The sequence below is a fragment of the Pseudorasbora parva genome, chromosome 5, assembly GCF_024679245.1.
Source record: "Pseudorasbora parva isolate DD20220531a chromosome 5, ASM2467924v1, whole genome shotgun sequence".
Taxonomy (NCBI): domain Eukaryota; kingdom Metazoa; phylum Chordata; class Actinopteri; order Cypriniformes; family Gobionidae; genus Pseudorasbora; species Pseudorasbora parva.
The window spans coordinates 45,869,055-46,013,233 of record NC_090176.1 but is presented as its reverse complement, the minus strand read 5'-3'; the positions used below and the strand labels follow the sequence as shown (position 1 = coordinate 46,013,233).

The 144,179-nt window shown below is 38.6% G+C and overlaps 3 long non-coding RNA genes across 3 annotated transcripts in view; 1 reads left to right on the top strand and 2 right to left on the bottom strand.

Annotated features, from left to right (window-relative positions):
• Positions 1 to 8,076, bottom strand: part of LOC137075654 (uncharacterized) — a 45,653-nt gene extending 37,577 nt beyond the window's left edge. The window contains exon 1 of the long non-coding RNA XR_010905076.1: positions 7,955 to 8,076. This is a non-coding gene — a long non-coding RNA (uncharacterized lncRNA). The remainder of the gene's footprint in view (positions 1 to 7,954) is intronic.
• Positions 8,077 to 31,507: 23,431 nt separating this feature from the next.
• On the top strand, positions 31,508 to 34,732 carry LOC137075653 (uncharacterized). The gene is made up of 4 exons (XR_010905075.1): positions 31,508 to 31,791; positions 31,887 to 32,008; positions 32,250 to 32,376; positions 33,883 to 34,732. It is a non-coding gene; the product is annotated as an uncharacterized lncRNA (long non-coding RNA).
• A 21,659-nt stretch (positions 34,733 to 56,391) lies between these two features.
• Positions 56,392 to 125,189, bottom strand: LOC137075655 (uncharacterized). The gene is made up of 3 exons (XR_010905077.1): positions 124,979 to 125,189; positions 63,387 to 63,455; positions 56,392 to 56,454 (listed from the first exon to the last, which is right to left on the bottom strand). It is a non-coding gene; the product is annotated as an uncharacterized lncRNA (long non-coding RNA).
• Between the last annotated feature and the right edge of the window lie 18,990 nt (positions 125,190 to 144,179).

Genomic DNA, 144,179 nt, shown 5'->3' with positions numbered 1-144,179 from the left:
TTGACATGCTGCTGATTCTCACCACAGTTTGTTGCCAAAATGCGCGCGCATACGTTGCTACATTGTATACAACCAGTAAAAGGGTCTATTAGGGATGTCAAAGGCACCGGTACTTCGTTACAAAGTCGGTACAAAATTTTAAAAATGTAATACTTGCATTTCTGTAGTGCCGAGGACATACAGTACCTACTGGCAGCTGCTTTAGTTGCTTCCGTGTTTATCTAAGTTCAGGGCTCTAGACTAACTAACCACTAGGGCTGCACGATTTGGAGAAAATATATAATTGCGATTATTCTGGTTAAAATTGTGATTGCAATTTAAAATGCAATTATTATTTTTATTAATTTACACAAATTAAGTGTGTGTATACATACATATTAACATTGTGTTTATATAGGCCTATTAATATGACTAATAATAATTATTGTGATTATTACTGCTAAAAATATTTTTTAAAAAATAAGAAATTACCATTACAATAACATTTTTATAATTGAATATATATATATGTGTGTATATATATATATATATATATATATATATATATATATATATATATATATATAAAATTAAATATGTGGTTTATCTGCGATAATTTCAATGTCTATGTCTTTAATATGCAATATTAACCTCTTGCGCATCGACTGTGAGGGAAAAAACTCCTGTACATCGATTGAAAACATGCATTGTCCTTTAAATTTATTATTTTTTAAGTTTGTTAAGTTTTTTAATTTCTTATGTATTATTTTTCTTATTTATAATTTATTACCCAAACGTTTAATTCATACTGAAAGCCAGAGGGCGCCCTCGAACGGAAAAGACACATTTGCCTCAGAGAAGTGATATGACGACGTTCATTTTCAGGAAACCCCTTATGTGAAGCTAACGCTGTAAACAGAAGATAGAAACGCTTTTCTGAAACATGACGACAATAAACACGACTGCAGCAAAATATGGTTTATTTGAGTTCTTCAAGCCATCTAGAGAATTTTCATAATAATAAAGTATAATGCAGTGCTGATTGACGTAGAATACTATAAAATAATGCATTGTCTGCCTAACTCTGTGATGAGAAGCCACATTAACTCACAAACACTCGACTGATGATATGAAGTGAGGTAAAACATGTTATTAAACGTTGTCTTTTGTTGAACAGGTTTATGAATGCTTCACTAGTTTGTGAAGATGTTTGACTCATGTTGCTTTTTCAAACCCACGTTATAAGCGACTCAAACTCGCAGTCTTTCAGACGGAGCAAAGTGTACTCCTGATCTCAGAGCCGCTCTTCGCTAACACTATTTATTTATGTAATTAAAATCGCAGCCTTTAAGCTTTCATAATTGCACATCATCCAAATCGCGATTGCGGTTCGATTTCGATTAATTGTGCAGCCCTACTAACCACAAAAAAACCCTGCAGAACGAGTGTGAGTGAATGGCTCAAACACGCAATTTCATTTACCACAAACACAGGAGAACACACACCGGACGAGAAGCACCATGCCACGCCACATCTTAAAATTTGCGCTTAAAATTGAACGCATTGTTTTTTATGAGTGCATGCACACCGGCACCGCAATTCGCAGTCTGTGCGTGGCGCCAAGCTACGACTCAGCTTGAGCTGCGTTTTCAGCCTCTGCCATCTCATTGACATGAATGCATGATCGTCATCTCTAGAGCTGCTGCGAGTCCCATCTTGAGCATTTTATGGTTTCATATGAAAAAAAAAAAGTGTCATTTAATACATCATTAGGGTTGGTTACCGAAATCCCTAACCCAATTTTAATTGCCTGATGAAAAAGAGCAAGACCAATAACAAAAAAACAACAAACAAATCACCAAAATGCAATAATGATTCGGCATTAAAGGGGTACTTCAGCACTGGAAAGACGAATCTGTATTTAAACTGGGTCATTAATGTAGTAGAAATGTGAAATTATTTTTTAATTTGGTGCTTTCTAGACTGAGAAAAGACAGAAAATGTATTTTTTTCTCATGGGGATGAAAGACAACAATTCCCAGAATGCTTCGCTGCCCTACTAGATTACTGAATCACTCTCCCACCGCGTTCATTTTCATAAAATCAGTTCAGTTAGAGAATAGACACTACAATTAAAAACTGAACGTGTCTGTTCAATATAATGTGATTTAGCCGCTGAGGGAGTGTCACAGCACAATAGGGATGGCTCGATACCACAATTTTGGCTTTGTTACGGTACTACAATCTAATACCGAAGTACCGATATTAAATCGATACCACACGGTCTGATGATAGTATGGGTATATTGCATGCGAATGAGTACAATTATGCCCCCAGGTACAATTATGTTTTGAGTTTATAAAGTGGGAAATTACCACAAATGTTTATTAGTAAATTAATCAGCAAAGCTTATCACATCAAATCAGTCATTTGAAAACTTTCTTGTGAGAAATAATTTCTAGGGCTGTTTCGAATGCCGTTTTTTGAGCTTCGAAGCTTAGGTGGCAATCAATATCGAATATTCGAAGCTTCGGTGGGTGGGGCTAAATATATAATAATAGTGTCGGTTTGCATTTGTATCATCTTTCACGACTTCACGTTTCACTCTTCGGCATCGTAAATGTGTTGCGGTAGACCCAGTGGAGTGCAGTGTTGCATTTGGTGCAATATGATCAGGTGGCACACATTCTTTAAATATTAATAAACATTTAATAATCTTTTAAATAGAACAGTTTCCGGTACGCATTACACGGGCAGGTTTATGCTCCGAAAACGGACAGTGATACAAAACACAAAGTCTGTTGAGGGCAAGAACTTTAATAAGGTATTAATAACAAACCTTTCTTTAAAACAAATTAATCCCAAAACAGAAATTAAATTAGTAACGCACAGTGATTTATAAATGTAAGAACACGGTAGCATGGTTATAAACAGTTGAATAAGAATAAATGAATTGTTTTTAAAATGACACAAAATGTAATATCTATTACAATTAGTTTTATTCTATATAAGGGATTTATTTTGTCTTATTCTGACTTTTTGTTAATTTAAATCTTTAAAATGTGCAATGCTTTTATTGAAAGCATGTTGCGGTGTTTTTTTAAATGTATTATTATTATTTCAAGCATGAGTGAGAATGAGTCCGCGACGGAAGTCACGAGTTGAAAAAAAAAAAAAAGAATATTCGAATCTCAAAACTGAAAATCGAATGCCACCTCACCGAACGAATATTCGAATATTCGATTATTCTAGTACAGCCCTAATAATTTCAGCAAAAATCTCTCAAAATTAGCAAATTGCTTCTGGTTTCAAAAGACATCACACCTACACTAAAGCAATCTGCATAATCCGATTCAACATTTCACATTCGTCTCAGGATGGATAACGGAAATCATTTGAACATGCAAGCGATTTTATAGCATTTCGTAATAAGTTACAGGAGATATGAGCTCGTAACAACGACACACACAAGCCTGTAACTTAGAGCTCGCACATTACAAATTAAGTTTCCTTAAACAGTCAAAAACACAGAATTATGTAAAAATGTCAGCCTTTAGTGAGTTCACATAAACACAGTCGGTTGTTTCTAACGCAAAAGTAAATAGTGCAATAGTACACTATTATGAGCTCTAAATGTCATTGTTTGAAACGAAAGCTGAAGATTTTGTGATATTTGATCTTATGTTATTTATGTGCATTGATCAGTGTAAAAAGAAAATAAATGTCTAAATGAGATGGTTTGATGGTCTTATGTTATAGTGCAATAGTACACTATTATGAGCTCTAAATGTCATTGTTTGAAACGAAAGCTGAAGATTTTGTGATATTTGATCTTATGTTATTTATGTGCATTGATCAGTGTAAAAAGAAAATAAATGTCTAAATGAGATGGTTTGATGGTTCTTCATCAGTTTTATAAGCAAAGTAATTACAAAAACTTCGGAAAAAATAGCATATACCATGCGCAAAATCATGATATCGTACCATTTTAAATAAAATATATAACGGTATTTTTCCAGTACCGATATACCGCACATCCCTACAGCACAAACGCTGCAGGAGTCAGATTACACTGACAGTCATGGATGAGCTCGTGATGAGAGCTGAGGTAAACGTGACCGCCCTCGCGGCATAGATTCACAGCGCATGTTCATGTTTTCAGTTCATGCCTTTGGAAGCTTGACTTTCATAGGAATTAATTTGAGAAGTTGAATCCAAGCCTGCAGTACTCCTCTCAGAAACTGAAGCCTCTGCGACTCAATCGCCGCCAGGTGGCAAGTCCCAGGATAGCCGCCCCTCCGTGTTGTCTAATGGACATGAGGCAAACTAAACAATCAAATTACCCTTCAAATATTTTGGGCAAAATCTTCTGGCAGTGATGTGTTTTTCATGTATTTTATTAGGCCATTTATTTCACAGCGCTGGATGTTATGTGGTGATTGTGAAACACACGGAACACTGCACTACATGATTTAATGTTGAAATCGGTTATCTTTCATGTTAATAAAGGACAAGTTTATCAAGAACTATGCACCGTGGCTTTAATTCAGCGCAAGCATCGCAGCAAAAATAGACAACAGACTCGCTGACAGAAGGGCATGCTTATAGAACAGCAGAAATATGTTGTTTTCTCTTCTTTAAATACTCTTACATTTAGATTGATTTAAACACTTTCAAAGGGTCAATGTTTGTTTTCACATACATTTTCCAGTTCTTGAATAGGCCTACTGGGAATTGAAATTCAAGAACCATGAAGCCTGTTGTGATGGTTTTTGTGTAGAATAGATCCAATATTATAATTTCTAAACTAACACAAACGTCTCACCTGAGAAAGGTTTCTTCGTGAAGTTAAATCGCGCCAGGCTCTACAGAGTTTCACAGAGGCTGCGCAGGCGCAGTATTCTTTTTTTCCTAATGATGATTGACAGCATCTGAAGTGTTGACGTGTGTTGACCGTTCTAAAATGGCAGCTCGTCAACGTGCCTGAAGCGTTCGAATGAGGTATAGACCCTTTTACTGTTTGTATACAATGATGACGTAGCAACGTATGCGCATTTTGGCAACAAACTGTGGTGAGAATCAGCAGCATGTCAAGCTACGAGAGCGGATTAAGCAACACAAGCCGAGAAAGTTATTTTAAAAAGTTGACTTTATCAAATGGTATTCGGCTACCAGATCCATGTACTAGTGGAGTGGATAGAAGACGTTTGCAGATGGCCAGATATAACTTAGTGGTCGGATATATACGTATTTATCTGAGAAACCGAGCGTATACACCCGAGACAACATATAAATCACTGGATGCTTATGAATACGTTGTCTGTGGGCATGTACAGAATGTCCAATACAATTTTCTACATTTATTCTTATTCTTCACACAGACATACATTTATCCTTTTCCTTACATTTTATGTTGTTATTGATTCGTATGTGTCGACACACTTCTGTTTAAAGTTTAATTTTGTAATGCTATAGTACTTTAATAGCAACTATGTTGCTTGCATACATTTCTCAGATGGTTATTTTGCAATTAAACTATTAATAAAATCATTACAAATGAAATTGATAAGTACTGTGATTATTGATATGATAGACTGGGGGAGGGGGTACATTATACACACCAGTGGCAGCCAATGGGAGGTTTATTATAAAGCATTAAGTTTCAAGTGCAGTAAATGTTTTACAAATGAATTTTTTTTTATGCAAGCATTTTTATGTCCTCGTTCTAATCAATGCATTTAATCGCCTGCAGCCACAGGTACCGCCGGTTCTTCTGAAACGGCCTTGATCCTGTCGGAATCCTATAAAACTTAAGCCCATTGGTGGAATAGCGATTACTGCAACCGAAAACGCAACAGCCAGACATTTTGATGCTGGGAAACCGTTTTGATAAACTTTCGGAGTTGCTAACACGTTAGAACCACTAAGGGAACAACACCACTTCCGTTGCCAAAATGCGCGCGCAACTCTTTGATCACTTGGGCTGTAAAAGGGTCTATACTGGTCTCATATCATACATATCTATGATCTCACCAACAACAAATAATGCTGAAACTAGAAATGCATCTTTTTTATTTCTGTCATAACAATTGAATATTCCTGTCTAAATGTGCCATCAATACTATCTTTCCCATATTGTGTATAATTAAATATATCTCCATATCCTTCTATATTCTCATTCTTAATAAACTTTTCTTTTGTACTCTTAATTTTAAAGGCCCTATATGTTTCAGTCCCATATAATGTGGCTCCATGATCAAATTATTGAATATTTCCTTTCTACACCAAGGTAGCTACATTAAAGCAGCACTTGGCTACTTTTGCTCTAGGGGTCCCCCTACAGTTTGGAAAAAATTATGTCCTCAACTACTGTCGTAAGATCTGTCATCCTACAGCAGGGGATGCCATCGCGCGTGCATTTGTTGACATGACAACCCTGATAGCCCTGAACTAGTGTTGCGTGGGTCGTCTCATAAACCGGGGACCCCGTATGTCTATTTAATGGTCGTGGGTGCGGGGCGGGTTGTAAAAATATATACAGTGGTGCGGTGCGGGCCAAATAACTTCATAAAAGGGGTGCCGCGGGTTGGTGCAGCACTAACAGTTCCCCTGAACACTGCAAGAGGAGTTCAGAGTTCTTCTGGTGGCGCGTGTGAAATGTCTTCATCCCAGGTAACGTTACAGTCAGTGGCATGTTTCAGCATGTCATATGAATATAATTTCATGGGTTTTATTTTTTTCAAACGCCAAATAATCACGATGCTCACGTTTACAAGCCAGCGTTATTATAGTAGTCTATTGGTTACCGTTTTACAGAATCTATATGATACTTCAGTTCAATGTTTGAGTGGTTGGTAATCACCGTAACAAGCAGGACAGCATCGGTCGGGCACGCCTCCTTCAGCTCACGCCGACGAGCAAACGCTGGTCACATGTTGATCCTCGTCCTGCCTTTAATCCCATCACTTTTTCGTTTCCTCTTATTGCTTTCCTCCAACAAAACCTTTTCTTTCTTATTTGTCTCTGCTGCTTCGGACATGACTATATTATCCGACGAACAAAGTTGGGCTCGCACGTCCGAATGTAAGGAAGTGTGGGTGTTGGTGAAAGTGACGTGTATGCCGTAAAGCAGTCGAATTTTGTAGTTCTTTTTGTTCTCGGGTTACTACCCGAAACCCGAAGTTTAAAAGTACGATTAAAAACGATACAGACCCCATCAAGCTATGGCAGATGTGTCATTCAACCTATTGTAAGTCGATTTATCATCACAAGAGTCTTAAAAAAATATATTATGAAGGTTGAAAAGTTACCTAGTGCTGATTTAAATATCATCTATTCAAAATGATAAACTTGAAAGTTATTTTTTCTTCTTCTAGGAAGATACATAGTAGCATATGCAATTTTAAAGCATATAACTGAACGTCTTTGAAATTTCAGCCAGTATTTTTTTTTTTAACAATAGCACTTCTATTTTTTAATTAAATTTTGTTACAACCATGTATGAAGAAATGAAAATATCTATTTTTCAATTAAACGTTTTAATACACTACAATATTAGCGTATTAATATAAAATGTTTGTTTCTCTAGGTTATTTTTATACTGCATTAACTTACAATAGTGAAAGACGACTTCTCTTTTGTAATCACGTCTTCCCTCAGGGAAACCGAGTAACGTTACATGCTTTTTTGCATGGGTGAATGTTGGACTCATCAACAATAATCAAGTTGTTTGCATCCGCCCAAAATCATTTATCGAAATCAAAATGCAAGTACTAAAAGTGATTTGCCGCGCGAGCCACGCGCTGTGAACTATGAAGCGGGAATGATTCTGATACTGAATGTTTGGCAACCTAAGTGAGCGCGTGTCAACCATAGACTGTAAAACATGATCCTCTCTTCATCTTTACTAAGTTACAGAACGAAATAAACATGAATGAACATCAGAAAATAAGTCGAAAAAAACAGTCCAACTTACCGAAATCCATAGCATGGCTCATGTAGTCGTTTAATCGCTGTTTCAACGGCAGAAAGGCAATAAAACAGCTTCGTCACTCAGGAAAGCCATTTTGTTCGTTGACCATTAACTTGATAGTCGGCAAGAGCACACACGCCACCAAGTGGACAGGATGAGAATTACAGTTACAAGGTACACCCTCAAGTGTTAGTAGGTCTATCAATTTTCCTTCACTGTTAAAAAAGTTTCATCAACTACGGAAAATATTAGGTTAACACGACATCTGATAGGCCTATATATGTACAAGTTTGTTTGTTTAATTTTTACAATAATTTAATATATATAATGTAATGTATAATTTATTTATTACAATATATATTTATATATTACAATATATTAATTAGATTTATTTATAATTTATCAATTAGCATAAAAAAACCTTTAAGGGTTAGTTCACCCAAAAATGAAATTGAGAGTGATGTTTATCTGGTTACCCCCAGGGCATCTAACATGTAGATGTCTTTGTTTCTTCAGTAGGGTTTTGTGCACGTTGCCTAAGCATGTTTTTTTGTTTGTATGTTTTGCTCTTATAGAGCCTTACCCATTCACATGATTATATGACTGGCACACAGCAACGGTTGGAGTTAAAAATCTTCATTTGTGTTCTACTGAAGAAACAAACACACCTACATTTTAGATGCACTGGGGGTAAGCAGATATCACATTTTCATTTTTGGGTGAACTAACTCTTTAAACTCTGCGGACCCTGTACAGGTGTTAAATCATAAAGTATATATCCCTACTTCAATTGTACAAGTCGGTGGAGGAGTACTTTCTGGAGATATACACCACTTTGTCATTTGTTTTACAGAAAGTAACTTTTTCACACCATTTCCTTCTGGATTTGGCCTACCCAAATCTAAAAGCATGGTCTAAAAACTAAATGTTGGTGTCATTTTACAGGAAGCCCTTTGAAGTTACATAAACCACTGCTAAAAGTGATTGACATGCAAGTATATGTCGTCTGAGCTGTAATTAGCCCCAAACACCCACTTTTTGATTTTTTTGGTTATAATTTCATTTTTGAAAGTGTATAACTCAGGCCCTTGTGTGCTCTAGCACCCTGCAGACAGTTTGGGCTGTTTCTGCTATATTCCAGAAACTACTGGAAACAAGATTGTTGTCTGGATCATGTATGCAATATTTATTCAAATGCATCTGAATGGAGGAATATTACCTTTTTTAATGTAATTCCCACCACCAAAATTGTGTATTTAGACCACTGTTTGTGGGCATGGGAAGCTTTTCAATTTGGGTAGGCCAAATCCAGGGTGGAAATCCACAAATATGGCCCCAGAGCAACAACTAATAAAATAAAAACAAACGCTAATGTATTTTTAATTAAAGCACAGTAAAGAACACTGTGCACTTTCTAAATGTCCATCCTCAACTTTACATGTACGTCAGCATTCAGTCCTGCCCTGTAACTATCCCTGGTGCCCTTATTAAGTTAGCACAGAGAGTTCTCTTCAGGCCTCTCATCTGGATAGAGCTTAACCTCCCCCGTCCTCCTTTTCTTTAGCTGTCAGGTCAAGTACGCACCCATATAAATAGCCTCCAAAGCAGGGGTCAGAGGTCAGGGCTGAGCCATGCCCGGAGAGGGGGGGGGTGTGGGAGCTGAATGTGGAACCCCAAGAGGGATCAGGTGTCTCCTCTTTACGGGCGAGGGGGTGGGATATCACCTGCATGATTGGTAAGGCGGGTGGGAACCATTAAGATGGAGAAAACACACCCGTCCCCCCAACCCCTCCTTAGAGAATTCACTAATACGGGCCACCATCCGGCTCCGTTTACCCAAACAGGTCAGGTGCTTTTTCCGTTTCGGTTTACAGGCTGCTCAGCTGGGGCTCTTAGTGGAGATTGCAGTCAGCCCCCGAGAGCCTCCGCACATTCACACGCCGAGCACTTACGCTAATCTTTCAGGTGGTATCACTCTCTCTGCATCTGTATTGTATGGGTGTGAGGCTCCCGTGCTTTGTCTTATCACAGGGGGCCCTTCTGCGCTAATGGTCCCTTGCTCATCGGCAGGGATCTGCGCCTGCTGCAACAGATGGCACTGGGGTCGTCGTGGGTCAGTGAGGGTCACGGCTGTTTGTGGTTGTTGTGACAGTGCTGGTGCTTTGTAACGTGCAGGTGGATCGCTGGTCAGTCTCACATGAAATGTTCCTTTTCCACAAGGATCTGCAGCCAGGCCTTCAGCTGTCACTCACATACTATAGGACTGTTTCGAAACCTAGTGAGCTGCCTACCTAGACAGTATTTTAAGACATAATTGGTGCACTTCCTGTACATGAAGGTAGGTCCTTTTGCTGCCTTCTAAAGTACTTGTTGTGGCCAAATTCTGCAGTTTTGCTCTGAAGGCAATCCCAGAATGCACTGCACTGATTGAACGTGTACATCCAAAGGTGTGGCCATTTGTAATTTGAATGCGTCTGGCTTCCAGTGTCACTCGATCCACTCGTTATTTTAGCTGAACAAAACAGCTCGTTATGCTGCATGATATTGCAAACGGGTATTCCATGTTATTGTAATGTATTGTCGTGACTATAAATACACTGGCCTGTAGTGCAAATTATTCTGCAGTTATTTTTGAATTCTTCTAGTTATTTCCAGTGGCTAATGAATCAAGTCTCATGCATTCACAGAAAACAGCTTACTTCTACATTGCAAAAAAGGCAAGAAGGATGTCAATTGTAAATATATTTCAGTAACATTTTGCAATGATGTTCAATTTGTTAACATTAGTTAATGCATTAGGCATCATATTTATATATAATCAAACCAGATATTATTCAGGCACCAGATATAATTCTATAATAGAAAATAAAATAAAGTTGACATTAACCTGTAAAAGTATTGTTCAGTGTCATTTCATGATGCCTAATAATTGACCTAATGTTAACATATAGCTTTATTAAATGTTAATGCCTGTGACAGACATATATTTATAATAATAGATAATTGACATTTTCTTGCCTTGACCTTCATCTTAGATTTTATTATTATAAAAGATTTTTAATTTATATAAGCTCTTTCAATTAAAAAAATGTATTAACGTTTTTTTCCCCAAAAAAAATTTTTTCCCCAAAAAACTTTCTAAAAAGTAAAAATGTATCATGGTTTTTACAAACTATTAACCTGCACAACTTTTTTCAACACTGATAATAATAAGAAATGTTTCTTAAACAGTAAATCATCATATCAGAATGATTTCTGAAGGATCATGTGATACTAAAGACTGGGGTAATGATGCTGAAAATTCAGCTTTTACCATCACAAAAATATTTTAAAATATATTAAAACATAAATTATTTTAAGTTGTCATGATATTTAACAGTATAACTGTTTTACTGTATTTTTGAGCATAAGATAATTCATAAAAAAAAACAATAAAAAAAACAGACCTCAAACATTGTAGTGCTATGTATTTTATGCTTAATAGAGTATTGCATTTGATTACCAAACATATCAATAATAATTGTGGTGCATGGATTTGCTGCTGTGTAAAATCATTCACTGAGCTCACTGGGTTTTGGAACAGAGCTACAGCCCAAAACACGTGCCTGTGTGGAAATTCCAACTCACACTCAATCTATTTTTTTTTCTTTTTTCTCAGTGATTGATAAAATACTCTCTCTATATATTTATAATTATTCATTTTTTGTATATTCTTTCCCAGAGACAACATTTTGAGAAAGGGCAAAACTGCCATACGAATCTTGGCCACTTTTTAATTTTGCATGTGGGCTTGGCTTCGTATTCTCCACCCCTCTGGAGCAACACATTAAACATCCAGGACAAGTACAGTAAACAGACCCATGTGCTTATGAAACAGCATGAGTCTCGTGTCAGTCACTGCCCCGGGCCGATCCGCAGGTGTTGGGTGTCCATTGACAGAAGGGGGAGGGTGGGCAGGGCCCCTCATCATTAATCATTCTATGATGGCTGGATAGGTCAGGTGTCCATCTCAAAGATATATGTTTAGAGCTGACCAGTAGAGACAGCTAAGACTGAGTAGACTGTCTCTGCATGCATTCCATTTCAAAGGCAGTTTGTCAGTATGTTTTGGCTCAAATGCATGTGGCGCATGTTTAGGACAGTTGCATTGCTTGTCCTCAGCGTGCTGCAGGAGTGCTGGACTTATCTATAGCGACCTATGATTTCCACAATGAGAAAAACGTGGACTGAATCACAGAATCCAGGCATAAAAATGGAATTTACTGAATAGCGTGTAATTTCAGAGAATTTAGGTAGACCTGCTTTTAAATGACTGAAAAAAGATATAAGATAGATAGACTTTAAAGATCTATCTATCTATCTATCTATCTATCTATCTATCTATCTATCTATCTATCTATCTATCTATCTATCTGTCTGTCTGTCTGTCTGTCTGTCTGTCTGTCTGTCTGTCTGTCTGTCTGTCTGTCTGTCTGTCTGTCTGTCTGTCTGTCTGTCTGTCTGTCTGTCTGTCTATCTATCTATCTATCTATCTATCTATCTATCTATCTATCTATCTATCTATCTATCTATCTATCTATCTATCTATCTATCTATCTATCTATCTATCTATCTATCTGCCTGTCTGTTTGCTACCTCAGTTCAAATTCAGAAACTGAACTGACATTTAAAAGGCATTCAATATGGCTCTAAATGGCACACACACTCTCTAACCAGGGCATATTAAAACGTTCTGTCCTATCAGCAACATTCCATTTCAAAGGAACGTTGCCAGTTGTATGTTATGGCTCAAATGCACAAGGTTCACGTACAGGACTGTTGCGTTATACATCATGTCTGCAGTTGATTTATGCATTGCTCTAAAGTTTCATAGGTGGCTAATATCAGAACTGCATGCCTTCAGCGATTCTTTCCATGCCCAGGTGTTATCGCCCTTTCCTAGATTGCTGTGTCTCCTGGGGAACCATTCCTAGCGCTCAGTGTAGGCGAAGAGGACAGGACAGCCCGTACTACCAGGGTACATTGAATGTCTAATGAACCCTTATATTTAAACCTTCCCTGACCCTCATTGCCCCACTGCAGACTTCTCCAGCCTGTCCCAGAATCTCCTCCAGAGTCCCTGAGAATACCATTCATCCTGCATGAACCTATCACAACTTTCATCGCGGCATTCTTTCCAGCGTCTGCAATGCCTGGAATGGGACGGGCCAGTGATTCTTTTACATGGGCTCAGGCTCTCGGCAGGGAACTCCCTGACACCAGAACCAGCCTGGGCCTCCTGAGAGTGAATGTGGAGGTAGAGTAGTTCTCTCCCAGAATACAACCTGACTGAACCGACACATATTGGCTATTGGGCCAAATATAACAGAAGAGCTGACAATAAATTAAGACTTGACTCTTCTTTACAGCATATAAGAGTACAAGAATGAGTTACTATATGATATGATTTGATGCAATATGATACTAAGCTACACTACACTACACTGTATAGTATTAGGAGTATAATGGTACTTCTACTATGTATTCATTCTGAACCGTCATGGTTCAAACGTCACGTTTTGGCACATACAGTCAGTCACAGGCAATCCACACTCCAGTCCAGAAGTGGGCACATGGGGTAATGCAACACTAGGTGTTTCTCAATGTCAAGGATGCTTCCTTGGAAGGACTGATCCTTCCAAGTCACTTCCTTCAGAGGCTAGGCGAGGCTCCTCTTTAGCATTCGGAGAACACGTAAATGGAACAGGCTAGCAAGTGCACGTCATTGCGTCATTACGTCAGTGAAAAGGTCTGTTGGCCATCAATAAAGTTATTGTTATTTGTATTTTTTTATATCAATACCGTAGTAATTTGTACCGGCATTTAAACATTAAACTTTACTTATATTTACTATGGTTATAACAATGTTTGGTAACGTAAATAAAAGCATTGTGGCAATCAGCGAGGTGAGGGGCCGTTAGAGCGGGCCGGTGGAGTGATAATGAGCGGCAGCTGATCGCCACACCGGTCTCGGCTCACAGCAGAGGAACTGGAGTATAAATGGAGGAGCGTGGAAGACGAGAGAGGACCAGGCCTGGACTTTATGTTATGGTTTGTTTATGGTTTATAATGTGTGTGCGGGCAGTCGCCCGGGCAGTCTTCCCGCGTTACTTTCGTTTTGATTATTATTTATTATAAAGTTGTTGAACGTTCGCCGGTTCCCGCCTCCTTCCTTCCCATCTCCAAACCCTGATACAAGGATATTTGCCCCGTTCACACTCCGACTCCGGGAATGTCTGAAGATAGCGAAGCTGCATGTGCGCATAGGATTGTAAATGATTTGAGAACGCGAAGAGCGCAAAGGCTACTCATATGCATCCTTTCTTGTATATGACATATTTTTCGAACGAAGGACTCAGTCCTTGGTTGAAATTCCGAGGATCCTCGACATTGGAACAGTCCTTCGTCGGATGTTGATGACGTAGCATCCTTGGAATTCTGGCTTCTGAGGATCCTTCCTTGACATTGAGAAACGCCTACTGTTAGCTAATCACCACAGCAGGAAAAAGAGCAGCAGAAGAAGAGACAATCTAAACATCAAGAGCTTGCTTAGCAAAGCCTATACGTTAAAGGGTTAGTTCACCCAATCATTTCTGTCAATAATTACTTAATAATTACCGTCAGACCTTCGTTCATCTTCGGAACAAAAATTAAGATATTTTTGTTGAAATCCGATTTTGTTGAAATCCTCAGACAGGCCTTCATTGACACCAATTGACAAATAGAAAAAAAAAGTGCTTTAGTTTTTGAGATACCCCTACCGGAGGTAGAACTAAACCAAACAATGTTTTTCGTCATCTCTAAGATTGTTAAATTATATTGTTATACATCCCAAAACCAAAAAAAGCCCTAAAATATAGCCTGTCAGAATGGGAGTTAAGGCATATAAACTAGTGCAGATCAATCATACAAGCTCTGAGAGCTTTGAAACTTGACATGTTTGTAGTCAGGAAGTTGATTTAACTACTAGAAATGACTGGATGTGAATATCTAGAGGTATGGAAGAAATAGAGACGTATAAACACATACCTTAAATAAGCGGAGATGCACAAATGTAATATTTATGCAGAATGTTTTCATTTACTTTGTGGCTGCTTTGCCAGGTATTGTCATAGAAACACATATGATGGCTTTTTTTAAATGTGGGGTTGTGCTAAATCCGGCAATACCAAATATGTACATATAGCATGACAAAATCAGAGTGTTTTGTCACTCATTGTACGAGGTGTCCAAAATGAATGAAAATGGAACACTGACATCATTTAGTCCAAAGCCCATTATCAGTGGTAAGAAGAATGTTGACAAATTAAAATACAAGATACATCTAATAATTAAATATCTCATATGGCACCTTATACTATATGGATAATAATTAATAACTAATACCCCTTTTCCACCAAGGCAGTGCTGGTGCTGGTTCAGAGCCAGAGCCTAGTTTCAAATCGGTTATTTTTGTTTCCACACCCAAAGCACCAGCTCCAAGCCAGGAAAAGGGGTTTAAAAAAAGATTTTAAAAAAGTGTAAAATTTGCTTGACAGATTTTGACAACTAGTTTTTGTATGTAATGACTCAAGCAATGAAATGAGGACTAATAGTTTTAATGACAATTCCGCATTCACAAGTAAAGTTAATTTTGACTGACACGACATAAGCAAATGATAATGTTATAAAACAGCAGAGAGTTGTATGAAAGCAATTGGTGCATGTCCGAAAGCATTTGCAATTTGTTGGAAGGAATGAGAAACTTCTACTATGATATGCACAAATGACTAAATGTTGTGGAGGTTGAACTAACTGTTGTACAAATGTAAACAGTGATGTGAGAAATGCACCAAAGCAACTGAGAAAAACTGTATGATGTAAAAGAATTCTATCTGGCCTGGTCTGCATCTGTGTATATTACCTTGTGTGAGAGAGTGTGTGTTCACTGATATCTCTGGGAAAAAGCTTTTTCCCTCACAGATGCGGCTGCCTCACAGGACTCTGGGATGGAGGGGCTTTGTGGTAATTGTGGCGATTCTTGTAAACATGCATATGGGTATAGAGCTGTTCTTCTCCTACAGTTGACTGCCTTCCCTTTGCACGATAGAATCGTAATCGCCTGGCCGGTTGACTTTCTTCAGACTTTTCTCACTGCAGTCATGGCACCACTGTTTGATATCTTGCTGCAGTCCGACCAAGGACTAGACTGTTTGATCAAGGACCGTGTAGTACTTTTTTTAGTTCAAAATAAATAACAGGTTATTATGTCACAATTGCCAAGCATTCATTTATCCAGACTTGAAGTGCTTTATCTAGGCTTGTGTATAATGCATTGCTCTAAGATTGAGCACCATGATACATAATAAAAGTTCATACAATGTGACTATTTACAGACGGACGGACGTACGTCTGTAAATAGTCACATTGTATGAACTTTTATTATGAACTTTTATCATGAACTTTTACATTGCATGAACTTTTAACCTTCCCGGACGGACGGACGGACGGATCGACAGACAGACAGATAGACAGACAGACAGACAGACAGACAGACAGACAGACAGACAGACAGACAGACAGACAGACAGACAGACAGACAGACAGACAGACAGACAGACAGACAGATAGATAGATAGATAGATAGATAGATAGATAGATAGATAGATAGATAGATAGATAGATAGATATATATATAGATAGATAGATAGATAGATAGATAGATAGATGTTTTTCCAAAGAAAAATTGTTTGTCTTTGTAATCTTTTATCAGAACGTAATAAAATGATCTGTATGTGAAATAACTTCCTTTTTCGGCTGACATCATGAATTCCTTTGACCTTTTCAACCCCACCCCTCCAAACTTGGCGCCATTCGGATACATAACACTCGTTTTTCACCACATTTGTTTTATAGTTCAATGTCCTTGATCAATCTAATGTATTTCACTTCGAATTACACGAGTCAGATTATTTCCAAACTGCATTTCATGTTGACTGTAAATTCAGGATTGCTGTTTAAAAATGAGTCTTTCGATGCTACAACGCATGCCCCTGTCAAACTGTTACTTGATTTCGTATAAGCATGATGATGAAGCATGGCTCTGCATGAACCGGGCCCGACTGGCTGCGCTGGCATGCAGCTCTGCAGAGCTGAGAAAAAAATGCGCTGATCATAGAGTGTTTCATTAATTTAACGAGCCCTCTTGCTACATCGAGGGAGCGCTTCCAAAACCCCAGATCTCCTGCATGGAGTATCGCATGACAGAAGCCGGCTCTGGGACGCCTATCTAAGGCAGCCGTGAGCTGTCAAGGTTTGGTTTGTGGGAAATCGCTTTCCCATGCAGTGCCATGTGAGTGCAGCGGCTTTACCCAAACAAACAGTCCGGCCCAGAGATAAACCTACAGGCATTGATACAGGCTCAGAGGACAGTGGGTCAGGGAGGATCATTTTTCCGTATAGGAAGCAAGTATATAATATTTGAGATAGCGAAGTGGGGAAACTCTGTCTTGGGTGACAGCATTAGAATGTGCAGCATGCGCTTCCGGGGCTGACAGGCAGTGGCAGGTGGAGCAATAGAATGGGGCAACACCTGCCCTCTTGCCTCATCAACACAAACTAATGTTAGTCCCCCTTCCCGGAATCCCCTGAAATCGTTTCTTCCCAGTCTGCAGATGCAGCCCTGATGGTTGTGCACATTGGCCTATGCAGCAGGTCAGAATTCACTCTCTGCTGCCCAGTCACGAACTACGGAGTCCCTAATGGGACATGGTTGGAAAAAAAGAAAGTCTTTCATCAAAAACATTTGTGTTCTCTCGCAAAACTATTGCGTTCCACTAAGAAACTGTGCATTCCCTCGCAAAAAAAGCACTGAAATAGGCTAAAGTTTTTCCTCCCACCTGATATTATGCCAACACAATATTTTTGCAAGTGAGTGCAAAGTATCGCAGGGAAAACTCAGCAACTTTGTGTTCTCCCACAAAACATTTGCCTTTTCTCGCAATAGAGAAAATTAGTGTTCCCTTGCAAAGCATTTTTGTACCACTAAGAAACTTTGCGTATTAACTGAAATATAGTTTTTCCATAATGTACAACTCAAATGTTTGCAAGTGAATGCAAAGATTCTACATTTACATATTCATACAAAAAAATCATCAGTTGTATACCTTTCTGTTAGTCTGACAAGCCAGACCCACATCAAGATGTTTGGTCTGGAAACTCACCATTGGCAGGGCTCAATCCAAGGGGCGGGATAAACTGTTGTCTTTCAAACTCCCTCTGCACACGATAGGATAGCGCTACAACCAACCAGAGCAACGAAGGTGAAGCGGAGCTTGTTGATTTATCTTTCGCCGTATCCGGTCGGCAAAACTATGAACACATCTTCCCTTCTTAAGAATGACTTCAGAGCCGTTCTTTGTTCTCTTCTCAAAGAAAAGTTTAACTTCAAGTCTTCCAGAGTCGCGGCCAAAGCCTTTTCGAAAGACCGCCGTTCGCCAGCTTCTTTGTTTACAAGTAGCACGCGGAACCGTCACAACTCTGCCATTATGTAAAGCCCGCCCACCGACTCTATACACGATGCGATTGGCCTGACCAGAGTTTGGTTTTTCCAGCTCACAATCCAATGTAGAGATGCTAGACTACCCTGGCTGCAAATTAGGTTTGCACAGGCTTAATTGTTGCCAAGAAATCTTTTATCTGCTTCTTTTTGGTATGTGTTCTTTCAGAAGATACGTAATAGCACCCCCTACCTTATAACAGTAAAAAAACATGGAAAGCCAGAAAAACATGTCAATGGCGGGAAGCGTGCCGCCATTTACCTGCACTTTTTAGGTGAAACGTCCACCGGAGGCGCTAAGTGGTAATATTTTTTTCTCCATTCCCAGACTGATCTCATGAAATGGCGTATATATGACACGCCAATTCGTATGTAATTTTGGCGTGCTATCAAGACGCATAATCGCTTTTAAGCGTGTTTATCAACACCGTTTAATTTTATCCCCCTACACTGCCCCTACCAATTCCAATGAGCCTGGGTTGGAAAGTCTTGTCAATGGTGTGGAAATAGTTAATACTGACATTACAAATCCACATTGGCGTGGACAGGCCTGCCGGTGCCAAGGGCCTGTCAATAAATCTCCACTGCCCTATTGATGCAGTGAGCCAGCATGTGGACTACTGGGGTGGAAGTGGATGACTGTGGTACAGTCAGCGGTCTAGATGCTGGATGTCAATGCAGGACTGTGTTTCCTCTGGCTGGGCAGCAGGTTACTGTGGGCTGAGAAAGAGAGCGGTCAAGGACAGAGGAACTCAGAGGCCCAGAGAGAGAGAGAGAGAGAGAGAGAGAGAGAGAGAGAGAGAGAGAGAGAGAGAGAGAGAGAGAGAGAGAGAGAGAGAGAGAGAGAGAGAGAGAGAGAGAGAGAGAGAGAGAGAGAGAGAGAGAGAGAGAGAGTGAGAGTGAGAGAGAGTGAGAGAGAGAGAGAGAGAGAGAGAGAGAGAGAGAGAGAGAGAGAGAGAGAGAGAGAGAGAGAGAGAGAGAGAGAGTGTCCCGAAGTGGTTTAGAAAGGCGGGGGTTTGAGGTCAGCGAAGGGTGATTAATGGTAGTAATGTGTTCTGTTGTCCTCTGCTTAAGCTCACCTGCCCCTTGCCCTTGACCTGAGCCATCCTACCCCCAGCTGGCTGAGCAAAGGCACTGTGACAATGACTCTCATAGAGTGCTGCCACTCACAGCTCTGGGCCTCTGGGGAGATGAACTTTGACCTTCTCTACTCTCTGACATAACATCAATGTATTTCATATCAATTATAAATGGTATAATGTATTATATATTTATGCATTTGGCAACTTCAGGTATCAATGTGTCCTTCCATCTTTTATTGTAATTTTTTATATTTAATAAATTATTTCATTATATTATATTATATTATATTATATTATATTATATTATATTATATGAATTAAATTATATTATCTATTTTATTTAAATTATATTGGATTTTTTTATATTTATATTTAAAGGGATAGTTCACCTAAAAATGTTTATGTGATGCCTATCTGCTTACCCTTAGGGCATCCAAGATGTAGGTGTGTTTGTTTCTTAGAACATAAATGAAGAATTTTAACTCCAACCGTTGCTCGTATAATGGATGTCAATGGGGATCCTTGTGATGATCTGTACCAAGTTTAGTTGGAATACCATAGTGTTGCGGAGATACAGCTTTAAAGGGATAGTTCACTCAAAAATTAAAATTTGATTGGACCATTGATTGGACCATTGACATGCATTATACAAACAACGGTTGGAGCTAAAAATCTTAATTTGTGTTCTACTGAAGAAACAAACACACCTACATTATCATTATTTTATCTGTTTTTATATAAATAAAACCCTCCATCCATCCCTAAAAATACCAGTTGAAGTGTGGTTGAATGACACAGGAACTATGTGTTGTAAGAAAATAAAAATGATCTAGGCGTACATTTCAAGTGCTATACAAGGTTCCTTTGCGTGTAAATATGTCGCATACATTTAATGCCCTTGGGGGACAAAAATCGTTATTGATTTTTTTCCTCCAGGAATTTAAATTGTGAACAGATTCTGCCTTTTGCGTAGCGAGAATGATCCAATATCTGGAATCAGCTCCAGGAAATAAACTACATACAATCAGAACACCCATAATTAAAAGTATTACTCACGTTGAAGCATGCAATGAAGTATCAACAGACCAGCTCTCTACAGCAAACCATTCTGGCTGCTGTGCAGGCCAAGTCGGAAGTCTTCCAGGGGTCTTGTTCGTGTGTGTGTTTGTGTGTTCCCACAGATGAGTGTGAATCCATTTCTTTGTGTGTGTGGATTTGTGGGTTTGATTATCAGTGCCAGAGAGTCTAAGAATGTGTATATATGTGTTATCAGGCAGGCATTTGTTTCAGCTGGCCGCGGGGCTGTACCATCTGCGAATGCCAACGGCTTTGCTGTGTTCCACCAACCTCGACTTGATTCTTGGCTGACCCCAGATAACTGGGGTTCACTTTTATGAATCTGACATGAGCAGGCATTTAAATGCAGGGGCGCAGGAACAAGAGCATGCACAAGAAGCTGTGAGGTAACACTCCTGACCTTCTCAAACATGTCCAGTCTTGCTTTCCTGGAGAGGGGTGACCTCAAATCTTGTCATGTGCTTCGCCAAAAAACCGCAAGCTTCCTCTACCATTTGCATTTTTTTTATGGCCTAGAGGCCTTTTTGAATTAAGTCCAATGGGTCTCTGTCTATCACTTGCTTTTCCACACTTCCATATTTACCTAAAAGTAAAACTTTGAGTCATCAAAGACTGTCTGGGAAAAGAACATATGATGATGTGAAACATCTAGATCATTTCTAAGTTGGGATGTAATTATTGACACTGATTCAGGAATTGGAAAGGATGAAAAAGGATGTATTGCAAAAATATCTCCTACAATTATCTTAGGCCTACTTTACGTACACTACCAATCAAAGGTTTGTGTATATGAAATTAATACTTGTATGCATTTTATTGATCAAAAGTATACTTCTACATTTCTATTTCAAATAATTCAAATAAACTGTAATGTTCTATTCATCAAAGAATCCTGAACAAAATGTTCAGTGTCATGGTTTCCATACAAATATAAAACATTGATAACAGTAAGAAATCTTTTTAGAATGATTTCTGAAGGATCACGTGACACTGAAGACTGGAGTCCTAATGATGCTGAAAATTCAGCTTTGATCACAAGAATAAATTACATTTCAAAATATATTCAAAAAGAAAACAATTAATATTTAAAATTGTAATAATATTTCACAATATTACTGTTTTTACTGTAATTTGAATCAAATAAATGCAACATGCCCCTTACGAAAGGAAAATACATATACTGATCCATATAAATATATTATAATATATTGTAAATACATGGAATAATATATTGATGGTATTATACCATATATTATATATTCATGTAATATACTGAAAAATATACAAATGATTGCCGCTTTCAATATATTGCAATATATTGGACAATATAAATATTAAATCACATATGTGGATAAATTGCCTGACATATTACATGATATTTTCCAATATACTGCAATATATGTTTCATAATGAGCATGAGAAACTTTTTCTGAAAAAAATAAAAAATATTACTGACTCGTATCTCCAGAAACAAAACCACAATTTGAAGTGATACAGTGCTGAATATGTTCCAAAGGATTAGTTTCCCCAATTTTTCCCATCAGGTGTGTATTAACAGTAATTAGGAACTATATTTATAGAAGAGCAAAGTTTCCACGGCTTTCCAATCTGTAGACATTTGCTTGCAATTATGATGAGAAAGACTGGCCTCATTATTTCTTCCAGAATACATAATTTCTCATTTGCAGGCGAGAGTTAAGATTTTTTCTTACTATCCAGTATGCCAAACACATATGAGTGAGCGGTGGAAATTATGATTCATTTTCCATATCGATTTGACAGTCTATATACACTAGATCTCCCATCTAGTATGCACATGGACCGATGTGGCGGAAAGAGCCTGCATGCTTTCTCCAGGAATTAAGAAAAAAATTGTCCATGGACACTTGATAGCTGATGGTGGTTGCAGATGAGAATCCTACACCATATGTGTTGTTGGGTGACGTGATGTGGCTTATGACACCGGGCATGTTGGCTGTAATCAGTTAATACTCAATGGCATTCCATTCTCCAGTGGTCACTGCAGAGAAGCCCACCAGCCCACCTCCTGCCTCAGCACTGTCAAGCAGATGTTCTTTACTTACGGCCCGTCTGCCCGCCGTGTGTGTGTTTTATGTTTTATGGCAGAGCTGGTGAGGTTCTCTCATGTGCTATTTGTGTTTTTGTAGACCAGTCTGAAATGGGGCAGAGACAGTGTTAAAGAGGTGCTAAATAGCGGAAGAGAACAGAAAGATGGATGTTCTGGAGAATCATGGCCATCGGACATAGGTTTGGGTGTAAAAGTTATTGGTTTGGTCTAAACTGATAAAAGATTTACTGCATACTGCATACATGCGAACCACAACTGTAGTCAGCTTTTTTTAGGGGAGAATTTTTGACAAAATGTCACTTTGTGGTACACAGTACAAAAATAATACAATTGATACACAGATCAGGCATAATATGGCCACTGACGGGTTCATGTGTAAGAAGCACAAAAACTGTAGCCTAGAAATCTAGATGCACTCTAGCGGCAGCAAATTTAATCTGCCCGCAAGTGTCGTCTAGCAACTCTCAATACCCTTCTGAGCTGTATTCCCCTAACTCTTGCCGGACCAATCACATCGTGTATAGAGTCGGTGGGCGGGGCCATAATGACAACGGCCGAGCTGTGTTTGTGGCTTTTAGTAAACACAGAAACTGACGAATGGCGGTCTTTCAAATCAGCTCTGACCGTGACTCTGGAAGACTTGGAGTTAAGCTTTTCTCTGAGAAAAGAACAAAGAACGGCACTGAAGTCATTCTTATAAAGGGAAGATGTTTTCACAACCGCTGGTGAAGATCCCACCGTCGGCCATCAGAGGTCGCGCTCACCAGAGTACTAACTCACTCACGGACTTCATTTCCCATAATCCCACATGCCGGGACTGATTACCATCCACCTGTTCCTCATCAGCTGGCCTATATATTCTCTGAGCACACACACACACACTGCAAAGTCTTGTTCTGCCCCGGCGACATTTCTGAGCGTTTACCCATTGTTTTTTCTGATCTGCCTGTTTACGAACCTGCCTGTTTATCGACTCTGATTCTTGCTGCCTGCCATTTTGACCTGTGTTTGCCTGGACTCTGGTTATTCGAATGTTTGCTGCCTGCCCTGACCCTTGCCTGGTATGATTAAGATTTACGCCTTGCCTGTGATACTACTGTTAATTCTTGGCTACCGACCTCTGCCTGTTATTACTGTGAGTTTGTGTGTTTCCAATAAACTGCACATGGATCCCAATCCACCTGAGTCCTCATTACAGATGTGTTCTGAGTTTTGCCGACCGGATACGGCGACTGTTTAATCTATCAAGGAGCTCTGCTTCACCTTCGTTGCTCTGGTTGGTGTAGCGCTATCCTATCACGTGCAGAGGGAGTTTGAAAGACAACCGTTTATCCCGCCCCTCGGATTGAGCCCTGTCTATGGTGAGTTTCCAGACCTAACATCTTGATGTGGGTCTGGCTTGTCAGGCTACAAAAACTGGGCAAGCGAAAGAATTTGAGCGAATTTGACAAGGGCCAAATTGTGATGGCTAGACGACTGGGTCAGAGCATCTCCAAAACTTCAGCTCTTGTGGGGCATTCCCGGTCTGCAGTGGTCAGTATCTATCTATCAATCAAAAATGGTCCAAAGATGGAACAGTGGTAAACCGGTGACCGGGTCCAAGGCTTATCGATGCACGTGGGTAATGAAGGCTGGCCCCTTTGGTCTGAGCTACTGCAATAGCTCAAATTTCTTAAGGAGTTAATGCTGATTCTGATAGAAAGGTGTCCGAATACAGTGCATCGCAGTTTGTTGTATATGGGGCTGCATAGCAGCAGACCAGTCAGGGGTCCCATGCTGACCCCTGTCCACCGCTCAAAGCGCCAACAGTGGGCACGAGAGCATCAGAACTGGATCACAGAACAATGGAAGAAGGCCTGGTCCATATATCTTTTTTTGAAAATCCCACAGGTAAGAGAGAACTACATAAAAACTCATCTATCAAAAAACCTACGCATGCCTATGAGGTCACTGCAGCCACAGAATTTAATACACATAAAACACTTCTGTGTCAGAGTTACTGTCATACTTCCAGTTCACATCTTAGAATGTGTTTCTTTCTTGCAGTTTGATGTAGAAACATGAAAAAGTTCCATTACTTATGATTTAGAAATGCAATTTGTAGGCAATGTCAATCCATGCTAAATCATTTCAGCACATGCAATGGGCGTATTGTGGTCTGGCTTTTGCACACTGATGTATTTTTAGCTCAACTTCGTGTGGTTGGCGGACCGAGACGGGCCTAGCCATCGTCCTGATAAAAAGACATGAAATATGAAGTATCTCTAATGCAAAACATGCAATAAGCAGCCCACATGCTCTATTTCTGCATGGTCTTCGATTTTAAGAATTGCTTGTATTGATGCCTTGATGATGTATTCATGAGTGGCCTGCATGAAATGATATGCAGGGTTCATTCAAAGGGCCTCAGAGTGTTTATTAACCCACATCTGGGCTTGTCATCAAGGCAGCATCAGAATAACAAGGTTAGCGAAAGGGAAACATACATCTATGATCAATTAAGTAAAAATATTTAGTTAATTTCATTTATTTGTATAGTGCTTTTCACAATACATATATACATACATACTTTGTATTTATTTATTCATTTGTGCAATGTTTATCTTTCCAAACACATTCCAGTGGACAAACATATTTTGAAAATATGGGCTATGAGCTTGTATATGTTTTTTAATTTGCATCAGATTAAATATGCCATTGATCTTGATACTGTAGGTCAATAGTGTAATGAAATCAGCAGATTTCAGGTTCTCCTCATAACCAGCATTACTTGATTCATTACCGTGACTGATCTCCAAATGTCTGGCTTGCCGTGCAGTAGCCCGTTCGGGCCTCTAGTCGTGCATCTGTTGTTTTTCTCCTTTATTCATTCGTGTTATGAACTGCCTGGAGTCACATGAAAGCAGAACAGAACCCGGGGTCCTCGAGATTTGGATTCCGTTCAAGACCAGTAAGTATTTTCAAAAGAGAAGTCAAGAGGAAATGACTTCGTTGTTGAGAGAATAAAGGAAACTGTCTACCCAGGGCATGTGTTGTTAATCCAGCCCGCTCAGGCCTCGAGTAGAAGTGACTTATTCATGTAAACCGCACCACTGAAGGGCTATTGATAGGAAAATCCCATAATTAAAGCTGCAGCATGGTGGTTGCTGTAAAGTGCTAAATGTATAATTACTGCTGGTTGACAGTCTTTACTACTTTTAGCAGTTCTAAATATTTTTTTTTTTAAATGCATGCAAAGGTTGATATTAATTTCAAGGCTGCATTTATTTGATCCAAAATGCAGTAAAACAGGAATATTGTGAAATATTGCAACTTAAAATAAGTGTCCTTTTTAAATATATTTTAAAATGGAATTTATATCTGTGATGCAAAGCTGAATTTTCAACATTATTCATCCAGTCTCAGTCTTCAGTGTCACATGATTCATTAAAAATCCTTCTGATGATTTAAAAAAAAAAAGTTTCTTAAACATTATAAATGTTAAAAAAATAGTTGAAGGGAGGGGATCTTATGCTTTCAAAGCTAGCTTGCTATTGCTAGCTACTCTGAAACGGCCTACACTACCTTTAAGTGTTATTTTGGGTGTTGGGTATTCTGGCCTTCATTCAGTGTAGGTCTATGGTATTTGATCATCTGCAAAAATAAACTTTTCTGGACAAGAAACAGCATAGAGCTCCACAACAGGCCGCATGATTTGAGGTTTCATTCATGTTCGTTGCATAAACAGTTTGGGAAGAGTTAGCAGTCAAAGTTCAGTCCTTAGAGTTAATGATCTTAACCAAAGGGGTCTAATTTGGAACACCATCCAAAAATTCTTGTTGGGAAATACAAGTATTACGTTTCAGTCATGTAGCCACTTAGTTAGAAAATAAAGCGAAATATAATAACATGCTGGAAAGTGTCCCTTTGATCAAGTAAATATGAATTGGGACTTTCATCCCCTATTGTATCAATAAAAGCACATAACTTGTGACCTAAGCATGCCATTGACGTTGTATAACCATAAATATGTCTATGCTGATCAAATTTATGCATGACTCACCATTCTGGATTCTCAGAACAGAGGTCCTATTAAGGTCCTTATGAATTCATCGGGGACCAAATCTCCGTTTTCTAGTAGGAGCAGTCGTGAAGTTTGGACGGGTAAAGGTCTTATTACCTCAGAGACCCTGGAGCAGGATGGATTTGAGCTTTGACAGATAACACTTCCCACAGGCTAGGTGTGGGCCTCAGACTGTTAAGAAGAACTCAGGAGCCTGGACAACAAAACCTATCACATTTGGATCCAGCAGTGGCGAACCCCTGCCAATTTTTATCCGTCTTCTCAGGCAGAAGAGGGGGAACGACCCCGGGCCTGCTCCGTCCATCTAGCATCATGACCTCAACACCATCTCCCCCAGAGGGACTGATCCCGGATGTCTGCGTTTAGAAAGGCCTTTTGGTGATGCACAGAAAGTGTAACGCCTCTCGCAATTCAAAACACTTGCGCTACATCTGACATTGCGCCAGTTACACTTTTTTTGCAAGTTGAATACGGAATGCAGTGCACCAGAAGATATTTTACTTCATAATGAAGAATGTGTTTTTTTTGTTTTTTTTACATGACTCCTAGTGTATTTGTCTGAAAGAAGTATGTCAGATCCAACTATGATGGCTTGAGACGGTCAGTGAATTATGGAATAATTTTCATTTTTGGATGAACTATTCCGTTAACCTTTGCTAATGTTCATGTTTGTTCACAGTGCATTAATAATATTAGACAACTTTTGAACACAAAAATGTATTATATATTGCATTCATTTTGGCAATTGTATTTCTTTGTTTAATTTTTTTATATATTGCATTTTAATGATATATTTCGTGTGGTATTTTTGCACCCACCCACATCCACACCCACACAAACACACACCCCTAAAGGATTATTTGGAACACCATACTAATACTGTGTTTGACCCCCTTTCACCTTCAGAACTGTCTTAATTCTACGTGGCATTGATTCAACAAGGTGCTGAAAGCATTCTTTAGAAATGTTGGCCCATATTGATAGGATAGCATCTTGCAGTTGATGGAGATTTGTGGGATGCACATACAGGGCACGAAGCTCCTGTTCCACCACATCCCAGAGATGCTCTATTGGGTTGAGATCTGGTGACTCTGGGGGCCATTTTAGTACAGTGAACTCATTGTCATGTTCAAGAAACTGATTTGAAATGACTCAATCTTTGTGACATGGTGCATTATCCTGCTGGAAGTAGTCATCAGAGGATGGGTACATGGTGGTCATAAAGGGATGGACATGGTCAGAAACAATGCTCAGGTAGGCCGTAGCATTTAAATGATGCCCAATTGGTACTAAGGGGCCTATTTGTCAATACAACATCCCCCACACCATTACACCACCACCACCAGCCTGCACAGTGGTAACATGGCATGATGGATCCATGTTCTCATTCTGTTTACGGCAAATTCTCACTCTACCATTTGAATGTCTCAACAGAAATCGAGACTCATCAGACCAGGCAACATTTTTCCAGTCTTCAACTGTCCAATTTTGGTGAGCTTCTGAAAATGTTTTAGCCTCTTTTTCCTATTTGTAGTGGAGATGAGTGGTACCCGTTGGGGTCTTCTGCTGTAGCCCATCCACCTTAAGGTTGTGTGTGTTGTGGCTTCACAAATGCTTTGCTGCATACCTCGGTTGTAACGAGTGGTTATTTCAGTCAAAGTTGCTCTTCTATCAGCTTAAAATCAGTCGGCCCATTCACTTCTGACCTCTAGCATCAACAAGGCATTTTCGCACAAAGGACTGCCGCATACTGGATGTTTTTCCCTTTTCACACCATTCTTTATAAACCCTAGAAATGGTTTTGTGTGAAATACTCAGACCGGCCTGTCTGGCACAAACAACCATGCCACGCTCAGATTTGCTTAAATCACCTTTCTTTTCTATTCTGACATTCAGTTTGGAGTTCAGGAGATTGTCTTGACCAGGACCAAACCCCTAAATGCATTGAAGCAACTGCCATGTGATTGGTTAATTATATAATTGCATTAATGAGAAATTGAACAGGTGTTTCTAATAATCCTTTAGGTGAGTGTATATATACAGTATACTGTATTTACAGCTCTGAAAAAAAGAGACCACTTAACATTGAGAAATATATAAAATTGAGAAATATATATTATTCTGTTAAAATATGAATTGTGCCACAAGTCAGGCATATGACTATAAAGAATAAAGCTTAAAATCTTATTGCAAAGTGTCATAAGCAGACAGTTTGTACTGTACATAGGCTTCTTCTTCATCACCATGCTGATTGTGGGTTGTTAGACCGCTGGCTTCCTGTGATCATAAGGCTCACAGCCATTATGGAAATTCCATGGAGCTCTTTTGAGTGGTATCTGAGGGCTCACAGTGGGACCTGATGTAACAGTTATCTCGGGAAACATGTTTCTATCTCACAATCACAATGCCTGGGTTTATTTCAACATGGAGGTCCACAATCTACAATGTGATCAGATTTCCTTGCAAGCACACTGGTGACTCTGTGGTCACTGTCTATTGTTTCACTTGGAATGGAAAACATCGTCATCAAAGTTGGCAGCTGCTGGTTGTACGCAATCGCTCTGATATATGAGGTGTAGAGTGTGTAGTCTTTCAGTTGCTTTTAAATCCGTATTTGGATAAATTCGAACATCATAGCGATCAGCGTCAGAGATTGAGGCCGGCACACCAGCACTGACTGGGAATTTGCTGTGGGGGTTCCAGAAACAAATATATTTTAGAAGCAAATTTGGCAAACTGTTAAAACTAAAAATAAACTTAATTTAAGATATATTCTCTGTCTTAATAGTCTTAATATAATATGTAATTATCTTTTCCCAAGACAATATAAATGTCCAAAATACGTGCAAATGTTTATAAATGTGTTGAGGTTATTTATAATAAACAAGACTAATTAAATATTAAACACCATCACATTTGTTTAATGAGGTTAACACATTTTCTTAATTTGACATTACAAATCACAACAGAACAGAATGAAACAATTATAAAGACTGATCGGTAATTATTGCAACAACAAACCAGTAAGTGATCGAAAACGTAATTTTATACCATAACATTAATAGCGTTTCGCTTACATTTCATACTTGTTTATCTTTGATGATTAAAATCAGCCATACAAAGAGTGCTAATGATTTGTATTAGTTCCATCTGGAGTTCATTCATCAATAAACGTGTCATTAAAAAAGTTCCCAGGTATGTTTCGGCATCATATACTGATTAATGAGAGGCCGGCTATGGGATTGTATGAAAACCCTTGAAAAGTTTAAAAGGGTTTGTATTTGAAATGGTGTGGGGATTCAAAAATACAAAAAAAGTACAAATACAAATGAGATCAACCTAAATGGGTCCTTTTATAATTTTCATATTATAACGTTTTTAACTTTCTTAAGTGTGTGATGTTGCTGTTTGTGCATGAAAAAGTTCTGAAAAAAGTTACAAATCACTTAACAGTTACAATGGGAATTATTTTCAATATCAGTAAGCACTGTTTCTGACCTCCCTGAAATGCCTTGATTGTAATTTTGAGTTTCCCTTCGAAATGGAACTTAGATGCTGTGTCATGACGTTGACGCAATAGGATGTCTGAAACACATGCCCATGTGATTGACCAAACATATGGACATGGTGATGAAGTGTAGCTTGTCATCGAGAACAAATATAAGTTACTCTGTTCAGGCCAACCTGAGTATGGTCTCAGATCTGGTGTCTCTCCTGGAAGGAGCTTCTGTGGAGCTTTGGAAGGACTTTCTGTATCAAGCAAAGAGGTAATTTTTTTTCACCCCAGGCCAGAGACTTGGGAAACTTTGGGTACTTTACGACTCAGTACAGTATAGTACGATTCAGGACAATAAACCCTGATCTGGCTTGCATTTCCACTGCCAATAGTACACTTACACACTAAAAAACGTTGGGTTATTTTTTGTACCCAACCGTTGGGTTACACATATTGGGTCAATATGTTGGGTTATTTTGCAAAATGTTGGGTTATTTTAACATCGTTAAAGTAATAACCCGGCCGTTGGGTTAAATACGGTTTCCCCAGTGACGGTTCAAATTTTAACCGTCCAGTTACTGCCAACAGAAGACGCTGCTGCAGCCTGGTTATGAAATGAAAGGTAAGACATGCCATTTTTTTATGAATACAACTCTTATAACATTATGTATTGTGTACTGAAACGTTGAATATAGTCGAAAACTGAATTTTATTAAAAAAAATCCCTTTAATGCTCTGGAAAAATGAGATAGATTGGAAATAAACCATAGCTATCCCAGTTAGCTCGCTAGCAGTAATAAAGTAAAAACATTATTCTAGTGTACCTATTTAGAAACTTAATACGGTGATACAGAAAGTAAGTAACTAATGCCTAGTCTGAAATCACTATCTAAAGCCGCGCGGAGCATTATCAGCTCGGCCCGTGCAGCGCGAGCTCAGACCCGGTCACACGACACCACAGCAGCGCTGTGAGATCCAGGGAGAAGCGTTTGAATTCGCCGAATATCCAACAGTATAACTTACTACTCTAAATATCTGTTGTGAGATGAATGAGTGCAGATATTCACAACCGCATTGACGCAGAAAACTGAAATATTGTGCTAACAATTTTAACGTTAGTTCACAACAGTTAGAATGTTTTCCAACCCACAAATTACCTAGTTTTACCGTAGTAAGTTAACACAAACGGCAACTATGATAATTTGGCAGAAATGTGGTAGGCCCATATTCATAATGAATGTTGTCATATGAATATATATTATGCATGTTACTATTAAACGTATTACAGGAGTAGCTAAATCATACAACCATAGTACGTTTTCTTATGAAGCTATGACAGTTTTTGCCTTTATTTTAAATATGTTGTACTAAATGTGTTATATACCTGTGTTTTAGACCAATGGATTCATTTGTGAAGCAAAGACTAGAACAGTTGAACCTCTGCCATTTAATTAAAGGTGAGTACGATATTGAAACAAGTTGTACACAATTATTTTTTAAAGACTAGTTTACTTTTCTGGTTATTTTTCCCCCCTGCTTCGTTCTAATGCAGAGGAAGGATTGGATCTCAGTGGTTCTCGACTCTAGTCCTGGAGTATCACCAATAGTACACAAGTTCGACGTCTTCCTTATCTGACGCACATTTCCGGGTTTGGAGTCTCTACTAACAAGCTGGTAAGTTGAATAACATTAGATAGGCCAATGTGCAGTGCAGGGTCTACTACAGAACCAGGTTATTTGGGAAACAACCAGTTTATTATTATTGTTTCAGCTGTCTTTTCTCATTTTCATACAGTATGTTTTAATTTCAATAAGTTGTTTTGGTTGTGTCTAAGTGCATATGAAATCAGGTCCACACATTTGGTATAGGTGAAAACTGTTTTTTTCTCTTTTTCTTTAAACTTGTCTTTCAAAGATGATCATGGAGAAATTGCCTTTAAAACCCATCCTGCCATCATCGCCATACCTCACAAATGGACAACATGGTGTGTCCAACATATGCTGAAATGAAGAGAAGCTTAATTACATTCACCAATCAGCCTGTAAGTAAAAGCAACACTATCAAATTAGCTTTGATAAAGTGCACTGCTCATATGCATCCATTTATTATTTGCTTTAGTGATTTTGCTTGTTAATAGATTATCCAATAGTTTACCCAAAAAATATCCCATTATGTACTCACCCTCAAGTCATCCTAGGTGTATATGACATTCTTCTTTCAGACGAACACAATCAGTTATTAATAAATGTCCTGACTAATCCAAGCATTATAATGGTCAAAATTTGAAGCCCAAAAAAAGTGCATCGATCCATTATGAAAGTAATCCATAAGGCTCCATGAGGTTAATAAGGGCCTTCTGAGGTGAATCGATGGGTTTTTGTAGAAAAATATCCATATTTAAAACTTTATAGACTAAAATAACAAATTTTCGACAGACAGCCTTCCTTATTCAACTTACAAAGAAACTGTAACGCCTCTCGCAAATCAAAACGGTTACACTACGTCCAACTTAATCGTCTCGACATTTACGTTTTTTTACGCTACGTCCGACGTTATTCTCACAGCAGTTACGCTTTTTTCAGAAGTTGAATACTTAATGCGGTCCATTGGAAGCTAGATATTTTACTTTATAACGTGTTAAATATGGATATTTTTCTTACACAATCCCATCAATTCACTTCAATGGGTTCTTATTAATCTCCGGAGCCGTGTGAAGCACTTTTATAATGGATGGATGCATTTTTGGGCTTCAAATTATGGGCTTCCATTATAAAGCTTTGAAGAGCCAGGATATTTATTAATATAACTCAGATTGTATTTGTCTGAAAGAAGAATGTCATACACACCTAGGCTGGCTTGAGGGTGAGTAAATCATGGAATCATTTTCATTTTTGGGTAAACTATCTCATGAATTACCCTCGTGTCGTTGTAAGACTTTCGTTGTTCTTTGAAACACAAATGTTAAAGAAATCTGCAAGGTTTCTGTCCCTCCATTGACGACCTACGCAACTACCACTTTAAGACCCAGGACAGACAGCTTTAAAGTAATCCATGGGATTCAAGTGGTCTAACCTCAGTTTTATGAAGCGACACGAGTGCTTTTTGCAACAACAACACAAAAAAAAAACATAACACAACAACATTTGCTCTCTTTTCAACACAACACGCATGCGTCTAGGGGCTCTCGTGAACGTGTTGAGATTAATGTTTTGTAAATTAAGTGGTAAATTATGGTTAAGGGATAGAATATACGCTTGTCACTTCATAAAACTGAGGTTGAATTACTGGAGTCACATGGATTACTTTAATGTCTTTACTGCCTTTCTAGGCCTTTCTGTGTTCCGAAGATGAACCAAAGTCTTACGGGTTTGAAACAGCATGAGGATTAGTATGTTGATTGGTGAAAAATGAACAGCAGATGTAATGACTAATTAGTGACAATTTCTTTAATTCAGTACAACACTGCTTCATTGCAACTTTGACGTAATTTAACACTGCTGATGTTGTCACAGTGCAAGCAAACTGAACTTTTTTTTATTCTTTTAAGGTTGGAACTAACATGGTGCATTAGCTGAACAGTGAGACAAGCCAGGATCCACATGACGATGCTTGGGGACAAAGAGACCTCGCTGATTTTTTTCATTTTCACTGTGGAGGCAGTTGAACAGAAGACCTTATTTCAAGCACTGGCTGTATGTTTCAGATTTTTTATTTATTTATGACATGAACTATCCAAAGACCTCTGCCCCATTTGGGAGATTTTGTAGCATGCAAACTTGAATATATATTTTGCTGCCTCATTAAAAACTTTGATTATCATAATTTGTATTTGTTTTGCTACATATGTTTACAACACATCAAGGCATACAGTGTACAATGTAGATTTTTTTAATAAAGTTGTTTATTTCTGGAAGACTTTAATATTATGAATTTGTGTATTCTGTCCATATTTGTATAGGTTTTTAATTTAATATTTGTTGTGTTCATTTTTAATTTTTGTTTTGTATATACACCTTTTATGTATGTTTACCTTATGTACATTTTTGTGTATTATGTGTGCTGTGTATTTTGAATTTACTATTTACACATTTATGTATATTTACAATAAATATTTACTCCCCAATATTTAGTTTGACATTTACAATATATATTTTAAAGCACATTTATTGTTTTATACAAATAAAAAATCTGTATTTGAAAACAATGGGTATTTTATTTATTAAAATAATGGCATGAATAAAAATAAAAATTTAACTCAACTGTTGGGTTACTTTTAACCCAACTGTTTTTTAACCCAATGCATTGGGTTAAAATAACCCAACGTTGGGTAGGTGCTATATCAACCCACAGTTGGGTTACGTGTTGGGTTATTTTTAACCCAACATTTTTAAGTGAGTATGATAGGAGTGGATTGACATTCTCACGCAAAAAAGAAAGTGACACGGTAAACAACAATGGAGGAGATACAGTAGATCTTGTTCTTGCCTCTCGGCATGTGGCTGTTATCACAAGCCCTTGCCAAGGATGCAAGTCAAAACAGCTGAAAAAGCATGCACAAGTGACGATTCTCTGTCAGCCAATCAGCTTTCTGCAGTGAGTCTAGCACCACCCTTTATTACCTGAATACTGTGCTATGTACTCCAATGGAAGGGTGCCAAAAAAGTGGTACGGTACGGTTCAGAGTTAGGGTACCATTCACAACTTCTGACTATGGAAACAGCAAAAATTGCATACCCTACTGAACTGTACCACTCGGTGGAAACGAGCCATTACATATAATTAAAAAGCATGCCACATATGCATCACCTTTACTATGTCCAAGGGGAGGACTCTGAGCTCAGAATTTAGCTCAAACCTTGAGCACCACCTCCAGACAGATTTGAGTTTCAGAGTTCCCCCAACAAGAAAATTGTATGCCATAGAATGGTAGCTCTTTGTGTGTCATGGTGTGAACACTGCTGCTTGAACCCAGTCCACTGCCAAACTGGTAAAAGCTTGAGCTCCTATGAGAGAGTCAGCCTCTGTGAAGCATCTGATTCTGCATTGGTTACAGATGCAATCACTGTCCTACGAGGTGAATGAAATAGCTTTGCCTCTAAGAGTCAGAGCCCACTCCACTATGAGTATGGCATCTTCCGTGGCTCTGTTAAAGGGGTACTCCAGCGCTGGGAAGATGAATCTGTATTTAAAAGGGGTCATCAATGTTGTAGAAATGTGAAATTATTTTTGAATTTGGTGCCTTCTAGACTGAGAAAAGACAGAAAATGTATTTTTGTCTCATGGGGATGAAAGACTACAATTCCCAGAACATGCTGCCCTGTGAGGCCATTCCCAAAGCTACCAACTGGATTACTGTGACTGAGTTGGAGAAGACACTACAATTGAAAACTGAACGTGTTTGTTCAATATAATAAGTGAGTCACCGCGTGAGTATCACAGCACTGAGCACTAACTGCAGGAGTGATGAGAGCTGAGGTAATCGAGACTACACTCGCGGCATCAGGAACGTGCACAGGGGGGTTGCTCAGGTTGCCCGGGCAACTGCCCATATGCCCTTCTCGACTCACGTTGCCCTTCCGAGGTGGAAAAAAATAAATAAAAAAATCGTACAATGGATGCAGAATTTCACGTAGGCCTAGATAAAAAAAAAAAAATCGCAAAGCCTCGGTCACTTCCATATTCGGGTACCCGTCCGAAAGTGAAAGTCAAGCAATTGCTTGGGGCACCGAGCTGGCCTGGGGCCTCAAGACAGCGACAGGTTAAGAATAAAATGCAACGACAAACTGCTTGAGCGCCCCTTTGATAGTCAATGCAGTAAAGTGCATTGACACTGTTATCGGAATCCCCCTCAAGGGGGCCCTCTCAGTCGTCGCTGACAACAGCCACCCAACCACGCAATCTCTGCTGCCGGCAAATACAAAACCTCTTCGGCGATCATGAAGCGGAATTATGCTTTAGAAAGCCAGTAAAGAAAAAAGACAAAAAACAAGATAGTGGTAAGTGATAAATTACACTATATAAAATAGCTTTATTTGTACAAAAATGGTGTAATTTTGCAGCAGGTAGGCTAGCAAAAATATGTTTATGTTAGCTAACTTAACGTTACTTGCCTGGCAAATGCTGCTTGTAACGAACAGTTAGTGCAACTTTTTTGGATGGAATATGGTTACTGTAATATGTTTTTTTTTAACAGGATAAGGAAGAAGCAGATCTGTTCCAGAATAACTGTTTATCGTATTTAATGACATAAAATTGCTATAGCTTTGTAATAGGTTTTGATGAAAGTGGCATAGCATGCTATACTAACTATTTTTATGCTATGCATAAATAACCTGTAATAGTTAATATAGCATTAACTATTATTATAAACATTATTTAACCAGAAAGAGACAGAGGAACATGATTTTTTTCATAGCTTATCTTAATGTGCTAGTGTCGGGATATTTGGTAGTAACAGTTTATGCAAATATGATATTATTTTTATAAGTTACCAATGGATCTTGAACAGTTACTTTATTCGGTGTGGCAATTTTTACACTGTTGCATTTTGAAGTACAGTATCAGGACAACCCACATGTTTTACTGTTACTGTTTATTAACTATTTAACAGGTATTATAGTCATCTGTTGCAACTTCATAATAACCATCCAGATAATGTTTATAGACAGTTTACAAACCAACTAGTAACCCTTAACAAAGTGTTAGGAATATTTGGTCTGTCTATCTATGTAATGTTTATAGATGTTTTAAAAATGATTTCTTAAAGTTTTACAAACATTTTTTAATCATTACCCGTTTATCTGTAGAAAGTTAGCCATGTCCATTTTGCTTGGGGCCCCCAAAATCCTTCTAACTGCCTTGGCTGAGCCTGCATGAGCGGCACTAGAAGGGAGATTGTCGCCGTTGTCGGGTGAGACTTAACGTTGTCGGAAAGGTATAACAAATGGACGATCATAAACTGTTGATGGCAGTTAAATTAATATTGTCTTTTTTTATTAGACGATTGATATTGACTGGTTTGAGTTCTTTATTGGTATGGGCAAGGGAAATGGCCTCAAACGCACCAAAATGCAGGAAATCACATCTACGAAATAAATTTCGGTTGGGGGGGGTTCCCTTTTTTAGGTCAGAGCAACTGCCCCTCAAAAATCCTGTGCACGTCCCTGCGCGGCATACATTCACAACACGAGTTCAGTCTGGCGCGTTTCAGTTCATGCCTTTGCAAGCTTAACTTTCATAGAAATTAATTTGAGAAGTTAAAAGACTTACATTGCTCACCATAGCTCCGTTTAAATGAGTGCCTGTAGCTGCGAGCTGAGCTCTGAATGTGATCTCCATCCCCCATGCGCGAGTTCAAAACATGCGGAAATGGCTCCCTCTGCTGGCTGTAGTCTTTAGCCTTTGGCCAAACATTCCTCCTATGATGCAAATATCGTCAATTTGCATCATAGGAGGAATTTTTCCAGAAATAAAATGCTTAAATCTCTTGTCTCAGGGGATATGAGGGGGGAAAGCACAATCATTTGAATATACTCCAGGGTTTCTACTGATACAAAGCCATATGCTAATCGCTGAAGTAACCCTTTAAGGACATATTCTTGCATGACATATTCTTGCATGACAACACCGATCCAGCTGACCGATCAGAACACATTGCCTAAATATCGATTCTAATAGACACCAAAAACAATATCAAGACTTTAAAAAATGGGCTTGATAGGACCTTTTAAGGCTTGGCCAAATCCTTTATAAAAAGACCTCCTCAGAACTGGAATTATGTATAATGCATATTGGGTGTGTGGGATTACTTAGCTAAATTGTCCCCAGAAGTTAGCTAAATCTGACAACAGCTGCCTTAAGGGACATCTGGAAAAGTCTTCAATTAGAAAAAAAAAGTTTTACTTTACTGTTTTAAATAACAGCCCTATATGGGGAAAAATATACTAAAAAATATTTATTTTGAGGTTACAATTAGTCTGCAGTATTTAAATATTTCATAAAACAATGTAGTCAAGGGAATGTGCTCATATACAGATAATCATGTTAGCATAAGAAAGACATCACTTAAGACTAAAACATTAACTCATCTGGTTTGTTCATTTACCGCTCAGTAGGTCACTAAAGGAAGGAGTATCTAAGACAAGAAATGAGAGCATAAATCCCAGCCTCCATAGCATTTATCAAGTGATCCATCGTGTTTTGCTGGATTAGATGTTAGGGCAGCATGTTTGTTTACTTTGGCCTGGTCGTCATGTTTGCTAGAGCAATCCGTGACCGCAGTGCAATTGAACACCATCCATCCAGAACCACCGCGAGTAAAAACATAATTACGGTTGCTTTAATTTCAACCGAATCTGATCTCATGACCTTTCTCAAATTTCGGGTGGAATCTCAGCGTGTGATGCAACGGGTGGCCGTAATTCTGAGACTTATCAGGCCATGAAGTGATGTCAAAGGACACATAATGGATCTCGAAGTAGATCATTTAATGTGATGCGCATGCGTCCTGCATCCTATTCAAAGGCCCTGCTGAGGTCAAGGAGCGCAAGAGGGCCCAAGAAAAGCAAAGTCTAACCTACATGTGACATTCAGTCTATTCATTAATTTCCCTCTGAACTATATTGAACAGAGAATTACACCATACTAGCATTTTAACTGTTACAGAAGTTAATGTGTGTAATATATGGGAGTCATTCTTGCTGGTACTCTTTACAATAGAATAAACCTTAAACTTTAGATGAAAACTTTAGGTTGAAATGAAAAGTTGAAGTATCAAAATTGCTAAATTTTGCTTAAATTGTAACATTTCTAAAGAAAAACTGAAAAAAAGCTAAATTGAAAAAAAAGTGATACAAAAGCAGAAAATTTGAAAACTAAAATTACTTATGAAAACTGATAATACACAAATAAAATGCATACTAATAGTACCAAAATAACAATGGTCTCAGTGACCAAATATTAAACTAAATATACAAATTTGGTTTAGTTGCCATGTGTTTATTGTGTGACTTCTATCAGGGAATAAGACCTTCAGTTTATTTTCTCTCCTTGAACTTCTCACTGGACTCTTGCTACCTACAAGACATATGAGAGCGGGCCTTATGCTGTAAGAGATAGTCTCGTGCCACTCACCGAACAACAAAGCCATTGTGTGCCGTGCCAACAGGAGAGCACCTTTTCAAAGCCCCGGCACTGTAAAGAACACGGCATGTGTGACGACAGCCGGCCGTTATGAGCCGTGACATTACAGCCAGTGAAGGGTATGTTTGTGTCTGATAGGGAGTAGACGCACTGTGGGCAGGGGTGACACTCTGTGAGCACCGCAGAACATAATACAGTCAAAAGTCAAACTCATGGGCTCTACGGTTACAGAAACTACCTGGCAAGAATGACAAATGGTACCTTACATGGCAATAAAGCCTCTGATTGTTTTGATACATTCCTGCTACATCATTTTCACAGTGCTGCCTCCACTCTGGAGGTGTCCATGCTGGCCGGGCAATTCCCTATAAGAAAGGTTTTGATGGGAACCACCACGGAAGAGGTTACAGTACAATGGAACAATTCAGTACAGGTGAATTAAGTTTATTGCTACGGCAAAGCACGTATGGACTTGCTTCTGCTTATAGATACATAGACAAAATGCTTTGAGCATGTAAGATATGCTGCTGCTGCTGCATCAATAGACATACATATAACCTGTAACAGATCTAGGCAGGTGGAGCTGGGCGAGGTGGAGGTAGCTTAGCTTACAGCAAACAATAAACCAGACTATTTAAATGCTGAGCAGAGCCGATCCTCCTTATACTAGGCAAGTTGCGTAGGGCCACTCATCACTATATAAAATAAACAGGAAGATAATATATTACCTTATAATATGCAAATATACATGTATGTGCAGTGTCAACTTAACATTTGTGGAGTTGTGGAAAAATCTGTAATGATTCATATTTATTCAATAACTGTTTCGGCCTCGGACATCATCCAGTGCGGCAGATAATAACATGCACCTTGACATGACTATTGCTGCATGACAAAACTATCCTTCTGGAACAGAGAAAAAAAGTGTACACATTTTTGTAACATTTCATTTCTTATTTAGTCTTGACAATGCAATGAATTCATCATCAAGGCGTAAATTAATAACTCCAGTTCAGGTCTCCACTGTGTTTTCGTTAGAAATGCCTCATGATGAAATGTAACTTTCGGTTTCTGTTGGTAAACGTCAATAATCAAAACATTCAAATGCGTCGTTTAATGTATAAATAAAAATTCTCGTTCAGTATTATGAGCTGCCGTCTGAATCAGGTACTTTAAAAACAGCTTATTTATACAATTATTGATGCATTTTCGTATGCGTACCGAAATCTTCACTTCACTTGTTTCAACCCAGAGTTGGGTCAAAATGGACAAATAAAAAATGCAACCAATTGTGACTATATTTGACCCATTTAAAACAATCATGCCTGTTTTTATTTCATCAGTAAATTGCACATTTAGAAATCCAATTTGGCAGTTGACAGCTAGATGGTGCCAGAGCATTTATGCAGTGGTCAATAAAAACATTAATTGTTCTTACTGCTTATTTAACATGTTTCAACTGGTTTCCCTTTACATATTTATATACGTTTTTCATAACTAAAGTAGGGTGAATTTAGGTTGACACTTTTTTAGCCTACAAATCTAGACGCACCCTATAGCGGCAGCAACTCTAATTTGCAGCCAGGGTAGTCTAACAACTCTCCGTTGGATTGTGAACTGGAAAAACCAAACTCTGGTCAGACCAATCACATTGTGTATAGAGTCGTGGGCGGACTTAACATAATGGCGGCAGAGTTGTGACGGTTTCGTGTGCTACTTGTAAACAAAGAAGCTGGCCAATGGCGCTTTTTCAAATCGGCTTTGGCCACGACGCTGTAAAACCTGGAGTTAAGCTTTTCTCTGAGAAAAAAACAAAGAACGGCACTGAAGTCATTCTTAAGAAGGGAAGATGTGTTCAGTTTTGCCGACCGGATACGGCGAAAGTTTAATCTATCAACTAGCTCCGCTTCACCTTCGTTGCTCTGGTTGGTTGAAACGCTATCCTATTACATGCAGACAGAGTTTGAAAGACATCTGTGTATAACCCCGGATTGAGCCCGGTCAAAGGTGAGTTTCCAGACCCAACATCTTGATGGGGGTCTGGCTTGTCAGGCTAACATTTTTTGCTATTAGATGACTGAAAAGTGTCCCGTTCAAACTGAATTCACCCCTATAGAAAACTGGCAGTGCACCTTGCATACTGTAAACCATTGTAATTATTACTTAAGTTTATTGATATTTTGTTGTTTTTAAGAATTAATTCTCAGGGGCCCCTACACAAAGTTTTGCTTATGGCCCCCAGAATTGTAGGATCAGCACTGATGCTGAGCAAGCGATCTCATTGGCTGCAGGATCAGCAAAGGCCAACCAGTTTGTGTCATGTGGTAATGATGTGATTGCTTGCAGATTGCATGTAAAGGACCAGCCTGCGCCCTGTAGAGTTTCATGACTGAGCTAGATATTTTTTGGATCAGAAATACAGTAAATTAGTACAGTAATTTAGCAAAATATTACAATTTAAATGAACTGTTTTCTATTTTAATGTATGCATATAGTTAAAAGGTACATAACACACATAGTATCTGCAAATCTTATGTTAATCTTAAGTAGGGATGCACCGAATCCAGATGTTTGAGGTTCGGCCGAATACCGAATCCACTGGTTAAGATTCTGCCAAAATCCGAAACCGAATCTAACTCCCATCCTCAGTCCATTATCACAGTTAACACATTAATGACATAAACAACGTCCACAGCAGTGTATTTTTTATTTAATTTTAATAAAAAAAAAGGCAAAATTATGCCAGGATGACTGTGCCGTATTGCTGTCTGTAGATTCCTTCATGCACAAAAAAAATAGATCACCGCTTCTTTTACGTCCTTACGTAATGACGTTATTTCTATCATACCGGCGGATGAAAATACATTCAAACACATTCATGTAAAGTATTTGTAATTAAAATTTAGTATAGTAATAATTATTATTGTAATCATCGTCATCTTGGATACGTTTTTTAATTCATGTTTTGCAAAAGCACTCAATACAGCCACTGTCGTGCAAACACTGATGTTTTACACAGATTAAATAAACTTACATTGACATAACATAAACTTACACAAATCCTTGGTTCACCCGTGCTCATATATTATCAGCATCCGTTTTCTGAGAGAAACAGCAGCCGTCCCACTCCGAGAGAAACAGTTCTGTTCAAGACGATGCTATCACGCATGCAGTATCTCAGCTCACCGGTTCTCACAGCAAAACATGTCTCAGCTCAGTGAACTGTTGGAGTTACAACATATACTTCAAGATATTAGTTTATTTCTAGTCTGAGGGACTGTCACTCATGTCAGAAAGTAACTTAAGTAACTTGTGAGATCAGCGCTGATCTGAGACACGAACCGTTTAGAACGATTCAGTCCGATTTGGTGAACTGGTTCGACCGGATCACTAAAAAGATCCGGTTAAAAAGAATGATTCGTTAGCGAACCGGACATCCAGCGGCTATTGTTTAGGGTTTCATGCCACCACGAGACAAATCGGCATTGCAAATTGAACATATAGCTCGACTTGATTTGTCTTCTTGTGAGTGAAAGTACTGCCAAACAACACTTTCTGTTCACAAGTTCCATTTTCACTCTCTCACAGCCTACTGCATTCGAACGGTCCACCTAGTAAACACGTTGCCATAATCAACCGCGGCATCATGTTCGACCAGTATCGCGTAGTACAAGCGGGTTCGGTTCGGTGGAAAAAAATTCTAAGGTTCGGCAGAAACCGAACCCAGTCAAAAAGCCCAATATTTGGCTGAATCCGAACCCGAATCCTGGATTCGGTGCATCCCTAATCTTAAGTACCTATAGACTTGTACTGCATCCTTAGTATCTCTTAAGTCTTTAGTCTTTATCATATTTATAAAAGACAGATACGCTGTACTGGATTCACTATACGTCTGTGTTTTTTTCCATTATATTATATGCACTTACACGCCGATTGCCAACTAAAGACAGGCAGTTGATGCAGTTTCAAAAGATCTGCAAATCCACTGTCGAACTGGGCCTTGTTTATAAAATAATCATCACAGAAATGCCGGGAACAAACAACACTTTTCCGGGAGAAGTGCCCATACAAGGAATTCTGCCCTTTATGATATCATACAGGGCCATACTAAAAAAAAAAAAAAACTTGCCGCAACTTAGTGTGAAAGATGGATAAATATTCACTTTGAAATATTCTGCTACAAAAAAAGTATGCCTATATTATAACAGAGGAGAAACATCTAGGATGCTGTTTAGATAGACCCTCAAACAATGGTTTAAATATTTATAATAATCTAAACTTTTCCTATATATTTCCCCTGCTTAATGAGGGTAAAAGCTTATAGGTGGAGACAAACATTCAGTGCTGTCCAACTCAAGTGCATCATTTGCGACAGTGCCTGAGTTTTGGCTTTGGTTGGTTCCAGTCTACCAGTACCAGGAACTTTGATTCTGTGGACGCATTAAATAAAAAACTAGAGCTTTAGTGTTCCAGTGATTACATGCAGAACTTGCCTCACATTCAAGAGCCCCTGAAGACTGTTGCGAACACTGGAGCCTTTCTCACACCCTCACTGCTGCTGACCTCTGTCAATATGTTCTCATTGTGAGTTTACTACAGAGCAGACACTTGTCTAAAACACTCACTTTATCTATAAAACAGAGTTATCCACAACATCTGCTTACTGTCGAAGCAAGAATTTGATTCATACGTTAACGGCCAATAACTCTTACACGCATCACGATTATTGTGTCTGTAACAGAAATTACGTTTTCCTCCGTCATGAGAGGCCACAGGGGTTCAGACTGTGTTTACTTGGCACATACGTGACCCCAGACCGGCACAGCACCATCTAATTTATCAATCACCCGCTGCAGATTTGCTTAAACTTGGTTTTCAGTGTTAACTTTCCTGTTCCTTCAGCAATATTTCAAATACTAATACATGGGTTTGCCCGATTCTAGGCCACTTGTTTATTTGATATATCCATGGCACTGTGTTTGCTAACTTTAAATGATAGGTTTCATTTTAACAGCATGAGGGTTTATGTAAAGCTCTTCACTTGTATGATGAATGAAGTTAGACAAGGATCGTAAATTTAAGCGTCTTACGGTCAGCTTGTGAGTCGTTCGTGAAAATGCGATGAGATCTTAGTGCATTCTCTAAAAATGTTCTCCCTAGATAATGCATTTCATAACTCCCTAGTTTTCCTGGTTAAAGATCAAGGATCCAACAGCATGACAAAACTTCAGCTGTCTGGCTACTGACCGCTATATTAATGCTTCTGCCTGTAATTTTCAAGTGGAGGATGATCTTTGTTCTGAAAGTGCTGTTTCCATTATATGAGGCAAAATAAAGGCCATTATATATATATATATATATATATATATATATATATATATATATATATATATATATATATATATATATATATATATATATATATATATATATATATGTGTGTGTGTGTGTGTGTGTGTGTGCGTGTGTATGTGTATGCACCGATCAAGCATTACATTATTACATTGAAAAATGCATACCACTAATATTAGGCAGCAAGTGAACATTTTGTCCTCAAAGTCGATGTGTTAGAAGCAGGAAAATTGGCAAGATTTAGGATTTGAGCAGGTCTGACAAGGGTCACATTGTGATGGCTAGACGATCTAAAACTGCAGCTCTTGTAGGCTGTTCACGCAGTGCTCACTAACCTGGTTTACAGTGGTCCAAGGAAGGAATAGTGTTGAACCGGCGACAGGGTCATGGGTGGCCAAGGCTCATTGATGCACATGGGGAGCGAAAGCTGGCGACGTGAGCATCAGAACTGGATCACGCAACAATGAAAGAAGAAGGCCAGGTCTGTTGAATCATGTTTTCTTTTACATCACGTGGATGGCCAGGGTGCGTGTGCGTCGTTTACCTGGGGAACACATGGCACCAGGATACACTATGGGAAGAAGGCAAGCCGGCGGAGGCAGTGTGATGCTTTGCGCAATGTTCTGCTGGGAAACTTTGGGTCCTGCCATCCATGTGGATGTTACGTTGACATGTACCAAAAGGCATTGTTGCAGACCATGTACACCCTTTCATGGAAACGGTATTCCCTGGTGGCTGTGGCCTCTTTCCGCAGGATAATGCGCCCTGCCACAAAACAAAAATGGTTTGTGAATGGTTTGGAGAACAACACTATTTGTACAACACTGTTTCAGATACCACAACACACCTTTAGGTGTGGAGTCCATGCCTCGACGGGTCAGGGCTGTTTTGGCAGCAAAAAGGGGACCCACACAATATTATAGGTCATAATGTCATGCCTGATCGGGATGGATGGATGGAAGGACGGACGGACGGACGGAAAGATAGACAGACAGACAGACAGACAGAAAGATAGACAGATAGATAGATAGATAGATAGATAGATAGATAGATAGATAGATAGATAGATAGATAGATAGATAGATAGATAGATAGATAGATAGATAGATAGATAGATAGATAGATATTTTTTGCCTATAACTTGACACTTTGATTTATGATCTCCAACAAGATTGTTGTTCCAGAAGTCTTGAGGTTTGCAACTTTGCAAACATAAACTGTGTTGCTGTGTTCTTTTTTAAAGAGCAGAAGCTTTCCCCTGGCAAACCTTCCAAACAAGCAATACTTGCCCAGTATTTTTCTAATTGTACTGCCGTAAACATTTACATTTAACATGTTAACTGAAGCTTGTAGAGTCTGAGATGTAGTTCTTGGGCTTTAGCAGTTTCTCTTAGCAGTGCATGGTCTAAATTTGGGTTAAATTTGCTGGGATGTCCACTCCTGGGAAGATTAGCATCTGTCTTAAATGTTTTCCACTTGTGATATCTTCCTCACTGTAGAATAATACTGTTATTACTGTAGACTTCAAATGGTTGGGAAATGGCCTTGTAACCCTTCTTATACAGATGGGCAGCAACAATTGCTTCTCTAAAATCATAGCTTATGTCTTTCCCCCTTGGCATTGTGTCAACACACACCTGAATGCTCCAAAAAAATGCTCCACGCTTGCTGATGATCAATTAATCAAAGGCATTTGATTAGCACCGCCTTGTCTCTTAATTGCTATGGAAGCACCAAGGGTGTATTTACTTTGTCACGCATGGCTTCTCCCTTTAGGCCTAGTTTTTCCTAAATAAACCATTGTGTAATATGTTATGTTATTTGTTAATGTTTATCTGAGGCTGTATTTATCACATTAGACCTGCCAAGAACCAGATATTTGTTTTGTCCTAATATATAAAACCATAGAATTAAAAAGTGTAATTTTTTTTTCACATGACTGTACCTGTTGATAGTTATGTATTTTTTTTTAATGTGCTATAATTTGTTGTAAAGATGAAGAGATGACTTGTGTTTCATGCTGATGCTTGAATGGAGGCACTACAGCGATCTGTCATGTCACATTTAAGAGCATTTATCACCATTTATTGTTTAAATTTCAAGATGAAATGGACAAAAATTTAAAGCAGAGACTTTTTTCACATCAGATGTAACAAAGCACAAAGCTCTTTGCGATAATTGGATGCGAGGAGAGCTACAAATAATGTTTAGTGTAGGCAAAAACCACGGACCTGGCAACCCTGGTTTGAACTATAAGGGATTTATAGGATCAAATAGAGCATGCTTTAACATTTCTATTTTTAACTGTTGTGTTATTGTTGCATAGACAGCCCTAAATTTAACACCGAGATTTTCTTTACACACAGTAGCCCTCATTTATCAATCTTCCATAGAAATGGGCATATATGTTGGCGTAAGATTATGCTTACACTATTCTCACGGCCTGATTTATGAAGCTGTGCGCACCTCTGTAATCCAGGTATGCAATACTGTTCGCAATACTTGCTCTTGATAAATGCCGCGGCTGAAAACGGTCGTCATTAGAATAACACGCCTCTATATATTCAAGTCTCCGCCTCCCTCACACCCTCATTTTACGCCATGGACACACGGAAGACGGCAAAGAAGCGAAACTTTTCCGATGTGGAGTTAGAGACCATCACCAGGTGGAAAAAAATGTCCACAAAAACAAAATATGGACCCAAATTACGAGTACTGTTAATAGTGTGGGGGTTGAGAAGCGCACTCCAGCAGTTTAAATAGCTGTTTGGATGAGAAATTCCCTACCACAATGCATTCTTTTACAGCACGTGTTTTGAAACAATTAGCATTTAATTTCATATCACGGCACATGTATTGGGGTGTACAATAGTGATGTGGAGTACTATTCACAGGCTAGCAGCTGGAGGAATACATATGCTTACAAATCAAATGCGTTGGTAAAATCACACAAATTAAACATTGAAGTTCATGCTGCACAGAAATAAACACTGAAGTTTATAATTACTATGTTGTTGTTGTTTTTTTACAGTGGGTCATAATATAGCATATCTTTGTCAGTGCGTTTTGTGGTGTTAGGAATTGTTTTTCTGCGCATTTATACTAAATCAAAACGTGCATACACCACCTCCTGAGCTGGCGTAGGATTTGAGCATGCCGTACGCCAACGTCCATATTGATAAATCTCAAAGTCACCGTGGTTTTGGATGTTTGCCGGGTGTACGCTGGAAATTTGGTGTACGCACTTTTGATAAATGAGGGCCAGTATGAGTTGCGTGCGTTCTGACACATTTTTCTACCCCTTTTTGATTGACAGGATATAATCGGCCCTGATCATCTACTGGTTTTTAACAATCCATAGAGAAAATAACCGCTTTTATCAGCCGATACCGATTATTGGCTGATACATCCCTAAAAATTGCATATTAAGGTTTAAAGTTTCAGGGTTGAATTGACACAGCAATGAAAAAAGTATCAGAATACCAAAGGAGTGTGTGAAATTCAGGAAAATTGAGATTTTTACATAAATTGTTTGTGACATGATAAAAGAACACTGTTTTAGGCGTTTACGTGACCTTCAATGTAGTTGGGTTATTTGGCATAGTCTGCATACGATCGTTCGTATAAATGCACTCTGTGTCAGTGTTTCCCAATCCTGTTCCTGGATGCTCCCCAACAGCACATATTGTGGATATCTTTCTAATCAAACACACCTGATTCCACTCATTAGCCTGCAAGTAAAGTACTCCGAGATCTGAAAAGGGTGTTTCTGATAAGGGAGACATCCAAAATGTGTAGTGTTGGGGGGCCTCCAGGAACAGGGTTGGGAAACTCTGGATTACATGACGTACTGATCCAGAAATCCAGCCTGTGGTAGAGAATTCACTCATGTCCAAGTTAAATGTTCATAATATATTGAAAACATTATGATTAGAAATAAACTGTATAAAATCATTTAAACTAATTTCAATAGCACATTGAGTGACAATATTTCAACATTTAAGTTTTCATTACACAATTATTTAGGAAGCAATCACTCTTGACTATTGAAGTGCTCAACGAAACTTTTGATTTGAACAAATGGAATTTAAATTGATAACATCATACTGAACCAAAACTGTAGCCAGATTGTATAACATACTAAACAGAATGACAGCTTTATAATGACAATGAAAATACAACCAAGTGAACAAAATGGGCCATGGCGAAAAGTGGTGATGGACATGACACCTATTTTTAGGTTGCAAAATGAACACTTTCAAAGCACTAAATATAAGTAAGAATTGACTTTGGCAAGTAAACACAATAAAGTTCATTAAAGCTGACTTCAGCTGAACAACAGCCAAAAAGCATAATTTACCTGTTATCACCGCAAAGCACCTATAAAACAATCTGTATTGTATAAAGCACTATATTTATATAGTCACCAGAGGAGACTTGATAATACCCCACAGGTATACCACCTTTGGACAGACAGTCCTGTCTGTCCGAGGTGGGAACATGTGGAATAGTCTTCCTCTAACATTGAGAGAATGCCCTACATATAGTTTGTTCAAAGTCCAATTAAAAAAATGGTTATGGGCAAACCAAAGTTGCACACATTAGTGAGTATGTTGCGTCGTATTTTAACTTTTGTATTTCGTCTTGTGCATATGGATGTATTTCTGATGACTAATTAATTTTTTATTTTTATGTAAATATAGTTTATAGGACATTAGATAACGGTTGTTTTTGTGAGCTATGTGACCTTAGCTCGTGGGACTACGGATGGAAATTAGCCCTCGGCTACAATCCGGCATGTTTACATGCATGTACTCCATGTTGTGTTCATTAACATGCACTGTCCCAATCAAATAAATAAATAAATAAAATATTTATAAATGTGACTTGACTTGGCCAGTTGATTCGAACTACAATAAGTATATAGTAAGAATATAATCTGACCTCCGTTTCCCTCTGGAATTCCATGTGGCAGTACATAGGTTAGAGGATGGATACCTGACCCGAGGTTCGGACAGATATTTAGAAAAGACGTTCGGGTTCAGTCAAGTCAGCGCCATAAGACATTTAAAACAGTTTATTATGTAAGTAGCCAATGGGCCTGTATATCTTGATGCAATGGTTTGTTTTTGTGATTAAAATAAATTAAAATTATTACCCCAACATTCGTCTTCCTGTGTGCAGAAATTTGTGACAACAACACGCAACACGTGCGTGCATATATCCTTGTCCTGCTGGCAGCAGCAGCAGCAACGAGCTCAACTTCAGCGCTGCTGGCAGGAGGACAGCCTTGAAGCCATCCACAGTTGATGCAATCCTTTTTCTGCATAAAACCTCGATTAGCCTAAACTGATGGATAGATTATGTAAATAGATCCCATGTTGCAGTTTAGTAACCATACCGTTTTTGAGAAAATTGGTAAGAATGACTTTCATTTCAATAAACATTTCAATTGTGTTGCGTTAATGTTTTATTTTGTTAGCTTGGGCGATTTTTGGTAGACCTTTGTTCATTTCATTTTACTGATCAAACCTAGCCTGACAAGCCAGACCCACATCAAGATGTTTGGTCTGGAAACTCACCATAGACAGGGCTCAATCTGAGGGGCGGATAAACGGTTGTCTTTCAAACTCCCTCTGCACGCGATAGGATAGCGGTACACCAACCGGAGCAACGACGGTGAAGGGGAGCTCGCTGACTGATTAAACATTCGCCGTATCCGGTCGGCTAAACTCCAAACACATCTTCCCTTTTTAAGAATGACTTCAATGCCGCTCTTTGTTCTTTTCTCAGAGGAAAGCTTAACTCCAAGTCTTCCGGAGGCGCGTGCAGAGCCGATTCGAAAGACCGCCGCCGTTCGCCAGTTTCTGTGTTCACTAGAAGACTGTGTTACTAGAAGCACGCAAACGCAACTCGGCCGTCGTCATTATGGCCCCGCCCACCGACTCTATAGCCTACCTACACGATGTGATTGGGCCGTCCAGATTCTGAGGAATACAGCTCAGATAGGAATTGAGAGTTGCTAGACCACACTTGCGGGCAAATTAAATTTGCTGCCGCTAGGGTGCGTCTAGATTTCTAGGCTAGATCAAACCCTGTGTAACCTGTGATTTTTTGCCCCGTGTACACGCTGATGCATCCACCTGTAATCATTTCAAAATGCCTTCCTACACTTTCTTAATAAAAGCAGGCTTTCCACACAAACAAACTAATGGCTGTCGGGTCGGGTTCGGTTACTGCTCTGTCGGACGCGGGTCGAGCTCAGACAGAAAAATGCGGCCCGAGCCGCACTCTAAGATAGATATGGAACATTCTTGTGTTACCTACCAAACTAAATTGGACCAAGGTGTTTTTTTTAATCAAGTGCAGTGCATGACAACATTTTTCTATTAATATCTTTAAATGTAGTTATATATGTCTATATCGTTTTTATGTTTTAGTTTATTTAGGTTTAGTTATTGTACACTCTAAAAAATACTGGGTTGTTTCAGCCCATGTTTGGGCCTGATATGGACAAACCTAGCTGTTGGTTTAAATTGTTTTATTACATTTTCTACCCAACATTTGTTAATGATAATAACCTGGCTCTTGGGTGTGTATGTGAGAGCATTTATGAGATTTTAAAATCCCTGGAGTTTAAATGACTCGAGGAACAATGAGGAATGAGCCTCTTGATTAGCTGCAACACAAGACCAGATCGTACTGAAAACCCAGCATATACTGTAGTTTGAGGTATGTAAGAAACCATTGTGTGTCTTATGGTTTCTTTGCTCTGTTCTTAAATGAAAGTGAGAAGTCACACTGGGGCAGCTGCACAACTATTCTCTCTCTCCCTGAGTAGCCTGTTTGCCTGGATCAACCCAAAGTGCACAACAGGCTTCCTATGTTTCTGTGAGCCTGGCTGGGGTACCACCGCGGCAGCTGAACCTGGTTAGCTTCCCTCTCCATTGCCGATTGTCATCAGAGACCCGGGAGCCTCAGTCATGGCACTGCCCAGAGTCCTTCTTCCTGTGTCTGGCTCTCTGTCTGCGGTATACGAGTGCACCGGTACTGAAGTCGCTCGGTACACGCCCAGTCGTAAGATTTACAGCCCTTGTTCAGCTGGCTCAACAGAGGCCTCGCTCCATCTGAACTTATTACCATTTGGTTTTGGTTTCCGCTCTCTGCCACTGTGCCACACCTACTTCATGTTTGAGTCAATGAGCGCAGTGTGGCTGCATGGTCAAGAACCCTCGAGTTTTCGCTTTTGGCCCTGATCTTTTATTTCATTACTTCTCCTCATCCTATTCTTGCTTTTTCCATGCATGCCATTGAGTGAAATCTTCCTTTTTACATACTTGTGTTTTGGCCAGAGATGAGGTTGTGTCAACCCTGGACTCTCAGCTCAGTGGATGAACAGTGGGTTTTCAAGGCTGATATTTCACACTGCAAATGACAACCAGTTCAGTGTATACAAAAGTTATCAAACGTGTCTTTAAAATGTGAAGTGTGTAATTGTTTTAACCCCTGGAACTGTGTGGAGCACTTATGATGGATAGATGCACATTTATGATTCAAATTGCCAATGTCATGTGATTTCAGCCATAGATATCCATAATAAAGGCTAGATGTCCTACTGCGGAGTCACCATCGTCATCAGCGGCGGCCATCTTGTCACAGGCAAGCTTTCTGTCGGGCTCTGTGGAACTTGATGTAAGGTGAGTGATCTGTACGAACATAAATACTCTTATCTCGTTGAAATCTTGTCGGATTTACAAATGGTTTGGTTTCTTACAAACGTAATTAACATGGCTACAAATCTGGCTGCTTTAACACGTTGAAATTTCAGCTTTTCGTTTAGATAAACAACTAAATCGTGCAGCTTGTGTATCACGGCTATAACTTACGTGCACGTTATCAAGGCCGAGACAACAATCGAGCTGTTCAATTATATAGGTTCTATTGACACCAATAACGATTTTATGACAACCAATATTTTGTCTAGTTAAAATAAACCTAGTTATTATATTATTTTATTATAATAGTGATATTATTATTAAAAAAAAAAAAAAAATATATATATATATATATATATATATACTTTATATAAGTATATATATATGTATGTATGTATATATATATATATATATATATATATATATATATATATATATATATATATATATATATATATATTTATATAAGCAATAGCTAGCTCTGGAAAAAACATTCAGAGCTGTATATGTGTGTGTTATTTATAATATATATAATTCATTAATTTCTCATGTTGCCATTCGGTACACAGTTTTAGTAGCCTATATATTGATTTAACATAAATACTTTTTATTGCACCTGTCTGTTCTGTTCAATATTACTTTCATATTGAAGTCCATGATTATAATTATTCAATTATTATGTAGTGTCACAACTACATCTCTGACGTTTATAACAAACAAAACAGTTTGGAAATCGGTTGAAAATTGAGCAAGTTATGGCTATTTAAAAGTTCATGCACCATTAAAACACACTGTTACGAGTGAGCGAGTTGCCTGTGACAAGATGGCCGCCAGTTTCGGACGGCGACCTCCATTGGCCAACAGCGCGCACAAGACATCTAGCCTTTATTATGGATATCTGTTTGACACACGATCCGAATCATGAATCAATCCACTGATTCATTACCGTTTAAATCTTTATTTGAGGTTTGAAAACAAACCCGGAAGGGAAGAAAATGCTGAATAAAGTCGTAGTTTTTGTTATTTTTGGACCAAAATCTATTTTCAATGCTTCAAGAGATTCTAATGAACTAACTGATGTCACATATGGACTACTTTGATGATGTTTTTATTTCTTTTCTGGACATGGAAAGTAAAGTGTGCATACACTTGAATACGCCGTCGGACTAAATGTAAAATATCTTAAACTGTGTTCTGATGATGAACGGAGGTCTTACGGATGAGGAACGACATTAGGGTGAATCATTAAAGACATACATTTCATTTTTGGGTGAACTAACCCTTTAAGGCACACTATTTACAACACATTCTTATTCAAATATAATTTGGATTAATTTATTAACTTTTTTGCCATAAGGGTACAGGATTTTTTCCAAGAAAAAAATTACACACTTCACTTGAATTTTTCAATTTAATTGATTTCAGGCTCGCAACAGTCAATAATTAACCATCAGAAATGCTATGTAATCAGACACAATCATAACAATTCATGTTACAAACCAACATAGTTTGGCTCATACTTCTTTTGTTCTTAGATTTCAATGATGAGCGCATGTCACACAGCCTGTCCAAATTGGACGAGCCTTTAACAAGCTTTTAACATCAACAATTAAAGATATGGTAAGCCTTTCTTCTTCCCCTTAAAAGGAGAAACCTATTTATTTTGCTCACAATTATATGGTTAGTTGCACAAATAGTTTTACGTATATCCACCTCTTTTAATTTTCAGATAAGAGCTGTTGTTTTGTGCTGCTGTCAAATAAAGCCTTCAGGCCCAAAACAAAAGCTGCTTTGTTCTTTTTCCCCTCACCATCTCGATTTCCATAATGTCCAATGACAATAAGTGGGACAAGGGACTATATGGAGACACTGATTAGGATGAAACATGTGGTAAAGCTCACCAGTCACAATCTGTTTAGGGAAGAACACCCTCAAACCCGCAATTATCCAGCTGGAGCTGCGACAGGCCCTATTATGTCTTACCTGGGGCAGGATGCATGTGAAGAATTAATCAGACACAGAAGAAGCTATCTGTATTTTTGGAAAGCCTTAATGTCTCTGGCTTTCCTCAGGCGTTGGTAATTAGGCAGTAAATGTGCGTTTCCCCTGTATTTAAAACACAAATATGTTGCTATTTAGTACTTCAACCTCGTGGAATGTACACTGCATTACACAATCTGAAAATACAGGTAACATTTTACAGTAAAACTCAATTCATTAACATTAGTTAATGCATTAAGAATCATGGAACAATGAACAGGAATTTTCAACTGAATTTATTAATCTAAATAGGACTATTATCGTTAACTGAAAATGAATGAATGAATGAAATAGTATCTGAAATAAAATAGCTAGTTGTCAAGGCAACATTTCTCATCTTTGTTTAGTTAAAGGTGTCATGGACTGGCTTTTTAAAATGTTTTATACTGTTGTCTGAGGTCAGCTAATGACGCTCGTGTGGTTTTTACATACATGCGTTATGGGTAGGGCTAGGTTTAAGACTGGATTTTTGTACAGCTCTTACTAGCTGGCCTCCATTACACTCACCTCCCAAACCTTACCTCCATCTGGGTCACGGCACCAATTTAACCCCTCCTTTCGAATGTGCGTTTCCAGCATGGGATGCAGGAGAAGCCACAGCCTCTAGAATCAATGCACCTTTACTAAGGGAATAAGGTTTACTTGCACAGCTCTTACTATCTGCCCACCCCCCACCTGCAAACCTTACTCCCATCTAGGTCACACACCAATTTATCCCCTCCAGGTCATGGAAGACAGGAACACTAACAAGGAAACAGCCTAAAGCGTCAGTCACTAGTACTCCTCTGGAGACCAGGGGAGTGAGGTTTACTTGCACAGATCTTACTTGCTGGCCTCCATTACATCTGCGAACAAAAGTCAGAGAAGGATCTCAATGCAAACTCAGTATACTTAGCCGAATATGTTTCTAAACTGTTTTTTTAGAGCTGTGCTATCCACATTATGTGTATGCCTATATTCAACAAGTGTCTCATTTATGTTCATTTTTTAAGTACTTTGAAGGCATGACTTCTAACTTAGAAGCCAAAGTCCCCTGTGGTTAACATGAAATACAAAAGGAGGGTTAATAGTATAGTAACTCTTATGTGGCTTAATAGAGAAAAACTCTGCATGGGTCTTTGGCCAGTTCAGATTGTGGTTTAAATATATGTTGCCAACTTTGTCTTCTGAATATTTAGCTTGAGTTGTCATAGGATTGAGGAGCTCAGGAGGTGCTTATTTGCGCTAATTAGTCTTTGGTTGTAGCAGCCTCTCATCTGCCTGCCAGCAAAGCCCCGGCCCAGCCTGTCCAGGCGGATTTGCTTGACAGATGGTAAAATCGTCCCCATCTTCCAGGATATTAACTCATTTTGGCTGAGTATCCTGACAAAGGTGGAGTACCTAAGTGGCGTTCTTTGGCCCTCCTCTGAAGCACTGAATGGTGACCGGGTTAATCCCAACACTTCATCTCACGGCCTGCAACAAGTTGTCAGATCCCAGTCCCGGAGCGACAATGTCCTGTTAATGCATTTGCGGATTGGTTTTCTCTTTCCGCTGAACGGCAGTGCTGTGCCTAGGAAGAACACATCATAGAAGCACCTCGTTTCAAAAGCTGGCTCTGTGAAGTTGCTAGTGGTTTCTGTTGAATCACAGTAGCGACTTAATTGCATAGCAGATCTGGACTGTGGAGTATCACACCTAAATGAATGGAACATCTTTCATCAGATGCATGCAAAGTCATGCTGAACGAAAGGAGTTTATGTTTACATTATTCATAACATGTTGAACTTTACCAGACTCAGTGTGCGGATGGTACTGTCTGGGTGGGTGTGGGAGCCAGTTTTTTTTTCTTTCTTCCAACCACAGGAAAGTTTTAATCCAGGAGGAACTTTCTGAAAAGAGACAGGAAGGAATGTTAGTAATCCCATTGGACCCTTTGTGCATACAGTATTTGAATGTACTGTATGTATGCTATTTATGTGACCTTTCCTGCTGGTAGATGCCGTAACTACACACTATGCAGTCCAAAAGCATATTTCTCTTTTGTTAGACCAACTTAGAGTATTAATTGTAAATTCGATTTGTATTTGCAATTTAAAAAGCATACAAGCTGCAACAAGTTAACAATGCATTCTGGGTGCATCATGCAAAACTCGTACATGCATTGCGGTATGAAGCATGTCACCATTGTTGAGATTCATGGGCTGATTCTTGATGTCTGTGGGAGTAAATCTCAAAGGAGGTCAAAGGGTTTTAAACCTTATTCAGCTTTTCTGATTAAAACCGTGCTGGATCTTTTATAGAATCACAGTAAAACAAAGTTAATAGTATATTGCAGCCAGAGAAACACCAACATTAAAAAGTTGTCAAACTGCCCAACTAAAGAAAACACTTAACACCATGATGGTGACTCTGGGCAGTAAACTGTCTAAAGTGGACCATTGGAATAAAGTGTTACCTACCTATGTGCTATTGTGTACTCTAAAAGTTGACAAAAATTACTCTCACACACACACACACACACACACACACACACACACACACACACACACACACACACACACACACACACACACACACACACACACACACACACACACACACACACACACACACACACACACACACACACACACACACACACACACACACACACACACACACACACACACACACACACACACACACACAAAATAAGAAAAATACAAAAATTAACATCACAGGTTTGTTTGTAAGAAAACCAGAGAGACAAAATGATTTCTCATCAAGCACTAGATAGATTTTTGCCTAGTCAAATGCTCTCTAGAACAAAAATGTCCCCACCCTAATTTTCCAAAGACTAATGGCCATTTGGATAAAAGGGCAAGCTCTTCATTATGTCCCACACATACTTCCAGTTCCAATAAAAAAATATGTCAATACAGGGGGTCTTAAAAAAGCTCTCTGTTTCAACCCACATTGCAACAACAAAGCCACACTTTTTTGCCATTCTTGTCTGAGTCTAACTTTGATCCTCCATCATCATCACAAACAGAACCATAAAATTCAGACGCAAGCAGTGTTAACACAGTGTCAGGATTCCAATATCAAGAGAAAAAAAGCTTTGGAAAAATCAACATGAGTTGTGAAGTGTGCAAGCATAATGTGTTAATGGAATAAAAAAGTTACTTTCTAAAAATAATCACACCCCAAAACACTTAAGTTCCCAACACATGACCGGCCCGCTCAAAGTTTGACCGCAATTACACAAAATGACTCTATTTTCTCTCCGTCTTCATAATTTCCAGTGAAGTTGTAATTCATCAGGTTATGTCAGCATCAAACAAGCCGGCAGGAAAGAGGGTGACGCCTCGTTCTATTTTAAGAACGAAGTATTCCAGGTACACTTCCAAACTTTGCGCCATACGTTTACCAAAAGTCCCGGCAGTGGACACCTGAGATCAAAGCATGGCAACTTCTGGGCTGAAGTCAAACAAATGCATCAGAGAAGATGCAAAAACTCACGGGTGCGTACTATATAATCAAATTCAGCTTAAACGGATAGTGAATAGAGATTGGAATGTGAAGGGCTATAAATAAAGTTTTATGTCCTTCCAACATTAATCATGTCATTGGATAGTGGTTTCTAAAATAAAAAATAAATGACCTGTTAGTCGTGTAATAAGGTCACTAAAATGCCGAGCAAATATGACTCACTCAGCTGCGTGTGGGGTCTCTGTTTCTGGGATGCCTTATGAACACTCGTTTACTTGTTCAAAGGATCCATTTTTACATCGTCCTAATGGCTTCTGAGAGCTACGACATGGAACCCATGCATTTGGGGTTTTCTTCTCCCAGTCTTTTTCTCTTTTTTTTTGGTTTTGCTCTCTCTCCTTTGACATTGCTACAAAATGACTTTAGCTAAATCACTGGTGGAAGAATTTTCTTTTTCTGTGATAAATGATGAAGCATAATTTCTCATTAAAACTATAATAAAAATTATCCCGAAAGAAGGAGAAACAAGTGATGGTGCACATGTTTGTATTTTATGCCACAAAGAACAGCAACATTCCACTTTTGGCCATGGTTTTTCTAAAATAGTGATATAAATCTCAGAGTACAGCTGCAGAGGAAGGAGGCAGGCAGTGATGGATGATGCTGGGGCAGTTTTACAGTTGAGGCCGATTTCACACAAAAACAGAGCAAGTTTTTCTCTGTGGCAAACATCACTATTAATATTGCTCATGATCTGAAAAAAAAAAACCTCAGTGTGCAATTTGTCATGCACTGTTTGTGTTACAGACATGAATGATTTGTCAAACCATGTGGCTTGCTGAGAAGAGGTGTGCTGTTATTTTTCTTAGAGATCAGACTTATAATTTTCATCTGACGGACAATAAATTAGGTGGAAAAACTTCCCCTAGACTTAAAGTCGATTAAAGGTGAGTCATATCTAAAGACTGATTTTTTTCCGCAAAAAAATTAATTCATTATTAAGAAAGGAAAAATTGATCCAAAGTGACAGTACATGCATTTTTATAATGCTACAAGTTTCAAATTTCAAATAATTAGCACAACTGTTCGACATTGATTTCTGAAGGATTGTGCGATACTGAAGACTGGAGTAATGGTGCTAAAAATTCAGCTTTGCTTTACAGAAACAAATTACATTTTAAAACATATTAAAATATTATAACAGTTATTTTAAATTGTAATACTATTTCACAATATTACTTTTTTTCTGTATTTTTAATCAAATAAATGCAGCCTTGGAGGGTATTAGGCCGGGGACACACTGCAAGCGTGTCGTGAGTGTCTCGGCTGCGTGGCGTGTCCGTTTTTATTTCGGCTCCCATGTTAACCGGTAAGCGCTTGCATACTGCCTGCGTCAGCCGCGCGGCTCACGCGCGGTCCGAGCCGCGCGGAAAATGCGTGCATGCTTCAAATAGAAGAGTCGCCTATTTTTCACGCGACACGCGAGCGTGTTGGAAGCGTTTCTAGGCAAAACAGCATAGGAAAAGATGTTTATATGCCATTTTGACATGAATACATATTAATAAATGACATTTTCATGTTTAAAAGTCTTAAGGTTAACATAAATGCAGATATAGGCCTACTTGTAATAATAAAAAACAACATTATTATCGATTTTGAAATATTAAACCTGTCAATACAGAACGAAATATTCTGTAGCCTATTTTGCCGTCAATACCATATATATGTATGGTCAATAGGCTACTGCCGACGTTGTCTTTGCTGTATCAATAGGCAATATATATTTATGGCAATTTATATTTAACATGAAGTATAGGGCTTCCCTAGAGCAGCAGCGCCGCGTCAGACACGCTTCTGGTGTGCAAAGGCAGAGAAAACGCCAGGCAGCCGCCCCGCGGCTGACACGAAGGAGAAACGCCACGCTTGCAGTGTGTCTCCGGCCTTAGAGACTTCTTTCAAAAACGTGTATGTTCACACAGTGTTTGCCACTCAAAAATGTACGTGTTAACATTGCAATTAGGGATGCACCGGTTGACCGGCCCAAAATCGGAACCGGCCGGTTTTTGCTTCTGGCGCGCGACCGGCAACCGGACGGTTTTTTTTTTCTTTCCGCCGATTTTTCCGGAAGTGCGCCCGCTTGCGCAATCCACATACGTTTATATTACAATCATTCGCGATCGCGAACGTCACTTGTGTGGAAGTATTTTGCAATATGCGAGCAGGACTGGAAATGCAGAGCTACCTGTCTGAAGTACAGATACCAAGAAGCAAACAGCCATTGGTGTACGGGCACACAAATACGGTAAGAGCCGTTTTCCTGCACTCGCTGAAGTTGCGCGAGCTCCTCTCTGCGCCGTGCACAAGCGTCGATAGTGAGCACTTGTTCAGCTCAGCTTCTCACGTGTTGGAAGAGAAACGAAACAGACTAACTTGTGAGAGCCGAAATGCTTCTGTTTGTAAAAAAAGAACATCCATGCACTTGAAGTGAAATAGGCCTACTATCAGTTAAGGATGATCATTTTTCTTTTATTTTTTATTTTACCTTACCTTAATTACATTGAATTAATTTGCTGTAGCATCTTTGTTTTCTTTGTTTTTTCGTTGCACAAACATTATTTGATTTAACATTTTTGGAACAATGTATTTATAAACTTTTTTAAATTATTTAATTTAATTATTTATTTTAATTTAACTGGTAAAGACTTTTTTTTCTTTAAACTGAATTTCAAAACAAATGCTGATTTAAGTTAATTCTTTGTTTGGATTGTTCAATGTGTGTTGATTGTGTTGTTTGGATTGCAGAATATACATATGTTAAAGTTAATAGGTAATGTTAATTTTTAAATAGGTTCAACCTAATTTAATTTCCTATTAATTTCAGATTGCAAACTTGTTTTCATTGGCCAAAAGCCAAATTGGCCTATTAAATACCAAATAAACATCTTGTTCATGTATACTTTCTTTCTTTATTGTTTGTTGCTTAAAATAAAATAAAATCGGAAATCGGTATCGAAATCGGCCACTTTGCTTGAAAAAAAATCGGTATCGGAATCGGCCATGTAAAATCATGATCGGTGCATCCCTAATTGCAATCATATTATCTCATTTGTTTTCGACAACATACAGTTAAAAATCATTACATTTAACTCTTTCCCCGCCAGCAAGAAAGGCTGAACGAAAAGTTGCCAACCCCTGCTAGCATTTTTTTCATTTTCACAAAACTTGAATTGCCCTCAGAATATTTTGCTGTATGAATATCTGAATATGCAATATAGCAAAAGAAACGTCTGCTTTAAAACAAACAAACAAACAAACAAACAAACAAACAAACAAACAAACAAACCCTTTCTATTCTAGCTTCATGCATTCCTTTTTTATCAACACTTGAATGTGGGTAAGTTTAAAAAAAGCAACGTTCTGAGAAAATAGTGTTTTTGTCAAAAACAAAACGTGGATCAGATTCAGAATGATGATCAAAACATAGATGGAAGAGATCATGTTCAAAGCTTCACAGTCCTATACCTCGTCCTGGGTCGACATTTCATTCAATTACATAGGATTAATAATTGGATTAATATGCTGTTTAATGTTGATGATCACATGATTTTACATGTGATATCGCTTGTTTCTGTTTCTTCTTCACATGTCTTTTGATCAGGAGCTTCAGAACTCTTTAGTAGTAATGTGTAATATGTGTAATAGCACCCCCTACCGTATAACAGTGAATACACGGAAAGCCAGAAATTTTCGTCAATGGCGGGGAAAAAGTTCAATGTTAGCAATAAATATCAAGGTGTTATTTTGTCTTGTCATGCCCAAATTAATTGACCTGTACTTGCCCATTTCTGCTCAAGGAACTGGAATTTCATTTAAAGCTGACATTTGATTAGACTTGGTGCACGTTGTAACGAATCTTAGATGGGAAGGAAGGAGGCGGGAACCGGCGAACCTTTCACAACTTTAATTCAACATAAATAAACAAAACGAAAGTAAAACCGCGGGCAGCCCCTCACAGACGACTGCCCACAAACACATAATAACACGTAAACTAAACTCAACATAAATTCCAGGCCTGGTCCTCTCTCGTCTTCCGCTGCCCTTGCTCCTCCTTTTATGCTCCCGTCACAAGGCCGCGAGACGAGACCGGTGTGCCATGCAGCTGGCACTCGTCAACACTAATCACCGGCCCGCTCTCGCGGTCCCTCGCCCCGCTGCCTGTCACACCACACACGTATTGCCAGCTCTGCTGCCACATCTCTCAGCCAGCTTTGGGAAATTTAGTCTTAGTCCAGCACAGGTGGTTCACATTTAGAGGTGAGACTATATATAGCATGCGAAAACAAAATCCAGGTGGTTTTTCCAGTGAACAAAGTAGCTAATGCAGAGCCATGCGGCTGCCTCCTCCCAGGGTTTGTTTAATGAACAGGATCTCTGGAGTATAGAGGAAAGATACAGAGCTGCCAGCTGGGCACAGACCGCTGATAATTCAAGTCTATTGGTCAGAAGCACAGAGGGCAGTAAACGACACCAATCAAGGCTTCTGGTTTCTGTTGGGGAAGCTATTTTGAAACCGTACCTTCCCAAGCTACAAACCACTCATAATTTAAACTAGTTAAACTACAGTCACGTGGCCCTTTTAAAACAGTAGCTACAATGATGCTATTTAATGGGAGCATATCTTTTTTTAAATACAACAATTAGATGCAATTTATTTTGCAATAAAAGCAATATTTTGCATTTATCTAGCACAAAAATAATGAGTCTCTCAAAAGGAGTGCCACCATTAAACAGCATTTCAATAAATGCCAAGTTTTCTATAGTAACCTCAAGTAACTCTATATGGCGGAAACTGATGGATCCTTAATGCAACTAGTTACACCATTAACTACATGGCACAAGCTGATTGGTGCATGTTGTATCTGCATCCAATGAGCTTGCTGCTCAACATTTAAATAGCTGGTTAGCATTCACTAAAGCAGAGTTCCTCTGAAACCCTCCAACTTCTCCACCACCACCTGTATCTATGCTATGGGTAATTTCATATGCTATTTGTTTTAAAGAAGTACGTCTTACTCCAAAAGGATTTTCTGATTGGCTTTTAGATTATTGCAAAAAACAAGCTCTGTGATCAACAAAAGTGTATGATACTTGCACATTTTGTTCAGCAAAATAATTGTCACAGATGAACACAACTTTTATGAATTTTGAAACCTAAATGCAGTCGCTAGATGTAAAATGCTAATGGTAGGCTATGAACAAACTACACCAAGGTCGTCACTATCACCAAACATCAGACAAAGTTTATAACGGCACAATTATAAGCATTAGGACTACATTTGACTGAGTTTACCTTTTCGTCATGATGGCGTTAAGTGTCCCGACTGCCTCTAGTCCCATTTAGCCACTTGTTAGCAACCGCCTATTTCAGGACATGTAACAGAAGAAAGAAAAAATCACGAGTAATATCAAGGTAATATTGATATATTTTATGCTGTATAATATAACATGAAATAGTTTTGAGCTTGTGTTCACCACAGACTTTATTTCAGCCATTTTACAAAAATCCCATTCAAAAAACCCATTGACTTCAAGGAGATGGACCGGACAAGCTAAAATGCTAATTCGCTTCCGCGTTTTGGCCAACAAAGTAATGTCATACCAGCACTGCTCTATAACTAACGGTAAAGATTTTGTTCTAAAAATGATTCTAAATTTAAAAGAATAAAAGAGTCCACACCACAAATGTAGTTTGAGCTGGAGCTCAAGTGTAGTTCTGAGCGAACTACCTGCCGCCAAATAACATTCTGAGCCTTAATCTAAATATCTAAACAGTCAGTGCAACAATCTTAATCAAAAAGTCAAAAAGAGTGCTCCTGACAGAAATATAAACAATAAACACAGAGGATCGATATTGTTGGAATCACTTTGAGAAAGTTTTTTTTCTTTTTCTTTTTCAGCTGATAAAGGCTAAAAACATTGACAGCCAATCAGAATCCATCCAGCTTTATAGAGCTTGAGCATTAAAGCGGCAGACGAAAAAACTGCAGTGCATGCTTATAATAAAAAGAACAATACAATGGCGTGGATGATAATATAGTTATCATTGCAGTTATCTTTATAGTTATTGTTCTTCAATGCAGAGTCTGAATATGCCTACTTCCATGATATAAAGTATTCAAAAAACAGTATACATTTTGAGGTGGGCAACATTCTTAACTGCTGATGGTCTGGTGCTTATTGTTTTTCCATTTTTTTGCTGAAATGCATGTCTCAAAACGAATTACAATGTGAATTATTGAGGCATGGCTCTTTTATGACACAAAACAAACCCAGGAATGCATTAATTTCTCTAGATTTAATAGTCAGGTGCCTTCAAGGTTATTGCGACATGCATATCTCTACAGCATCAACATCCCTCACATACTTGAATAGTGCTGTTATTCATGGGAACTACAGTACGAGACAAACGCTCCCAGTGAAACATGTTTTGGATAATTTAGCCGGCTGCTGCCTTTGGTCTGAGGAGACATTTGGGCAATGCCACAGTGGCCACAGAGGCCGTTCTGTTGGCTGCTCTCGAAGGAAGAGCCTTTGTGCCAGGCCACTCTGCCCACTTCCACCCTCCACCTTGTTCTTAAAACTAATCCTGCAGGCGGGCTGCGAGCAGACAGATCGTTCTCCATCACAGTCAGCAGCGATTGTTCCCCTACATTTCTAGGCTTGTCTGACAGACGCAGGGGTCTCTGAAAGGCACAAAGGAACTTTTTAGGAATCTCCTTTTTTTTTGTTCCTAGAGAATCTATGTCAGGATTTGATTTTATTGCAGGGTGCAGCCTTCCCCTTGCTGCTGTCTGGATTTCATGTCAACCACATGCCTGATCCACATCCAGACGGCTGAAAATACATCTCACATTTAAGGCACTGTTATTTTCCCCAAGCACTGTCCATGAAAGACCATGATAGATTCTGATCGCAAAATTATTGCCTTCCTTTTACTGTGTACCTTTCCACCCTCTCTTTTACCTGGTAATATCATTCAGGTGTGCTGAAGTCTCAGTTATTAAAGGAATAGTTCACCCTGAAATGAAAATTCTGTCATTATTCACCCTCATGCGTATGCTGTTATCCTTCGCTATAGAAAACACTGCAGATTTTTTTTAATCTTCACATGGACAATTGGACAAAAAGGACTGTAAAAATACCATAAATATAGTCCATTCGATTTGTGTGCTATTTCAAGCCTTCTAAAGGGCAACTGCTGGACAGTAGTAAACAATTAAAACATAATTGACAAGGGTACAAGAAGTAATGTTTTGTTCATGTTTAACTTCATAACGGCACGTATAGGCATGGATGCAGCTTGCAGCATTTCACACGTTTTTTATTTTTATTTTTTTATTACAGATGCCATAGAAATTTTAAATATTTGCAAATGTTTAATTTAAATAATGAGTGAGTTTATTATAAAAAAACATCTTTGGGGTTTGTTGGAACATATTTCCCAGGGAACTATGTGTTGGACGTAGCTTGAAGCCACAACCACTAAACCTCGAACCTAAAAGTCTTTGCAAGCGACAAAAAAACCTTAAATAACATTGTTTGCATAGCACCACATTTGCTGTGTGTAATGTCAGTATCAATATTTTGCAATGTCATATTTAAACTATTGATTTAAAAAGTCAAAATCAAAACAATGGCATGTAAGCTGCTTAACTGATTTAAGTTTGTCATTAGTGACTTTCACACAGATGCAAATTACCGGAGACGAAGCACTACTCGCATATATGAAAGGAAAATATATTTACCAATATATTACTTCAAAATATATTATAATATATTGTAAATAAATGGAATAATATATTGATGGTATTATACAATATATTATATATTCCTGTAATATATTGCAAAATATACAAATGATTGGCGCTTTCATATATATTGGCGAATATAAATATGAAATCCCATATATGTGAATACATTGCCTAATGTATTACATGATATTTTTTCAGTATACTGCTATATATATATTTTTCGTTAGGGTTCCAAAACAATGTTCCTCTGCAACTTTTTTAGTTTTATGCTTTAACAGATATATAGGGTTCATCTCAAAAGGCTGCTTTCTAGTAAAGCTGCTTATTTCTGCTGCTACGTCATCCAAGTGCCACTGAAGGCTGTCTCAATTAGAAGGATCCTTGAAAGACAGCCTTTGTTTCAAGTCTTTTATTCAGCTCATTTTGAAGGATACATCAAGTGCATCCTTTATGTCCTTCAATCACCCACAATCCTTTGCACGCTTTCCAATTCACAAAAAAGAACTGATGGAAAACGAGTGTCTACACTGAGCTTGTCTGAGTTCGTTGTAAAATAAAATTATGTTTTCATCGATGAAGGCATACATGTTATTTTTTGTTTTGGTGCAAATGAGTCACTTAAAGGTAGGGTAAGGTAATTTTCGTAGAGGCTAGCAATAGCGAGCTGACTATGAAAGCATAAGATCCCACCCTCTCTTCAGAGCAATCTACAAAGTTACACTCCTCCAAAACACATAAAAAATAGAAAAATAAAAAACACCACTGGAGATGACGTTAAATTACTTCATATCTCAAAGCACATAACTTTACAAAAATAATTAACATAAACAACTTAAATAGCACTGCCCTGTACCACCTCACTGCTGCAGATTAATTTCGGTGTTGATAGGGTTGCCACTGAAACAAATAAAGTCAAGAACTTTGTGTATAACGCATAGACTGTAAAAAAATATGGACGTAGTATCCGTGACGTCACCCATAGTATTCCGATAAGCCGTTCTGAAGCTTAAAGTAGGGGCGAGCTGGGCGCTGCCATATTGTGAGCGAGTCATCGTGTATCACTCACGGATAACAGAAAATGGGCAAAAAGGCGAGATGTGCGCAGAGCTGAGGTGACGCAATGACTATAGACGGCAGATAAATGGCTATTCATTTGTATAACCACGCCCTTAATTATACAGAACTTAAAGGCTTTATATAACATAAACGAATGAGTTATAAAAACATTCCCTCCCCTCCACAGTTGTCATGAAGATCAAAATATATAGCCTTATAGGCCAAAACCACAATTTGTACCAGGCTGTAAACATGTTTTTTTTTTCTGCTGTAAAGTTGAGAATTTTAACATGGGGCTCAATGAGATTCTGCTCCCTTCTGGAGCCTGCCTCTAGTGGCCAGTTAAGGAATTACAGTTTACATTACTTCCGCATTGGCAAGTAGAGAGATGGAGGGAGGTTGCCACTTTGTATAACGTCACAGGTTTCAATCAATTCCAAATTAAGGTAGTTAATGTAGTTATATTCAATATACTTAAAAACAAAAACAATACGTAGAATTTACTCAATTTTTATTTTTCAAGTTTTTGCACTAATTTTTTTTCAAGTAAATTTAACACCCAAGGAAATTAAGTAAATTTACTTAACTAAGCTGAGTAAAATTTACAAGTGAACAAGTACATATAACTTGGCCAGAAATTTTTACTTACAAATTTGATGTAGTTAAATATAAGTAAGTAAATCTATTTTTCTAATTTAAATCAATGATCCTTTTAATACATTTTACTTGTTTTATGCAGTGCTGGTTATTTTAAATTAAATTAAATGTTGCTTTACTGTGACAAAATAATACTGTGAAAATGTGCAATTAAGGGTAATGCTTCACTAAGGTTTAAATGTTTAAGATATCATCTTAATCTCTATCAAAACATTTTGAAACTAAACACTGAAACAAAACCTGAAATATAAATTCAGAAATGTGTAAATGTTAAAACATTTGTTCAAAACAGTTTTAAACAGTAGATTTAGATTTAAACCCTCATTATCAACTCAGCTGTTGAAATACAACATAAGAAATGTGCATGCAACTAATACAAGTGTAAATGTAAAGGTTACACACAACATTATGGATGTCACAGGGTACAGGTTTTCTCAAGGGTAGAGTTCTCCACAAAAACAAAAAAACAAGGCAGATTATTGCTTTTGGATGGAAACATATCAAGTCAGTCAAGTCAAAACATTAACAGAATACTGTTACAATTAAAACCGTTAAAGGGATAGTTAGATTTTTGACTCAAACTTTTGCAGTTTGTCAGTCGTATAATACATGTGAATGGAAATAAAATCTATGAGAGTAAAAAAACATGCACTGACAAATCCATATTAAACCCTGCGGCTCGTGAAGACACTAAGATGTCCTAAGACACGGAGTACCGGAAGTGATCTCTCACACAAATCTCTACGCCTGATCGTGTGCATTGACCTCAAGTGATCATGCGCTGAAGGCTATTGGAGTCATATTCAAGGTAAAAAATAATATAAATATTGTTGGGTTTCTCGCACAAACCGATTGCTTTGTGTCTTAGAACATCAATGTGTCATCATGAGCCACAGGGTTTAATATGGATTTCTCTGTTCTGCATGTTTTATTAACTCTTATTGATTTTGTTTCCATTCACATGCATTATATGACTGACAGAATGCAACGGTTGGAGCTAAAAATCTTCTTTTGCGTTCAACTGAAGAAACAAAGTCACCTATAGGGTAAACATCACATTTTAATTTTTGGGTGAACTATCCCTTTAAACAAGCCCCCAAATCAACTGTACCACGGAGTGGACTTCAGGGCAAACATAAGTTGGTCTCTCTCTTCTGTCCCTCGCATCCGGTTTACATCAAATGCACAAAGGACTGGATACACATGCTAAATATTCTGAAATTAAGGGAAAAAAAGACACAAAAAACAATAATCAGTTAACAGCAAATATTTTATTATTAATATTTGCATTCACATCATTACTTTTACTAATTTGTTGATGAAAAATAATTTTGAAACTGCTGAAACGCTTCTAACATAAAAACAAGCCCATGTAGAGCGTCTGTGAGTTTTACATTTGTTTGCTGTTTAGCCTGTCGCCCAGAATGACATGACGCAAAGCGTGTGTTATCAAAAGAAAAATTATCAAAAGAACTCAACGAAATGTCATCATAACTATCTAACGTACCAAATCAGATAAGACACATTAAAACTTCTTGCATGAATGTAATTTCCAAAGTTCTCGACGCCATTTACTCACATTAACGCTAGCACGTGATGCACAACATGAGAAATATACCCTGACCACAAATTAAGGGTTTGTTCCCTCGATTTGCTCAGTAGTGTCCACATTAATTTGTTTAACTTAACAAAAGCTAACGTTATATTGCTAACATTCTCTGAAGCTAACATTAGCTCATAATAACACTCAAACTGTTAAAATATGCAGAATTAGGTGATGACAACCCCAACCATTGAATGAAATGATATTTACTGAACAAATTAAATCTAAAATTTGACTATATAATGCTGTTTATTACTTACCTGTCAGACCATGGTCGAGACTCGAGTGCAGTGCAGATTGGAGAAGCCCTCAACGGGTGCGGTTCTTCCACGCATGGGCAGATTCCTTGCTTCAAGACTACGTAAATTTTACTTGATTTAATAATTTAAAAAAATAGCTTCATTTACTTTATTAATTTGTGTAAATATGCCAGAAAGTCACAAGTAAAATTTACTTGTCTGTTGGATGTCTAATATTTACAAGTAAAAATTGAGTACATATTTAGATTTTACTTAATACTCTAGAGTTTTCACTTTTACAAGATTATTCTAAGCAAAATATGCATCATTTTTCCTGTTTTATTTACTTAGCCATAAATATATTTTTTTACAGTCTATAATACATTTGTATAATCTTTAACTGGTGATTATTGCAAACAATTAAAAGTTAAGTTTGCTTTCATAACCATCAATAACTGATTAAGTAATTATGTGTGTGTGTGTGTGTGTGTGTGTGTGTCCTTGTTTATATTACATTTTGGGGACTAAATGTCCATAAGGATAGTAAAACTGGAGATCACCTACATTGTGTGGACCAACCAGCGGTCCCCACTTTTCAAAAGGCTTATAAATCATACAGGATGAGTTTTTTTTTGAGAAAGTAAAAATGCAGAATGTTTCCTGTGATGGGAAGGTTTAGGGGCAGGGGCAGTGTAGGGGGATCGAATGTACAGTTTGTACGGTATAAAAACCATTACGTCTATGGAGAGTCCCCACAAAGATAGTGAACCAGACGTGTGTGTGTGTGTGTGTGTGTGTGTGTTGGCAATAAGTTTCATGAGAAAGCAATAGTATTTAATAGAAACAGTATTTTTCTCCCTCATAACCATTCTGCAGGTGCCAGATGTTCAGGGTCGGAAGGCTAAGCTAGGTCTGGTTGGGATGAAAAGTAGAGAATGGAATACAGGTGGACACCTTAAGCTCTGTTAGTCATGCACATCGAGCCTGTTAAGCACTTCTTTTAAGTCATATTGTTTCTAAAACAAAAGTCCTGCTGGCTAGGTGATATACAATGTGGATCTGTCAAATCTGTGCACATTCAATCACTGAAAAGCTTTTCAGCTGTCTGTCAGCTCATATGATCCTGTAAAACAAGGTGTGCATTTTAAAGGCATCATAATTCTCATTCCTGTTTGAGGTTTAGGCAGACAAAGAGCCCTCAAATAGATGAGTATGTGGACTGATACATTTTTTTTTAAAAACTTCTCTCTAATTTGCCACAATTAATGTACACTAAAGGGTCGGTCACCTTCGATTCAGAGACAGCAAACATCCAGACAGCCAGACTCCTTTGTGATTTACCCCACAGATTAAAATGACTGGGTGTTCACAACTTTACTGGAAACAAATAATTAAAGTATCCATGAACAATGGCAAAGCTTTAATTGGAACACATTGTCCGCAGTTGAGAACTTTGGAACAAAGGAGCTGTCTTCATTTACGAGTCTGATGCTTTGCAGGACGAATCATGAATTTCACTCCAACAAAGGCACAAAAAGACAATATTATAAAACATCTGACAGTTAGACATGCCTACGATGGGTCTTTCCATTCTCAAGGTTCTACATGACCTAGATTTCTGGAAAACTGAAGCAAAGTGTAGGGAAATGTTGTCAGATCTTGTAGAAATCACAGCAATTTTGCGGTTAACGATTAAAAAGAAACTACTTGGATCTGACAATTCAAATTTCAGTTTCAATTTAGCTTTTGTTTTAATTTCAGGGTGTGTCTGTTGTCAAATGTTTCCTGTCTTCAGTGGTTTTCAGCTAACTCATCATTACCTGACAACTCAATTAATCTCTCGTGAGATGATTCTTGTAAAGACAAGGATGAGGAATGAGAAGAAGCTCTACACGACAGACCTCTTTTGGCATTACATTATACTTTTGCACTGAAATGGAGTCAATGGTCGGCCAGAGGATCTGCAAACGTTAATACTGGCCTGTTTTTTTAATATTTTTTTTTCTTCTTCACAACATACAAAAACGTGACTGTCTAACAAAGAACGAAAATCTTACAGTGTGTGCCTAAGCCTAACCAAATGCAATGCAATGCAATGCGAAACGAGATGTCAAAATCAATACAAAATCACAGCCAATCAAAAAGATCTCTCTGCAATTAAAGGGATAGTTCTGTGATGTTTATCTGCTTAACCCCAGGGCATCCAAGATGTAGGTGTGTTTGTTTCTTCAGTAGAACACAAATTAAGATTTTTAGCTCGTATAATACATGTCAATGGGGTCTAATTCTAATTAGACCCCACTGACATGCATTTTAGTAGCAATGGTTGGAGTCAAAAATCTTAATTTGCGTTCTACTGAAGAAACAAACACACCTACATCTCTGATGCCCTGGGGGTAAGCAGATAAACATCACATTCTCATTTTTTGGTGAACTATCCCTTTAAGCGTCTGCACTCGCAACCAAAGCCAAAAAGAGAGAGATAACTTTACCATTATTAAAACATACTGATGCAATCTTTTTCATGGAATAGACTTGTTTGTTCACAGTTTGAACAAACTTTATTCCTTTTCATGATCTGAGGTAAAATAGGCCTATCTATTGTTGCTTTCAGTATGGCTAGTAAGATCTAGCTAAATTGTATTCAAAGTCACATTAAATGCTTTTAACATGAAATAAAGTATAGAATAAAGTACCTGATATTATTATTGCCATAGTTTGTATGTTCTCGTTACAGTTGCAAGAAACTCAAAAAGAGAATCCCCTGTAGCTCGTTGTGTATCGCTGTCATGACGACAGGACAGCAACTCTGGTAAACATGGAGAAGATACAGAAGATAGACACGCACACGCACGCGCACACGCACACACACACACACACACACACACACGCAGACACACAAAGAACATAAAAAGTGGCGCAATACATTAGAAATGCTCAGCAGGGGTTATTATCTATTAATTTACTAATTTTTCAGTTTATAAATCTATAGCCCATAGCTTAAGTTTCAACAAACAAAATACTGTGATTTGAGTTTCAATAAACATAAAGTACAAATGACAATGTTATTCCATATGCAAGGTGCAACAAATTGTAAAATATAATGCAGCCAATGCCAAATCATGAGAGGGAGAAAGGATTAATTCATTTCTTGGCTGGTTCTTAACGCTGTGCAGTCTATTAGTTCACCTCACCTCTTGATCAAAGTCGTTTATTAGAAATGAACAAATTATTCATAAATGACCCATCACTATGCACCTTGCGTAGTTTGCTTATAAGAAAAGGAAAAGTCTCGGATATGTTAACAAATCAAAGATGTCACAGAAACATGCCTTTTGTTTATCCTGTTTATGGTACATCTGTTCCCACGGTTAATTTGTGAGCTGGACAGCGTGAGGCAAGCTAAGGAAATCTGTTCCACCTGGAGAAAGATATCCATCAGCATTGCCATCCATCACAATAGCAGTTGGCATCTTTGCTTAAACTTTTCAAGCCAATCATCAGAGCCACTGGATGTCATGACACTACTGACCATAATCTTCATATTATCCTGAGCTGTGATGTGAAAGACAGAAGATAAGAACAAATCTAAATCCACTGCATGCTTTAATGACAATAAATGAAATTAAAAGGTAAAGTTGTATAATCCTTGTCTGTTTGCTTATTCTAAACAATGACAAAATTTCACTTTCGGTACATTTACACAACTAAAAATTACATTCTCTTCAGAGAAATTAACCAAACATATTTAGTGTGTCAAGATCGCCCTACATATTGATTAATTGATGCTACAGTAGCTTTAATATCCAAAATATATCTCATACTCTTCATGTAATGATCTTACCATCAAATTACTTTGAGTTTGTCTAAAGAACGAACAGTCTATGACCTCTTGTGCTAAGACACATCTGACTCCACGCCAGCCAGCTTAAGAAAAGGTGAAGGTCTACTTCAGTCATCCAGAGAAAGAAAAATGCAAATCTGGTAAGCCATTGCAGAGAGGCTCATAAGAACCCCGGGCATTTATTGCATCTGACAGTAATGATGTTGACACTGTCAGTGCCTGGTGGCATGGCACCAACAAGAGCCAACCCTTAGGGTGGTTTGGCTGGTCACCTTGCAAGTAGTCCAAAACTCTCGACTGTGTTTACATCCATTTCACTGCGCAGCATGTGTGGCCTTTGTGAAGCTTTGAGCCCACCACTCCACAATGAGCCACAGTCCTGCTGGAAATGAACGCGTCAGTCTGAAAATACCCAGCCCCGGTCGCCAACCTTTAATAAGGCTCTAACAGATCTCACTCAGTGTGTCCTGGCCCAGTAGTGCTCTCTGACTGCGGCCGCTGCCTATGCTCTGCGGTGGATGGGCTGTCTGTATTGGGACAAATCCTACAGCTCATTATCAGCTCTCACTTCATGCAGGTGAAGCTTTACCCAACAGGACATCTTTACAGGGAAAATAATTTTGCCTGTCCACACCAAAAGCAAAAATAGGGAACAATGCGACACAATCACAGCCAATTAAAAAAAAGCATGCTCTATACATACACTACTGTTCAAAAGTTTAGGGCTGGTATGACTTTTTTAAATGTTTTTGAAATATTCTAGTTTAATATATTTCAAAATGTAATTTATTCCTGTGATGGCAACTATATATTACTTAAATCTTCAGTGTTACATGATATTTCAGAAAGCATTCTAATATGCTAAAGGGGTGGTAAAGAAACATTTCTTATTATTATCAATGTTGAAAATAGATGGGATTCACTTTTTTTGTTTTGTTGTTGAAACAGTGATACATTTCCCAAGATTTAGAAACTTTCTGTAACATTATAAATGTTTTTTTTTTCTTTCTGTAAAAGTGTTAATTACATTTTTTTTCTTTTAAATCTTATACTGACCAAAACTTTTGAATGGTAGTTTGTACACTGATCAGGCAAAACATTATGATTCACTTCACCACAGACAAGTGAAGTGAATAACATTTTGTCTTCAACGTTGATGTGTTAGAAGCAGGACAAAAAGGCACGCATAAGGGTTTGAGTGAATTTGGCAAGGGCCAAAATGGGATGGCTGGTAAGAGCATCTCCATAACTACAACACTTGTGGGGTGTTCCCGGTCTGCAGTGGTCAGTATCTATCAAAAGATACTGATATATATATATATATATACACACACACACACACACACACACACACACACACACACACACACACACACACACACACACACACACACACACACACACACACACACACACACACACACACACACACACACACACACACACACACACACATGTGCAGGTCTGAGTTTACCAGATTTCCTCTATGTCCTTATGACAAATTATTCCCACATAAAGTGCGTAGGCACCCTTAAAGAGAAAAGCGGGCCACCAGTTGAAGACACTGCTGTCGCTATAAAACAGGCCAAAATGTACTTGAGCCAGCGCTAACAAATCCTTCTGGACTTTTCATAGCCCTTTTAACTTTCAGTTCTTTTTTTTACTGGTCTGATGCACACCAGCCTCTCCTAGTCATCACACCACAATTAGACAATGGAATACCACACAAGTAGAGATACAGTACTTGCTTCTAGCTGTCTCATTCTGATCTGCACAAAACACTCAATCAAGTATTTAACCTTTGAGTTTAATTACTGGAGCCAATTTCTGCTGACTTAGGCAATCTGGGCTTTAACTACCGACGTCATTCACTAACTGCCCCGGGCCACAATACTCTATATTTAACAAGTGTCATACAGGCCAACACACAGAGAGAGTGAGATATAGGAACATGTAGCGTCATGCAGAGGCACATGGTAGCTCGATGTTGGTTGCACGTCTTTAGGACCGAGTTCTGTTGCCTCAGAAACTTGCTGACTGAGCTCAAATTCTGGGAACACAAATTTTTCAGGGTATCACTTTCAAGCACGTTCGATGGTCTAACAAATGATCATCTTAAGTGTTACAATACATTTTTCCAGACATATATATTAAATGAGAAGGCAGGAAACATTTGCATAATAAATGAGATCGATTACGTGGCCGTGACGCAGTCAGCTTGGTCCAGTTCCTGCTGTGAAATCGACCGTGTCCGGATCATCGAGCGTCTAGCCACGTGACTGGAGGGAAACGAGTTTGAGGCCACCTCCATTTCTCATGCCGCATGTTCAGATCCTCCTAAAAGTCTATTTGCTGAGCTGTTCTGCTTCCAGTAACTCTGCTAGTGTTGCTGGAGCTCCCAGAAGCGATACCTCATCGCGAGCCAACATGATTAATCGCAGCCTAATGAAGAGGCTGAGACTTCAGACGTAAACTGTAGGACGCCCCACTGGCAGTGCTCATTAAACCAGAGATGCTGATCCATGTGCCGGGGTGGCTTTGTCTTGGCAGAGATGAATCTGAGTCACTGCTAAGTCGCTGTTCGGCGCAGCATGGGCGGAAGTGGTAGCGACGTGGTGATGTTTCAGATGGAGCCTTCTCAATTTTCCCTTTGCGTTTCAAGTGCGCTTGACAGAACGTCTATGCAACTATTTTTTTTCTTTAGGATAACAACTGTCAGAAGGGGAGGGACGGACACGGCGATGCCTTTCCCTGAGTATCCGCACTGATTCGGAAAAAAGTCTGGGAGAATGAGCGTGGCTCTTTTGCTCCCTGAACTCTGAGCTTGTTTCCTGCAGAGCATTTCTCTATCACCACACCCAATTTACTCCATCTCTGTTTCAAGGAGCAGTTCACCCATCATTTACTCACCCTCATGCCATTCTAGCCCTCTATTATTTTCTTTTTTCCATGCAATACAAAATTAAAAAGGCAGAGTTCGAGACAAACACTGGGGACAATTATTGTCTTAGTTTAATCCACAGTTTTGGAATCATCAAGTGAGAGAATTTGCACCGAAATTGAATAATTGTGTTTAAACACACCACAGGGTAAGTTTTTTTGGGTAAGGAAGTATGACTTCTTAACTTTTTAGTGTCTAGAAAATAAAGCACCATAATATCAAGTAGTTTACTTGAAGTAACACTGCATAAGACATTAAAAGGAAAGTTCACCTAAAACTTGTATAAGTTTTTTTCTTTTGTTGGAAACAAAAGACGATATCTTGAAGAATGTCAGTAACCAGACAGTTGACGGTATATCTGCCACTGCAGTGAAACAAAATACATTCTCTAAAATCTTTATATCTTTACATGTCATGCAGAATTGGTTCTCAAATACATTTATCTTGTAAGGTTTTTACTGTTAAATATGATAAAATTGAGTAAAGTTATGAAAAGCCAAAGGTGTCCATCTGAAAATAAGTTGTCTATGTATTTCTGCATTATCATTAACTCATAGTGATTTTTGAGTGAACTATTATTCACCTCAGGCACGTTCTCTGAGCATTTGTCTCTCTCAGTCAGTGCATCCAGAGGTCCTCAAAGTCAGTGCAGTAATCTTTTTTGCATTTGATATGGTCTGCACTATACGGGGAGAACTAGCAGGAAACTCTCTACGTACCACACATATGTGAAATGTCCTGTGTTTAGTCTTTGAGCTGTGCGTCAGCAGGGCCTGGGTGTATTAAAATCATGAGAGGGCAGTGGGTTGTGACATGAGGTCCAAATCTATCCACACAGCCCTGGGGTTCCAACTGATGATACTGTAATATTGGTCAATCGTTTTGGTAGCACTTTACAATAAGGTTCCTTTTTTTACATTATCTAATGCCCTAGTAAAAAATGAAATTAAATGACTGAACATAAGTTTTACAGCATTTATTAGTCTTGGTTAATGTTACTATTCAATACACTACCATTCAAAAGAGTCGGTATGATTTTTTATTGTATTTGAAAGAAGTCTCTTATGCTCACCAATACTGCATTTAATTATTTAAAAATAAAGTAAAAAACGGCAATATTGTGAAATATAATTACAATATAAAATAACGATATTGTTACAAGTGCCGGAAGTGATCTCTTGCGTGCATCTCTTCGCCGGATCTTGTACATTGACCTCACTTACCGGAAGCGATCATGCACTGAAGGATGTTGGACATAATGGTGTATTTACATTGTAGCTACATTGTACTTACTCAGAAAAATACTGAGTAATATTAATTAACTACATGTACTTAGAATTATGATTAGGGATTGATTTAGGGTTAGTTACTTGTACTTATGCATAATTTACTATTATTACTATAGTAAGTACATGTAGTAACATGTAACTACGTCACCGCAAAGTGTTCCTGAAAGTAAGAATGCTCAATGCCTTCTTGTTGAAGAAAAGTATTCATTTCATTAATTTCTTTCAAAAGAATGGTAGAGTATAGTAAACATTTGGAGTATAAAGTGTAACGTAGAACTATAAATACATTTTAGTCCAAAAATTAATTAATTCATAATATTAACCTTGAAATAAATAGATTCTTTAGAAAGCATTGATTTTGTGTGTCTGTGTGGTGTGACTAAAAAATCTAGCTCACATAAACCACGAGAAACCGCATCGAAACATTCTGCAGCTCAGCAGGGAGGAATCACTGTGAATCTCCCACACAGTCTGAACATTTCTCTTGACTGACTTGTTTAAAAAAGACGACTGCATGCGGATAAGCGGATGGCAGATGTCAACTCTCTGCATGATGGGAATGTAAAAACCACACCACTCCTTCACTCCAGTTCATCTCATCAGTGAGACAAGAGAACAGTAGCATTGGTCAGCGGTTATCACACTAGTCAAAACAGATAACCTCTAGAAGTTTATCAGCAATACACCTCTCAAAATGACAGAACATGACCTAATGTTGATCCAAGCACACACAACAAGAATCAGTCCTGACGACAGGGTCAACAAAACGAATCCTTCACAGTGTTTATTTAGAGTTGCCACCCTGATAATGGCCTGTCAGAGTATTTATATAAAATATGAACAGGGAAAGCATTTTAGGAATTAAATGCAAGCTGCAAAATGTAGGGCTGAGATGTCCGAGGCACGACTGTCTATGTTTAATGACTGGGTTTTAGCGTGGTATTTGTGGGAATTATTAATCACAGTAACGAGAGGAAAGAATGTTAAGTGAAGTGAGGGTGGAGACAGATTAATCTCTTGTGGTTAATTGTGTTGACTTTTCTAAACACTCACTGAAGTTTGACATGCAACCTGCACTTCCAAAAATGTTGCACTCGCTCCAGCAAACTGTTTCCGAGTGACAAATGAGGGGGTATTAGAACCCAATACATCACTGTGAAAGTTCACTGTGGACTTGTTGAGCGTGTCCGTTACTCAAACATCAGGTCAACACTATGTCAATGTGTTTATTTCTGCACTGGGAAAAAATAAGAACAAATATTTGTAGATCTTCTGAACATTGTGGAATTATGTTGCCTTCACGAGCTATGCTATCAGAAATGTTCTACTTCTGAAGTCGTGATTACGAGCTCATTGCATTCAAGTGCTTTGTTGTTGGAAAGAACGGGAACCTTGGAGGGCGGAAGGTTTATTCTTGCCTATTAGATATACTAGCGCGCCATAATCATTGACAACCATATTAAGGTTGTTACCATGCTATATATAGTTAGCTTGCAGGTAATTCTGGAATTTCAGTCAAATACAGGCTAGTTTGGTGTATAATATGCTTAAAAAGATTATTCATACACTGACGTCACCCATTGAGCATGTTTGGGTTGCTCTGGATCTGCGTATACAACAGCTTGCACTGGAGACTTGGAAGGAAACACCCACGGCTAGGATTGGATAAGATTTGGACGATCTTTCATTTTGTTCGATCTATAACAATGCAGCACTATTACATAAAAAAACATGTTTTACTCACATATGTGTTGCACCATTCCTGTCGGATCCAAATCCAGCATCGACCGGAGATTTCTTACAAACGATTCCGCAGTGAACTGAAGTGAACATGTCTTCCCCACGTGAGCTTCTTCATTAAAAATAAAGTTCAACCACTCCTAATATTAGGATCAGGAGGAAACTTATGCAGCGACTGTGTTCTTCCACAACCAGGAATAGCGCAATATCTTAATCTTCCTCGGCATGTTTATTGTTGTTGATCAGCTAGCACGAGCCCTCCATGAGTCGGTGGGCGGGGCTACTGGATTAGACGCGCTGTAGAGGTGGTGGTTCGTCGCGCAATGACGTCAGTATGAAGCACAGGACCGTTTACTGAGCCTGGTGTCCATAAAAGCTTTTCTTTGAATAACAAGGAAGTTTTCAGCTCTGAAACTTAGAGGATATTCTTAAATTATCATGACCTTTTATATATCAAAAGCTCAAGGGAAAGTTGATTTCTCAAAAGAGGGGTGGAGCAACATTCCACAGGCCACAAGCAACAACCTGATCAACTCTATGCGAAAGAGATGTATTGTACTGCGTGAGGCAAAGGGTGGTCAGACTAGATACTGACTGGTTTTCAGACCCCCTACCCACAATACAGTAAAACTGCACATTTTAGAGTGGCCTTTTATTGTGGCCAGCCTAAGGCTCACCTCACCTGTGCAATAATCATGCTGTCTAACCAGCATTTTGATATGCCATACCTGTGAGGTGGGTGGATTATCTCTGCAAAGGAGAAGTGCTCACTAACACAGATTTAGACAGATTTGTCAAAAGTAAGTGGCCCGTCAATATCGGGAATTTCAGTATCAAAATTTTCCCTGAACTATCCCAAGGGTGTTCACTTCCACTTTTAACCAGGAAACTCTTATTTTACGATAATTCCAATAGAACTTGAAGGCTGCATAAATCCCATTTTAAACAGTTCCAAGTTAGAACCGGTTCTTGATGCCCAACCCTATTCATTACAATATTGCATTAATCCCTTAATTGTGTTTCTTAGTTACATATGAATAAAAGTAATGCATTACATTACTTTTGCGTTAGTTTTTCTGACCTGGGCTGGACTTTTTATTAAATTTCAAATAAAGTTCTATTTGGGGAAAATGTATGCAAATTTACGCCTGTACAGTTGAGGGCGCAGCTCTAACAGACCTTTCAGCTGTGCTTCCATTCTGGATTGCAGAAGAATATGATGAAGAAGAAGGTTTAAAACTTCACCAATAAAAACAAGAAGTCTAAAGTCCTTTTTGATTATGGTTTAACTGAATAATTAAAGGTCAATAAAGTGAGATTAAATGTACAAAAAATATTTGGGCTTTATATAACATAAGGTTGTAATATAAGGTTTGGGTAGTATTCCGATTTAGCATTCAGCTGATTTTATCATTTTGAGGAATATTTTTTTCTGTAAGTGAGATTAGTAAATGCATGAACACATTAAATCTAGGGCTACAGTAACCATCATGTTTACACACAATGCCCCTGGCACTTACTCCCAATTTTTCCCAACATTAGGACAAGAGAGATGCCCATCAATAAATAGAAAAACAAAGTACCTTGTGTTTTAATTGAAAAATTAACTGATATGTTGTTGAAAATTTAACAGTAATTCCTTACTTTACTCGTTACTTAAAACAAGTAATCTGATTACGTAACTTGAGTTACTTGTAATGCATTACATACACAAACATGTTAAACTGACAATAAGTCATCCAAATGTCATCCTAACACACTTTCATGCTGAACAATGCTGCTGACTTAATAAGGGTTAGTGAGTACCCAGCATGCAGTCATCAATCTTAATTTCTCTTCATGATTTGATGCAAAAGCTCTCTTTTCATAATTATGTTTTTATGTGTGTCTAAGAACCTTCATATACATCTTACAAACCATGTAACTATATGTAAATGCAAATATAAACTATTGTATATAGGCTAATATACTAGTTGTATTAACTTTTATATGATCTATTTGTTGTTTTTTCATGTGTACTACATTTTCAAGCTTGATTGTTTAAAAAAAAGTATTCTATTTTTTTGTTTTTAAATATTTTACATTATTACAGCACCTCTCTCCCCAGTCTGGCTAAAATGCATCATTTAGTTCCTGTTTCGATAAAGCCCCTCCTTCCGAAATATGAAATGAGTTGTGATTGGCTTAGCGCATGTTTCGGGAAATGTAACCATATGTTACGTATAGGACCTCCACATCCCATCCAGGTACCAGACATGAAGTTGCCAGAGTCAGAAAATCATTCCTCAGAGGGATCAGCCAAGGAGGGGCTGTCGTGAGGAGCATAAGTTCTGGGAACCAAGTCCAGTGGGGCCAATACGGGTCCACCAGCAGGACCTGCTCCTCGTCCTCTCTGATCTTGAAACGTGTTCAGGCAGTTCAGCATCGACCGGACGCATGGGGGCGAGTTTGCTCTTTTCCCAGTTGACCTAAAGACCCAACTGGCTGAGGTGTCTGAGAACCATGTCCGTGTTAGCACAACTGCTCCCGGGACTGTGCTAGTATGAGCCAGTCGTCGAGATAGTTGAGAATGTGAACGCCCTGTTCTCTCATGGGCACAAGGGCCCCCTCTGTGACCTTTGTAAAGACACGGGGGGACAGGGCCAGCCCGAAGGGTAGGAATTAGCACTAATATGCTCGCCCCTCAAACGCAAAGCGCAGAAACGGCCTGTGTCGGGGGAGAATCGAGACATGAAAGTACGCATCCTTCAGGTTGATCGCTGCAAACCTTGAGGATGGATTCACTCAAAAATGTGTTTCTGCGAGAGCATCCTGAATGGTAACCTGTGAAGAAACTAACTCGCTAACTCCGATTCAGAACTCGCAGAAGCAAGATCGTCCTTAAAATGAAGTATGGGTTGTAGAAGCCTGTCCTCACATCGGCTGGAGGGACCGGCTCCATCACGTCCTTTGCCAGTAGGACTGCGATTTCCGCACGCAGGACATGGGTGTCTGCAGCTTTCACCGAAGTGAACCGTGGGGGACGGCGGGAAAACTGAATCTCATAGCCGAGCCTGATGGTCCGAATGATCCAGCAAGACGGACCTTACCAGGCTCGCAGAGACCGAACAAACGGGATCATCGGGACCACCGGCATACCCACCATGGGGCAGTGAGGTGGAATACAGGCACCGGTCTGGGGCGGCTGTCTCGTGGAGGCGGCCCACAGAGAGGTGTGAGTGTGCTTTGCGACACATACCTGATTCTACGGATGGGCAGAGGGTCCGCACGGAGGTTGTGGGGCATCCGTGCATCGTCCGCTGCTGCCCGCTGGCAACAAGGAGAAGGTTGATTGTGGTCCGGTCCGGTTTGACCGGTCACAACTCTCGGAGCCCCCTGGGGACCCGGAGATGAAAGAAACTGCTCTTTTATTGAAAATTTGGGAACAGAAATAAAACGGAACAAGATTCTCCACCCAGCCCTCCTCCGGGAGATGAAGCGGTGCGGTCAGCATCTAATGAAGAGCAGTCCTCCTCATCTCCGGGTCGCCCGTCTCAGGACCGCTTCCCCTTGCCTTTGCCCCTCTTCGGGGCGGCCTGGACGGGCGGGAAGGCCGGCTTGTGCACGGCTCCACAACGTCGCTTGGGTGGAGGCTGCTGCTGCGACGCGGGAGCGGAGGCCGGTGCAGGCGGCCACCCTCGGCATGAGGGACATCCCTCATGTTCGCCAGCTACAGCCAGAGATGGCGCTCCTGCACCACCATAGTGGACACAGAGTATTAGAAAAGTGCCATGTTTTATTTGACCATAATTTCACCATTCTAGGTTGTTCAACTATTCGTGTAACTGTATTTAAATAGGGAAAACGTGGAGGTGTTTGGTCAATTCTAACTTGATCTCTGTTTGGTACCATAGTGAATGAACTGGGCTTAGTGGGCTAAGTTAAATGCTATCAGATCGTCACCGCGCATCAGAGTGATTAAGTGCACACACTCAGATGAGAGAGGTATGTGTCAACTCATTTTATTTAAGGGAATAACATAGTTTAATATGAAAAAGCAGTGAAGTATCCCTTTAGGTTCTGGAAGATGTTCTCAGTAAAATGTAACAAACACTGGAGTTATAATGTTCAGGAACAGTTTTAAAAATAAATTGACTTAAAAATAAACTAAGTTTGACCTTTTTTTTTTAAGGCAGTCACCCCCCTCTCCTCTCCCTATTTTATATATATATATATAAAAAAAAGTTAATGCAACTAATTAATGCAACCTGAATGCAATGCTTCAACAAAGAGCTCAATTACACATTCAGAATGATTAATTCCTGACCATTTCATCTCCAAGGGTGTGTCTCGTACATTTATCAGGATATTGCCTCCTAGTGCTAGTCTGTGTTTCCCTGGTTACCCTGTCTCCAAGGTAACAGGTGCTTAGAAATAGGCAAAATAAGAACCTCTCCTCTGCTGGAATGCAGCCTTGAGCAAGAGAGCAATTGTTGGCAAAAGAGCATTGTGGGGTTTGCATCCCAGGTCTTACAAGATGTGATGAGAGGCTCTACACAAACATTTTGAATGACTTGCTCTGGGGAAAAATAATGACAGATGAATGATTAATGTTTTTTTACTGCTTCAAGGCAAAAGCTACTGGATGGAACATTCAATTGTCACGTACATGCTGAAAAGTTTTGGGAGCAAACATAAATGAGGGTGTGAATCCTTTGAATTAATGTTCGGTATGTACAGAATACAATAGTCACTCCCAAAATTGCTTTGGTTGGTGTAGTGATAACCATAGCTACACTTTGTCATCTTGTGGCAACAAACAATTTGTCTGCAAAACTTTACCAGACCAGTGTAATATTAATGACTGGAGACTGGTGATATTATTATGGAGGATTAAGAGTGATACAATTATTATTTTTTTATCCATGTTTTAATATTCATGGTGATAATTAGCATTAGCATTTTTATGTTATTAATAGTAATGGATAAGCTGGCAAACACTTTTTAAAGGCAATATTTAATTTTATTTCTTAACCCTTTGCTATTATTTTATTAATAGTAAATGATAAACTAGCAAATAATTTTTAAAGGCAATTTTAAATTAGCTTTTGCTCTAGGTAAAGTTTGTTCATAGCTAATGTGTTCACTGGTGGTATTGCATAAATATGGAATATTTTGTTTTGCAATAAACAAAACCTCCACTGCATGTGTTGCTTCTGGTTAAGTTTTTGTTCTTAAAAAACGTTATGACAATGCACACTGGGAGCTGTGACATTTCATATATTGCAATGACAAAAAAAAGACTTGTCTCTATGGGATCTTCTGTAAACATGGCAAAACTAACATTCCACTCATAACTGGACAGGGCTGAGGCTGTGTGGGAACACAACGCTTTTATATAGCTGGGATCTATCATTTTTATAGCATCATTAATAAAAGCTCTTAGGAGGGCTCAGGGATGTATTTAGGGGGTGGAGCTTTATCTGGAAGTGTTTTGATTGGTGTAGGTAAGAATGAGGCTCATTGAGGAGATCAAAAGGTGTGGCAGGATTTGGAATAGAACACTTGAATAATAAATGTACATCTTAATATTTGGGCCATATAATAATAAAGTTGAAATACTAGAATAGTATAACAAACTGAATAGTCTCAATAGGGTCAACATGATTTTGCCAAGTAAGACATGTTCCTGGATTATCATCTTATGATGATCCTGGTACAACATTCCTGTCAAAAACATAGTCCTTACCCTGTCTCTACCCCTAAATCTACCCTTAACCCATAACATGCCCCTAAAATCAGAGGGGAATGATAGGTGAATAAGAATCCCCCAACCCTTGTTGTAAGCCTAAATCTCTCAAATCTGATTGGTTGATTGTAATGTTGTTCCAGGATCAACACGGATGTTGATCCAAGAACATGTTCTACTAGGTGAAATCCCGTTCACCCTGTTTTTAGACTTGACATAGTGACATTTTGGAAAGCAAAGAAGGGAAAAAAAAGTTTCTAAGCTGCAACCAAATTCCAGGGTTGCCAGGGCGTTGCTATGTGGTTGCTTGGCAATGATGTTACGGGTGGTTGCAAGTCTTTTACAGCCTTGCATTACAATTCGCTCATTGGCATGAGGAGTGAGGAAGCTTCCAGTGAAGCTGTGAGCGAGGATGCACATCTCTGAGGTCTTTCTTGTCAAAAAACTGACTCGCATATAAATTCTCCTCCCAAATCTGTTATAATCATTTTAATTAATGTTTTACATTTGCAGTTTAAATTAATAATACAACTCACATACATTATTTCAACAGGGCATCTTGCTTTATTATTATTATATATTGAGAATTTCTTAAAGGTCCCATGGCATGAAATTTCCATTTTATGAGGTTTTTCAACATTAATATGAGTTCCCCTAGCCTCAATATTGTCCCCAAGTGGCTAGAAATTTAGATCAGTGTAAACCGAGTCTTTCACTGCCTTTGAGAAAATGAGAGCCCAGACGAGCTGATCTTGAATTTTCCTGTTATGACGTCATACCAGGAACGGTTACCTCCCTTTCCTCCGCCCAGAGAATTTGGCATGCCCATGCGAGCGCTGTATCTGTTTGTCTTCGAGAGATCATGGCTTCTGAATGAGCAAACCATGGCGGTTGCTCAGTGTTTGGATCGGTTTGTATGTACAGATGAAAACAGAAGTCTTTTTTCAGTTCCTTCATATGAGACTCAGAAGAACCAGTGGGTTCATTTTATTTTCTCTGGAAATTGTCTGATCTGTGACCAGTGATTTCTGATGTGTAGCTAATCATTCACACAGACTTTCTTTCTAAATCGTTTAATGCTGTTTGTGCATCAGTGAATCAAGCCAGTGACTTAACAAACAACTTCACATCGTTTCTGTTAGTAGCATGAAACAAGTTATTTAAATGATTACAGAAAGTGATCAAAGAACACTCTTTATAAAGTCTGAAGCTGTCTGTCACACCTCAGAAGTGCATCTGCACACTTGTCCAAACTGCCATTTTAATGAATGACGCTGTTATGCTCAACAGAGCACACTGTATTCTGTATTACTGTGTTCTTATCGATGTAGTGTTTGCTGTTAGTTGTGGTCAAAACATTTTGTGAGAGAAATAACGCTGCAATCACGAGATTAGACATGTGCCGATTTTCGATAATGCGATTTATCACGATAATGAATATGCACGATATTGTTATCGTGGGCACTTTAAAATATCGTAAATAATAATTTATTAACAATTTATATATTTTTTTATAATGCATTCAAGAATACTTTGCCAATCAACCGTATAAATGCTCAACACCGCTGTATTCTGCGTCAAAGGGACACGCGCTCAGATATAAACAAGCCCAACGTGCGTTTGCACATGACTGAACCGGTGAAGGAGACGCGCTGCTGAAGTGCCGCTTACTGAACTGCAGAATGCGGCTGTTACCCCGGGAACCCCACAAACAAAAAAACGCGTGTAGTTTTTAAAACAGCCATTCGTTTTTGTAATCTCAATGTTGTTCATCAAGCACCAAATACTTAATAGGCTATTTATTTTCAAACTTAAACATTTTTATGTTTTAATCTGGACTACAACATGCCCTAATAATTAGAACGTTCTGTTATTGTTCAGTAAAACTGAGATACGACTTCATTAGTTAACATGTTAATTCATTATTACCAATGACAATGAAAAATACTTATAAAGAATGAATCATTCTATGTTAATTTCTTAGTTACTGTTTAATAACATTAAAATCAAAATAACTTTGTTAATGGACCTAAGATAAAACTAACAATGATCAGTATTTCTTAACTAACATTACCAAAAACATTATACTTTCTGTAACAAATGTAGCTATTGCTCAATCTCAGTTAATGCATTAAATAATGAGACCTTATTGTAATTTGTAAGCCTACCTGTTGTTCTTTATAGCCTAATTTTTTTGCACTTTAATCTGTTTGAAAATTGTACTTCTACAGCTCTGAAAAATATCAAGAGACCACATAACATTGATTTCTCAATGAGGGGTCTCTTAATTATTTTTCCAGAGCTGTATATATTTTGGTGCATTATTGTATTAAAACATTCAGTTATTTTTGTTCTTACAAAAATAGTTCTTAAAGCTGTTATGCTATGGCAACACTTTTTTTTTGCAACTTATTTCAATATCGTGATAATATCGTATATCGTGATAAAACTTCATCAATTAATCGCAACATGAAAAATTGATATCGGCACATGCCTACACGAGATCACTGAATTCATGCAATCAACAGACTGCCTGTCTAGGCTACTAAATGCTCAAAGGAGGAAGATGAGGTCGGCATGACTGGGACTGTTTATTCAGAACTCTCAGATACAAACAAAATAAACTCGGGCTTACAGCGCTCTCAACAACTCAGTATATAACTTTCCCAGCAATCTTTATCGTCTCTCTGGTCCACGAGGGCTCACTGGCTGGCAGTGCTTGCATGGAGGCCTCACTAAATCACACCCCCTCCGCCACATATGGTAATCTAGTACTCATTTCAAATGCAAAGATGTCAGCCAATCACAACAGTGGGTGTTTTCACTGAAGTCTCACAGCAGACACGCCCCTTGAAACAGAGCATTCAAGCCAGAGGGCTAATATCAGGAAAGAAAAATGCCTTTTATTTCTAAAGTATGACATTTTATGATGTAAAAATCACACCAACAATATAAGTCTTTAAATAACCAAACCTCAACTAAATAAGGGCAGATTAGTGCAGCTCGAGTAATCAAGAATATTTCAATGTACAAATAAGATGTCCTGCTCACAAGTTATTCTGAATATACACATAACCAATATATATTTAGAAAGCCAACACTTGAGAGTTTACAGCTGAATACTCACAATTATTCAGACAGTTATTAATATAGAGATATATAGGCTAAAACATAAAAATATATATTTTTTAATATTTAAAATATTTTTCTTCATGTATAAAAATTAGGTGTGTCAATTTTATTAAAAATAATCTATTTAATTACATACTCTGTGATTAATTAAATTAAATTAATGATCCAGCCAGCGCATTCTCATCTCCTTCCTTCATTTTACAGTTGAATGAATGGTGGCGAGAACTGCTCATGGTCAAAGTCATGGTTATTTTTTCTCCGATTAATTAACCGAAATTAACGTGTTATTTTGACAGCCCTAATAAAAATTTTCTGTCAGCTTTTACATAGGCCGACTTAAATCTGCATATTTGTGATATTCACCCCAGGGTTTTATTTAATTTTATAAAGGCCATTTTTAAAAATTTTATTAAATGTATGCATCATCTTTCATGTTAAATTCTTACATTTGAGACACATCGTCAATAAATCCTCTGAGTTATTGAGTCGTTCAATCAAACGATTCATTCAAAACGCTGAATCATTCATGAACAAAACACCACTCTGAGTGTTGCTTTCTTTTGGAACTATTTTTGTCGGTGAAATCATGGGTGAAATTAAACAAAAATGGTTGTTTGGATCTAAAATTTAAGTAACTTAATATTAATTAGGCTACTTTGAACTAGGCTACACAATTCACGATTGCAAAGTTGACTTGTGTTATTAACAATATCATAAATCATAAATATCAACAACTACAAAAATTTCAGTTTTACCCCAGTATGTTTCTTCTGTGAGTTTATATTGCTGCTCACTTGTTTTGATCTCCACGAATGTCTGAGAAGAGACAGGCAGCGTGAGCCTCAACGCGACTTTGTTACCAGAGGCAGAGATACACTCATCAATCGCTGTTTAAATTGAATATAATAATAACTACAACAAAAATCTGATTCATTCTCTCGTTTCTGGTTATTTTAAAATATTTTATTTGTCCCAGACAAAGAATGTCAAGCCCTTGGCTTACAGGCAGCCCTAATATAACTTGGCGTTAATTAATTAATGCGTTAACGCGATAACGCGTTAACTTGCCCAGCCCTAATAAAAATATTAGGTGATTGTAGTATAAGGACTTATAACTAAAGTGAAGCCACAAGTGTGGTCATGCTTTATTTAAAATCTGAGGCTGTTATGTCCAAAACTATGAATTTTATGAAACATTTTCTAAGACCATGTTTGGATTATTTTTAAAGATGTTTTTATCAAAGAAGTTTGTTGGCCTGAAGACACGTTTGCAGTCTTTTGTCTAATGTCCGGCACAGGGGCGTGGGACTGGGGGGATAAAGGGTACTGAGTAACCAGGGCCCGAGGCAGGGAAGTCGGTTTTCTATACATACACATACATGGTACGGGGGCCCAGCAAGATGGTTTGTACCCAGGGCCCAAAATTTAGTGCTACGCCACTGGTCCGGCAAGTAGAACAGCTCAATTAATGCTACAATGTGCTCACTCGACAATCGTTTCACACGTTTGAATGTATGAGACGTAATCCTCATTATTCTTTTGTTATGAATCTTTAGTTTTTAAATAGCCATTATTCAAAGCCATTATAACATGTATGCCTGCCTAAATGGCCCATCAACAGTGCAGTATTTCATTTAGCAGTACATTATCTGAAGTCTTTCTAAAAGAAAAAAAAAAACTAAACTAAAGGCATATTATGTGATTTATTGTAACAAAATAGACAAAGCAGATAGCTGTAACAGCATGTGTAACACACACATAAACAATACCAGACAACAAGCAGGATCTAAATACACAGATTAATGATGAACAAATTACAATCAGGTGTTAACATAAGTGAATGACCACGGTAACAGATTATGACGGGGGGTGGGGGACATCACATGTCTCCGTTCATGTGATGAGTGAAAACCAAAACAATCTGAACATGACTGTAACAGTTTTATTCTTGCTTTATCAACACTTGAATGTAGGTAAATGTAAAAAAAAACTAAAAAAACTAAAAAAAAACCCTTTTTGAACAAATATTGAAAATATTATTTTTTTTTCTTTTCTGCATAAGCAATGTGCATAAGCAATGCTTGTATCATTTGTTTCTGCTCCTTTTTCCTGTGTTTTGATGCATACAGTGCTCTTTCAGAAGTTTCATAAAGCTCCGTTCACACTACAAGTGACACACAGCAACAAATCAACACTATACCATTCATTTCAATGGAGAGCAGGCGATTTCCAGCAACGCAGTGAACAGTGAGGTTTTCGACTGGATGGGACACTTTGTAGCTATAACAGCTTCAACTCTTCTGGGAAGGATTTCCAGAAGGTTTAAGAGTGTTTTTATGGGAATTTTTGACCATTTTTCTAAAAGTGCATTTGTGTGGTCAGGCACTGTGACATGTTCACACTGCTAAGAGAAAAGCGCTTCTGCCCAATAAAACCGAGGGTAACGTAGATATGACGCAATTGACAGGCGACTTGCTCAAACGCTATGCTGAAACGTCCCGGTCCTTAAAATAGCAATTTTCTCAAAATGTACAAATAGTTGGAAACATTTGGGATATTGTAAGTACTCAACTGAACAAAATATATAACACTAGCCTAGTGTTTTTTTGGATATTTCACTGCAAAAATGCTACATATTCTGGTATTCTGTATGACTAAATATTTTGCAAACATGTTATAATATGTCCGTATTTCTTCAAATATGAGCACTTTCGAACTAAGAGCTAAACTGAAAGCTGTTCTTTGCAATCTCTGTGAACACAAATGAGCCAGTGCAGGCGAGAGAGAATGAACGTGCGTGTGAAAATCTATTCAAAATATCGTTCATAATGGATCGATAATAATGCCCTCCTGACATAAATTAAGAAATGAATGTCACTGCAACCCAGTGTTACCATAAACATGTTCAAATATCGAACAGTGAGGTTTTCGACTGGATGGGAGACTTTGTAGCTATAACAGCTTCAACTCTTCTGGGAAGGATTTCCAGAAGGTTTAAGAGTGTTTTTATGGGAATTTTTGACCATTTTTCTAAAAGTGCATTTGTGTGGTCAGGCACTGATGTTGGACGAGAAGGCCTGGCTTGCAGTCTCCACTCCATTGATCCCAAATGTTTTCTATCGGGTCAGGACTCTGTGCAGGCCATTCAAAGTTCCTCCACACCAAACTCACTCATCCATGTCTTTATGGACCTTGCTTTGTGCAGTGGTGCACAGTCATGTTGAAACAGGAAGGGGCCATCCGCAAACTGTTCCCACAAAGTCGGGAGCATGTAATTGTCCAAAATGTCTCGGTATGCTGAAGCATTAAGAGTTCCTTTTACTGGAACTAAAGGGGCCAAGCACAACCCCTAAAAAAACAACCCTACACAATAACCCCCCCTCGAGAAAACTTTACACTTGGCACAGTGAAGTCAGGTAAGTACCGTTCTCCTGGCAACCGAAATGTAGAATAGTCTCGTTCTTCACAGAGCCAGAATGAGGAAGTGTCCACACAGGAGGAGCGCGTCATGCGAGGGCGGTGTTGAGCAATATCATAAGATTGGCAGATCAGAGAGCAAATGAACGCCTGATGACTGATATATGACGCATATCATGAAAGTTGCACTATGCAACTTTCCATCCACTGGAGGGCGCCTATTCTAAACAAAGGCATAGTTTGATGATGCCAAGTGTGAGCGCAGTATCTTGGGACATGTGGTCTTCACCTCACAGCTGGTGGAAAATAGGACTCGGGCAGAAATCATGTTGATGGATGTGATTATTAACGTTACTGTAGTGTAAAGCAGAGCAGGACCGAGTGTTGTGGAGCTGAGCACGGCCGCTGGAGCGATTGTTATACAAACACACGGCTCGCGAGTTCCGGGACTTTTATTATGACGGGACGGGACACAGTCGCCTGGCACGCACACTTCCGCTTTTTCCGGTCATGATTATAAGGTAAAGCAGCTCTGTTTATCATATACATTTAAGTGTGTTTAAAATGATGTTATGACGTTACTCTGTGCGTTCGCTCAGCACTGCTGTGACATGTTCACACTGCTAAGAGAAAAGCGCTTCTGCCCAATAAAACCGAGGGTAACGTAGATATGACGCAATTGACAGGCGACTTGCTCAAACGCTATGCTGAAACGTCCCGGTCCTTAAAATAGCAATTTTCTCAAAATGTACAAATAGTTGGAAACATTTGGGATATTGTAAGTACTCAACTGAACAAAATATATAACACTAGCCTAGTGTTTTTTTGGATATTTCACTGCAAAAATGCTACATATTCTGGTATTCTGTATGACTAAATATTTTGCAAACATGTTATAATATGTCCGTATTTCTTCAAATATGAGCACTTTCGAACTAAGAGCTAAACTGAAAGCTGTTCTTTGCAATCTCTGTGAACACAAATGAGCCAGTGCAGGCGAGAGAGAATGAACGTGCGTGTGAAAATCTATTCAAAATATCGTTCATAATGGATCGATAATAATGCCCTCCTTTTTTTTTTGGATCAAAATTTTTAAAATTTATTCATATTCCAGGAACATATCAAAGCTCCAATGAACTATATACAGACAGATGCCATGAAAACAGTTCACATTGAGAAGAAAAATAAAAAATAAAAATAAAATAAAAATAATAATAATAGTAAGTAATAAACTAGATAGATAAGTAATAATAAATAATAAATAATAAATAGTACATATACATATGTATACACATATATGAAATGAAGGAAAGAAAAGAAAAGGTAGAATGTCAACATTTCAGCTTGTCTAATAATATCTTTGCTATTTCTGTCCAACTCTGAATAGTTTTTTCCTTTGCGCCGTTGAGCTTGGCAGTGGTACTTTCTAGTAAGACAATGTCTCTGAAGTAGGATAGCCAAAGGAAAGTTGTTGGGATGGATGGTTCTATCCATAGTTTTAGAATAGTCTTTTTGGCAGCAGTGCTTGCTGCCAATATGGTCCTGTTTTGGTGAGCGTTTAGTTGGAGAGCGGAATCGTCTAAAAGCAGAAATATCACAGGGTCCTGAGGTATATTAACGTGTAGAATGTCAGAAAGAGTCGTACAAACAAAAGTCCAGAAAGGAACCACTGTTGGGCATTCCCAAAACATGTGCAAATAAGAACCTACTGTAGATGTCGTACATAAATGACAGTATGGATTAGGTCTAAAATGCATCTTATATAATATACTAGGAGTGATATAAGCTCTGTTAATACATTTGTAATGAATCATTTGGTGTGCCAGGTTCTTAGATGCTGTGAAACATCTGGCCCATACCACAGCCCAATCAGGTTTAGCTAAACCTTCCTTTTCCCAAGAGTAGACGGCTGGAATATAAGAGTATTGCAATGAAAGAGTTGAATTATAGACCTTGGAAACTAAGCCACTATAGGGGGTATCAGGGTCTAGCCACTCCCACAGAGGATGTGGCAAGACGCCAGTGACCCAAGGGACGCCATAAGCTTTCAAGGCTGACCTCAATCTTAAATATAAAAAGAAAGAAAATCCAGGTAAGGAGAACTCTATGTTTAAGTCCTGAAATGATTTGATGCCCTCGTCACCGAAAATATCATTCAGGGTGTGAACACCTAGATTGGACCAAGCTTTAAAAACAAAGGGTTTGTTACCAGTACGTAAAGCAGTATTATGCCATAATGGTGTTAATTTGGTGTATAAAAAGGGACCTCCCATAATTTTCTCAATCTTTTTCCACACATCAAGGGAGTATTCGACAATTGGTCCATAGTTTTTCTTAGAGCATTTGGAGATACCTGAAAAGGGTAGATCTTGTAGGCGAACAGGATGGGTAATATTCACTTCTAAATCTCGCCAAGGAACCAGAGAATCAGGATTGACCCAGGTCTTGATTGGTCTTATTTGAAACGCCAAGTTATATAATTTGAAATCAGGAAATGACAGACCCCCATCCAGTTTCTTACGCTGCATTGTCTTGAGTCGGATTCTGGGTCTCTTCTTATTCCAGATAAATCTAGAAATAGCCGTGCTGAGCTCTTTGAAAAAACACTCAGGAGGTGCTAACGGTAACATGGAGAATAAAAAATTAACCCTAGGAAGCACATTCATTTTAATAGTGGATATTCTTCCGTGAAGAGCTAAACATAAGGGGGACCACCTCTCTAAATCTTCTTTGATCTTATTCAGAAGGGTTTGATAATTACATTTAGGAATAAGATTAATTGGATGAGATATGGTGATTCCCAAATATGTAAACTGTTTAACAATGGGGATCACGGGAGGCAGGCTATTAGATTCCTGTCTCGCTGAGTCATTAAGAGGTATTAAGGCTGATTTATTCCAATTAATTTTGTAACCCGAGAGAGAACCAAATATTTCAAAAAGTTTTAAACATTCAGGAACGGACGTGGAAATATTGGAAACATAGAGCAAAATGTCATCAGCATAAAGAGAGATTTTATGCAAAGTGTTTACACAAATAATGGGTTTAATAGTTGACCACTGACGTACTGCTTGAGCCAACGGCTCTATTGATAAAGTAAAAAGTAAAGGCGATAGTGGACATCCTTGGCGGGTACCCCGACCAAGAGGAAAAGGTAGAGATACTAAGGAGCCGGTAAGAACACGGGCTGAGCAGCTATTATAAAGAGTTCTAATCATTTTAATAAAGCCTTGTCCAGCCCCTACATGTTCCAGGACCGACCAAAGAAAGCTCCATTCGATTCTATCAAAGGCCTTCTCCGCGTCCAGTGAAATGACTGCGGAGGAGGCCGTGTAAGAATTTGATCTATGAATGATGTGTAACAGTCTCCTAATGTTATCGGATGCGAAGCGATTTTTAAGAAAACCGGACTGATCGTAGTTAATGATCTTATCTATGCATTTACCCAATCGAAGAGCTAGAGTTTTGGCAAAAAGTTTTGCATCGGTGGTAATTAAACTAATAGGTCGGTAGCTAGCACATTCTGTGGGATCCTTGCCCTTCTTAAGTAAAAGGGTAATGAGAGCTGTGTTTTGGTCCCTATGCAGGGCTCCATTTTCAATTGCAAAATTAAAAGAGTTTAGAATAAGTGGTGATACTATATCCCAGATAGCAGAAATTAATTCAGGGGGAATTCCGTCACTACCTGGAGCTTTGTTTTTTGGCATAGTGTCCAGGGCCAGTTTTAGCTCTTCAAGCGACACGGGACAATTTAGCATCATCTCATGGTGTTCATCAATTTTAGGAAGGTGAAACTTTTGCAGAAAAGACTTTTGTTGCTCATAGTTTATAGAAGAATTAGAAGTGTACAATTGTTCATAATAATTTTTAAAAATTTGGTTTATATCTTCAGGTTGGGTGCATAAAATACCGTCATTCTTTACAGCATTTATGTTTGCTCTAGATTCCATCTGTTTGATCCGTAATGCTAATAATTTACTTGGTCTTTCACCGTTGAAATAATAACTTTGCTTTGTTCGATGCATAATAAATTCAGCTCTGTGAAAAAGAAATCCCTTTAACTCCGATTTAAGTGCATTTAGTTCTTTGACCTTCTTTTGACAATAGGTGTTTTTTTTAAGATTCTGCTCCAACTCTTGAATTTGTCTTTCCAACTCATTTCTACGGCCATTCCTAGATTTCTGACGAAAAGAAGAGAACCCAATGCATTTCCCTCTGATAAAGCATTTTGTTACCTCCCATAAAGATTGGGGATTATTCGTAGAACCCCTATTCAGTTCAATAAACTCTAATAGGGAGGTACGGAGTTGTGATAGGAAATCTTGATCATGCAGTAGGGATGTATTAAACCTCCAACGCTTACGCCCAGAGGGAGCAGAAAATGGAAGAAGACATAAAGTTACCGGGGAGTGGTCTGAAAGAAGAAGGGGTAATATATCAGCGTTATCGATAAAGGGGATATAAGCAGGGGATATAAGCAGATAATCAATGCGTGAATAGGATTTGTGGCGGGCCGAAAAGAACGTATAGTTTTTGGCACTATCATTCCTCAGTCGCCAAATGTCACACACATTGGTCTGTTTTATAAAATCATTAAATAACTTTGAAGAGGCAGAATCAGAGTGAGATATTTGAGACCTGTCAAGTAGGGGATTATGCACAGTATTAAAATCCCCGCCTATCACTAAATGGTAGTCATTAATACTTAGAATGATACGGATAAGCTGTTGATAGAACTCTTTATCATATTCATTGGGGGCATATACTGAAATAAATGCGCATTTAATATTTGACCATGTGCCGAATACGCAAGTAATGCGCCCATCTGCATCACTTTTAGAACAATGTATGGAAAAGGGGAGGTGGCGCGCTATCAAAACCAGGACCCCTTTAGATTTATTAGCAGATGAAGAAAAAGAGACTAATTTATAGTGCCTATTCTGAAAACGATGTACGTCACAGGCTTTTAAGTGAGATTCTTGTATTAATACAACAGATGCGCGTTTAGATCTTAAATAATCTAAACATTTGGTCCTCTTAATGGCACCATTTAAACCATTGACATTCCAAGATACTATATTAAGAGCCATAAATCAGTCGTAACATGCATTCTGAATATAAAACAAAATTTGTGGACTCACATGGATAATTCATGGCATCTGGAACTTTAAATGAACAACAACAAGAAAAAATAAAAGAGAAGGCAGAAAGCAGAGAGTTAGAACGAACTCTCCTGCCTGCCAGAACAATAAACTCGTCTGGATACGTGGCCATAGTAACAGTCGATCGCTCGAGTCCTAAAGGCCAAGCCGACTCGGCATCACAGTTTCAAAAGTAGTGCTCGGCGTTGTTGCGGCGATAGACGAGCCTCCTCTATATCCTTTTATAGCGGTCACGGGCTGCTGGCGTCTATGAACATTCCGGCTGGCGTTTCATCTCCTGTGGGCAGAGGTGTAGCGAATGCCTGGTGTTGGTCCACATAAGAATCCACTTCAGCTGGCGTTTCGAGCAGAGAAGTCGATCCGCGATCCGTCACCTTGATCGTAGCGGGGTAAATCAAGAAGGAAGATATTCCAAGCTGCGTGAGTTTTTTCCTCGACTGGTTCATCGCACGTCTTTTCATGGCAGTTTGGTTACTGTAATCCGGGAAGAAGAGAAGAGAGCTGTTTTTATGAAGTATCTGACCCGCGGCGCGGGCTCCTTTTAGGATCGCGTTTCGGTCCTGAAAACGTAGCAGTTTAAAGATAAATGTTCGCGGACCCTTTCTGCTGTTGTCACCGGTATAGATGCGATGTGCCCTTTCTATCTCTATCGGTCCATTTTTAAGGGAAGGGATCCAGATGGGTAGTTGAGTTTGCATAAAACCCACGGGGTCACTTCCCTCTTCCCCTTCTTTAAGACCAACGAGACGTATGTTGCATTGACGGCTCTTGTCTTCAAGTCTCGCCATCTTGTCTTGAAGTGCGTCCACGGCCAGCTTAACTTCTGCCGACTCTTGCTTAACTTTCCGAACTGCCGTCTGAATATTATCGAAGTTGTTGCTGATTACTCGTATCTCTTTCTCCAGGGAACCAATTCTTTCAGCAATCGGTTGAAATTCCTCTTTGAAAATTTCCCTGACGACGCCAAGCTGTAGTTTTAGCTCGTCGGCCATCATGACGCGCAGCGCTTCGTTATCAGGATCTTTCAGCCGTTTCTTCTCCGGAGAGGCTGGTAAAAGCTGACGTTTAGCCATCATCCACTAATAAATGAACACAGGAAGCAAATATATCGTGGTAGTGCCGAGAACGGATGATTAATCGACGCCGAGTAGCGGAGCTCAAGACTCAAGCGGCCATTCCTGTCAGTGGGTCACGTGATCCCCTAATAATGCCCTCCTGACATAAATTAAGAAATGAATGTCACTGCAACCCAGTGTTACCATAAACATGTTCAAATATCGAAGCTGGAGTCTTTAATCTTTCTGATGATACTGAGTTTGTCCAGATAAAGTAATAGTGTGTGATGTTTAACGAGCCGTGAATGTTGAACATTTACATTACATTTACATTTATGCATTTAGCAGACGCTTTTATCCAAAGCGACTTACAACTCAGGAGTACAGGAAGCGATCCGTCAAGAAGAGGCAAAGAAACACAAAAAGTGCCCCAAATTCCAAGATTTGTTGAGATTCGCTCAGAGTAGCAAAAAACAGAAAAGGGAAGAAGAAAAGCCAAATAGAGGAGGAAGAGTTTTTTTTTAATGTAAGATTAAGTGCTCATGGAAGAGATGAGTTTTTACCTGTCTTTTGAATAAAGTGAGTGATTCTGTCATGTGTATGGAGGACGGAAGATCGTTCCACCAACCAGGAACAATGGTACATGAACAAGTAATCTGAGGCCATATACAATCTTTGAAAAGCATGGGGTTAAAAAAAACAAGAAGTGTTCTGAGACATGTTCAAGCACAAACGAGTTACATGACAAAGTTTAATACATATTAAACAGGGTTAGGGATTTGCTCAGATTTCAGAATTTTCCCACATCAAGTTATTCTTGAAACGACACGACTAGAAGAGGGATGCAAAGATCAGAGAAATTAAATCTGGCAAGCCGCTATGGAAAAAATAGCATGCTGTTTCAAGTTCTTCACGGGATACAGAGGATATCGAGTGAGAAATGGAGGGAAAAGCACTGAGATTGTAAAAAGACCAAATGTTCTCTATATGACACATCTGGAGTGTCTACGGGCCAAGCTCAATCTGCTCTATGCTGAGTTTTTGGCCCAAGTCAGGGTGTCTTAAAGGGTGGGGCTATAATTTGCTTTGCTGTCCCCTTTGTCAAAGGAGATGGACTAAATTATCATCAAATTTTATTGGAGAAACTATCCTCGCCTCACAACCAAACATAATAGCTGGTCGGAATCAAGTACAGCTGACCTCACTGGGGGAACACGGTCCCTAGTGAAGTGTTTTTTGGAGACGTCTGGTTTGTGTTGGAAAAGAGGTGTCGTTGAACAACTGTAGGGGGTTCAGAACATTCTCCACCATGAAATTAATTACTGCAGATCACAGGCTTTGGACAGGCCTACGGTCAAAAGATTTCTTTTCCCCTTTATTAAAAACTTCCTCGCTTAACTTTCTGAATCTTGTCATAATATTGCATAACATCCATTTCTTCCATTCTGTGCTATTGAGTTATATTTGGAGTCTGTGTTTGGATTGAGTGCAGAACTCACTAATTTAAACTTAAAGGGATAGTTCAAATTAAAAATCTACCATTATTTACTCACCCTAGTCATTGCAATTGTAAACCTACAGTATATGACTTCTTTTCTTCTCCAGAACACAAAAGGCTATATTTAGTCAATCTTTTACATGCATTTGCAAAGGATGTGGACTGGTTCTTTCAAGCTTAAAAAAGATCTAAATGCACCATAACAGCATGAAAAAACTATATACATTATATTACAAGTCTTCATGAAATCTGCGATCTACTTAGGCTTACGATCAGTGTTCGACATTAACACCCGCCAACCTGCCAAATGTGAGTGGATTTCAGCGGTGACGTGTAACAGTCACTCCTACCAGCTTTTATATATAATACATACATTATTCATTTGTAATCTTTTAAAAAGGCATCTGAAATGATAAACTAACTGCATTGTAACATATCGATAGTGAAATATCTGAAATGCTTCTAATTCTCATTTTCCATAGAATAGATACACAATATATCTGCTGCACTTTTTCGCTCTCTCATCTCTCTGACTGTGAGATATCAGACAAACCTGCCTCCCCTCATTTAATTTGCTCCAGATAAATATTGCTGCTGTAAGAGGGCTTGAATTTCGACGTAGGATTGTGCATAATTTTACTCAGTAACAGATTTGTAAAGAAGAAGTGTGCGCACATAAAGTACAAGTACTCCCAATACTAAATTTAGTTCTTTCTCTCTACTTATTGCACCTAAACAGCCAAATACACTCAAAATAATGTCAAAATGCCAGTCTTGGCGACAGTCAGTTAGGCTTTAAAGGTGCACTATGGAGCTTTCTGTCCACTGGAGGGCGCCTATTCAAAACAAATCGTAGTTTGATGACAAAGTGTGAGCGCAGCATCTTGGGAGATGTGGTCTTCTCATCACAGCCGGTGAAAAATAGGACTCAGGCAGAAATCCCGTTCATGCATGCGGTTATTAACGTTACTGTAGTCTAAAGCAGAGCAGGACCGAGTGTTATGGACCTGAGCACAGCTGCTGGAGCGATTGTTAAACAAATACCCGCCTCGCGAATACCGGGACTTTTATTATGACGGGACGCAATTGACAGGCGACTCCCTCAAATGCAATGCTGAAACGTCCCTGTCCTTAGGTAAAATAGCAATTTTCTCACAATTTACAAATAGTTGGAAACTTCTGGGATATTGTAGGTACTCAACTGAACAAAATATATAACACCGGCCTAGTGGTTTTTGGATATTTTACTGCAAAAATACTACATAGTTCACCTTTAAGTTAATGCAAAGAGTTGAGAATGTAAACATATGTGTAACAGTACATGCGTCATGGTTTTAAGTGACAGCCGCCTAATATACATCTGCCAAATTAGGAGATAATATTAAAATATCTATATATTTTTGGTATCGATGTCAAAATTGTGGTCAGTGATAATGCTGAGTGGCTATTTACTTTGGAAAACCCCTTGCCACAGTGGCTGGTGTGCAAAAAAGTTAATTAAATTTCAAGCCCTGCTTGCGATGCTTTTGGGAAACTCAACCCTGATCACTGAAATTAACAAATAATTGTTTACACCTGGTATTAAAATCTAATAAATGCATCAAAGAGATCTGTACTTAAACTTACATTTCTGATGGCTTTAAATACTAGAGTAAAAGTAATATGAACTACTTTTATGAATCTTGTTTTTTAAGCTTTTAACACACCCAGTCCTCATTTTCCACACAAGTACACATAAAAATGTATCGTTTGCTACCATGAAAGCCATACAGGATTCAAACAAATCCTTAAAATTCACTTTATTTCTTTATTTACTAACATTATGTCTCTGTGGTTACAGACATTACCTGTGAGTTAGAATAAGAGACTGCCTTTGGTTACCTGTCCATACAGACATTATTTCATCCTAAAAGTCACACCTGTTAGTACAGTCGTCAGGCCCAAACACCTAATGTGTGAATGTAGCCAGCGCGTGGGAGTGTGAATCACAGCAGATCCTCTCCAAACGCATGTTCACAGGCTCGTGTTCCCAGGTGACTGCAGGGAAACTGCACAAGGACGTTGGAATTCCATTAGAGCACAGCATTAGAGCTTTTTTCCTTTTTGTAAGTAAACAAGCGACTTTGTCCTTAGTTAGATGTTTGTGTGTCGCTTAGAAACATGCTATTCCAAACAAAATGCTGTAATCTTTAGGGATTCAAAGCTTGTAGGTTAAAAAAAACTGAGGCTATCAAAGTCTGATAGCATGAAATTAGAAATAGAAATGTTTACACAATGTTGAGAGAGTGTACTTACAATGATAATGATCAACAGACATAAATTTAAAGTTACAGAAAAATAGTATTTAATGTCTTACACCGTATGATTACGAGACTTGTTGGCTGTCAACGCCAACCAAGAATGCAAGTTATTAAAGTGATTGCATGCAGCCCTATGGACCTTGAGATAACAAAAGCAAGCTCATTTTCTTATATTAAAGGTTAGAGGCAGAACTATTTTTAAAGCAGTAATGTATCTCACACATGCTTGCAGTTATGGTGAATTAAAAGGAACAGGCCAGGTTATAGATAAGGGTCAGTCGGTTGCCACAAACCCCTTAAATTCAATAATAATACCTTTTTTATCATTAGATATCTGAATGTCCCTAGATTTTTACAGCTACAGGTGCTAAATCTGATGTATGAAATCATGAAATATTAAAGGTAATGTGTGCAATTTATGTGCCAAATTGAATTGCAACTGAATTTCTCAAAAACACAAGACAATCCTGCCTCATTGTCACATCATTGGTTGAGTCAATACTTTGCTATCTTTGGCTGGTCTGTATACTTATTTCAATAAAATCATGTCAATAAATAGTGTTTTGTTTGTAGATATTAGCTTAATACATTCTGCACATGCCCTCATCTTTAATATCAAGAAGAATACCTTTTTGAATGGAGAAATTGACTGAATAAAGGCCAGTTCACACCAAGAAGAATAACTCTAAAGATAACTATATTAGCGTCCACACCGAATCATGATAATGCTCTTTATTATAAGCACATGCGGCAGTTACGTCATCTTTCACTTTAAATGCTTGAGCTCTTAATCCACCTAAAATTGGGTGGATTATTATTGGTTTCTATTGTTTATCAGCTGGAAAATTCATTTATTGTTTCCTTGTGTCATTATCATAGTTTTGTCGTGACTCTTTGAGTGTTTGGCATTGTAATGGATATAGCAATGTTGATATGTTTGGCCTTGTTAGAATAGATCTGCTACGCTGCTGTGATCATACAGGTGGACCTGGGAAAGGTGAAGGGTTTCTGCTACAGCAAATTCTGGCCAAGTATATGAAGGTTAAGCAGCTACTTGGCTACTGATACAGCAGGAACCCATCAGCTGTGTATTTTAAGCTTTGTTCAGACTGTCAGCTAGTGATGGGGAGTCGACTCCAGATTCTTCGACTCTGAATAGCCCAGAGCCGGTGTCGACTCCAGCACTGGAATCGACTCTCAGTGTCGACTCTGTTGCTGTGTCTGAAATCACTCGCTTGTTAACAGATTCTCTAATCCTTATATGGTTCATGGCAGTTGAGTGCAGTATATAAGCAAGGAGAGAATGAAATGAAGCGAGGAAATCAGACACTTACATAGTACACCGCATCAGATAGCTGTCGCAGAAACTTTGTCACACACACATTTATCCTACATGTAATGCAGCTCACTTTAGAAATAGAGAAGTCATAGTGACTTTCATTTGTAATTATGCAAATGCTTTCTCTATGCTAGCTTTAGTTTAATTGATGGTATATTAATGCAATAAATATTTCATTATATATTGCAATATTTAATATGCCAGAGAGGCATGAAATCCCTCTCTAGAACTTTTTCCTTCATTGTTCCTGGTTGGTGGAACGATCTTCCGTCCCCCATACGCACAACAGAATCACTCGCTTCTTTCAAAAGACAGGTAAAAACTCATCTCTTCCATGAGCACTTAATCTTACATAAAAAAAAAGAAAAACTCGTTCCCCCTCTATTTCTCCTTTCTTCTTTCCATTTCTGGTCTTTGCTACTCTGAGCAGTGTACAAATCTTGGTATTTTGGGCACTTTTTGTGTTTCTTTGCCTCTTCTTGACGGATCACTTCCTGTACTCCTGAGTTGTAAGTCGCTTTGGATAAAAGCATCTGCTAAATGCATAAATGTAAATCTAAATGTAAATATAGGTATAGATTTGGTTTTCAACCTTGTGTTCATAATCATTAAACTAACCATTAAAAAAAATCAAGAATAAAGGAATACATTTTTGTATGTATTTTAGTATTTAGTATCTTTAACTCACCTTTTAAGAATGACATCACGTGCATTTAGCGCTATCACTCGACAACAGCTGTTTTTGTGACTTTTCCCTCAGTAAATTAGGCATTGGCAACAGCTAGATAGCAAGACCACTCATCAAGTCATTGCTAAATTGGACACATTTTTGACCGCCACGCTAAAAGTGTTTTAATAAGGGGATTTTAAAGGTCCCGTTCTTCACGATTCCATCTTTCAAACTTTAGTTAGTGTGTAATGTTGCTGTTAGAGCATAAATAATACCTGTAAAATATATTAAGCTCAAAGTTCAATGCCAAGCGTGATATTTTATTTAACAGAAGTTACCTTTCAAAGCCTACAGCGAACGGCCGGTTTGGACTACAGCAGGAAGTGCAGGGATGTAATGACGTCACTAGAACCGTTTGTTGACTAACCCTCCGCCCACAAGAACACGCAAAAAAGGGGGCGTGGTCTTGTTGCACTCTCACGTGGAGAAGAGCACATTCAGCGCTTACATCTCCCCGTTATGGTAAGAGGCGGGACCTTTCCGGGCAAAGTGCGCTAAGCTGCTGTCCAATCAGGTTTTTAGGACAGAGGAAACTGTTTTTTTTTTTTTTAGGACAGAGAAACAATCATCCGTTTTTAGGACAGAGGAAACAGCGCTGTACAGATAAGTAAATTGTGTGAAAAATACTGTGTTTTTTTACACGCGAAACATGAACTCATGTTATATTGCACACTGTAAACATAATCAAAGCTTCGAAAACACGCGAAGAATGGGACCTTTAAGGATTTGTGTTGGGGGGGGGGGGGGATTTAAGAGTGTAACAACTGCAATTTTTTATTATTTCTGACCCCGTTTTAATGTAAAGTAAATGGAGTCGAGGAGTCAATTCCGTAGACTCCTACAGTAGAATCGGGAATCGGAGTCGACTCCAAAAAACCTGGAATCGAACACCTCTACTGTCAGCCCAAATACCATTTTTAGGAATCTGATCTGTTTGACCGTCCACACAGTGTAATGCAACTGTTCAGATCTGAATACCTGCATTGGTTTCTATGCCAAAAGTAGCAGCAACAACAACTGCCACTTGGAGAGGTTTGCAATACAAATGTCTCATTTACAACATGTCATTGTGCAGCCGCCGCACACTGCACTACTGCTTCTTCCGAGGCAGTAGCAGAACCGTATGAGGCTGGTATTTGTGGCTTCATTCAGCTTTGTCGTTTCAGCCGGTTTCAAAACATTCTGTATTTTCATTTCCTGCTTGACCAGAACTTTGCCACAACACAACCTTGTTTCTGAAGCAACTTTCAGCCTGTTTTCTATAACAATATCTGGCATTTATGCTTCACGTGGCGTGAGAAAGTCACATAAACACGCAAAATCTGATCAAAGTACTCAGACTGAACCTGATTTCCAGTAGGATTTCAGTATAGGATTTAATTTTACACATGTAACTCAAAACAAAATTGTTTTGACAGTTCTGATTTCAGTCTGACAGTCTGAAGGAGGCTATAGAGAATGACGTGACTTGAAGTAGATTGAGTTAAAGGGGGGGGTGAAATGCTGTTTCATGCATACTGATCTTTTTACACTGTTAAAGACTTGGAATCCCATACTAAACATAGACAAAGTTTCAAAAGTTAAGGTGGATGTTTGATGGGAGTATTTGTCAAAAATACTACTTCCGGTTAGTCATAAGTTTCGGCAAGTTTTTTTCGATCATGGGTCCACTTGACGTTAAAAGGTCGGAATTTCCTTGTATGGGCCGTACGGACAATTCTACCGGAAGAGCGTGAGAGAGAGAGAGAGAGAGAGAGAGAGAGAGAGAGAGAGAGAGAGAGAGAGAGAGAGAGAGAGCGAAAGCAACAGGCTACGCCCATCAAAGCGGGGCTCGTAGGCTGCGCTGCACAGGTGATGTGACTTCAAGAAATTAACAATGTCACCAAAAAAAGTGCGTTTTTGGTTGCCAGACCAAGACAGTCCTGTACAGATTGCCAAAAAACCCAGCGTTAAGGCAACAGTGGATGGAATATGCTTTTCCGGATCAGCAACTGAGTTGCGCAAAGGTTTATGTCTGTTCACTGCATTTCGGTGCCGACTGTTTCATAAACAAGGCCCAGCTCGACGCCGGATTTTCCGATCGCCTAATGCTGAAGGATGGAGCAGTCCCAACGATAAAGGTCCCAACGTTAGAACCGCAGGCGGTGAGTGAGACTGCTTCAAATGTCTGTGTTTTTGCCTATGCCCATCAAGTAGCCCAAACATGATCACGTATAGTTAATTGATCAATGGAGCATGCGATGTGTAGTGCGTGTACATTTGTTTAGCTGGCCACTATATGTGTAACTTTATGTTTGTGTATTGTAAAAGCACTCCAAACAACAATACACAAAGAGTGGGGAAATATGTTGAACTAAATAAGCGCGCTTCTTCATTCAAATGTGCTACTATTCCGTGTCTTTCTATGTAAACACTAGCCTGCCGTGCAAAACCAGTCCGCTTACTACAATTGTCTACACAAACCACGCGTAAACACACACACACACGTGCACAACTGCACTTCCCACATGTACACCTTCAAAGACAAAAATACGACGATATAATTCAAGTGTAAAAATGTAAATAACACAAGTCGCTAAGCATATTATATAGTTAGTGTATAACTTGTACCACATAGAGACGTCCTGCTCTAGTCGTTTTTTGCTGCTGCTTCGGAAAGACTCGGAACAGCGCATCTTTCTTATATAATTATAAAAAAAATAAAGACTTTTCGGAGATATGCAGGATGCAATGCTACTCTATAGGTACTCAAGATTGACATGACACTGACTGAAACTGAGTGTTTCACCCCCCCTTTAAAAACTCCCAGCCTGCAGAATCTAGAGCAGGGGCCGCCAAGTATATTTGGCCACAGGCCAAAAAAAATTTGCCATTAGATGGCGGGCCAGAATATAGTCAAGAGATAATTTAATAATTAATTAATTAAATAAATAAATAAAAATAACTAATTTATTCTAACTCATAACTAACTCATTTACTTGGCCGCATTTATCTTTCCCTTGATTGCAAGGTCAAGGGAAAGATAATGATTCGTCATGTCCCTGCAGCTGAAAAAAAAACCCACAGCATGATACTGCTACCACCACGCTTCACCGTTGGGACTTTATTGGACAGGTGATGAGCAGTGGGTGGTTTTCTCCACACATATTGCTTAGAATTAAGGCCAAAAAGTTCTATCTTTGTCTCATCAGACCAGAGAATCTTATTTCTCACCATCGACACAAACTCCATGCAGGCTTTCATGTGACTTGCCCTGAGAAAAGGCTTCCGGCAGGCCACTCTAGCATAAAGCCCCAAATGGTGGAGGGCTGTAGTGATGGTCGACTTTCTACAACTTTCTCCCATCTCCCGACTGCATCTCTGAAGCTCAGCCACAGTGATCTTTGGGTTCTTCTTTGCCTCTCTCACCAAGGCTCTTCTCCACAAATACCTCAGTTTGGCTGGGCAGCCAGATCTAGGAAGGGTTCTGGTCATCCCAAATTTAAGGATTATGGAGGCCACTGTGCTCTTAGGAAATTTTAAGTGCAGTAGATTTTTTTCTTGTAATCTTGGCCAGAGCTGCCTTGCCACAATTCTGTCTCTGAGCTCTTCAGGCAGTTCCTTTGACCTCATGATCGTCATTTGCTCTGACATGCGCTATGAGCTGTAAGGTCTTATATAGACAGGTGTGTGGCTTTCCTAATCAAGTCCAATCAGTATAATCAAACACAGCTGGACTCAAATGAAGGTATAGAACTATCTGTATAGGTATAGAAATGGACAGCACCCGAGTTAAATGTATGAGTGTCACAGCAAAGGTTCTGAATAGAACCAGGTGATATTTCAATTTTGAATAAATCTGCAAAAATGTCAACATTTCTGTGTTTTAATGAGAAAAAACTTGATTTTAGCATGATTTTAGCAAATGGCTGCAATATAACAAAACTGAAAAATGTAAGGGGGTCTGAATACTTTCTGTACCCACTGTATAAGAACAGTTTACAAATAGGCTACTCAATTTGTTTTTTATATCAAAAGACACTTATGTTGAATAAATAGATTGTTGCATTTAACACAATAAATAAGTTGCTGGAGAACGATAACATAAGGCTAAAACACCGCTTTAGTAGTTCATTTATGCTCTTTTTTTTCTGGATTGAAAATAAAAATAAATATATATATATATATATATATATATATATATACAATAAATAAGGTGCTAAATAAGTTTCACACACATATATACATATACATATGTACATATATACATATATATATATATATATATATATATATATATATATATATATATATATATATATATATATATATATATATATATATATATATATATATATATATATATATATTGTCTCGAAACAAAGAAACTGGGATAGGATAAAGTATTTCAAAATAATAACAATATAAAAGATATACACAACTCAAGTAGTTTTCTAATTAATTTATCTTATCAGGCCAAATCTCTTCTGACTGTTCTGAAAGTATAATTTTTCCTTTTCTTTTTCCTCTGTCCAAAGGAAAACTTGCATTCCCAGAAATATACTGGCAGGAGAGTCCAAAAGCCTCATATTTCACATTAATATTCCTCTATTATTTTCCCTTTCCTATCCATATAGTTTGTCTCACCAGGTTAAAATCTGTCTTGTTTCTTCCTCTGTTCATGACAGTACACGTCCTGTCTGGCATTATCCATGTTAGGGCTGCACAATTTGGGGGAAATATCTAATTGCGATTATTCTCTATATTATAAAACATATGAACCTCTTATGCATCCACTGTGGGGGAATAAATCCTTATGTACTGTACACTGGAGAAAAAACATATTGATTTTCATATATATTTATTTAGAGAAGTATGATTGTTCCTATTTTTTACCCAAAAAAATGGGACTGTGTGAGCACTGCTGGGCACTAAACACACTCATGTTTCATTAATACTGGAGGCCAGAGGGCACCCTCAAGCAGAAACTAGCAGAAAGTAATATAATGATGTTTTCAGGCAATCCCGAATGTGAAGCTAGTGCTGTGTAGCTGAGTTAAATAAAAAGAAGATAGAAACACTTTGATTAAACATGATTAAAGACAATAAACACATGACTGAGACAATATATGGTGTATTTGAGTTCTTCAAACCTTCACGGGTATTTTCATAATAATAAAATATATTATAATGCAGTGCCTATTGACATAGACTTCGTCACTGTATAGAATACTATAAAAACGAATCGTCCGGATTATTGTTTGGGTTTGAATGGTCAAAAATATGTAAAAATGCACGGTCTGGCGAGTACTCAGGTAAAGACAGATGCGCTGTTCCGAGTCTTTCCGAAAAAAGCCGAGCGGGTGGGGGCGTGTCGTGTGAGTGGAGCTAAATAATGACGTGTGCAGCAGCGCGCTGCAGTGAGGAAAGTGAGTCGCTCTGTGAGGAAAGTGATTCGCTCAGTGAGGAAAGTGATTCGCCCGCCGCGTGAGGAAAGTGATTCGCTCTGTGAGGAAAGTGATTCGCTCAGTGAGGAAAGGGATTCGCCCGCCGCGTGAGGAAAGTGAGTCGCTCTGTGAGGAAAGTGATTCGCTCTGTGAGGAAAGTGATTCGCTCAGTGAGGAAAGTGATTCGCCCGCCGCGTGAGGAAAGTGAGTCGCTCGGTGAGGAAAGTGATTCGCTCAGTGAGGAAAGTGATTCGCCTGCCGCGTGAGGAAAGTGAGTCGCTCTGTGAGGAAAGTGATTCGCCCGTCGCGTGAGGAAAGTGCTAATACAGATCGACCGCCGGCCTATCAGTGGGTAAGTCAGTAGCTACTGGTTATATCACCTGTTTAGCATCCTACAAGCCAGCGCTTTGATGGGCGTAGCCTGTTGCTTTCGCTCTCTCCCTCGCTCTCTCTCACGCGCTTCCGGTAGAATTGTCCGTAAGGCCCATACAAGGAAATTCCGCCCCCACTAACGTCAATGGGGACGCATGATCTCAAAAAACTTGCCGAAACTTATGACTAACCGGAAGTAGTATTTTTGACAAAGAAATACTCCCATCAAACGTCCACCTTAACTTTTGAAACTTTGTCTATGTTTAGTATGGGATTCCAAGTCTTTAACAGTGTAAAAAGATCAGTATGCATGAAACAGCATTTCACCCCCCCTTTAAGCTGGACCTAACGTTCTGTGTGATTAATGTTAATCAAACAACAATGAAAAATAGAAAACCACCGCATGCTTGGCTAAATAACTACAATATATTTATTAAGAATCAGTGTATAGTTAAATTATAGAGTGAAGACTAAGTAGTTTTATATTTGATTATTTAATTTCCTTATTGACGTGCTACTGTTAAATGAACCTAATGTAGCTGAAAAATAAGTGTTTTTGTCATTTTGTTTGTAATTTGCATTTTTTGCTTATTTTTAAAACCAAAGATAGAATTAAAAATCTATATTCTAATTATAAAATTACATTTAAAAAATATAGAATTACTCATCATGAAATAAGATTTTTGGTCATCTGAAACTGTTGAGAAGTGAAAGGTTAGTGAATGATAACATGATTGATAATGTGATCTCTCTTTGTAAGGATGTTCACGCTAGCATTAAGTTATTATAGCAATAAGAGGAGGGAATAGTCAAAAACCAGGGCAGGAACATGCTGGCCAAGTGAATTTTTAGTAACAAAATAAAACAATGACTAAATTCTGTCGTCAAATTAATCAATTACATTTACTGTTTTTTTTGTTTGTTTGTTTTTTGTTTTTTTGCTGTTTGGCTTCACCGTGGTATCGATTTACTATCGGTATCAAGGTATTTTAGTTTGGTATCATATCGAAGTCATAATTTTGGTATTGTGACAACACTATTCCAGTTTGTAGCCAACTGACATGAACCACTGAGCCACTGCCACCCCATGTCTGACTCTGATCCCGAATCACAATGAACCAACAAATAAAGGATTCTCCAGCCTGTGACAGCGTGCTAAGGTTTGTTCTTGTGCTAAGACACGTACACATAATCAAAACGAGCTGTATCAATGCGATACAATCACATAATAAAAACATATTTTACTCACACAAGTGTGTTGCACCATTCCTGTCGGATCCAATATAGAAGGCACAAAATTGTGTTTTAATCTCAATATGTCTGCAAATCCAGCTCAACCTGTATCTTGTTTACAATGATTCCACAGTGAAATTAAGTGAACACGATGTCTTCCCACCTCAGCTGGAACTTCATTAAAAATAAAGTTCAACCACACATTTCGAATATTAGAATCAGAAGGAAGCTTATGCAGCGACTGTTCTTCCACAACCAGGAATAGCTCAATATCCTGCTATCCTATTCAGCATGGTTGTTGTTGCTGGCTAGCACGAGCCAAACAGATCCACAAGTCAGTGGGCGGGGCTTCTGAATTAGGCATGCTTATTATTCTGTAGAGGCGGTGTTTCACCACATGATGTCAAGGTGATGCATATTCTGAAATTGATCGTTTTCTGGGCCTGTTGTCTATAAAAGCTTTTCTTTGACTAACAAGGACGTTTTCAGCTCTAAAACTTACAGGATATTCTTACATTACCATAACCTTTTACATATCAAAACCCAAGGGAAAGTTGATATGACCCCTTTACGCTTTCATAATCGCACATAAGACAAACCGTGATTGCGGTTGAATTTCGATTAATCGTGCAGCCTTAATCCGCCTTTAGGATTTAGGAGCAGTCAGTCATTAACCTCTGGGTTCATCTGACAGCGAGCTGGTAGTTACATTAACTGACAGAGACTCTTATTGATCCATTTAATGTCTGGACGCCTGTCAAATTCTCAGCCAGGCTGGGCCACATCTCTCTTTGGTCATGTCACACCCCTATTTCAAATGTATATTTAGGTGAGTAATTAAATATATTGCAGGGTTGAGATGAAAGAGCCTAGAGTCTGTCCAAGCCAGCTCTTTTTGCATGAGAGCTCTGTGAATCTGGCATAGAGGAGCGTGAAAGGAAGGGCTGGCCAATATTCGCTCTGCTGAAGGAATTTTTCCTTGTAGAAGGTGTAGCCATCGTTTTTTTATTTTTCTATGAACTTAGTATGTAATACATGAAAGGGCCATGATGAATTAGGGAAAGTCTACCACACCACTCCCAAAAAGAACAGATGCCAGGTTTTTGCTTTCTTCCTTTTCTTTTTTGACAATAACTATAAATTTGAATCTTCTTGTAGAGGAAAGTGCATCGTTCAGGCTCTGGGCATATTACATTGAACAATAATGAATCTCAGTGCTATTAAAAGAGCCGGGGGTTACAATTAATGAGCACAGTAGTAATAACTCAAAACATAATGAAAGTTATACTTTGATGAGGTGAGTGATCGGAGCTAGCCGAGTCAACAGTAAGTTACAAAGTGTGAGGTCTGGCAGCGATTCTGAGAGGAGGGGAAAGTATGAGCTAGCATGTTTGCCATCCTGTATGGATTTTGAACAAATATGCTGTAATTGTTGATGTAAGCAGAGCATAAACAGAAAGAGGTATAGCCATAATAACTGGCCAAGAACGTTTGCTTATAAGCTTTGTCATAGTTTTCTCCACAGCTTGACTGCTGGAAATATCAGAAGCAAACCATGCAAGCCAAAACTGCTCTTTCTGAACGCTAAATGCTGAAGAGGCACATTAGGGAAGTCAAGTTATTACGCAGCTCTTAAATTTAATTTCAAATGTTGAAATAATGCTGTGCTTGAATATAAAGGACGTAACATTTTAAGACCAACTATTACACACCATTAATTTAGCATGTATGTTTTTGGTGACTTGGGTCATAAAAGCTTCAAATAAATAAATAATTAAAATAAATAAATAATAAAATACATACATACATACATACACAAGAGGTTGTGCATTTTAGTTTAGGCATGACTACATAATTTAAATAATTATTGAATTCATAATGAAATAATGAAATGTTTATTTATAAATAATTCTTCCATGTTGTTTGGTTAACTTTAAACTGTTTAGCAACTTAAATTAAATTAATAAGAATAGGCCTAGGGCTGCACAATTAAATTTATAATCGCAATTACGATTATGGATACGATTATGTAATTGTTCAAAGCCGTGATTAAAAAAAAACAACAACAAAAAATGTATAGCCTATTATTCTGCGTGCTTAGATCATGTTACACTGTCAATCAATCAATCAATCAATCAATCAATCAATCAATCAATCAATCAATCAATCAATCAATCAATCAATAAATCAATCAATCAATCAATCAATCAATCAATCAATCAATCAATCAACTTTATTTATATAGCGCTTTTACAATCACGATTGTGTCAAAGCAGCTTCACAGTGTTAAACAGGATAATATTGCAACAAAATTAGATTTGGCTGTACAGTCGTTCTGGAGAAAACAGTGATGTTATCAGCTTATTTTAATTTATCATATAGCGAAAATGTTGGCAGATCTGTATTATAGTTTATAGAATTAATTAAAACCTACTTCATAAATTGTATTTGTATAATTAGTTGAATAACTTTGATCATAATTTTAGTGTCCCCAACTGAGCAAGCCAAGCCAAAGGCGACAGTGGCAAGGAACCAAAACTCCATCAGGGCATGATGGAGAAAAATAAACCTTGGGAGAAACCAGACTCAGTCGGGGTGCCAGTTCTCCTCTGGCCTCCTCTGGCATATCACACCGTGTATGATTATTATTCTGGCAACATTACAGGTGTATGAATACATGAAAGATCAGAATTATTGCGCCCGAGACGGGTTTTTGAGCATGACGTGCCGGTGAGGCAAATTCAGAGGAGACACCAATTGACACGGTCTCAGCAGACACTCCAGGATGCGTTGGTCACACTCACACACACACACACACACACACACACACACACACACACACACGGCCGACTGCAGCAAACCTCGGGATAAACAGAGAGACCAACATTAGCGTAGATGCCACTCACTTTATGATATAAAGAGTACATCAGGTGGGGGGAAGTGTTCCCGGTTCCGGCTGACCTAGTTAATGCAGCCTAACAATCAGTCAATTGATTTGAATAATGAAAGTTAAAAATGTGCTATGTGTATGCCATAGTAAAGAGATGTGTTTTTAGTCTAGATTTAAACTGACAGAGTGTGTCTGCTTCCCGAACAATGCTAGGAAGACTGTTCCAGAGTTTAGGTGCTAAATAGGAAAAGGATCGACCACCTGCAGTTGATTTAGATATTCTAGGTATTATCTACTGGCCAGAGTTTTGAGACCGCAATAGACGTGATGGAGTATAATGTGTTAAGAGTTCGCTTAAGTACTGGGGAGCTAAACCATTTAGTGCTTTGTAAGTAATAAGTAAGATTTTAAAATGTATGCGATGTTTAATAGGGACCAGTGCAGTGTTGACAGAACTGGGCTAATATGATCATACTTCCTGGTTCTAGTAAGAACTTGAGCTGCTGCATTTTGGACTAGCTGGAGTTTGTTTATTAAGCGAGCAGGGCAACCACCCAGTAGAGCATTACAATAATCTAGCCTTGAGCTCATGAACGCATGTACTAACTGTTCAGCATTTTGCATTGAAAGCATGTGCCGTAATTTAGATATACAGGTCCTTCTCAAAAAATTAGAATACGTGATAAAAGTTCACTATTTTCTATAATGTAATGATAAAAATTAAACTTTCATATATTTTAGATTCATTGCACACCAACTGAAACATTTCAGGCCTTTTATTGTTTTAATACTGATGATTTTGGCATACAGCTCATGAAAACCCAAAATTCCTATCTAAAAACATTAGCATATTCATCCGACCAATAAAAGAAAAAGTGTTTTTAATACAAAAAAAGTTAACCTTCAAATAATTATGTTCAGTTATGCACTAAATACTTGGTCGGGAATCCTTTTGCAGAAATTAATGCTTCAATGCGGCGTGGCATTATGGAGGCCCAGGATGCTTCGTTAGCGGCCTTAAGCTCATCCAGAGTGTTGGGTCTTGCGTCTCTCAACTTTCTCTTCATAATATCCCACAGATTCTCTATGGGGTTCAGGTCAGGAGAGTTGGCAGGCCAATTGAGCACAGAAATACCATGGTCAGTAAACCATTTACCAGTGGTTTTGGCACTGTGAGCAGGTGCCAGGTCATGCTGAAAAACGAAATCTTCATCTCCATAAAGCTTTTCAGCAGATGGAAGCATGAAGTGCTCCAAAATCTCCTGATAGCTAGCTGCATTGACGCTGCCCTTGATAAAACACAGTGGACCAACACCAGCAGCTGACATGGCACCCCAGACCATCACTGACTGTGGGTACTTGACACTGGACTTCAGGCATTTTGGCATTTCCTTCTCCCCAGTCTTCCTCCAGACTCTGGCACCTTGATTTCCGAATGACATGCAAAATTTGCTTTCATCCGAAAAAAGTACTTTGGACCACTGAGCAACAGTCCAGTGCTGCTTCTCTGTAGCCCAAAGTGGCTTGACCTGGGGAATGCGGCACCTGTAGCCCATTTCCTGCACACGCCTGTGCACGGTGGCTCTGGATGTTTCTACTCCAGACTCAGTCCACTGCTTCCGCAGGTCCCCCAAGGTCTGGAATCAGTCCTTCTCCATAATCTTCCTCAGGGTCCAGTCACCTCTTCTCGTTGTGCAGCGTTTTTTGCCACACTTTTTCCTTCCCACAGACTTCCCACTGAGGTGCCTTGATACAGCACTCTGGGAACAGCCTATTCATTCAGAAATGTCTTTCTGTGTCTTACCCTCTCGCTTGAGGGTAATGATGGCCTTCTGGACAGGGTCGGGTCGGCAGTCTTACCCATGATTGCGGTTTTGAGTAATGAAGTTTTTAAAAGCCTCAGGAATCTTTTGCAGGTGTTTAGAGTTAATTAGTTGATTCAGATGATTAGGTTAATAGCTCGTTTAGAGAACCTTTTCATGAAATGCTACTTTTTTGAGATTTTTGGTTTTCATGAGCTGTTTGCCAAAATCTTCAGTATTAAAACAATAAAAGACCTCAAATATTTCAGTTGGTGTGCAATGAATCTAAAATATATGAAAGTTTAATTTTTATCATTACATTATGGAAAATAATGAACTTTTATCACATATGCTAATTTTTTGAGAAGGACATTTATTTTTAAGATGGTAGAATGCGGTTTTACCATGGTTTCATTTTACAATGAAAGATTGGTATCAAAGAGCACACCCAGGTTCTTCACTGACGATGAGGGCTTGACAGAGCAGTCATCAAGTGTTAGACAGTATTCTAGGTTACTACTTGTCGAGCTTTTCTGTCCAATAATTAAAAATTCAGTTTTATCTGAATTAAGTTGCAGGAAATTACTATTCATCCAATTTTTTTATATCAGCCATGCATTCCGTTAATCTTGTGAATTGGTAAGCTTCATCAGGGCGTGAGGAAATATAGAGCTGAGTATCGTCAGCATAACAATGAAAACTAACGCCATGCTTCCTAATGATGTCTCCCAGTGGTAGCATATACAGGCTGAAAAGCAACGGTCCTAACACTGAGCCTTGCGGTACTCCATACTGAACTTGTGAACGGTGTGACATCTCTTCATTTACTGCTACAAACTGATAACGGTCAGATAAGTACGATTTAAACCATGCCAAAGCAGTTCCACTAACGCCAACATAATTTTCGATTCTATTCAGAAGAGTATTGTGATCGATAGTATCGAATGCAGCGCTAAGATTGAGTAACAGTAATAGAGAGATACAACCACAATCAGATGATAAGAGTAAATCATTTGTAACTCTAATTAGAGCAGTCTCAGTACTATGATACGGTCTAAATCCTGACTGGAAACCCTCACATATACAATTTCTTTCTAAAAAGGAACATAATTGTGATGACACAGCCTTTTCTAGTATTTTTGATAGAAACGGTAGATTCGAGATTGGCCTGTAATTGACTAATTCTTTAGGATCAAGTTGCGTTTTTTTAATAAGTGGTTTAATTATAGCCAACTTAAAAGTTTTCGGTACATATCCTAATGTCAAGGATGAATTAATAATAATAAGCAGAGGACCTATGAGCTCTAAAAGCATCTCTTTTAGTAGCCTAGTCGGTAAAGGGTCAAGCATACATGTTCATACATTTTGATGATTTAACAAGTTTAGCCAATTCTTCTCCTCCTAATAGCAGTGAATGTGTGTAATTTTTCCTCGGTGACACTACAATGCTCTGTCTGAAGTGATACTGTAGTAGACGGCTGCATGTTTATAATTTTATTCCTAATATTATCAATCTTACTAGTAAAGAAGTTCATAAAGTCATTACTGCCGTGTTGTTTACAAATGTCAGAAGCTGAAGCTTTATTTTTTGATAATTTAGCCACTGTATCGAATAAATACCTAGGGTTGTGTTTGTTTTCTTCTAAAAGAGTTGAGAAATAAGCAGATCTAGCAGTTTTTATGGCCTTTATATATGCAATCATGCTCTCTTTCCACAAATTGCGAAAATCCTCCAGTTTTGTTTTCTTCCAGCTGCGCTCCCTTTTTCTGGCTGCTGTTTTAAGGGCCTGAGTGTGCTCGTTGTACCACGGCGTTGGATTATTTGCTTTAATCTTCTTTAAGCGCCGGGGAGCAACTATGTCTAAAGTGCTAGTAAAGAGAGAGTCAATAGTTTCTGTTGCAACATCAAGTTCCTCTTGGCTATCTGTAATTCTGAGGAGATGGAACTGATGAGGAAGTTTATGTACAAAGCAATCTTTAGTCACAGCGGTTATCGTTCTGCCATATTTGAAGCAGGGGGATGGCTTTGCAGCCTTAGGTAAATTAAGTATACATGATATTAGGTAATGATCTGAGATGTCATCGCTCTGCTGCAGAATTTTAACAGTATCAACATTTATTCCATGTGACATTATTAGATCTAAAGTATGATTAAGGTGATGAGTGGGTCCCGATACGTGTTGTCTAACTCCAATAGAGTTTAGAATGTCTCTAAATGCCAATCCCAATGCGTCTTTTTCATTGTCTACATGGATATTAAAATCACCAACAATTAGTACTTTATCTACAGCTAATACTAACTCTCATACAAAACCAGCAAATTCTTTGATAAAGTCTGTATTGTGCCCTGGTGGCCTGTATACAGTAGCCAACACAAATGTCAAACGGGATTTTTATCATTTACACTACACAGCGTTACATAAAGCACCAAAACTTCAAAAGAATAATATTTGAAACTAGACTTCTGAGAAATACTGAAAATATTATTATAAATTACAGCAACACCTCCCCCTTTACCTTTCAGGTGTGGCTCATGTTTATAACAATAATCTCGGGGGTTGCACTCATTTAAAGTAATGTAATCGTCAGGTTTTAGCCAGGTTTCTGTCAAACACAGCACATCTAAGCTATGCTCTAAAATCATATCATTAACAATAAGCGTTTTTGGAGAAAGGGATCAAATATTCAGCAAGCCAAGCTTTATCAATTGTTCATCTGTATTATATCTGTTGTTTATTTGTTGGACATCAATTAAATTTTTACTGTTGAATGGTTTAGATGTTTTTTTGTATTTACTAATTCGGGGAACAGACACAGTCTCTATGTGATAATATCTAGGTAAAAGAGTCTCTATGTGCTGGGATTTAGCTGACTTTGGTGATGTGAGACAGCTAGCAGACGGTTGGTTTAGCCAGTTTGTCTGCTTCCTGTGACAGCAGTACGCTGAATGGTCGAATGCACGCAAAATAGCACAGAAGCCATGCACTCAGCCTATATGTTTTTTCGTTTAGCTTCTGAACACAAATGAAGATATTTGTTATAAAACCTGCGATTTTTGTCCCTCCATTTAAGTCCATTCCCAGTGCCGCGGGCATCATAAAGTATTGACGCTTAAGGCATCAAGCCAGTGGAACTTTGGATCAAAAAGATCCAAAAAATGTCATAAAAGCATTGTAAAAATAACTAATCGAGTTTCTAATCCAAATCCAAAAGTCTTCTGAAGAGACACAATGACTATCTGATTATCAGATTTACCATGAATCGCATACTGTAGCAAAAACGGACGTTCAAATGAGTGTGAGACACACGAAAACAACATGAGAGTGAGTACATGCAGAATTACATTTTTTATATAAGCTAAAAATGTACAGTTTAGGAAGTCATTTTGACACACTCTTTCTTGCAATTAGAACTGTGACGGATTGCATTCGTCTGGAATAACACTCCTCAAAGTCAAAGAGCAAACACCATTTAAAGCGACACTCCTTACAGTGATAGCGCAAACATAATTTAAATCACCAAATCATATAAAAATTTAGTAGTATGATTATTTAAAACATTTTAGATGGTTTATTATTCTTACGTGTATAGTGCATTAATAGCGGGAGAGGAGGGACTCAATTACATTCTCTGTTTTAAGTTGGGCAAAGTACTTATTTCTTTTTTTGAAGTGAGAACAGGAACCTGTGCAGTCTGAGGTGAAAAACTAAACCAAGAACAGTATGTGCAGTGAGATGAATGAGAGGGGTGTTTCTGTGAGTGCTTCCAAATCCCCTCTGGCTGAAGGCCACCTGTTCTGTTCTCCTCCACGTGTTGATGGAGGGATCCCTTGCACTGGATTCGCATGATACCACACAACTCGCTCCGTCTGCATTGCATTTGATTCGCAAGCTATTACAGTGCTCGCAAGGCAGCGCTTAATTGATATTACTCAGACATTAGGTCAGGACATCAGGTTTTTTTGGAACACTTAAGTTCAAACTACTGCGAATAATACAGCCTGAAGCACTGAATGTACAGACTAAAATCAAACTTTGTTGTGAGCTACCTGTGTTTGGCTTTCTACTTTTTAAAATTAAGATTAAAGTTTGAAAATAAACCATTAACTACCATACAATGAGTAATGTGAGTTTAATTCTTAATATTAACATTAGTCAAAGTTTAATATGTTTAAACCCCTAACCCTCAGTATGAACAATAGTAGAGATGTTTGTCTCGATATGCATCATTAAAGGGATAGTTCACCCAAAAATTAAAATCAGCCCAAGATTTACACACCCTTTACTCACCAAGAGTTACAAACCACATTCCGAAAAAGTTGGGACACTGTACAAATTGTAAATTAAAACAGAATGCAATGATGTGGAAGTTTCAAATTTCGATATTTTATTCAGAATTCAACATAGGTGACATATCAAATGTTTAAACTGAGAAAATATATAATTTTAAGGGAAAAATACATTGATTTTAAATTTCATGGCATCAACACATCTCAAAAAATTTGGGACAAGGCCATGTTGACCACTGTATGGCATCCGCTCTTCTTTTTATAACAGTCAGCAAACGTCTGGGGACTGAGGAGACAAGTTGCTCAAGTTTAGGAATAGGAATGTTGTGCCATTCTTGTCTTCTAGTTGCTCAACTGTCTTAGGTCCTCTTTGCAGCATCTTCCTATTTATGATGCACCAAATGTTTTCTATGGGTGAAAGATCTGGACTGCAGGCTGGCCATTTCAGTACCCAGATCCTTCATCTACACAGCTATGATGTTGTAATTGATGCAGTTTGAGGTCTGGCATTGTCATGATGGAAAATGCAAGGTCTTCCCTGAAAGAGACAACGTCTGGATGGGAGCACATGTTGCTCAAGAACTTGGATATAGCTTTCAGCATTGATGGTGCCTTTCCAGATGTGTGCCCATGCCACACACACTCATGCAACCCCATACCATCAGAGATGCAGGCTTCTGAACTAAGCGTTGATAAAAACTTGGGTTGTACTTGTCCTCTTTAGTTTGGATGACATTGCGTCCCAGTTTTCCAAAAAGAACTGCAAATTTTGATTAATATGACTACAGAACAGTTTTATGAGTCTTTGCCCAGAGAAAACGTCTGCGCTTCTGGATCATGTTTAGATATAGCTTCATTTTTGACCTATAGAGTTTTAGCCAGCAACAGCGAATGGCACGGTGGATTGTGTTTACCGACAATGTTTTCTGTAAGGATTCCTGAGCCCATGTTGTGATTACATTTTACATTACACTACTTGTATACTATAATACTTGTAAGTAATGCAGTGCTGTCTAAGGGCACGAAGATCACAGGCACCCAGTATGGTTTTCTGGCCTTGACCCTTACGCACACAGATTGTTCCAGATTCTCTAAGGGTGCGTTCACACTTGTCATGTTTGGTTCGATTAAAACGAACCCTGGTGCGGTTGCTCGGTTAGTGCGGTTCATTTGAACATATGTGAACGCTGCCATCCGAACCCTGGTGCGCACCAAACAAGCGGACCGAGACCGCTAAAAAGATGGGTCTCGGTCCGCTTCCAAACGAACTCTGGTGCGGTTCGATTGATATATGAACGCAACACGGACCAAAGACATGTAAACGGACCAAAAACCGGACGTAATGTCACAAGATGCGACGCATAATGCAGCTGATTTGACGACGCGGAAAGATCGGTGTATCCAAAATGAGTAACTTTAACATTAGAGGGCAAACCTGGAGCAACGAGGAAGAGCCTCGATCATCAATATTTGGTCAGACGAGCATGTTTCGAAAATGCTAAAACACACAAAAAGCATACCTGGCTCTTCTCATCAAAGTTCCTGTGTTGCCCATTATTAGCAGGTGCAGACGACAGCGGCCGTCTCTGTTCTGCACAACGGAGGGAATCCTGCTGCTGTTTTGAATGTTTTGAACATTTTATGAGCTCTTCATGAGTTCTCAGCGGGTAAAAATAATGCCACATGTACACGCATAAAATGATCGCGTTTAATCCAGCACACAGCGTTGTTTTGAACATTTCATGAGCTCTTCATGAGTTCTCTGGTAAGAAATAATGCCAAATGTGTTACACGCATAAAATGATCGCGTTTAATCCAGCACACAGCGTTGTTTTGAATGTTTTGAACATTTCATGAGCTCTTCATGAGTTCTCTGGTAAAAAATAATACCATGTACACGCATAAAATGCCCGCGCGTGTAATCCGCACACAGCATTGTTCTGAATGTTCGGTAAGCGAGCTCCTACGTCATATAAGCCGACCAATCAGGTTGTGAGCGTCTCCCTGTGCCTTTGGTTCGGTAACTTTAGGTTCGCTGTTAAAAATGCCCGTGTGAACGCTAAGCGGACCAGGACTATTATGTTTGTTTTTGTTTTTTGGTCCGGACCAAACGAACCAAACGAACCGAACTACAAGTGTGAACGCACCCTTAATCTTTGGATATTATGTACTATAGAGTAGTGCTGGGCAGTATGACCAAAAATTTATATCACAATATTTTTCAAAACTATATTGGTTTCACAGTACATGAAAGTATTTTTCCACCTGAACACATGAATAGTAAAATATGACAACAGAGAGAAACTGTGTTGAGGGCACCTTAAGCATTTTAAAGGGATCCCATGGTGTTGAGACTTGTATGGCTTAATATAACATTAACAATGTCTCTTACTGAAATATGTAGTAGAAAACCCATGAAAGATCTACATTATTTAAAAAAATCGATTTTATATTTGGACCATGGGCGGCGCCATTTTGTTTGCGTTCTAGGTTGATGACGTAGAGTGGTTGCACTACTCAATCAGCTGGCGCTACCCGTAGCTATTTTTACCACAACGCAAACTCGAAAATTGTTTCAGAGTTAAACAAAACCAATGAATTGCTTTGTAATTGTACTTGAAACACACGCCATTCCTCCTTGCAGATCCTCTCCAGCTCTGTCAGGTTGGATGGTAAACGTTGGTGAACAGACATTTTCAGGTCTCTCCAGAGATGCTCAATTGGGTTTAAGTAAGGGCTCTGGATTGGCCATTCAAGAAGAGTCACTGAGTTGTTGTGAAGCTACTCCTTCGTTATTTTAGCTGTGTGCTCTGGAGAAGGTTTTCATCCAGGTTATCCCTGTTCTTGGCCACATTAATCCTTCCCTTGATTGCAATCAGTCGTCCTGTCCCTGCAGCTAAAAAAAGACCCCCCTTCACAGCATAATGCTGCCACCACCATGCTTCACTGTTGGGACTGTATTACACAGGTGATTTTTTTTCTCCACACATACTACTTAGAATTAAAGCCAAAAAGTTGTTTTTTTTGGTCTCATCAGACCAGAGAATCTTATTTTTTACTATCTTGGAGACTTTCAGGCGTTTTTTATCTATTTAGCAAACTTTCATGTGTCTTGCACTGAGGAGAGGCTTCCGGCAGGCCACTCTGCCATAAAGTCCCGACTGGTGGAGGGCTGCAGTGATGGTTGACTTTCTACCACTTTCTCCCATCTCCGACTCCATCTCTGGAGGTCAGCCACAGTGATCTTTGGGTTCTTCTTTATCTCTCTCACCAAGGCTCTTCTATAGCTTAGTTTGCCCGGACGGCCAGCTCTAAGGGTTCTGGTCATCCCAAACGTCTTCCATTTAAGGATTACGGAGGCCACTGTGCTCTTAGGAACCACATTTTTTTGTAACTATGGCCAGAGCTGTGTCTTGCCACAATTCTGTCTCTGAGCTCTTCAGGCAGTTCCTTTGACCTCCTGATTGTCATTTGCTCTGACATGCGCTGTGAGCTGTAAGGTCTTATATAGACAGGTGTGTGGCTTTCCTAATCAAGTCCAATCAGTATGATCAAACACAGCTGGACTCAAATGAAGTAGTCAAACCATCTCAAGGATGAACAGAAGAAATGGACAGCGCCTGAGTTAAATAGTAGTTTTTCTTTTTTAATAAATCTGCAAAAATTTCAACAATTCTGTGTTTCTGCCAATATGGTAGTGGTGTGTTTACATTAATGAGAAAAAAATAACGTAAATGATTTTAGCAAATGGCTACAATATAACAAATAGTGAAAAATTGTAGGGGTTCTGAATACTTTCCGTACCCACTGTACATTTAACTTTTGCGGCCTCTTATTGCTACCTGTCCCAACTTTTTTGTAATGTGTAGCTCTCATGAAATCCAAAATGAGCCAATATTTGGCATGCCATTTCAAAATGTCTCACTTTCATTATTTAATATGTTATCTATATTCTATTGTGAATAAAATACACTCACCTAAGGGATTATTAGGAACACCATACTAATACTGTGTTTGACCCCCTTTCGCCTTCAGAACTGTCTTCATTTTATGTGGCATTGATTCAACAAGGTGCTGAAAGCATTCTTTAGAAATGTTGGCCCAAATTGATAGGATAGTATCTTGCAGTTGATGGAGATTTGTGGGATGTACATCCAGGCCACAAAGCTCCTGTTCCAACACATTCCAAATTTGCTCTTTTGGGTTGAGATCTGGTGACTCTGGGGGCCATTTTAGTACAGTGAACTCATTGTCATGTTCAAGAAACCAATTTTAAATTATTCAAGCTTTGTGACATGGTGCATTTTTCTGCTGGAAGTAGCCATCAGAGGATGGGTACATGGTGGTCACAAAGGGATGGACATGGTCAGAAACAATGCTCAGGTAGGCTGTGGCATTTAAATGATGCCCAATTGGCACTAAGGGGCCTAAAGTGTGCCAAGAAAACATCCCCCACACCATTAAACCACCAGCAGCCTGCACAGTGTTAACAACGCATGATGTATCCATGTTCTTATTCTGTTTACGCCATCTTCCCCGTGATTGTGTAGTAGGGATGGCTCACTCACGTCACTTTTTTAAAATCCTCTACAGCGCAAACATGATTCCCACAAACGCGGCGCCGAGGAGCTTGTTTGTAATCGGAGGACAAATGGCTCCTCAGTTTCGAAATGGTTTGGGTACAAGGTGATCGTGTTGAAAATAAAGGCGTTTGTCTAGCGTTAGAAGCTCATTTGAAACATTGCCGCTCATTTAAGAAAATGGCAGCTCCGAAGAGTTTCGAGGTAGTCACCAGAGCTGACAACTGATTGGTTGATCATAATCCATTACATACCATCTATACATTACATTACATACTATATCCATTACTTTCTATCAAAGTTTTATGACATTATCAAGATGAATTTGTTCTGACAGTTTATCTCTAAACTCGTCATATTTTATTACCATTTTCTAAAGTATAGTGAATAAACTGATAAAGTGAGAATGATGAAGGTGTCTGAATAGATTTTGGTTTGACTGTAGGCAAACAATCTTTTTTTATTAAATTTTTAATAGTTAAACTGCTTTTAGAGCATTCTGTCAGCCTTTCAAGATACTAAAAGATTACTTTGATGTCATATAGTATTTAATTGAACATTTACAGTAACTGCAGAGCTAACCTTAATGAAAGCAATTAGCTCCTATAATGTCACTGTAAAATAATTGTAAAGCACAACCTCTCATTACTTGTTGTTTTTACAAAATGATGGCAAAATAATATAAAAGTATAACTATATAATGTACAGTATAAAAGAACACATATGGTCCTGGTCTTTTACCCCATGTGTAATTGAGGCTCCAGAGCCCATGCCACAACTCATAAAGCGAATGCTAAATTACTGACTCACCTGCCATAGAAACTGGTACAAATCCAGCGCTTTCCTGTTTGGTCTCCAAACCTGTTTTCCTTGGAGTGCCATTAATAGACTCATGGCTCGGCAAAGAAGGATCCAGAAGACAGACTCTTTGTGCCAGACACGTTTAGATTTGATGAGGATCGAGCTAAGTGAAGTGTGTTAAAAGTTTCCCTCCAGGTGTTATTTAGCTTGATAAGAGCGGTCCAGCATCACAACCTGCCAGGAAAAGTGAAAGAAAGAAAAAACCTTACATCCAATAAAAAGAAGAACAAATCAGTAATGCGATAAATGTGCTTCTCATTATGCAACAAGCATGTTTCATAAAAAGGAGAAGAAAAACAGTTTTAACTGGAAAGGACACCTGTTTCAAATCTCTGATTAAGGAAGCAGAAAGATCTGGAAATGTAGAGAGGGATGGAACAGGCCTCAACCCCATCCTGCCCTTGTTTACTTCTGACGAATGCGATTTATCATAGCCACATTGCCAAAAAGGAGCGATATGACTAATGTGACCAGAGTGATAAATTGAGCAAATGATAGATCATAATCAACATCAAGTGCTTGAGAGAACGCTTCTGTGCTCTCAATGCTCCCCAACAGAATCTGTTCCCTCGCTGGCAAACCACAGATGAATGCTTTAAATCCTACTCATCAAAGCCAACACCAGTGATTTACTTAAAGGAATAGTTCTCCCAAAAATCAGACATTATTCACTCACCCTCATGTTATTGCAAACTCAAATGCTGTTCTTTTTTCCATACAACAAAGGTTTATAGTGACCACCAGGATTGAGCGGCATTTAGGATGGAATTAAAAATGCATTTTGGATTACGAATTAATTCCTAAATATTAACTTATGTAGCAAACAGGATTAAGTATTGCAATTTGAATGTTAGGATTGAAATCATTTGAAATTAATATACAAGCTTTTCATATTCACACTGCTTTTAAAGGCAAACTTTGAATTTTGGAATGTGGGAAAGTCTTGATTAAAAGTTCTAGAAAAAAAATTACGTTTTAAGGTTTGTAGAATTTGTGGATGGATACATTAGATCGAACGAAGGCACGCACACACACGGATGGATGGAGGGAGGGAGATGATTAGATAGATAGATAGATAGATAGATAGATAGATAGATAGATAGATAGATAGATAGATAGATAGATAGATAGATAGATAGATAGATAGATAGATAGATAGATAGATAGATAGATAGATAGATAGATAGATAGATAGATAGATAGATAGATAGATAGATAGATAGATAGATAGATAGATAAAAAAAGTAAAGCCAGAGGCAGAATAACGGAGCCAAACACATTTATGCATTTATTCTGTGAAGAACGAAATGACCTACAGTTAATATCAGATTGCATTTCAGCCATTGCATTGATTATACATAGGCAGTACGCCTCGTTTTTTTTGTGTTTGCAGCACAGTGTGTCGAATATCAGATCAAACTTTGCTGCGGGGTCCAATAACTCTTATCGGCGTATGTGCACAGCTTAAATTATGGAAACAAAAACATTCCCCAACAGGATAAGATGATTCTGACTCTCAGATGGCCCTCGTTCAAGAGAAATGCGTTTCATGTGTTTCCTTTGAATGGCATCACATTAAACATTAAAAAATGACATAAACCGAAGCACTTTAACTCTTGGCTGGCCCCAAAAGTGTCCCCACCTCTTGTTCTGATAATACAACACCACCCAGAGAAGTATTTTCACACTGCTTGACTTCAGTCAGGATGAGCAACTCCCTTCCTAATGGACTGGGAGTGACGGCACCCTGAGAAGCTCAGCATGATGCTGGGGCAGGATGTGGGCAGCTGTCGGACAAAAGTGTGAAGCGCACAGTAATCACAAACCCACAGCGATCTCACCGATTGGGAGCGGTCAAGAGTAGGATAATCCCACTGAGAGTACTGTCTGTCACTGAGACCACCTTAAGTTAGGAGGAGGGGATGCCTGACGCCCTTCTAATAAAACAACACTGGTACTTTTTTACATTTCAGCCATGATTTTTCCACGGTGGGCCATTTGGTTGGTCAGAGTTTGAACAAAGAATTATCTATAATATCCCAAGCATTCCTGCCGACTTGTATGCTTGTTTAAACATTTTAACAAATTTTCCTTATGCTTTTTAGCTTTTCTGCAGGCCTATTAATTTTATATTATTTATTTATTTTTGCTTTTTCCATTTGCCCCCAAAAATCTAATACATTATGTAAAATGTATATTTCACTTTAAAGGGGTTGTAAAACATTCTTTTGAAGGTCTGATTGTGTTTGTGGGGTGCACTGTAACATGTGTTCAGGCTTCATTTAAAAAAAAAAAAAGGCATTATTTTTCATCAGAGGTGGAAAGAGTAACAAAATATTCTACTCAAGTAAAAGTACTGTTACTTCAATGAAATTTTACTTAAGTACAAGTAAAATTACTGGTCTAAAAATTTACTCAAGTAAAAGTAAAAATTAGCTCATTTAAAATGTACTCAGAGTAAAAGTTACTTAGTTACTTTTTTAACAGTGGGGGTGGGGGACTCTCCCCTGTAGGGTTGTGATAGAATATCTCAGAAAACATCAATTAAACATTTACTGTAGCCTACCTATTATTCATGGGCGTAGATTACGCGGGGGACGCGGGGGACGTGTCCCCCTCACTTTTAATAAAATGTATTTTCGTCCCCCGCACTTTTACTGGGTCTCACCGATCCTAGTCGACCCGCTCCGAGCGGGATTCGAACCTACGCGAGGGCGGGCAAGTTACAGGGACGCTAAAAAACAGCTTTCTCTAATCTCGGTTGAGAGCGCGGTTCTTGAGGTCACGGGCAAATGTATTTACATAGAAACCAAAGTGAATACATCAAGATTTAAATTCAGAGACTAAAAATTATCTATGCAGGACCTGTAATTTTATTCGAATCTAAATATGAGGAGGGCGCGCTCTCACAGAAAGTCCAAAAGCGGATTCGTATAGGTAATACCTCTGGAGCTGTAGCTGAGCTGAGCTGAAGGAAAACAATCGTTATGAGTGATGAAACGTGACGACGACAATCAGACGATTGAGACAATATATGCTTTATGTGTGTTTTTCCAAGTCATCTCAATGTAGGCTATTTATTGACAATAAAGTAGGCTATATGAATAATGCAGCTTTTAATGTTTAGTATCTTCTGCTCACCAAGGCTGCATTTATGTAATCAAAAATAGTTAAAACAGTACTATTTTGAAATATTATTACAAATTAAAACAGCTTTTTTTTCTATGTGAATATATATAGTAATTTATTCCTGTGATCAAAGCTGAATTTATAATCATTACTCCAGTCTTCAGTGTCACAAGATCCTTCACTAATCGTTATAACCAAGATATAATAATCAAGATATAATCAAGATATAAGATATAAAAAATAATTGTATAATCAAGAAACATTTATAATTATTATCTGTGTTGAAAACAGTTGTGCTGCTTAAAAATGTTGTGGAAACCACGATAGCCTACATGTTATTTTTCAGGATTCTTTAATGAATAGAACGTTCAATGGACAGCATTTATTTGCATTTATTAAATAAATTATCTTTTTTAATATTAAAAATATCACTTATGATCAATTTAATGCATGCCTGATCAATAAAAGTATTAATTTCTCTCTTTTTTAATTTTACCACAAATGTTTAGATGGTTTCCACAAAAATTAAGCAGCACCTTGAGCAGCAAAACTGATAATAATCATAAATGTGTGTTGATCATCAGATCCTCATCTGAGAATGATTAGTGAAGGATCATGTGACACTGAAGACTGAAGTAATGATGATAAATTCAGCTTTGATCACAGGAATAAATGACACTTTACTATATCTTCACATGGAGAACAGCATGGTTTACATCAGAATATATCTATATTTTTTTACATTGCATAAAATCTATGGAATCTTAATGCACAATTGTTTGTAGTATATAAACCAATCATAAAATTGGCATAAAAAATAGGAGAATAATATTATAGATATTAATTAGTGGTTATTGTTCAGCAGTGTATTTGATATCTTGCCCAATTAAAAGCAAGAGATGTGATAAATTATATTGGTCCAAAAAAAAAGGGGGGGGGGGGGGGGTATTACGACATTTCTGTCCCCCTCACTTCTGAAAAGATGGCTACGCCCCTGCTATTATTAAATGATGGTTATTATCACTAGTTAAAATTATGTTAAATGAATGAAGAAGATTGTTTTTTTTTTTTATTTGGTTGAACAAATGCTTTACTATAACAAACTTAAAACCATTTGTTTATTTTGTTTATTAAAATTTCAATAAAACATGTCTAATAAACTAAATTCAATAAATTATTATGAATTCAATTAACAACTTATTTTTATCATTAATTCGTAAAAATGTTTAAGAATAATAGAGTCCATATGTAGTAGATGGAGCAGCTCATTCAGAGAGAGAACAAGCAGATCATATATTCATATAGCAATGTTTTGTGTTTTAATGTTCACAGACCATGTCGCGATTTGATTTATTTCTAAGGCCTACAGCTCTATATTCGAGTTTTTCGTTCATCCACCAGTTTGCGTGTATTACGCCAATTCTACGTTATAATGTAAAGTTAATGTTCATGACTGGATTCCCTCTGCGTCACAGAAATCAATCGGCCTAAGTTAAACATACCTTTATTTGCACAGAGGGATGTGTTCCCGAACATGTTCTATGTGTTTCTTCATTTGCATCCACATTTTGTGCACATTTGATATCCTCCAGGACAACACCACATTATTTTTTTCTATATCCAAAGTATTTTCATACTAGCCAGGGGTTCACGACGGCGTTTTGCTTTCACCTGGTTCTGCGTCACTGACGTCTGTCTTGTTCGTCTCCATCTGATATTTGCACGCTTGTTCTCTCCCGCGCCCTCTATTCAATATTAGTCATTTCCGGATCGCGTTTTTTTTTCCTCCCCTCTTTGCAATAATGATTTATTTTTACTCAGTAACGGATGTGGGTTAAAATGTAGCGAAGTACAATACTTTAATCAAAATGTACTTAAGTAAAAGTAAAATTACAGATTTTTAAAACTACTTTAAAAAGTAGAAGTACACAGAAAAACTACTCAATTACAATAACGCGAGTAAATGTAATTCGTTACTTTCCACCTCTGTTTTTCATATATTTTACCTTTATTCTACACTGTTCTGTCCCTCCTTGTAAAAACGGTCTGATGGTTTTCAGGTTCTAGGAAGCCACTCCCTCAAAAATATGCAGGTCTCAGACTGGTTAGCTGGTCACGTGTTTGTTGATCGATTAGTTATCACGAACTGTGGGCGGGGTGCCGCCATCCCATGTTTTCAACACTGACAGGGAGTCGGATCCTGCTGGATTTACAACACAAGATCATCCACTTCTCCTGAACTATGTCATGTGACATTATGTGAGGGAACAGGGTAAAAAATTATTGTGTTAGTTGATCGGTAAAGTTATCACAGGCTGTGGGCGTCCGGCCGCCGTTATATGTTTAAACACTGACGGAGATGGTGCATGCTGGATTTACAACCTAAGATCATCCACTGCTCCTGATGCGTGACATTTTTCTGTTTGTGTAATGTAATTTGAATTGTATGAAACCTAAAATAAACATTATAAAAACCCTAAGCTCAAGTCAGTCACTCACTGACTCGTACATTTTTGAATTTGGCAGTTGATCACTGAATGTTCTAATTATATATGTGATCATACGCTGCAGGGATCATTTTCCTCCATTAAAATGTGCAGCACAGAGAGCAAGATTTAAATTTTAACCATTGATCCCTAACTCCCCAGTCCCTAGGAAGGCTGTACAAAGTGGACCTAGAATCCGGATGAAAATAACAGCGTTTCGTCAGCATTGCAAAATGGCATTTCCCCCCCCCCCCCCCCCCCCCCCCCCCTTATTTAATATTCTTAGAGGAGGGGTTTATGTTAATATAGCTGCTGATGTCAGCAAGTCTGGAGGAAAAGGCTGTAGTTCCCTACTGGGTGTTTACTGTAGTCCTTAGAAATTGATTTATTTAAAAGCAAATATCTCCCTTAGCTTTAAACTTTAAACGTTGTAACTTTGTTGTGATTTAAGGTAGAATATTTAGTGTAGGCTTATTTATTTTATGCTTTTTATTTATATGACTTTATTCTGTTTTTCTGTTTGTGTGAATCCAGGATCTGTTGTTTAGCTGTTCTGTATGTTGCTGTGTTTGCACGTAAAAAAAAAAAACCTGACTATTTTTTTGGTCTTTTTAATGGGTAACGGTCACATGATAATTTACTGTGTCAGTTGGAATATGATGATATTTGTCTGATAGGCTACATAGCCTACCGAATGCAGTCATGTCAGTTTTCTTATTTGCGTTTTTTTTTTTTTTTTTTTTGCCAGGTGAACATACAATCAGTTCTGCATTTTGACTTTGAACTAAAGTTTGAACTTTGGTTTTTATTACAAAAATCACCAAATTTCCAGTTTTCCACTATTTGAGGGCATGGCCTTCGTTCAGACTACATCCATAAACCCAGCCCTCAAGCCTGATTGACAGATGACTGTGTTAGACATAGGGATGGCTCAATACCACAATTTTGGCTTTGTTACGGTACCACAATCTAATACCAAAGTACCGATATTAAATCGATACCACACGGTCTGATATTAGCGCGGGTAGATTGCATGCGAATGAGTACAATTATGCAAGTTTTGAGTTTATAAAGTGGGAAATTACCACAAATGTTTATTTGTAAATTAATCAGCAAAGCTTATCACATCAAATCAATCATTTGAAAACTTTCTTGTGAGAAATAATTGCAGCAAAAATCTCTCAAAATTAGCAAATTGCTTCTGGTTTCAAAAGACATCGCACTACACTAAAGCAATCTGCATAATCCGATTCAACATTTCACATTCGTCTCAGGATGGATAACGGAAATCATTTGAACATGCAAGCGATTTTATAGCATTTCGTAATAACAGTTACAGGAGATATGAGCTCATACGACACACACACACACACACACACACACACACACACACACACACACACACGCCTGTCACTTAGTCACGCTCGCACATTACAAATTAAGTTTCCTTAAACAGTCAAATACACAGAATTATGTAAAAATGTCAGCCTTTAGTGAGTTCACATAAACACAGTCGGTTGTTTCTAACGCAAAAGTAGATAGTGCAATAGTACGCATGCAAATATTATGAGATCTAAATGTCATTGTTTGAAACGAAAGCTGAAGATTTTGTGATATTTGATCTTATGTTATTTATGTGCGTTGATCAGTGTAAAAAGAAAATAAATGTCTAACGTTAAATGAGATTGTTTGAATGATTCACTGACCTGTCGATCTCTTAAGAAGTCTCAAAGTCAGGATAGTGACAGATGCTTCTTGGCTAGGTTTGATGGTTCTTCATCAGTTTTATAAGCAAAGTAATTACACATCTACTCCTTTCTTTATTCATTCGTTTTGGGCATCTTGAGTGAGATTCAACTGCTTTACCAATTTTATTCGTCTATGTTGTTGTCACATTTGCCGGTTGTTTCGGGTCAGTTTGGGTAGTGCGCTGCCATCTAGCGGTGAACTTCTGAACAGCAGCATATACCGAAATGCGCAAAATAATGATATCTTACCGTTTTAAAGGGGGGGTGAAACACTCAGTTTCACTCAATCTCATGTCCATGTTGAGTACCTACAGAGTTGTATTGCATCCTTTATATCTCAGAAAAGTCTTTAGTTTTATTATATTTATAAAAGAAATATAGGCTGTACCGAGTCTTTCCGGAAAAAAAACGAGCACCTGGAGTGTTTATGGGCAGCGTGCATTTCCTCTCTCGCTCTGGCCACGCGCACACCCTTCAGGGAGAAGAGCCCGTACGGCCCATACAAGGACCTTTCGCTCTGTCGACATCAAGCAGACCCATACTCGGAAAAAAATCTCAGAAACTTGTGAGAAACCAGAAGGAGTATTTTTGACACAGAAATACTCCATCAAACGCCCAACATTAGTTTTTGAAACTTTGTCTATGTTTAGGATGGGAATCCAAGTCTTTAACGGTGTAAAAAGCTCAGTATGCATGAAACAGCATTACTTTTTACATTACATTACTTTTAGCACTGTGCAACAAGCGTCACAACAGCCGCCGAGCGAATGCACAGAGTAACTTCATAACATGATTTTAAACACACTTAAATGTATCTAATATGATAAAAAGAGCTTTCTTACCTCATACTCTCCACCGGAAAAGCGGAAATGCCGCAAGCGACTGTGTCCCGTCATAATAAAAGTCCCGCTGCTCGTGTGTTTGCGTAACAATTTTAAGAGGTTAAAAAAAGGTAAAACATGACCTGGACATGTTGATTCACCCTCCACCATCCATCATATTGTAGCCATTCTTTTTTGCTTTGGAAAAGAGAGGTAACACAATGAAACACAAGTGAAAATGTCTATCAACATGGGTAGGCTACACACTTTCATGACAGTGAAAAACTCTACCAAGGCTGTTACTAAATAATATCTGAAAAGTTATCAAATGACCCTGTCAGGAATGTACTAGCGGTAAGGTTAATGGAACGCAGCGTCTTTTTTAGAAAGCCATTTTACAGCTTTAAAGCCAGTATACGGGTATGATGAAAGACTGAGGTGAAGACATGGTGTCATTAGCAAACAGTGCATCTTTTTCTCTCCTTGTATTGATTTAATCTTTACATATACACAGCTGTTATCAAGGAATTTGGGTGACACAAAACATGCGAGCTGATGGATGACAGGCCTGGGCCCACCCTGTAAGAAGCATACGGTGAGATGATGTGGGGTAAATGGATTATCGTTGCTGGCTCTCAGATTTCAGACATTGCCAGCAGACAGAGGCGGCACTGAAATATTCATATTCCGACAGTCAGCATGGCACCTTAACTAACACATTCAAATTGCCATCTGGAATCAGACATCCCAAAAAGACCAAACCCTGGATTTCTTTCTTCTCCCATTAAACTCAAAAGAGACCTTAAAGGGTTAGTTCACCCACGGAACGGATGACTTCCGTTCATCTTCAGACACAGTTTAAGATATTTTATATTTTAGTCCCAGAGCATATGCAGTCTATGCACACTTTACTGTCCATGTCCAGAAAGGTAATAAAAACTTCATCAAAGTAGTCCAAATGGGTCATGAATCAGTGAATCGATCAATGATTCGGATCACCAATGTCACGTGATTTCAGCAGTTTGGATTGCGTGTCAATGCTGAAATCACGTGACATTGGCAATCCCAATCATTGATTGATTCACTGATTCAGTGAACTGAACGTATTCATGCACAAACTATTAATTGAGTATAGCAAAAGTGTTTGTTTTACAGTAGATGGCAGCGATCTTCCACTAAACTATGCACATTCATATTTTCACCATGAATTAAACTGAGATATTTAATGTGAATTTTACATAAAATATTGATATTCAAACAAACCTGTATATAAATATCATTACTAATTTTGGCAAATAAATCTTTATAATGCCATATTCTTAGATTTCATGTGACGTCACACAGTGGCGCGGCTTGGGATGGGTACCGAAACCCGGTATTAAACGGGCCCCGGGGGTGAATTTTGACAGACCGTTGTATCAATAAGCAGGGCCGGCTCTAGCTCTTTGGTTGCCCTAGGCGAGATGGAGTTTTGCGCCCCCCACCCCACTCACTTTTATTGTCTCTATTCTAATTCAGCACGTCTGTTTTCCTATGCCTACCCCTAACCGAGAAGCACTTATTATTAAACACGTTCGATGCTTTATTTCCACTTTTCAAACATTTTCTCACTTTTTATTGAAAATAAATGCCTTTCCGATCTGATATGTGATGGGAAAAGGGAATAGAGCGAGTGTGGTAAAAGGCAGGATCGAACCTCTGATTGATCTGCATCAAATCTTTATGCCGTGCGTCTTACCACTACAACACAGCCACTGTAAAGAATTTAGTGAACACAGCATATTTGTGTTTAATGTAAATAATATGGTATCTATCGTTAGGCTGCTCCAGTAAAAAAAAAAAACGAGAGGCCGTATTTATTTCCTTCCGACGCCCACGTAGAGAGCGTTTGTACTTTTTATAACTAACGTGCATACGTTATCCATATTCATAACGAACTGGTTTTTTGATATTTAAATGACATCCATGTAGGTTATTGTAGATTATTGTCAGTGAAGTTATGTTTGCAATACGTATAGTAATATGTAGAAAACTAGCAAGTGATAGCTTAGTGACAATATTAATAATATTTATAAAATAAATATTAGTTGATAAGATTGATACTAAGTAATTTTTTGATTTGTTTGACAACTTATTGGCTGAGATAAGAAGACTAACCTCTATACTGGGCTTTCTTTCGATTTTCTTCCTTTCTCTTTTTCTCTTTTTCCGTCCCTGTGCACCCGCGGGTTTAGGCGCCTCATTTTTGATGAACGCGCAAGATGAGCACTTGCCTGACCTAACGCCTGAACTAATAATCAATAATCACCATCAATTCAATCCAATAATCAGGTTGATAAGTAATTAAACGTGTGGCTGAGGGGGCGCCCTATGATGATTATGTTTCATGAACATTATGTTGTATTTCGCTTGTTCCGATTATATGCTTAATGGGATTGGGAAGTAATGGGCGGCACTGGAGCGCGCTCGCGCCCCTAACACAATTGTCGCCCTAGGCGACCGCCTAGCTCGCCTATAGCAAACGCCGGCCCTGTCAATAAGCTCGGACGTTATCGGTTCTGCTCTCGGTACTTTTGAAAATACATGTGACGTAAGAGAGAGAGAGAGAGAGAGAGAGAGAGAGAGAGAGAGAGAGAGAGAGAGAGAGAGAGAGAGAGAGAGAGAGAGTCGCAAAACGACAGCCCTAATATGTGATGAGAGGACAGAACTAATTCAAAAATTGCCTGGTTACACTTTGAATCTGTGATAGTCTGATTTTATTTTAGATTTTGGCTTCCAAAGATTATAATTATAATATTTATGTCTAGCGCAGCTTAATTTCCTTCGCAGCAACGCTGTCATTTCTCCCTAAAACTCAAACACAATGACAGAATCGACACGATCAGTGATTGTTGTAAAATACAGTCTAGCCACTGTTGGTAAATTGTGGGATGCTTTTAATAATAAAAAGAGCGATTAAAAGCACAAAAAAGTCCGCAAGTGATTGTTCCCAAGTCGGCGCGCGCTTTGAAACAGCCGCAGCAAGACGAGCAAATTACACTTTCAGTTTCACATTCGCGTCTAAACGATCAAATGTACACAATAATCCATGTCCAAATGACCGGCTTGGAGAGTCTTGCGTGCTTCTAGTAAACACAGAAACTGGCGAACGGCGGTGGTCTTTCGAATCAGCTTTGACTGCGACTCAGGAAGACTTGGAGTTGAGCTTTTCTCTGAGAAAAGAACAAAGAACGGCACTGAAGTCATTCTTAAAAAGGGAAGATGTATTCTGAGTTTTGCCGACCGGATACGGCGAATGTTTAATCTATCAACAAGCTCTGTTTCACCTTCATTGCTCTGGTTGGTTGTAGCGCTATCCTATCGCGTGCAGAGGGAGTTTGAAAGACAACCGTTTATCCGCCCCTCGGATTGAGCCCTGTCTATGGTGAGTTTCCAGACCAAACATCTTGATGTGGGTCTGGCTTGTCAGGCTAATCGTCGGCAGTATTCACGGCAAGAATATTTCGTTATGTAGGCTACTGACAGGTGCAATATTTCAAAACCGACAACTATGTTTTATGTACATTACAATTAGTAATAATTTGCATTGTTAACCTAGTTAACAATGTTAACCTAGAGACTTTCAAACATCAAAATGTAATTTATTATTCGTTTTATTATGTATCGTGTCAAAATTACATACATCTTCTATTTTGCCAAATAAAATACAAGTGAACAGATCAGCCAAGTGAGAACAGAATTAAGTTTCACTTTTTTTCTGTGATTAACTTTAATGACAGACTGGAGCTTGTGGTGCAATCATTAAGACCAAATGCACAATGTTCAATACAATAGACATGCATCCGATTTCACAGCTTACATTCGGTAGTCGGTATACATAGACGACTGTGTTTCCTATTATATTTTTGGCATACCTTTATGATTATTTTACTCGTTCAAGTGCAAGCCATGCTTCCTGTGTTTGCACTATTGATGAAGCGCCATATGCCGTGCAGTAAGCAGTAAGGGCCCTATTTTAACGATCTGAAACTCAAGTGTCAAAGCGCGAAGTGCAAGTAACTTTGTGGGCGGGTCTCGGCGCTGTTGCTATTTTCCTGGCGGGATAAATGGCTCTTGCGCCCGGCGCAAATCTAAAATGGGTTGGTCTGAGGTAGCTTCATTATTCATAGGTGTGGTTTGGGCATAACGTAAATAAACCAATCAGAGCGGCATCCAACATTCCCTTTAAAAGCAGGTGCGCAAGTTCCATTATGGATTGCTATTATTATGGCGTATTTACCAGGCACACGCCAGGAGCGGTTCACAGCCAAGGAGACTGATGTTCTTGTAAGAGCAGTGAAAGACAGAGAAGTTGTGTTGTATGGGGATGGGAGAAACCCACCCAAAATAGCACCCAAGACTTGATGGACAAACCAATTTGTCAGATGTCCTTATATACATATATGTCTTGCCACTATTGGGCAAACAGGTCTGATCCTTAATTACTACAAATAGCCTGAATACTTTGTAAGCTAGATTTATGCCTATTTTTTCACATCTTCGTGGCACACCACAATGATTTCCGTCATCTTATGTGTTAATATTTTTTTAATGTAACAATTTATGATTTGCAAAAATAACTGCTGCATCTGTGTAGATTTTATGAGCAAAGTGTATGCGCGTTGTGAACGCTATACATTATGGTCAAGCATGCGGCCTTAAAATAGCATAATGAACAACGCGCAACGCGCCACTGACTTTAGACTAGGTTTTTTCTGGTCAGTGGCGCAATTGTTTAATGGAACAGCAAAATAGCACCAGGGATTGTTTGCGCTGGAACACGCCTCCTTTTTTGCGCTGAACCGCCCAGGGAGCGCAAGTTCATTCACTAGTTTAGCGACGTGCTTCTGTGGAGGGAAAAGCGCGCTTTGCGCGGGTGCAAAATAGGAATGACACATTCTTCCGTGTACAAAGTCAATTGCGCTGGGTGCAAGATAGGGCCCTAAATCTAATCACCATACATGCAAAACGTTTTTTCTTCAAGAATGAAAGAAGTGGCATTGATGTGTTTTGCTGTAAAACTGCAACAACAAAAAAGTGCAAACTAGGCTACTTAACCTTCCATAAACACATACTTTACTCAGAAAGAAAAAAAGCTACTTACTCCAACCTAGGGTGAAGTCATTAACAACGTTTTAACACAAATGTTGTTGATTAATCATATGTTTCGCAACGTTATTCTCTAAGGTTAATATAGTAGGCTGCATGAAAAATGTGCCGCGCGACCGCACGTCAATACATGGTTCTTTCAATAGGATGTGAGTGAAATGGAAATAGCGATCTAAATTTCGGGGTGGCACCATGGCCTGTCAAATGTCAAGGTTGTCCAGTGCTCTGGCTCCGCCACTGGGTGTCAGCAGTTCGTTTGGCAGTAAATAAGGATCTAAAAGACAAGTATCTATTTTCTATAAGTCTCTAAATACCGTTGCTATTGACGTTTCGTCAGTGGTGAGATGTGCTATTTTGGCTTGTAAAATCTTTCCGATCATAGATATAGCCTACATAATAATGTAATAATGTAATTATTATGTACATCTCAATCAGACGGGTCTTTCTGCGGTCTGCGAGACAGGGGCGTAACCGGCTATGCTACCCAAAGGTCCTAAAGATGGCGGCCGCGGCAAAAAAGTCACGTGACTGAAACCCATGAATATCCCATTAAATCTGCACAACTAGAGTAAAATCATTAGGCTATTAAAAAGTAATAGTACATGTTTATAAAAAACTGACATATTTTACTACTATGCAATTTTAAATAAACTGTTCATTCATCACATCACTTTACTTCTGTCTTTCTCCCTTATCCCTATCTTCTCTGCATCAAAGGGCTCCAGTCTTTTTGACACTTCGTCAATTCGACAATTCGTCATAAATAATCAGGCAACGTTCAGTTGGTTCCGAGCAAGCCTGCAGCACTCCTGTAAATAACTGAAGCCTCCACGCCTCGATCGCCCCCTCCGGTGGATGGTTCCAGTATAGCTCATAACACCAGCCCCTCTCTGTATTCTAATGGATGCAAGATAAATTAAACAATCAAATTACACTTCAGATCATTTTTTTCCAAAGTTGGTTTCTGTCATATTTGTCACAATGATTTATTTCAAGTGCTTTTAGTTTGGTTTTATTTAGTTATTTGATGCTATAAAATGGTGTGATGGGTGTGACGTCATGATTGACAGATGATATTGATGGCTTCTCTAAGTAAAGTAGTCACTTACAATAACGGCATTTTTGGGAGGATATTGGTGCATCAACTTTAATTTCTGCATTTTCATAACTGTTTATTTGAAACCTACATAATGAATTGTTCTGCATCTGGAAGCGTGGGTGGGCTTTTGATACCACGCCTCTACTTCCTACTCTCTAACATACAGATTTCAATCTCAAGATCACTACTGTGCAGAGTCTCAAATCTGCACAAGATGTCAACGCCATATTCGGACCTCCGGAGGCTTCACGTTTCCTCAACGGAAGCAAAAATATGATCAATATGACTATATTTTTGCGATCTATGGGCGTGAGCAGCCAATCACCCTAAGAAACTAAACAAGCCTATCTTCATTGGATGCAGCGAGAGGCGACGCAATACAACAAATCCTCAAGCGGCGGATCCGGGAAGAGTCAGGGAGTTTTTTTCTTTGTTTGTTTGCTTTATTCAGTAATAGTTCTAATTAATATTAATAAAATAGTATCAGTAATGAAATGTGTGTGTGTGTGTGTGTGGGGGGGGGGGGGGGGGGGGTGGTGCCTAGCATTTGCCTATTCCACCTATGCTGTTAGTCGGAGCCGAGTACACGTTAATCCAAAAAAAGAAAAAAAAACCTTTTACATTTACTTATTCAGCTCACTTTAAGCAACTTGACTCCATTCTGGTACATCTTTTCATCAATTCCTGATGGATAACTGCAAGTCCCAACCTAAATTTTTCCACATTAAAATCCAGTTTCATACTCAAATCTATCTATCATGTCAGATTATGGAAGTAACAACATGAAGATAGATTAAAACATTGTCAAACATCGATTGACAAATGATAAAAGATGTAATGTTTACAGACAAACCCTTTGGCGAATTTGGCAAATTGATTTGTTGCTTCAATCACCGTATGATATTAAGGCTTTCCCAGTTCATCTGAAAGTCACAGCGGTTTGCCATGTTTTCCAGACTCATATCTAGGAGGAGGGCAAGGTGTTTTCTCTAGGACTATCGGTCTTTTGAAGCTGTGGGGAAACAACGCATGAGTTTGCATAGTTAAAGAAAGCCAAACACCAAAACAAACCCTGACTCAAGTATCCAGGCCGGACAAATTGTACACAAAGAGGGCGAGATGAGGCAGGCGCTGAATGTCACGTTCAGCACTTGAAACACGTACTGTTTATTTAACATTTCCACCGAGTCTTTTGTATGCCGCTTCACGATGTTTGTTAACCCAAGAGCTTGGCTATGGCTGTGTAACAGCTGAGAACAGCCAACATTTCCTGGAAAGGGGATGAAATGACATGATGTCGAACCTCTTGTAATCTCACATTTGTTATGATGGCTTCGGATGAAACCATCTTGATCTGACAGGAAGTCTATACTTTCATTCGGTAAATGGAGCTGTTAAAATCCCCCCTTCGTTCCTTCCAAAAAACTTTCACCATCTCATGAGTAAATATAACAAAGAAAAAAATGCTAAATTCCATAATCACTCTGACAACATGGAAAATAAATATGGGTTCTTCACTGGGAGATTTTAAGGGCTTTTTAAGGTGGAATAACAATGCTGTGTGTTATTCTGTCTTTTCTGTTAGGCCTTCCTGCACTATCCTGTAAAAAACAGGCTGAAGAGGGTAATCTATCTCAGAACACCCTAGCACCCACCCAGAACACCCTGATAATCACATAGCAACACCCTAGAAACCTCCAAGCAACTTGAAGGGTTTTACAACTCAAAACAAACCAACATTCAAGATTTTTGACAAAATATGTAATTCTATCTAAAATGATGATGATAATCAATCATAATCAATACTTTCTTCTATAGCACATTCTTTAACACAAACCTACATTAAAATTGTAATACTACATCCTTATTAAATAATTATTTTCTGGATTTAAAACTTTGACCCTGCTATTTCAAAAACGAAGCTCTACAGATAGAGCTACTGAATGACCTAGTCTAATGTTAGCTTAACCCAAACAGACGTTTCCTGATTTCTTTAGCGAAATCCCTTGTATCACTTAAAAAAGTTCAAACATCAACATTTCAAATCAAACATTTGTTAATGCTAAATATATTGAAAAATCTGGTCTTAATAATGATTTAAAAATGCATGCTCAATCCAGTGTAATTAAAAACAAGTCTCTGTTAAAGCAAGAAATGAACATATAGATGATTACAATTTTTTTTTGCCAATCACTTTTTGTGCATGCAGAATTATGATGTATGTATCTCCCCTCCGGTCCTACTCGAACTGGTGTCTCCAGCATGGGAGGTGGACGCTCCAACAAGGATGTTAAAGACCACTCTAGCCGCCAGTTTACCTCTTAAGATCTGGGGAGTGAGGTTTACCTGCAGAGTTCTCATCAGCTGACCTCTGTTAGACTCATCTCCATCTGAGTCACGACACCAATGTAACCACTCGGGTCCCACTCGTCCTGATCCGATCTTTTTCAGGTGTTTAGAGTTAATCAATTGATTCAGATGATTAGGTTAATAGCTGGTTTAGAGAACCTTTTCATGATATGCTAATTTTTTGCGATAGGAATTTTAGGTTTTCATGAGCTGTATGCCAAAATCATCAGTATTAAAACAATAAAAGACCAGAAATATTTCAGTTGGTGTGCAATGAATCTAAAATATATGAAAGTTAAATTTTTATCATTACATTATGGAAAATAATAATGAACTAATTTTTTGAGAAGAACCTGTACATGGTCTATGTACAAAGAAAAATGTACAAAGCTATATTAAAAGTCATGTTGTCATGTTGCATGCCACGTCAGTATAAGAACCAGTGATCTTAATCTAAACCTTTTAAGAACATGCACTGCATCTATACCCAGCATTCTGTTCCGAGGCAGTGCAAGAAGCCATCCAAATGTCAGCCCCCGGCCTGGGATTCCACCCTGACCATGCCTTTCCATTCCAGGCAAGTCTCTATTTCCCTCCTCCCGCCAGATGTGCTGTCATTGCCGTCCAAATGTTACTTGTCTCAAGGCCCTGCTTATTATAAAACATCATGTAAATCAGAGTGGTACAGATGGAATGGGGGGGGGGGGGTGTCCAGTTGTGCTTCTGCTCAAATCTTGATAAGCTCCATTGGTTTTAGGGATCTTTCATTTTGGGCCTCATTTTGGGGAAATAGGTTGCTGCTCACAGCTGACATCTATATAACGGAAAACAAGCATCTTCCTTCTGGCCATCCCACATGTCAGAACAATATATGCATGATAGGGCTAGCTAGGATTGCTCCATTATTTCTGTGCCTATTATTCACCAGTCTCCTTTTTATGCTCTACTGAGGCCCATATTTTAGCTACAGGGCTTCGCCAGCTATAGGGAGAAGGGCAAGACAACCAGTGCATCTGTTGAAGGTTTAGGACTATGAGCAGACGGTATTGTTTGGGATGAATGCTTTTTTTGATTTATGCTTGTTCTTCTCTTGGGTGCATCCAGGCCCTCTGCTCCTGCGAATGCTTTGGTTTCTTCTCAGAGTTGCTGGACTCTCCATGGCTCTGACTAATCGAATTTCTGACGACATGACTCTGACTCACTTTTGAAGTCCCGAGAACTGAATCTGACGCTTCTTTGAAATGGACCGAATCTTCCCATATGGGATCCTTTGGCTTGGTTTACAGTTCACAGGGCTGTATGTAGAATTGGCCAAACAATACCTGGATCACAGGCAATAATGCATTTCAGGAATATAATACCAAAACTAATAGTTCTAGTGAGAATTCTGCTAAGCAGGTGCATCTTCTCTCACACATTGGAGTAAGGAAACTTCAAGTTAAATGGGAGGGTGAAATGCTGTTTCATGCATACTGAGCTTTTTACACTGTTAAAGACTTGGATTCCCATCCTAAACATAGACAAAGTTTCAAAAACTAATGTTGGACGTTTGAAGGAGTATTTCTGTGTTAAAAATACTCCTTCCGGTTTCTCACAAGTTTCGGAGAGTTTTTTTTCGAGTATGGGTCTACTTGACGTTAATAGAACGGAAGGTCCTTGTATGGGCAGTACGGGCTCTTCTCCCGGTAGGGTGTGCGCGAGTTTGGGGCAAGACTATATGAATGTCCAAGCAATAGCGCACAGGAGTTTTTTCTTTTATTGTGAAACCCGTTTGGTAACAGTCATTGCTTTACGTGTAGAGGCCCAGACATTTAGACTAAAACATTTGCCAAAACAGACTGGAGCTGATGCAAGCAAATTCATAAAAGGCTGTAACCTATACCGTGATCAGGACGCAACGCATTCAGAATGTAATAAAGGCCCCTGTTTTCATTTTCAGGCCATCATCCCATAACCACATAGCGGTATAATCTCATGGACGATAGCTCTGACCGCTGTAAGACACAGTGGAAAGCCATCCAAACCAAACTTGAAAGAAAACACCATTCCCAAAGTGATCTGAGGAGTAATATGTCCTCTTAAAATAAACGTTTGGGGAAATAACCATTTCTTATACCCCTTTTGTTCTGCCAAACATTATTGGCTCTGTTGCTTCTTTCTTTCTTATTCTCTCGTTCACTCACTCTCATCAGTTTGACCCTCGCTAGTGGGTTCCCACTGGGATACACCGTGGTGACGTCACTGTGTAAAGCAGAGAACGCGCTGCATGCAACAGGAAGTCACTCCCAGGATTCCAGGCCACAGTCGGGCCAGCACGTGAAGTCAGCCTCTGACATCTCGGAGCATTACAAAGCACTGACTTGTCTTTGG